The 144,179-nt window shown below is 36.0% G+C and overlaps 1 long non-coding RNA gene across 4 annotated transcripts; it reads right to left on the bottom strand.

Annotated features, from left to right (window-relative positions):
* Nucleotides 1-35,505: 35,505 nt before the first annotated feature.
* Nucleotides 35,506-106,308, bottom strand: LOC306807208. 4 transcript variants are annotated; one of them, XR_013775662.1, is made up of 5 exons: nucleotides 106,281-106,290; nucleotides 72,085-72,183; nucleotides 45,644-45,771; nucleotides 41,570-41,724; nucleotides 35,506-36,825 (listed from the first exon to the last, which is right to left on the bottom strand). It is a non-coding gene; the product is annotated as an uncharacterized lncRNA (long non-coding RNA). The 4 variants fall into 4 exon arrangements; XR_013775660.1 differs by lacking the exon at nucleotides 72,085-72,183 and having other exon boundaries at nucleotides 106,281-106,308; XR_013775661.1 differs by lacking the exons at nucleotides 41,570-41,724; nucleotides 72,085-72,183 and having other exon boundaries at nucleotides 106,281-106,308.
* Between the last annotated feature and the right edge of the window lie 37,871 nt (nucleotides 106,309-144,179).

The following is a 144,179-nucleotide window of genomic DNA, read 5'->3' as shown; positions in this document are numbered from 1 at the left end:
ACACAATCTAATCTGGAGAGAGAAATATTTCTGTTCTGAGTAGGTGTTTAAATTTTTTTAAAGATCAGTTCGCTTTTATTATAGGATTCAATTTTTGTGCATTTTTTGAATATATTACTTCTTGGAAGATCAGAAAAAAAACCCGATTTATATTTATAAGTCTTTCATCTGCACTAAAATCCACAGACACAAGGTTGTTATGCTTTTCGACTGAGGCAGGTTTTAAATCAGTTTATTCTGAATCTTAGCAGACAACGATTTATCAAGCAACACAGTGGGGTTGTTATAATCTGCAACTGTGCTGACAAGCTCAGTACTGCAAAATACAACTCAATTATTTAATGCTTTCCAATTAAATTAAGATACTTACTATCATGGTGAAAAATACACAAATCCACCCAGATAAGTTCTTCTACAAGCTCCAGTTCAGTTCCACCTACCAAGTGGTTGGTCCCAAGCAAATCCCTTGTGCTCTGCCTTGAGATTATGAGGGAAAAAATGCACTTTTTCAGCTGAACTAGCTTCTTCAAGCTAGAGAAACATGAGGCCACACATTTATCACCTTGCAAATGGTTCCATTGCTAAGTTAGGAAGAAAAGTACTACATTAAATCATCCTATGGTAGAAACCTAGTGGAGATAAGGCAGTTTAACTGTAATTTGAGGATTATAGGCAATCTAGTTTTATTTTAAGCATTTAAAATAAAACTACAAAAAATTATTTTAACCAGCATTTGGGCATGATGTAGATGCCTGAATTTTTATAGGAATAAAATACAACTTCACTGAGTGGCCAATCTTTCTAATATGTTCAATTTTAGCTAGTTGTCCAATAAATAAGCCTCCAAAAACCATGATGGAGGAGGGAAAAATATTGCACTTGATTTGAGGCTTGAGGGTGGGCAACATGGGGCCACATTATTAACACAGGTTTATCTGTCAGCACTTATCAGAGAGTGTTTACAGTGATAAGGGCTTGCACCAAAGGGGGAGAGGGGCTTGCTGTCCATGTGTAGGAAAAAGAAGACATCAGTGCTGAAGATCTGTCAGGAAAAGAGCTGCTTGTGGGTAATCCCTTCTTCCCATTTTCAAAGATGAGCTGAATACATTCCAGTCATGAACAGCATTCACACACATTTCAGGGGCCACAGGAAAGGGATGATCCCACCACTGACATCCCAACTGACCCTAAATTCCTCCAGCAAAGCTGGTTCCTGTGTGTAACCAAAGGTTCCTATCAAGCACAAAACTGTCAGCTCATTTCTAAACTATCTCCTCCAGGATGAACTGTTTGAAGCCTCTAAATTTTGCCTACCTCCCATAAACAGACATATGGCAAGCTGAATATTTAAGTGTATACATTTCCTGTAAGCTTTTCCTAAAGAAGAAGAAGAAAGAAAAAAGTTTCAGTATGATATATTTATTTATTTACAGATTGTGGCATTGAAGTACCTGACTGCTAGTGAGGGATTTGGCATTTCACATTATCAAAACTTTCCTTAGCATTTAGATATTGAGCAGCACACTTACATCCCTTAATACAGTTTTCTTCCCTCCTATCCTACTTCCTGCAATGCCTAAATAGGTATAACCATTCAACTGGTGATAAAATCATATAAATAAATAAATAGAATATCTTGCAAAATTCTCATAATATTTATAGGGGCCAGACAGTAAATCTTCTTCAAAACTATTTCTGGTCATTAAAAATTTGTCATGGAAGATATAAAGGTATAAGATTTCTGAATACTTGGGTTTAGCTGCTTAATTCATTAAGAAACAATTTATATATATATATATAAAACAAAGATATTCCAGAAGTAAATGACAAGAATGGTAACTGGGTCTCCCAATGACCTTTTATTGGATACTGGTCTGGGAGCTTATGTTATGCAGCCTGAGACATGAAAGAATGATTTTTCCCTCTTGTGGCTGCAGCTTGGGGTTGAATTCCTTGGCTTGTATTTTGGTACTAAAATGCTTCTTCTGTTTGCCAACAAGAACACCTGCCTGTCTCACTGAACAAAGGTTCTCCATAGAATAGCAGATTAATGGCTTCTCTGACCTCTCTATTGAATGCAAATATTATTGTCAACATTAAGGGGACCTAAATGACAAGTTAATTTCTAATGTCTTTATGGAGAAGGATGTAAACCCCCAAAATTTGCTTTCAGATTCTGTGACCACATTCACACATGCACCCCTACTCGAACACATCCCTGATCACTCCATCATTCTTTTTTATTTACTTAAGTAAGAAAGTCTCTGTGAAGGATATACACTCTTATTCACATTTCTTCAAAGACATTGACATTGTCACCAGTCCTCCCTTGCCAATTTTTAAAAAGTCACTAAGGAAAAGCTCTGATGAGGAGGAGAATTTTTCTGCTCCCCATGATAGTTTTGATGACATCAATCACTTAAACTAGTAAGGCCCACCACTTAAAGACAGACTATGGTTTTACCAAGAAGCCCACAATTAGCAACCAGAAAACATAATTTTGGGAGTACATAAAATTTCACTGACCCTGTTAAACCCAGAACACACACGCTTGTCATTACCTGTAGCTAATTTAAAGTTTAGTGCATGAGTTATATTAATACCTAGGCTACTCCTCTAACATGCTAGAACAATCCTCAGGATTTAATCCAGAATCACACAGAATTCCTTCTGCTTCTCTGTCCCTTTACCATTTCAGTGTGTGCAAGTAATATCCTCTAGTCCCCTTCCTTTCCCTGGGAAGGGTTTAATGCCAAGAAGTCCTGAGCAAGAGCACTTCCAAAAACTGGGCCTTGCTGAAAGTGCATAAACTTGCAGATAAGACTCTAAGCTTGTATAATCAGAAACCTTTCAAATAATAAAATTTCAAGTTCTTTCTCTGTGTCATCAGCAGATGGTTTACTTATTGTTGTTATAACATGTAGCAATCTGAGCCAAAGTAATTAACAGCATATAAATTATTAATTACTTAAGTGAATTGTCAGCATTTTCCACCTCTATCTTTTCCGGTGAAAAATTGAACAGCTGAATTGTAATTAATGATATCAACTATAAAACATCAAATGTATGTGGTTAAATAGAATTGTATTATTTAAAATATCATAGCTGAGGTAATTTAGCCATGGTTTTAATTTATTAATAGAATTATAGCTCTGATGTAGTGCTTTTTGTGAGCAATAGTGGGTGATAATAATCCTTGTTATTTTCTTATCTAAACAAGCAACATTTTATAATCATGACCAACCATCCTAATTGTTTGTTCCTCAATTTACTTTTCATTGCAACTGAGATGATGAGCACTTACAGGCATATTACTAAATAACCAAACAAGTTTTTAACAGACATACATTGCAGAGATTTCTTTTCCAGACCTGCTACATGTTGATTCTTATTTATTTCTCCTGAGTGCTGCTGCATACAACAAAGGAAGATGGCAGGTTAGGGCATTTAGTTCCTATGCCCTTAGCAATAAATACCATAGCCCAAAGAAGCTCAGAATATGTAACATTGTGCTCATAGCTCTTGTGTGTAGGAGGAAAACAGTTTCATTACTTGGAATTTTTCTTCTGACCAAATCTGTTTGAGAACTGATACCAGAACAATAATTATACAGAGAAACAACAGTGTGTGTCCTTGACTTATTTTCTAGATGGGGTATCTGACACCAACAGTATATATTTAATGGAAAATGAAGGCCTAGTAATTAGGTTTTGATTTCAGTTTTAATCTGTCATTTGATCAGACAGCTCCTCTAAATAGTACAATGCATTTTGAAGCTTTACATCAATTTTATCTTGCATTCACAGCTGAAAAGGAGCTTTGTTCAGTATGCTATGATAAAAACAATGGATGAATGGATTATAGATAAATATATATAGGCAAGGATTATAGACATAGATATGGAATATTTTTGGACACAGGTAACAAATGCTGTCATTCCTAAGTCATTTTGTCAATACCAAAATTTTGTCAGTCATTGTGTCCCTGTGCTTCAGAGTGGCAGCTGCTGAGGCATCATTTAGGCTCTTTAATGACTAATAAAGAAGATATTATAAAGATGCAAAGGGTTAAAGTTGTTTTAGTTAGGGAATCAGCATGTCCACCATGATTCATAAATCAGGCTTCTTAAGTCTGATAAATTTCTCCTGATCCAAGGGACCAAATGACTACACCACGACAGCAGCATTCTCCTGTGATAGAAATCTAGACATAGACATATTTTGCTTTTTACAGCTGTAATAGTCTTCCTCATTCACACTGTTGTCTGTGGTTTCCCATGAGTAGTAACATTTTTTTCCACTACAGATTGACCTTGCCTTATCAGTTCATTCATTAATCATTGAAATATTCTTGCACACACACACATACACACCCACACCCACTGAGGAAACCCTGAAATGCATTACAGCTGCAGCTCCAATGCCCTTGCAGGAAATCTGGAAGCAGAGAAATCCCAGCAGCTCCTCGTGCCATTGGATCTGTGCACTCTGCACTTGGTTTGGAAACTGCACGTGCAGTTGGTTTGGAGCCCCAGGGCAGCAGCATGGTTAGGGGGGATTTCAGGTATTAATTATGAACTGCTTCTGTTGTGCACAGTTGCACTGCTGAGAATTTGGGATTATACAAGCCAGACAGGTCTAGCAGAAGCAGGGTTTTACACTGTGCATATTTAGCACACTTCATCAGTGTTTCAATTAACATTATCTTAAGGACCATACAAATTCAGCAGTAGAGAAAAAAAAACCAAAAAAGATATCTAAAAAGTTTTTTGGCAAGCAAACCCTCTCAGTCTTTTTCTCACCTTTAACCTCAGTAACTCCTGTCAAAAACTAAATCCTTAAAGCCTCTCCATTGCACTAAGTTTTATGTGAATTCATAGAATGCTTCATATATTCTCAGAAATTAGACATGGGAATGACTATGTCAGCTTGTCCTTCCTCTGCTACTGAAATAGCAGAGGTTCAATGACAATGTCTGAAAAAATAGGAATGGGTCTGTTGAGAAGAAAGAAGTTGCTGTTCAAGGACCTGAAATACATTTATGACATGCATAGGGGAGTTTTAGTTCAGAATAACTTTGAAGGCTCATGCACATTAATGCTTGGAGCAAACAGGCATGTTCCTGGAGCATGGCTTCTGGCTTACTTTAACCCAAAAGGAATCTCATTTGCATGCCATCAGGCTGCTCTGTGATGAAACCAGTGCCCAGAAGGAAAGATAGTGAGGAGATGAAGTTCAAGTCCTATGCTAATGCAGGCATACCTGGCGAGACACTTAGATGGGCTGAGCCGGAATGTAGGACACCCAAAATGTAATAAAGTTGCTGTTTGCTTTCCTCTTGACAGCCAGTGTTCTTGGTTTCATCCTCTCCATCTGTGTTCATCCCACATACTTCCTGCTGTTCAGTGTTTTGGAGTTTGAGATATTCATAGCCACATTCTCACAGAGAGCATCAGATACCTGATATTTACCCTAGGCACTGGACAGGGAGGGGATGGCAGTCTGTTTTCAGTAATTCATCCCCAGCCACTCCTGTGGCTCCTCCCCAATACACACACTACTGCTGGTCCATTCTCAAAAGCTTAAAGGGGAGACTTTGGGCAAATGAAACAATCGTTTTCACATATGATTTCAAGGCACAATTCAGTGAACAGTCAACATGTGATCCCAGCAAAAATTCTTTTTGTTTCCCTTGATTATAGTAATTACCATTACAAACATCTCTGTCTATCTCTGTTCCAGACCATTGATTCTATTGTTCTAAAACAGTTACCTGGTGATTCTCACATGGATTTTAGACACAAAATATTTAAAACCACATTACCTCAGAAACTCAAAATATTTACTAACAATTACATCAGAAACTCAAAAATATTTAACCACTAAAATTTCACTTACTTCAAATTCCTTTGTATTTCCACACTTTTCTTACTTAGCTATGGTTTTATTTAATTTGGTGTCTTTAAAAGCTAATTATTTGATTTCTAGTCAGGAGAGTGACTAATTACAGAATACACAGAGGAGAAAAATATATTGGACTGTGTTGTAAGCTTGGAAGAGCAGTTTCCAAACAAAATAAAACTGCATCTTCTGAATTATTTTCCAGATTGTTTACTGGCACTTTCAGTAAAATGTATTCGTTTAGGTCAATATTTTGTATTCATTGGGGTATTCATAGAAACAAAAACCTTAGAGAGTGTCTCCTATCTGTAAGGGAAATCTGTTTATTTTGCTGTACAACAAGAGCTTGCTTAAATTTTTAAACAGAACTTATGATAGTCAAAAGGAAAAAAAAAACCTAGGGGAGGGTATTAACCAAAATATCTGTCAGCTAAACAGAACTTGTAAATCCAGTCAAACAACTAAAGGGCATTGCACTGTCAAATCATCAGATTGCAGATCCCTGCCCTGTGGTTTGCTGTCTTTTAGAGAAGGATGCAAACTGTTTAGCTTTCCCAAACCCTCCCCCCTTCCATCTGCCTGCTGACCCATGCAGCTGCCTTAGCGTTCGCATTCGCTCCACTGGAAATTTCATGCCTGCCTTGATAGAAGAAAGTAAAACCTTGCAGTGACAGCAGCTTCAGTGGGACTGAGCAAAGAATGATGGAGAAGACTAAATGTGTTATATCTATGGATAGCTGAGAATTGGATAAGAAAACTTCGTGAATCACTGTGCACCAGAAATGTCAGAACAGAATGTTTTAGGAGAAAAACGAAAAATACACGAAAGCCCCAAATCCAAGCCTATAGTTTAGGTCTCCATTAGAAAGGGAAGGAAATATATGTAAAGAACATGCACTGCACAGAAATTTAAGTGCTCAAATGCAGAATGCAACCGTAAGTGTTTAATCTGCTGAAAATCATATTAAATTCTACTGAGACCAGTTTATAATAAAAGTCTTGTCTGTTCTTGGCCATCATTTTCCTCACTCTGGCATTTAGTAAAAATGCACTCTAGAAGGTAATTGAGCATGCTTTCTTCCTCTGGGGCCCATAAGTTTATTTACAAAGGAATATTTAAAACAGTAACAATGTGATGGATCTCTACAGAATAATTTCCTTAAATATTCATGGAGTAATCTTCTGAAGGGGCACACACTGGTTGATAAGCTTCCACAGGATTCACTGAGGCAGGATACCCTGAAGACAGGGTAAGCAAAAGGAATTGCAAGCCATTATATCTCACTAGAGTGCAAAATAAGTTTAGCCTCAGTAAAAAAGAACCTTCTCAGGAGAGTCGGTGCAGCAAAAAAATGTTATTTCAGGTAACATTTTGCACAATTAATAAAACTTTTGGATGACACAGAAGGCATTGTCTGTGATAGTCTGTGTTACAGTCTCTGTGTTTTCTTGCACATAATATTTCTGTTTTGTCACTCTGTAGGCAACCCAGGCAAACTGCCAGACACAACATCTCGGGAGGTAAGGTTGAGACCACAAGATTTAACAGCCAGTGTTGCAATTAGCTATATCCAAATTTTAAAAAGCTATCCAACCACAAACCCTAGATTCATTTCAGCCTGAAGTAATACACTTTATTCCTAATTTTCAACATACAAAGTAAGCTCTGTTTATTCCCACAGGCTGTATCACTGGGCAAGAGAGATCAAGGGCTTCTCATTATTTTTTGTGAAACTCAAACTTTAAGAGACATGACCACTGCACTCAATGATACTGATCTCTGATCACATTCAATAGCACAATATTTACTGGTGATGTTTTAGAACAATATGGAGCCTTTGCTTTTGAAGACAATGATAATCATTGGGAAACTGGAGACACTTTTATGTATAAATTTCATAAATGCTGTACTGTACAGTGCCATAGTTAAGAACAATTGCAAACAATGAATTTATAAAGACTGTTGGAAATTGTTGCAATAAAAGCATTTGGTAATTGTTATCTGAGGAGAAAATTACCAGAGAAAGTCTCTGCAGAGCACGTGGCACACCACATATACCCAGTTTCTCTTTTGGAAACAAACATACACATTCACTCTTTAGGTATAACTATACAATTTCACAGAAACTTATGATTCTAATAAATGGAACCAAAGTAGAGCAAACAGGTCACTGAAAACAGCAATGTCAATCCTATTCCTTGTCCATACTATTCTGCCTGGGGAGTTGTTCTACTCCTCTTTCTCCCTGCACATCTATGTCTTCTCCTGGATCATTTGAAATTACAGTGACACTAATTCTGGCAGTTAAAGGTTCCAACCTGTGAAGCCACCTCCTCGTGTTTCAGCCAACCCATGAAAGACACAGCACTTGTGTTCATTTCTCCAATTACATTTCTACCGGGAAAATGCAACAATTTCTTTCATAGTGCCAAACAACATTCCTCAATCACTGAGGTTTTGTCACTGATATCCCTGTAAGAGCTTGTTATTAGAACTGGTGAATACACACACATCTCACAGTGTCTTTTGTCAATAGATGAAGATCATAATACAGTTTCAGTCTTTCTGCTTTCCTACTTAGGTAATACTTCTTTTGGTTAAATAATTTCTTCTTTCTCTTGTTAGCCTCCCAAAATTCTAGACACACACCAACACACTCATTTCTCAACCCAGCAATGATGATTCACCCAACCTACATTATTTTAAATGGAATCTATGTGCATTAATTCTAGCTACCTCAATATACTCTTCAGCACTATTATGATAGTGTTTTAGATGGAAAAATTATCTGTAGAAATTTCTAGGCCAGTAGTGACTTTTTTGCATGCAGTAAATTATTGATAAATTGCTGAAGAAAACAATCTTAAGGTTTATTACTGTACTTACTTGAATGGAACTACACAATGAGTCAATCACAGAAATTATCTAGCTGCTCTTCATAGACAATTACACACATTATCTAAAAGCAACTGCCATACAAACAGAATTCCATTTCCAAATTGATGCAGTAGATATGGCCCACTGCTCAAGGTGCTGTATCTCAATTATCTTGAAGGACAATTTTAGCAAATGAACTTCATTAAGCCTAGGTTTTATCAGTCACAACCTTGGCTGGCCATTGCCATTTTCTATATAGGAAGTTTGTTCACAAACACAGCATGGAAAAACCCAAGAAAACAGAAAATTATTCCTCATGTTAGAAAACATAAATTGTTTTTTATCTCAGTGAGAGCACTGTGGTGAAGCACTGCACTAAGAGTTTGCTGAATCATGAGTAATGAGAAATTAACCTCCAGCAATATAAGAGATGACTGTTTGCATAAATAAACAGTTAAAGCTGACTTCACTCCTCTTTATTTCCATATCCCTTCTTCCTTAACAAAAGTTTGTGGCTCCTTGGCACCCACTTCTGCTGAGTCCCTGAGCTGTGTTTCAATTACATCACAGTTCCTCTGACAAGAAATGTACCTTCCCAGTTCATAATAACTTATTGTATAACTAATTTGCCTCTGTTTCTTTTCGCCTCTCCCATTTAAAAATAAATAAACCACTATTTCTGCTCCCATTTGCTTTTGTCAGGAAAGATTTTAAAAGTTCAGAAAATAGGGATGTTGGGACAAAACAAGTGCCTGTAAATCCTGATCCTTTATAACACTAATCTGAACTCTTTCAATTCCATTGAAAACGAGTCAGAGGTGGCCAAAGGTTAAGATTTCATCTTCTCCAGCCCAAAACCTAGAGAGACCCCTCACTTTCTTCTTCAGTGCTAGACAGGATTAAGAAAATATAGCATTTTGCAATGTTAAGAAAGAAAGAGATCAGATTCTATTGGTATTTCAGCCAAAAACATGGGTAATGGGAGAAACAATACAAACTCCTAATGCTCGTGTTTTATCCAAACTGCCTCAGCCATGCCTGGTCTTCAAACCAAAGCCTCGGTCTTTGACCTTGGTTTCAAAGTGAAAAATAATCTGAAAAAAAAAGTTTCATTTCACTTGTTCCCAGATACTCATATTTTATCCATTTGTGCCCACTGTTTTCTGGAGACACAAGTGATCTGGAATTCAGTTAGTTACTCAAAGCTCCCTCTTTTCTTTCATCAGATGAAATACCTCAGACCACCAGGGTAACAATACTGTGCAGTGAGAAGCAAGGAGGCCAAGACCAGTGAACATCACCAAGAAAACAGATTTCTCCTCTCTCCCACCTCTAAAACTGTGTGTAAGTCACAGATGACAGAATGGGAAGGCCTCTGATGAATCATTGCTGCTAGTAAATTTATCCTGTTGCTCTATTCCCTTCTTGCTCCACATTGCAGAATACTGGTGGATGTGAGGAGTGGCTCTCTAGGCAGAGTTAGGTTTGGGATCTTAAATTGTTTTGTGAGCTTAAATTGCTTGCATTTCTGTGACTAGCTGCCATCCTGTTGTGAAAGGATGAACTAAACACCATGTGTAGGCATTAAAGATTTCTAGTATGTCAAATTTTTACCCTTTAATCTAGAAGGTTGCTGTCACAGATGATGCACAGACCAATCCCTTTTTTTACCAATCAAATTAACATATGACTCTAGATAATGATTTTGTGCTTTCTAGTACTGGAACTATCAAAACATGATTATTTTGAATTTTTCTTCAAAGACTAGGGAATAAAAATATACAAATTCTGTTCTGCTGTGATCTTTCCAGTTTGAATTTTTGAAGGCCAGTGTTTTGCTCCCAATTTCATTTGATTTGTTGCTTCTTTTGCTGAATGGTCTAATAAAAGAGTGAAGCTCAGCCCTAACAGAAGAAAGGACTTTGGCATAGAGAAATTTTTTACTGCTTCACATTAGCCCACAGTTATCAGAATTTTCTACCTATTAGTACAACAAACTTTAGAGACAAAAGGAAGCCCTTTACTCTTTCTTCGACTAAGGGATAAACTCTAACCTGTTATTCCTATGAATCATTTTGAATACTCAGTTATGGGAGCAATTATCAGAGAAACTGAAAATTGTTTATAAAGTAAGAAAAGTATTTTTAAAGGCAAAGAAGTTGAACAACAGGGATCATGGACCATTGAGATTCAAGAAAGTGAGCAGTATTCTCCAGCTTAGCTTTTAGAAAGCAGTTGCTTATAACAGCACATGCAACTTGCTATTTTCTGTGAGGATAATTAACATGAAGACTTCTTAGAAATGCCACTCAATGCAGAACTGATGGTTTATGAGATCAAAACATTTTGCTGCACAGAGCAACAAAAGGCAGCAGTTGGGCTTCACTGAAGTTGTCACACAGTGCACAGCTCTATCAGGCACACAAGGAAAGCTCTGAGGGGGTTAAAAGCCAATTGCAAGACCTGGGACCAGTGCCAATAAAATTGTACCTGGCCAGGCTTAAATTGAATTTTAGCTGCCAACTGTACATTTTCAGATCTCCAGAGGAAGCTGGTTCCTCCGTGTGGGTGAAGCAGACAGAAGCAGCTGTTGAAATGGAAACCATTGCATCAGACAACTTGGGAACTGATTGAATTTAAAATTGGACTTTCTTATGCCTTGATTTTAGCCTCAGAATGCATTGAGGAGATGCAGGTGGCTGATAAACAGAAATGTATCACTCAGCCCAGAGGTTAAAAAACCCTTCCAAACAAACAAGAATTTTGTCTTTTGGGAGAGGAATAAAGCCCTTCACCAAATTCAGCAATAAGGTATAAAATCAAGCTCTTATTAGGTATAAATCAGATGAGTTATTCTGCTTTACATTAACATTCATAGACTGATGTCTAGATTACTTAGTTAAACTAGTGCAAAATTAATACAATAATGCATTAATTTGAATATGATGACATAAAAATCTTACTCCAATATTATCACATGCCTAGGATCAGAGCTGGACTTGAAATAATGTGTACATACATGTTATTTATGTGTGTGTACATGTTACATATATGTGTGTGAGTATTCCTTAACAGAAAGAATAAATTGTAATTTTTTTAACCTGCACATAAACACAACAAAAAGCATGTTAATATTTCCAACTCCAAAACAGCACAGTAAGAATTCCTGGAATTAAATTGTTCCTGTATTATGGAGAAAGTGCTGGGTCACATCCTAATCTTTTCCCCTACAGGATTTAAGATAATTCTGACATGGGGTCCTCAGATGGTGTGATTTCTTTCAGCATCAGTGGGAACTGCATTCCATTTATACCAGTGAAGGATCTAGTTTAGCATGTTCATTCAGCTGAGTCCAAGCTATAAACACCCTGCTGGGTGAACCTTCCTTGTCACCACTGATGGCCTTGGTGCCTGCTTCTAGTTCCTACACAGGAAAGAGAAACTCTATTTTTTATCTGACAATTTTTATTTTGTAAAAAATATAGAGAGAACAAATAAGGAAGCCATTTAATGTCTTCCAAAATAAGTAAAACCTGCAGTGTAGCAAAGTTTACTGTGACTCTTCCTTGTATATGAGTCATTCTTGGTGATGTGTAAAGAGTTGCTCTATCTTAGCTGGCAGCAGGATGTTAAAGGGAGGTTACCCTATATGGTGTCATCAACCACAGTAAAAATAAAAATGTACATATAGAAAATTATTTGTCTTTTACTAATTTGAAGCCCAGTTCAGAAGCTGAACTCTATCTCAAATATTTATTTTTTTGTCCTTGACATGTCTTTTTTTTCACAAAATTTGAAACATGAATAGAGGGAAGACACAGGTTAAAATCTAATCTTTCTTTACAAAATAAAAAAAAAAAAATTGTATTTGTACAGCTCTAGGGATAGCAATTCCTAGCAGGATGGTATAAATAATTCCTCTTTCCTCAGCATATCCAAGGTGAAGATAAAAAAATTAAACAAGTGTTCATGGCCACCATAACATTACTTTAGAAACTATCATAGACTGTCTTCCTCTAAACTATAAAAAAGACTCATGGAAAGATGTTTGTCTTGGTGCTCTTTGTCTATGTCATCACTGCTTTAAAATAGGAGGAATCATTATTGGGTCAGATCAATTCACAGCCTGATTTTCACTGTCCAGGTACATAATTTCAGCCTAAGACAGATCAAAAAATAATGGCAGCAGTTAAAAAAAATTAAATTAGAATAACTGACCTGGTATAACTTTAAGACCTGCTTGACTTTCAAATAAAATAAAGTAAAATAAAAAAACTTTGATAAAGTGAACACTTATTTTTATATGAAGCTTATTTTTAGCCTCAATAGAACAGTGATATACTGTTCTCTGAGGAGTAAGAAGCAAGCATCATGGTTAACTTAATCGGGAATTTGACTTTGAATTTATTTCCTATTCAAGCTTCAAGAATTTTTCACAAAGACTGGAATGTTTTGGGCTGTTTTTAAAGAACAAACAGAATTCTTTCTGTCCATACTCTGTCTACAAACTAGAAAGGCTTCTCTGACAGCTGAATTAAATCCTCTTTGAGGTGAAAAAATGGAACCCCAAGTACAGTACTTCCCTGGCATAATATCATTGAACTGTTCTAAGCCCTTTGTTCTTCTTAAGCCTACTTTGAAAAGGAAAAGAGCAAAGATGTGCATGTGATATAATGGGGATTTTTCTCTGGTTGAATATTTCTCTCTTCCTTTCTCTGTGATTTATGTGAGTGCATAGGAAAATTTGCAATGGTCAGAGACCAGAAAGTTCCCTATTGTCATTCTCTCATTTCTTTTCTTTTTTTCTTTTTTTTTTTTTTTCTTTCCTGACACATTCATCCTTTTTCCATCTTCAGATGCTTTTAAATCCCTATTTAAACTATTAGTGTATCGCTGGTTTTTTTTTTGTTTTTTTCACAATATCTTCATCATTCTTCAAATGTTTTGGTCTCTGTAGATGCAAACTAAAAAGTTAAGAATGCAAGGTGTCCTGTAGCATAAGCAAAAGAAAACTAATAGAAACTCATTGCTCTGAAACTAGATATATAATTTCCAAATCTCAACAATATAGGTAGGTAACATTTCAAAGGGGAATACTTCACACGTGTCCTCAAGACAAACTAACATACAGTTACACCATTATCTAATTTGGTACATATTTAATTTGCAATTTACAATCACATGTAAGCTTATCCTCAATTATAACAAAGTGGGCATTTAATCAGCAAATCTACAAAGGACATACATATAGCAAATTAACCTCACCTCATTCAAGGCTAATTTAATTAAATGTTGGTCCCACAGAAATTGACAGAAACCTTCATACTTTGCAAAATGGGTCTAACTGTGGTAATTTATAGGGGATCATCATATTGCTGTAGTCCTTGATGTTCTGGTTTCATTATCTTGCACAATAGTTTAAAGTTATTTTGCATTTTAAAGTGGTGATTTTCTACCTGGTAATGTCAGTTATTAATTTTATGTGCCATACCACATGGTAAGACAAAGTGTTTTGGAGGCTTTGTGTAAGTTATGTTTTTATCAGAGACCCATAATTTAGGTTATGGTGCTGTAAATGCAAATGATTCCATCAGTTTTACAGCTATAAGTTACTACAGAACAATTTTCATTTTACAGTGATGTATTTTCATTGGTATTCTAATAAACAGTAATTATCTAAAGTCAGAATTCAAAAATGATTTGCCAGCTATTTTTTCTGCTCTTCACTCAATAATTTATCATGGTGCATCATTTCTTAAAGTGTAAGCAATATGTACAACTTAATTAATTTGCATTGGATCTGATATGAAAAATGCTAAAACCAGTAATTGATTTATCATACTGGTAATAAAAAAATGAATAATAAAAATACATTGAATTTGATTTTACCTCTAAAGGCAAGGCTCAAGTCTGAATTTATTTGGTATGTTAACAAATACCCACTTAAACATTTACCCAAAATAAGAGACATGGGAATAAACTGACATAATGGGTTTCACAGAAGAATCTGTTATGGAATAAAATCAGGTCATTGGAATTCTGAACCAAACCTTTAATTCAAAGTATTTTTTAAACAAAATGAACAACCCCCTTCCCCTCCCCCCCAAAAAAACATGAAAAACCCACAAAAACAAAAAAACCAAACCAAACAATTACAAAACATCTCCCCTCTCTCCAATCTAGTTTTATTTTTGAGTAGCAAGAAGCAGAATAATTTTAATAGAACCTATTACTCTTGGATTGCACTTAAAAATCAAGTTTGAATTTTTTTTTTATTTTTTCTGTAGATGTCATATCATGCTAATTGAAATTCTAGCTTAGTAGACAACAGACATTGCAAAACCTACAAGAACAAAATGTCCCTTTGGGTCATGAGCAATTTATGGTAAAGTGACACAAAAAGGTGAGTTTTGGAGAGAGAATTAGTTTGTAGCCCACCAATAACTGTTTCAAGCCAGATGCCTGTGCTGTAATATATCACAGTCAGAGTATAGAAGCTACTACTATCTCTGAATTCCAAAATTTACTGCAGTTCTGGGGTAGATGGTTATGTATAAATAATTCCCTGTTACGTGAGTCTGTTTCAGCACCATGGATAGTAGCAGCTCCTGACTTTCCTGAGTGTTTTCCAGAGCAGTTCATTCTAATCCAAAACATGATATTACACATATATATATATATACATATATATATATTATATATAAGATAACTAGTAATTAATAAATGGCCTGAAGAGAATTCAAGGAAAAGCAACAAGACTGACGACATTTATAAGACATAATCTATGAGGAAATCTTAACCAAACAATTTACGATTGAAAATGAAAGATAAAGTGATTCATTTTTGAACAGGAAACAAACATACACAGAAAGTGGCAAGGTACTCTTCACTATTTCTATCAGGTACAGGGCAAGAAGAATCAGTTTAATTTGCCATGAGTATGATTTAAATGAAATATTAGCAGTAACAGTCTAACTGTATGTTTCTTGGCAAAGATATCAAAATAATTATTAATCTGAGATTTTAAGAGAGTGTTGGAAATAATATGTATGCACCAAGTATGTTATACTTAAACTAATGGTAGTGATCTTCTTCAATATCTCGAATTCTAAATTTTTTAGTCTACTTTTTGGTAGACAAAACTCAAGTGCTTAAAAATGCTTTGATTTCTAACATGCTGATCACATAGCACACTATAAACAAAATTACACATAATTATTTAGGCCACCTGTCCAAAATCGTTTCACTCAGAGTCATCTGTTGCTGCCATGATCTTAAAAAGGAAACCAAATCAGATAACTAAAAAAACCCCAGGAAATAGACCAAAAGTCAGGGTGTTTCCACATTTACATTTTTAAATCAAGATATTTACTGAAAATCACTCATACAAATGGAGATTGCATTTGTTAACCCAATGTCCTTAATGTCTTCCTTTATATACCAAGTAAGGATATGTAAATGAAAAAAAAAAAAAAGTTAAAATATATAATTTCACTGAAGGATTAATCATGTGCCAGCAATTTTTTACTGTTTACAACAAGTCATAAAGAGGAAAACATATTTCTGTGTAGAGATCAACTATTGAGAGCCAAAACCAGTAACGAGCAACTCTATTAGAATCTCAGTAAGACAACACCAAGTTACTCAGAATGAGTGATTTACATAGTAATTGACTAGTTTTTGTTTTTTTTTTTTGTTTTTTTTTTTAGCAGTTTAAACGGCAAGAGGCAGTACTTTCCCTAAACATTCCTCAAGAAGTTAATGACCTGAAAAAGAACCATGTAAAGCAGGCAATCACTTGTTAATTGATCTGCTGCTAGTCCTGTATGAAACACTGAGCAATGCATCTGCTGGGGAACCTTGAGAATACATTTGCTAGTTGTGCTATACCTTGGGACAAGCTGAAAAGATGAGCACCCGAATATTTATTACAGGAACAGAAAGTGTTGACAGCTCATTAGTGAGATAAATATACATTTTCTGCCAACCTAGAGATACCTACACACTTTTCAAGATCTATGAATACGGCAAAGGACCCGCCAGATAATCTACCACAGTGTCCACTGTGCAAAGCTTTATTCTTGCAAAAAGAAGAGTGCATAGTGAGAACCAAAATTTCCTTCAACTGAAAAAAAACTGTAACAGGCACTAATGTGCTCAGAGGATGCAAATCACAACTTGCAGAAGGTTGATTAAGTAGATTTTTTTTGTCTGTCCTCTTAGAGATTTCTTTGTTGTAGTTCATAGAGGTCATTATAATCCATTTTGCACACTGGCACCTGTAATCTTTCCTTTTAATTTCTCAAGGCTCAGACCATATTCATTTCTATAAAATGGCAGAAGAGCATAAAGGGTGTATTCAAAAGCAACATGCAAATGCTCATGATGTTTATTTACCCATAGATATCTGGCATGTTTTAAAAACACATTTCTTCATAACTCAAACATGGGATGGTAAAGTGGATAGGAGGAAAGAAATACTGAGTGGTTTGAGTGAACATCCAATGGTTTGGCTTTTTTCCTGTGCTTAACAAACGAATCTTAGAGGCTTTTATGAAGTTCAGTCTCTGCATTAGACCTTTCCTGAGTGATTGTACAGGAGAAGTTTTGTTCTGAACAAGCAAAAGGCATGTGGAATTTGAAAGAGATGGAAGAAATTGAAAAGGCAAAGACCTCATAGGAGTCAACCAACTCAGCCATTCTACATTCTTTAAACATACCACACTAGAGCATATTAATCAAGCAGTGAAGACGTGAAGACGACACCCTGAATAAATTTCTAGCTAGGATTGATGACTGTAGAGGAATTTGGGTTTATGGTCTACATTAGCAATAGTAAATGATTTCAACATTCAGGAACATATGATAGAACTTAGTGGTCTATCATTAACTTCATTTTCAATTAAATAAATTCTATCCACATTTACAGTCTGAGCTGGAATACAAAATAAGGTTGCCAATACTGAATCTGATCTAAAGCAAGTACAACGGAGAAGCAGCATTCACAGGAAAAATATTACAGAGAAATTATAATTTTCATATCAGTCTTGGGATATACATGATCAGAGAGAGGGCAAATGACAGATAAATTATTGTTATCTCCCCAGTAAAACAAGAGGAGAAATAAACTATCTTGAGTTGCACTATTGTAAATGATGTGTGAAGAGAATCATGTTGTCATTACATGGCTGATAACCAAGTTATCTGATCTTGCCACACACATATCACAGCAGAAATCAGCATCATAAGAAAGACATAGAAAAAATCCCCCCAAACCAATAGAAAGGTAAAAAGACCCAGTAATTTTTTTTTCTTTTACCCCTGAGGGGCCAAAAGGAAAAGAAAGAAATACTCAAAATGGAGAATACTAAGGAAGAGCCTAGTTTTTTAGATGTAACATTGGAACAAAATCATAGGACCATTGAAGCCCCTAGTCATTTTCGAAGTATACAGTAGGGGAGAAATCCATTTGATCTGAGGATATCCTTTATAGTTTGCCCTTGCTTTTGGAAGCAGAAGTCACCAGACTCTTGGGGAGGCTTCAGTTCAAAACATACAGCATATCAGTAGTCCCAATTACACAGGGAATGAGGGCAGCAAAGATATCAGAAAAAGAGCCTAGAGTTTTTTTTCAGTGACACATAAATGCATATTTAACTACATTTCTATAAAAGAGAAATTTCAGAGATTGAGCTAAATTTTCAGCTCTCTGTTAATGAAAATTTCTTTCTCCTTGAAAATTACCTCTGTGCTAAAATTTAACTTTTACTCCTTCCTTCAAAGACACTGGTGAATGAACTATACTCTGCCATCCACAGCTATCTCTGCCATCAGCTGCAGGCTGTTTTTCAATTTTGTTTTTCTCCAGGTTAATATTTCTTTGGACTTTTCCATTATATTGAGTAATGTGTGGGCCAGAAGGATGCATGTGGCATGATGAAGTTACTACTCTGTATTTCACAGAGCTTTGCTAATAGTTTTATTTCATTATATGATTTTTTTTTCTCCTTCTCATGCACTTCTACATAAAGCTCCCAAAACTGCCTTGTGTGGCAAAAGCTTAGCTGATTACTTTGAAAATTAGAGTAAAATCTATAGATGCTGAAAATACATGCATTTTGCTGGCACTTGTGTATATATATATATAGCACACATATAATTCACTCTGTAGATTAGAGAAAATGAGCTTAAAAATGTTTTGTTAACAGTATCTTGGGTAAGTGATGCAATTAGCTGTTATTTAGAATGCACTGTACATGCACTATAGAATACAAAGCTAATGTTTTTTCTTATTATGCATTTCCAAACCTTGAATAAATCCAATTTCCAGTTCTTCTTTTAATTTCCTTTCTACCCCTAAGTGGGAAATGGCCAATTGAATATGTCTCTCTACTTGTCTGAGAGAAAATATTTTCATCTAGTCTGTGTTGACAGAAGAAAAAACACACCTGAGTCTTTTCAAAACTCTGCCAATTGAAAATATTAAGACAAACCATAAGAAAGCAAGCTGAAAACAAATCAGGACCATCTCTTTTTTACTGTCTTGTTTATTATTACTCATTGAAGGGAGATCTTAATCTAAAGATTGAGTCATATCATAGACAGGAGGATACAGAGGTAGTAAGAAAATTATTTAGCTTCTAAGTGAGTTGAAGAAATCTGGGTCAAGTAATGTTGCATCAATGTAAGGACATGGAATCAAACATGAAATAATATATTCATTGCATTCTCTTTCTTTTAACATTAGTGAAGTTACTAAAGATATAGGGAGTTTGCATATGTTGAAAACCTTCACGTTCTTATGCAAACATTGATTTTTTTAAGCTAATCATCAACATTTATGAGAAGGAAAAAAGCAAATTACTTCACATGATAAAATTTCTTTTCAGAAACTTAATGAAATTGGTCTTATAATGTAATAGCTGATTAGTATCCTGTACTGGGTTTGCATGACCAGGTTTTGGTGGCAGGGGGGCTCCAGGGGTGGCTGCTGTGAGTAGTTGCCAGAAGCTTCCTCCATGTCTAGCTGAGACAAGGGCAGGTGGCTCCAGGATGGACCTGCTGCTGGCCAAGGCTGAGCCCATCAGAAATGGTGGAAATGCCTCTGTGATAACAGATTTAAGAAGGAGAGGAAAAAAAAAAAAAAAGTAAAAAAGTTCTGGCCCAGCAGTAATTATGGGCAGAGAAGAGCAGGGTGAGAACATGTGGAAGGAGCAGCCCTGCAGACACCAGGGTCAGTGCAGAAGAGGGGCAGGAGGTGCCCCAGGAGCTGGGGATGAGATTCCCCTGCAGCCCATGGAGGGCACAGGGAGCAGAGATCCACCTGCAGCCCAGGGAGCAGACCTGGACAGAACAGGGGGTGTCTGAGATGAGGCTGTGACCCTGTGGGAGCCCTGTGCTGCAGCAGGGTCCTGGCAGGGATCTGCACACCCATGGAGCAGGTTTCCTGGTAGGACCAGTGACCCATAAGTAACCCAGGCTGGAACAAGCTGTGTCTGAAGGACTGACCCTGTGGAAGGGTGACCCACACTGCAGAAGAACTGTCTCCTCTGGGAAGGGCCCCATGCCGGAGCAAGGGAAGGAATCCTCTCCCTGAGCAGCAGTAGACACAACGGGTGAAGAACAGACCATAACCTCCATTCCCTGTCTCCCTGTGCTGCTGGAGGGCAGGAGGTAGAGCTGGGAAGAAGGGGCTGGTGGGGGAAGGGTTTTTTAAGGTCTTATTGTACTTCTCATGATCCTGCTCTGATTTTGCTATGAAGAAATTCAATTGATATCCCTGATTCTAGTCTGTTTTGCCCATGAGTGTATTTGCTGAGTGCTCTCTCTCTGTCCTTAACTCATGAATCTTTTGTTATATTTTGTCTTCCCTCTCCAGTTGCAGGGGGTGAGGTGAAAGAGATTTTGGTGGTGCCTGTCATCCAGCCAGGGTCAACCCACTATGGATCCCTACCTGAACAGGTTTGTCTTTGTTCAAGGACTCCAGAATACCTTCCCACTTCTGAAACCACAAGGATTTGAAGGTACAGACATTTAGGTGTATCCTCTCTTATTCTTGGAAGCAATTTAAGCTCTACTATGCACAGAAAAAGAAATCAAGCCATTACTAAGATGAAAAGTTAATGGCTGGAGAGCATATGACAAACTCATAAGCTGAAGTTTGTTGAAGCCTCATGTTCATATTGTCAGAAACAGTTACCACACCCGCAGAAATTATTCATTGAAAGAAAACTTATATTAAAACCTTTCTTAAATGCATAGTTCAACTTGTTCTGATTATTATGTAAGCCACAGAGAAAATTAATCTTCTGACACAAGTCCTAGAGAAAGGACAGAGTGGAGCAGTTGCTCATTTGCCACAGCACGTGAGAAATCAAGCCTGGCTTCTCCAGAAGCAACAGGTTTAGATTAACTCCAAATGCAATATAATGGACTTGACAGTTTGTTTCAATCTGCCAATTTTCTATGATCCTTTGTTCAGAGAGGACCAGATGTCTGTTGTTTTGTTAAGAATTAACATTGTAATTGTTTAAAAAATATACCTAGCATACCAAGGCCACATGTGTGGCCACAGGTGTGTTTTAACTGCTCTGCTGTGAGTTTTTCTAATTAATTACTAGGACTCTAGATATTCAGCCAGGTTTCTTGGTTTTGTTTTGGGGATTACTTTTTGTGTTGATTTTTGGGTTGTTTTTTGATTTGTTTTGAGGCTACATACCCACTGTATTAAAAAGAAGAGGGGGACAAAATGATTAAGAGCTGCAATTACTAAAGCATCAGACAAACACTTCAATGTGTTTATGTTGGTTTTGGCTAGAGTAGAGTTAATTTGCTTCACAGTAGCTGGTGTGGGGCTGTGTTTTGGGATGGTATGTAACTGGGTATAATATAGAGATGTTTCTGTTGTTGCTGAGCAGGCTTTACTCAGAGCCACTGAGTTTTCTGCCTCTCACACCAGTGAGTGGGCTGGAGGGGCACAAGGAGTCAGGAGAGGACACAGCCAGGACAGATGACCAGAAATGACCCCAGGAATATTTCAGACCATATGAAATCATGCTCAGGATATAAAGTGGGGATCAGAGGAGGAAGGGGGGAACATGAGCAATGTTATGTGTCACTGCTATGTGTGATGCTCTTCTGGAGATGGCTGGACCTGCTCAACCATGGGAAGCAGCAAATCCATTCCTTAATTTGCTCTGCTTGCATGTGCAGTTTTGCTTTCCTTATTACAATGTCTTTATCTCAACACATAAATTTTCATTCACCCTTCTGAGTCCCCACTGGTGGGGGAATGTGGTGCACAGTTGCCAGCTGGGTTTAAACCATTGCAGAATTGTCACTCACAGACCTGTGAGAGAATTCTGCTGATAACAGGGGACACCTTCTGTGGTTCCAAGGTGGATTTTTCCCAAGGAAAAAATATAGAAGAAAACCTTATACTGTACAATAAGCTTGTGTATTCATTCTTCGCTAAACATCTGAAAAGAGGAGTTTGACTTCTCTGTAAGATTAAAAAAGGTGAAGGTTCCTGTGGAAGAGCAGGCACTCAGAAAAGGAAATGTTAAGCTAATATCAATCACCTCTCAATCAGACACTCACAGTTCTCCAACAGCAGGGAAGACTCTTAACTCTCCCATGGTTGGTCCTACTCTGCTTTTATTTTACCTGTACTCTTGGTCACTTCTACCTTCAGAGCAAAAAGTATAATTTGAGTGGATGTACAAAAAAATATTTGGAAATTCCCCTTGATGCCCTGAGCTCAATTTTCATCTGATGGGCTGAACTCAAGCAGCAGATTTGTATCATTTTATTGTCTTTTTCTCTGATGAGTTGGACAGGGGAAAAAAAAGTACACAAAATACAGAAAAAAATTCTAAACTGATGATTTTTTTTTTTTCTAGTACATTACAAACTCTCTTCTCCTAGGCTTTAGTTTTTAAGAACTTATTTATAAAAGACAAAACCTTGCATCTGCAACCTAATTTTGTGGTTCTCTTAACTTCTGAATATTTTGCTTTGCTACTCCAGTGTATTCTTAATTTACATCTAATAAGCCAAAAGAGTGAAAATGTTTACTGCAATTTCTACTAATTGTTTAAATGGATATTTTGATATATTATGACAACAGAAATACCACTGTAGCTCAGTAGGATAGATTTTTGCTCAGTGGTGGCTAAATCTTCCTTAATTGGCATTTCTGTTTTGAGAAATAAATATACTACTTTAGTAACAGAAGAAAACACAAGAAAAACAGTAACAATACAGAAGGAATCATCTCAAAACTAAAGCTGCCATTACTGTATACTTTCTAACTCATCAATGATTTCATGTCTTTAAAAAGGACTTTTATATACTGAATGGCTGTTGCTGTTGTTTAATTTATGCTACTCAAATTCTGTATTTTTCACAATGAAATTAGGTTCACGCTTGACATTTTAAATACCAGGCAGGAAAGTATAAATATTATGGATCAATATATACTTTATGATCATTTGAACTTCAAACACACATAGACAGGTCAAAAATGTATAGCATGGAGCTCTTTAAGTGCCATAACAAAGTGTAATTTACATTTCTAATTCACTTTGAACAACATGGGCTGTGTTGGTAAAGTACAATCTCTAAAACATGATGTTACAAAAATGGAATGGTAGTTCCATACAAGTTTTTCAACACACAGTAGTATAAAATATGCAGTAATACTTTCTCACATTTAATATCTTCTTTGTTGATTAGAGGAATAATAGGCAAGGTTTACCTTCATGATAAATATTACAGCCATATTTTACATCACTAATTCAGAATGAGGTTTATGAAGATACTTTGTAAGACCCTTCTCCTCATTCCCCCCAAAACACAGAAACAAAACCAGACCTCAAAACAACTCCCTGCAAATCTATTCTTCCACTTCTTCACATCTCACTAAAGGAGCAATTAAGCAGCTGAAGAAAAAAAAATTAAGATTATGATAGAGAAACTTTCACACCAAAATGAAAGGAGCTGGAGATTTTATAGGATTTTTTAGAGTTGACAACACTGTACTTAATTTCATGTGAACAACCTTGAGATCCTCAGCAGAAAATGAAATTAGGGGAGATAGAAGGTGAAGCTGCATCACCTGGCATTCAAAACACAGTGAAATTTGCAGGTCTGAAGAGATTTCTGTGGTTTCTTCTGAGAGCCTTATGGCCATACCTCCCAAAAATGCAATATAATTTCTGTGAAAGTGGTTCTTACCTGCCACCACCTTCTGTTGAACTCCTCTCTGAAAGGCACCAGCTCAGGATCCTTGCAGACTCCAGAATTCATATTTGGCATCTGTTTTCTTCTGCATGGACAAAGTCTGGTCCTGCTGAAATCTCCAGTCTGTCATCACAAAGGGATGTAGTCCCTCATTGCTTTCTCCCTGAATTTGCAACTGCTGGGGGCCAGGGAAGGGAAGTTTCTGTATTTCACAATAGGGAAGTTCCTTCATTTCACCTGATGAGAACATTGTGTTTTCTTGACAATGCACTTGCCAATTGAAAATCATTAGAAAAATATTGAAAACCCAACCAAGAGTATGAAAAAATAACATTATTTTGAAAAGGAAAAAAAAAAATATAGAAAAGATTACTGGCAGATGTGCACTAGACCAACATTTATTTTCACAGTCCCACATGTGGCAACTTTCAATAACTTCTTTTCTCCACAAGACATTTCAAATTACACAACATATTTCTTCAACACTTCCCTGTATATTCAATGAGAAATAATGGAGGCTACAAATTCATTTACCTCCAGAGACTGAATAAGGATTCATCTGGTAATGGATGAAGGCTAAAGGATCTGTGTAACAAGAAGAACAGCATGTTTTTTTAAATTCCCACTCAGACCTGAGTACAGATATGCCCCATATATTCTGTATTATCCCTGTGAGCTTCAGTGAGTGTCTCTGGTGTCTCAGTGTCAGTGAATCCCTGCTGCATCACAGCATTCTGCTGCCTTTCCTGGGTTCTGAGGTCTTCTGAGGTAAACTGCTATAAAACCCCCATGGATCAGAGCTGACTTCACAGTGACAATCTAACGTCTGGTCCAATGCACAATTTAAATCTGAATGATTTCTACTGTGCTTTGGGTTCAATTACTCACAAGTGGGAACATAAAGTCCTGATTTGAAGGAAAGTGCATTCTAAAGAAGAGGAGGTCATAGCAGGAAAACTTGAAAAGATAAGAAAGAATATTTTATCTGAGTAAGAATCAATGAGGTTGAGGCACTGTACAAAAGAATTATAGTATGTAGGAGCTAGAAAACATTGGACTATCACTTGTTTTTCCTTTGCTTAAAAATTTTAAGGCAAAAAGAGCAAAAAGAAAAATGCAAATAAAATTGACTTCTTTCCAAATTACTTCTACTAAGACTATGACAGAAATTGGGGTGGTTTCCTTACACAAAATGTGTGACCTTAGCACATGATTTTAAAAGACTCTTACACAAAGGTCTTGGAATTTCATAACCCTTTTTCTAGAACTTCTTCTCAGTAATTCCTGGGGTTTGGTTCTTTGCCCAGAAATGTCCTCCTCCAAGAATTAGTGCTTACTGTCTCTTAGCATTTTCCCTTTTGGTCCTGATAAAAAGAGGGTTTGCCCAGTCTGATTTTTCAACTTCATATTTTCAGTACTATACAGGCATTAGAAATGCCACACAGGCTCACACCTTCCTTCTTGAAAAATGTTTAACAAGTAACTGACTGGAAATTCCCCTGCTGCTTTGCTTACTTTCTATAGTTTTTAGCTCCAAAACAAGAAACCATGTCTAGCTTTTGGAGGAAGATTACAACTGCTTAATTCTGCAAATCTTTATGTTTTACTGTTTATACATTGATTTGCAGATGCATTTTTAGTCTCTTACTTCAAACAAGTCTTTGTGCATAAGCACAGATTCTTTTTGCCCACTTGGGCAATAGCCAAAGTCATATCCAGAAATTCCAGTTCTTCAAACTCACAAGGATATTGGAGTATCCAAAACAACAATGACCAGACCAGCTGTATGCCAGTAAATCTTCTAAAAGTTACATACAGCAGAAGCAAAAACAACTAAAACAAACTTAGTACTTACTATAAAAAGTTTCAGCAGTTACCCCTGTTGGTCACCCTCTTAATTTTTAGTGGAATCTATTGCAAAACATGCAGGATTGAGCAAGCAGTACTAGCTCAATTCTTGCAAGTGCTTTTCAGCTGAAGAATCCTAAACATTTTCAGTTTCCAGAAAATCCTAAGAAAGCCTAGAGAAGCTGAAAGATCATGTGTTGGGAGCAGGGGTCTTCATTTTCACAGATGCTTGTGTCAGCAAAAAATCTTTCAGATTTTGGGACCAATTAAGATATTAATAACTATAGATTACAGAGACTGCCAGTTCTACTTTGTCTTTTTTTTTTTTCCCCTGTTCTAGAGAACTCTAAAAAAGGTGCTGCTTTGGCATATTCTTAATTCTGTGCTCTTTATTTGAATCCTTATTACTAAGCAAAAATAGTGCTCATTTGGTTTTCCATTCATCTGCATTTTCTGGATGCCAAAGTCTCAAGTCTGGATCTTTTCCAATCTATAAGGATCTGAAAAGGTGCTAGATAAATAAAAAATAATCAGGTTCAAGCGGATGAAATCTACCTATATCACCTATAAAAAGCAGACACTTTATTTTTACATGAGATTGGAAAATTGTAGGGTTTTTTTTAAATAATTGTTGGTAAAGAACTATGTCAGGGTTTATAGGTGCACAAGGCAGCTACAGAAATTGTGGTATATGTTATAGATTTGTTTTATTTTGGTGGTTTTGTTTGAAGACCCCAGCCATTCAAATTTAAGGGGGGCTGTGTATCTTTGTGACAGATCTAGATAGGGAATAATTATAAATTGGAGGTAGCATTCTAAATCCTGGGGGTATCTCTATTTTTTTTTTTTTTTTTTTTAATCTGGGCAGGTAAGAGATTCCATCAATAAATGATAAAGTGTTTTAAGGTATCAGAACAATATACCAGAAAATGGCCTGGTTCAAAATACAGAGGTCTTTTTAAAGAATTTAATCCACAAATCATTCTCATTGATGATTAGAAATTTTCCTGCATAAATAATACAAGAGAAAATCAGGGAGAAGAGTTAGTCATGGAGAAGTTAATGGACTTGGTCATCTGCTGACTTAATTACTGAGATCTTTTGGATACTGAAGAGGCCTTAGAACTTCACAGGTTCATGGAAAGAGCAGCAGATTAGGCCTGGAATCAGTCCAGAAAAAAAGCTAAATCATGAAACTTTACAAATGTACCTCAAAAGAAGAGTTTCTCAGTCTGCAGGTGCTACAACCCAGACTTCACTCAATCTCTGTATTGGATGCTTGCCCAAGACAAGTACATGAAGCTGTTGTTGATCCTGGAATTGCAGTAGAAAACTAATTTATTCCCAATTTTTTTTTCTCTCCACAGATTTGTAAAAATGTGATATACACCAGGGAATTTTGCTTTGCATGGTAAAGTGTGCAGACAGCCTGAAGTGGCCCATGAAGAAAGTGAGGAGTTGTACTCCAGACTGTATAGTACTAGGCTTCATGTTATTTCTGGAGAATAAATGACAGGGAAAATTTGCAGAAAGGCTGGAAATAGGGAAAGCAATGGTGGAAATTGTAAAATAGGTGGTGCATAACCAACATCCAAAGGAATCAATACTTAAAAACCTGTACTGCCTCCCTCCTCTCTGTCACAGAGCTTTGTTTCCTAAATTTGGAGCAGCATTGCTTGACATATAGCAGTAATGTAAATTACTGATACTTCTTTCTACCTGGCTGCTTGATACAGATTTTACAGAGGATGAAGCTAAAAATCTCACCAGGGAGAAATTGTTTCATTTTTTTTTCTTAAAAGTAACATATTCAGAAGTCAGGAACTGAATGTGAAAAAGAAATACCCACTTCCCTGCAGGTTCCCTTTCCTGTGGCTACTATCAGGAAGGATCCACTGAGAATCAGTTGTTGAATTAGAAGGATGAATATCCACTTAATGAGAAAATGATGGAATTTTATTAGTATGGCAATTCCTTCATGTTGTTGCAGATATAAGAGTATGTGTCAGGGTTTCTTTTTCAGTCTTCTAAAGAATTTAAATTTAACATGTGTGATTAAACTAAATCAGAAATTTGCTTTGTGACAAACTTTATTCTAAAATTTCTAGTAAGGAATTGATTAATTTTATTTTAATGAAGAAATATAAGATGCATATTAATATTAAAGAATAAATAAGAAGCTGTAGCTCAGCAGGGGCTTTTTTCCCCTCTTCCTTCCATCTTTGCATTTTTAAATATATAATAATATCAGTATTAATCCAATAACCATAAAAACTGTTCAGAGCACCAAGTGACTATGTTAAGCACTAGTTTTCATGCACCAGTAAACACTGGGGAGACTAAACTCCAAAAAATTATGAAGGAATTCAGTATAATTTGTACATGACATCTAAATCCTTAATAAGTGGTCATGAGCAGGGATTTAGGTATTTAAATTACAGCGAATTGCAATCAAATTTTTAATCTGTGTTTAATTACATCTTAAATATTACATCTGCCAACCCATAGTCCGAATTTAAATTGAAAATGAATGTTTTCAGCAGTTTGGAACACAGAATAAGATTCACTGTTCAGTACTCTAAGTACCTAGTCTAGCCAGACCCTGTAGAGAGTAACCATTTAAAGTAATTTTAAATAATTAAGGAGGCAGTCATGTGTGTGTCACACCAGGGAAAGAATTCCAGTGACAACATTGGGTTTGTAACAGGGTTAAATCATAAGTATAAAAAAATGTACACTTAAGTTATAGAGAGATCATCAGTAAAGCCAAACAAGAGCAAAACTGCTCCATGGTTTAACCTTAACTTGAAAAATTTCAACAATGACAAATGAGGAGCTGAGCTCAAGTTTCTGCAGAATACCCAGATTTTAGAAGGATCACACCACAAATCTGAGAGCCTCAAGCTCCAACACAGTCTCTGCTGGCTATCTACACTCTACATAATTAGGACTAATCACAATTCCAGGATTTGGAATGGACTTTTTTCAAAACAATTAATTCTTTTTTTTTTTTTTTTTTTTTTTTTTTTTTTTTTCCACTGGACCTCAGTATAGAGTTCCTAAGAGCTCCCACATGAAGGACAGGGAAGTTCTGATGATCATTGACTGGACAGAGCAGTGACACACACACTGCACATCTGCAGATCATCAATGTTTTGAACCAGATATCAGCAGCACCAGATATCTGCAGTGAATCCAAATCTATACACAAATGCATGGTTTCTATAGACAAATAATCTTTACATACTACAAATATACATATAGTATATATTGTGTCACTATATTTCATACATACATAATATTTCATCCATATATATGTATTATGCACACGTGGGTAAATTGCCTCCTCTTGAACACTTTATAAACTACATGTACATGGAACAAATGCTGAATATCAATTCAGCAGAATTCTGTACCATCCACAGGAAGAAGGAAATGCAGAAGACTGTGTGGGCTACAACCAGCCATTATTTTCTCTAACAGCTTCTGTTCTGTCATATTTCTTCCTGCAGCTTTTAAGAAAAATTTGACATCATTATGAGGAGGTTTTGAGGACAGAGAATTAGGAAGAAGGTCCTTGCAAGTGGTGCTGGTTTTGCACATATGATATTTAGTGAGGAAGGAGACACCCACAGAAATAATAATAATAAAAATAAAAAGCCTGACAAAAACCAGCCTGGCAAACACAGGTTTGCAGTTGAATAAAGGAATAGAATATTCAGTAGATACTCAGAGTCAAGAGCAATGGAGTGAGGCTACAGAACTGGGAAGGAAATGTTCCTTGAAGTTCTGTGCTGAATTACCCTTACACTGGAGGTGTAGGTCACCAACAGGAAAATTATTTGAGCATGGGAGAGCAAAATTAGCATTAATTATGAAGATACTCTAGGACTACTCTAGCCCAGGACCAGTAAGCTGATTTTGTATTAGAAATTAGCTTTAGGACATGAATAATAAGGCAGTAGGATTTTTAGATTAAGAAAATGCCTTTGGTTGGTTTAGACAGATCATCTGTCTATTTAATGCTTTATTAAAAACTTTATCCTATTCAAGTCCTTACTGCCAATTAGTGTCAATTAACATAAATTTAATCAGCCTTCCTCTGCTCCCAGTACAATGCCATAAAAGCAGTGTAGTTCTAGCAATTTCAATGTGATTTATACCAGTGTAAATGGGATAAGAATGAGCTTTAATAGGTGTGCATTTAAGTTTATGTTCTTAAACCACAGTTTGCAATGTGCCCCAGCCCAGGTAACTAAATTCCAGTGGGACACATTTGTGATCATAAGCTAGACTTTTACTCCAAGTTAATGCAAACAATTAGCTTCTCAGGCAGAGCCTTGCAGGCAGCTCTGAAGAGGTAATATTATACAGGAGCTTTAATTATGAGTAAACTAGATCATAGAATTGCATTAGTAATTCTGAACATAACTTACTTTTGGTAAAGTATCCAATCATGTTGTGTGAAATATAAGAAAATAGAAATCAGCATGGATATTGAAATAGTGGTGCTGGCATGGCAAATGTTATCTGACTGGAGATTTGGAAGATGAAGTGCTTACAAAATAGATAATCATGAAATCGAAAATATCAATACTTGAGAATAGAAATAAAAAAAAATAGAAAACCTTGGTAAACATCAATTATCTGCTTTTAATAAAAATATATTTGCTGCACAAATTTAAAGGGAGTGTCTAAATGTAAGACCTTTTTTTCTTAAACACTTATTTTAGAAAATATAATTTCCTATAAAATTCTTCATCTTTTTCATGTATTCCTCAGAAGACCACAAAGCCTGTATGAAATGCACTGCAGAATTAAGCATCAATTAACAAAAATCTAGCCCTAAATATACTTCATTAAATGACACCAATCTTTGAAATGGTACCTTAAAATACCAGAGAATGAGCAACACCAAGTCAAACACCCATATAAAAACATACATAAAATAAATGTATCTAAAAGAAAGACAAACTATAAAAACATGCAACAATGAAGTGGCTGCAACATTCAGGAATTCAAAATTAGGAACAGCAAGGAATGAACTGTCCTATGACACTGCAGATTTATCATCTCTGAAAAGGAATTTTCATGCAGCTTTTGGGTAAATATATACATGTCTATATTTACACACACACATCAAGTTGGAAGACATTTAAATGAATGAAATTGCTTTCAGTCTTCTTCACCCTTCACTGCAGTAGCTGGAAGCTGTATTACAAGAAGGATGTGTCAGAAAGGCCAGTGGCATGGTTAAATCTGTTTTATCCTACCTTGCAATATTCAATTATGCTCCAAAGCTTCCTTCAAAATACCTGTGTAATGCTGGGCAAAGCAATTAAAGTAAAACTTTTTTTTTTTTTTTTTTTTTTAATAGGTGTTCACAAATTGAGTGCTTGAATACAAACTTTGGGGTATCTTGATACAATCTAAAAAGCCTAATTTCAACAAAAGTCAAACTACAATTGAACTCAGTGGGATGCCAGCTTTCAGCATGCAAAATACAGAGGACTCTGACATCACAGGCTCTGAATGCCCCAAATAATAGGCAGATCCTTAAAGAGTTTATGCAACTTATGTAGCTCAGAGTTTTTAAGTGCAGGCATGTGCATTGTTATTTTTGTAGCATCTTTGCATTTTGTAAAAATTGCTAGAGAAGAGGCATAAGAAAAATAAGAATCCCATGTAGTTTTTGTATCCATAATTAAGTAGCATGAGGCTGAATAGGAAATGAAAATGGTACATGACATAAATATCATCCAAGTGAATGTGGCCACATCCTTAAATATTGGGTACTGTGAATATACAACCAAAACAAAGATGAGAGAACAAGTGTCATGCTTCCAACTTATTAATTAGGACCACTTGACTTTTCAGCCTTGGCACTTCGTTATCTCATTCTGAAGGTATTAACTTCTCAATAAAATAAATCTGATTAAACCAGAGAAATTCTACAATTAAAAACCTATCTCCTTTTTCTGTTACCAACAGAGGCTCAGAGCCTCACAAACAAGATTTTTCTTACCATGGTAAATGGTAACAACAACAACCAGGAGCATAGCAACTGTCAGCAGAGGGAAGAGACAAATATTTTCTTATATAAATTAAGATATTTCCTGCAAAATAAAGAGATGTGAAGATTCAGTAATTTCTGTATTAATCCTGGGTTATGACTGGGATAAATTTAAAGCTACCCCCATTTTTTCCTCATGGGAAAGCTGTTGGAAGTGGAGTTTTACAATAAATTCAAAAACCCCAGGCTCATTCCTGCACTCTTCTTTCTTGTGTGTTTTATTAAAGCACACAATAAATTGAAGAAAATTTGTTGGAAAGATTCTGGAGGATCTTTCCTTGACAGCCCTACAATTTTGCAGAAAACAAAAATACTTCACATGGGGTTTCACTGAAGCCACAGTTTAGATACTTAAAATTCATATTCCTATTGAGGGACTAAGCTTTCCTGAAAGGATTATCTGGAACAGTTAAAATAGAAAAGTTTCAAGGCAATTGTAATTTATACTGACAGTACCATCAGTCCTAGCCATAGTCACCCAATTTTACAAAAAGCTCTACTCCCATTCAAAAGCATAAATGAAAGATCCAGGTTCAAAGAATCACCTAGAATTCATCAACATTCTGTGGCTGCCACACTCAAATATTTGACAGTGAGCATCTCAGGGTGATGCAATTCTTTTGCTGACTACATAAACCTAAGAAGAAAATAATTTAAATTTACACAACTCTAAAAGAGTAAAGAGAAACAAGATTACAGCCTTTCAAAGAAAGAATGAAATTAAATACAGTCTGAGGCAGGCATCTGAAGGGTGCATCAGAAAAAGAGTTGTTTAGCAACACTAATGGGAAAATATTAGATGGCTAAAAAGAGACCAGACTTGTGAAAGAGTTGACCAAGTTACAAAAGCAGTGCAGACATTCCAATGATCACTCAGGGTCTGGCCTCACATCCTTGGGTGTTGCTAAGTGATTTTCTTTCTGTGCCACTGTGATTTGAAAAGGACAAAATATTTCAAGTACTCTCATGTTTTACCAATAGTTTAGCCTAAATCAAGCTGTCTCACATGCAAAATACTTCCCTCTGTTTCAGCCACAGAAAGAAAAAATAAAAAGCTGATATGGTGAAAAATAGAGAAAGATCACTGCTGTGTACCCCTTATCCAGAGACAAGTAGTCTTCATTAGTATTCCACTTATTTCTGAGAAAATTTTATTAAGATGCTTGCTTTCTTTTGGACTCTAATACCTTAGGGGATCATAAAAATAACTACTTCAAGTTCTACTGCTTTATTACTTTTCTCCAATATTCTTTAATAAACGCATTACTAAATGTAAAATTCCACTGAATTTTAAGATAATTATAATGTAGGGGTGCTTTCAAGATATTTTATTATCAATTAATTGTTCTGGTGCAAATGATCACCTCAATGTAGTGATGAAGGATAAACATTTAATCTTTTAACCTCTGACCTAAAATATCTATTAAAAATGTTAAATATAAAATCAAGTATTACAGCTTTTTGTTTTTTACTAAGTCTGAACATCAAGTTTTGTTTTTTGTTTTGATTTTTTTAATAAGTCATATTACTTACCCACAAAAAATCCCAGCAACCTGTTTTCTAATAGGTTCATGGAATATAGACAAGCATGAAAAACCTGGCAGTCTTTGTATGTCTTCTCAAACAGTTATGAGCTTGACAGCAAAATTTCCAAGTGGAAACCCTTATTTATTGCCTGCATTCTGTGTGGCCTTGGCAGCTGCACAGCTCAGGAAGGTTTCATAAAGTAGAGCAATCAGAATATTTTTGGAATGCAGTTGATAGCATTATTAACAAGCTTGCTAGGTCTGTTTTCTGTACCCACTGCCAAACCAATTTGAAGTAGAGTCATGACTGTAACCAATTTCTTACAGTTAAAAACTAATCCTGAATGAATCAGAACAACACAGCCCATTAAATTCCTAATTATACATATGTACATACATTTAAATAGGCCTAGATGTAGCCCTCATTTTCACTGTATTGAAGCAGGGGGAAGACATTGAGTGATGTTAAGACTGTGCATGAGCCCTGCTCACAGGTTTGCAGGATTAGTTTAGAAAGCTTGAAATGTTTCTTCTTTTATGGCCTCTGATTCTCACATCCTTTTTTTTGTTATATATGCAGCTCTGCCAAGCCTCTGACAGGCAGCTCAGGTAGACACATTATAAAAACCACAGGGTGAAATCAGGACTCCTTGGCCACCTGACTACAACAAATATGGGAACTGACTGTTTTAGATATGTCCCTATTGCCTTCCCCTACAGAAGATTGCTGCCCTGGATAAACACCAGCACTGCATGCCAGAGAGCATCAGGGTATACAACCAAAGCAGAAAAAGTTATATTTCTCATGGAAAAACAATACTGTGAGTTGTTGTATTCTGATGGCAGTCTTAGAAATGTTTCTTACAGACTACAGCTCTATTAAAAAAAAAATAAAATCAAAACTTCACTCTTTCCTTACACAAGCATCCAGCTTATGTTTACTTATTGTTTGTATTTACATATATCCCATTCTCCTTGTTTCTGTGATAAAAATTTGATAGCCAATAAATTATAAATCAGATTTATGTATAATTTATTTTTTAAAATACATATTTTATCTTCAAGCTTTTTAAAAAGGAAACTATTTCATCTTTTTTTCCTTTAAGGTCTCAGTAGTTTGAAACATTCATGAATAAAGCATGTTTCAAGCTGCATTTACATTTTTATAGTGTGTGCTGTAACAGTATAGATTTTGTTTTCTACATGAACACTTTTAGGTTAACACGACTGTCTTAAGAACAAACCTTACAGAGATCTCTGGGATTTCATAAACACATTTTTTTGTTATTTCCCAGCACCTTGGACATCTCCCTAATGTGCTCACCCTTCTCAGAAGGGTTGTAATGCTTTGTAGATGCACAAACACATCTGTGCTGGGACCTCTCAGATATTTCCTGTGCTTATTTCTATATCAGAGACAGGAAGAGTTTAGCTCCATTGAAACACAGAATTCTTAATTCTACTACAGAGTAATTCAGAGCTCTTCTGAGATGGATTACTTTATCAAGTGTATTTAGTTAATTCCTGCAGTTAAAAGGCCACATTATGGTTTCAGTCATTACAAAATGAAAGGCATTTCTTTATTTTAGAGCTACGTGGACCTACACAGATGCATTTTAGATTAGAATTTGATTATTTTTATCTTGCATCTTGTCACACATCTCTCAGAGAAAAATGAAGGTGGTCTATTGAAATGAATCTGCCCTGGGAAATATACCATATAACCTTTTTTTTTTTTTTTTTTTTTTTTTTTTTTTTTTTTTTTTTTTTTTTTTCCCCAATAAAGACAAAGCCCTACAGGCACTCGGCTGATTCAAATCCCTTTCAACTTTCCCAAAAGCATAATGCTGTCCAGGTTACCCTGGAACTCAGCTATGGCTTTGTACCAGGACTCAGGATTTCCCTGCATGAAATTTCATCTTATAAACAATCTAATTTTTCATGTCTTTTCCCCCCCATATTTCAAATTTCATGCACAATGTAATGAAGATAGGAATTTATGGATAATTTAGCTTGTAATACAGAGAGACAGACAAAGATAAGGCAATAATTTGCTATTAATAACAAGTAATAGCCAACTTTTGTACTGATATTTTTGCCAGAACTCTACAAGGAGGCAAGTATTTCATCCTCCTCTGAGAAATTACTTAAATACAACAGAAGACAAGAAGTTTTGAGAAAAGAAAATGCATAAAAAATGAATGGATCATATTGTTGTAAGAGCAGGAAAAAAATAGAAAAAAGACAGTGACAAATTGTTTTGCAATTCTCCCACAAAATTAGGTCACTCTCTAGTGCCATAATATCTTACACTGTCTATGTAAAAAGAAACATAAAAAGATATTTTTAAATCTTTCTTTTTTTCCTACAGAAAAGCTTAAACATGTTCGTTTAGCCACTGGTGAAATAATGCATGTTTTCTCATATTTGTTAATCGAAGCATCAAATTACTAGCACAATTCATTTTTGATGAGTCACTGCACACTGTGTGAAATGGCAGACACGAAAATATTCCAAGAACTAAAATTACAATTTGCATTCTCAGGGCAAGTGTTCTGCAGCTCATTTGTATCGTGGGCACTGAATAGAAAACCCCACACCAAACTCCCCATAGCTCAGACAAACTATTCACATCTTTGAAGCACCTTCAGGCAGCCAAAAGTGTCTGGCACAAATTTGCAGTCTGTTTGCAGAAGGAGGATTTAAAACAAGCTCTGACTGAAATCCCATGGCTAAATAACCGAGTTCATTTGTTGCAAGCTCTCTGGAAAAGGTGCAGTGATTAAAAGCAAGGCTGTGCTGGTATGTCTGTGGCACAGAACTTCCAAGGTTCACAGTGGGCCACAGATTTGGTACTAGGCTCTATTTTCTCTCCAAGCTCTGGTTCAGGAATCAACTACTTCACATTCTTGCACTGCACCAGCTTTGGAATTTACCGTATTGGATTTTTTCTTGGTTATGATGGGTTTCTCTTTTAACCTTCTCTTCCTTTTTATGACAAGAATATTGTCTAGTGGGAACAGAGCCCTCAAGAAGATCATCTGTATCCTCCAACTCATTCTTCTTCACTGACCTCTCCCTGAAATCAGGAGTGAGATTTGTCCTTTCTCCTGTTTTTTCCCCACTTTTCATTCCTTCAGACTATTCTTCACAGTGAGTGAAAACAAAGCAGCAACATTCAGGAAGAACGAAACTTTTGTAAAGAAAAGTAGGTTGGAGTAGGATTTGCTCATTATTAAATTATCCAGAGGAGTCAAATACTCCTAATCACAAAAGGTCATCACAGCTGTAGGGCAACAAATCCCGCTTTGCACAGCCAGCCTAAACAGATTGAGGTTTCCTTTTCAGCCTTGTCATCTGCAAGAGAAAATTATTCCCTATATTTTGCTGGACAGACAGGAAGCAAACAGCACATGCCATTGCTGGCTGAACTGCAAAAGCAAAACTGGCAAATCCTGGAGGAGGAAATTTCTATTATAAAGCAGACACGGTGCTAATGCTACCTTGACTTCCTCAGCTTCTACCTGCTGCTCAACAGCCCCTGAGGCCCAAGTGACATCACTCTGGATTATAAAACAAGCCAAGAAGGAGAATTATAATTTTATCATAAAAAAGTGAAAATAGACTCCTACAGAAGACTCACCACCATTGGAGGTTTGGTGCCATGATAAAGAAGCAAAGAAAGTTAAACGCGTTAAAACTCAAAATGCTTCTTGCAAGTAGCAGCAATAACATGACAGCTAAACAAAGAAAGAAAAAATTGACAGAAAGTTCAGAGATGAAAAATCAAAAATTAAATATAACAGTGCCCCCTGACATCTTCTCCTTTTTAATTTGTCATAAAATTAATAATTCTTATTGAGAGAAATATTCTTAGTCTCTCCATAGGGATAAAACAAAATCTGAAACCTGAAATTGTTTTCTAGTTCCCTTTAAAGCACTGAAATAAATGCCACTAATTCTAAAGGGCACTTTGCAGACTTAATTATATATATATATATATATATATATATATATATATATATATATATGTATACAAACACATACATATATATAAAAATATATAAATATACACACACAGCCATTCACACATAAACAAGTGCATCAGCACACATCCCCATAAAGCAAAATAATTCATTATAGCAGTTCCCTTTTTAAGATTAGAAAGACTACTTTAAGAAATCTGGACAATTTAAGAAAAAAAAAAAAAAAAAAGAAATAGTATGTTATGTTTGTGTTTTGAATGTTTTTTTGGTTTTTTTTTGTCACAGAGTGATTTTGTTTTGAGGAAGAGCAAACACTTCTCCATAGTTTTAGAGTATGTTTGTACAAGCATCCTAAATTTCTAATGCTCTGCCTGGGCTGGTTTTAGATTAAAAATCCAAGCTGGCCTTGCAACTGCAACTTGCAATATATCACTGTGAAAGAGAAGCATAAAAAGCAGAGCCATGCAAGTTAAGATTGGCATGTTTAGACTTCCTCTTGTTCTCAAGGGTTCGAGGAACAGACCTGAAGCATTAATATTCTGTCTGTGAACGTGCAAAGCTCAGTTTTTTTTGCTGAATTCACAAAATTAACCCAGTTACTTTGCAAAAGAGTTTGATATAGCTTAAAGTCCTTGTAGCTGTGTGAGTTTTCACCAGTAGAGGAGGTGCTGCTCAGCTCACAGGAGCTCAAGCAGAACTGCTTTTTTTATGATTTGCAAATTAAAAAAAAAAAAAAAAAGAGAAGTGAAAGTTTCACAAAATGCAATATTCCAACTCTACAAATATAACACTTGGAACAGAAATATTGAAAATGGAATAAAATCAAACTGCAAAACACATGCTAAAGGGAAAAACTGTCTTCTCTCACTCTAAATCTCATCAAACCAGTTGCTGTAAATTTGTATCAAATATTACAAATTAAAAGGAATTTAGTAAGTGCAGAGTAATTTTAATGTTTCTCTCCCTTTCTAATTTTTTTCATGATATGTATAGGTAGCAAAGTGGTAAAGGAGTGGCTCTTGTGTCTGTATCTTTACCTAAGGGTTAATACATTTATACATTCTCTTTCTGCACCATGCCATAACAAAATTAAATAATTATTTTATAAATAGAGTGCTACTTTTAGACTGTTTTTGTCTTAACACCTTTACTCAATAAAACACAAAATTGTCTCTTGTCTACATGGTTAAATTGAGAAATTATGTACAGTACAAAAAAAAAAAATCCCCTCTGCCTTTAAAGTAATGCAAAAGCACAAGGGCCTCATTCTCACCCAGTTATTTCTGGCTTGCAAAATCTGGCGAAAAAAAATTGATCTGTCACATGAAAATTGGTTGCTGTAAGTGAACTGTGAGAGGTTTATTTAGTGTTCTTAAGTCTTTCCAATGTCTAAACCCTTCTGTGTGCTGGAACTTTATTTGGTAGCAGAGATATTTTGACCTTTTGGTGGTTTTTTGTTTGTTTGAAGATTTTTTTTCTTGTTTTTTATTTGGGTGATTTTGTTTGGGTCCTTCTGATTTTTTTTTTTTATTTGTACTTCAAGAAGGAGAGCCAGAGGGCTTACATATGTTTTCTGCATTTTAATTTTTAGAATAAACTGGCTGCTCTCCCCTGGAAGTCTGTCTCATTATTACTATCATCAAATAAAAATTTTATTATTTATAGAAATTGAAAGTATTAATAAGACAAAAGTTGGAATCTTGAAAGGTTACACAACTGTAGGGATGAAGAAGCAAGTTTACTGGAGAGTTTTCTGCCTTCATTCTTTTACTCAACTGAGAGTCAATTTTTTAACAGGAATAAAAAGGATTAAAAGGTGATGAGAGGTGAGAATGCAAAATTTTTTTGTGGCAGGAAAATGGAATTATATGTATAGTTTTTATGCCATTATGTTGTGATTAGTGTAGGTGGCTATAGATGTTATTCTGATTATCAAATTACTCACCTAGAAGTTCACATAGAAAATGACATTACTTATCTACCATTTACCACAGTTTTCTGTTCATTGTTTTTCTTATAAATTACATTACTTGGAGTTTTTTTAATTGATATTTGCTGTGGCTGTGGTAATGCCTTACCATATTAAAAAACAAAAAACAAAAAACCAAAAACTAACAAAACAACAAAAAACAAGCCCAGACTCACAAAGGCAAATAAGAAGGCTCCTGATGATTGTAATTAAACAAGTTCATTTCTTCCAGGATTTGCTCAGGCTGTCTTGGCAGTCCAGTATTACCAGTTTACCTGATTTTCATTTACTGTAAAAAAAGCCCCAATAATTTCAGTGGAGTAAAAGTAGTTGTTTGCATTGGGAAAAGTATTGCTGGACTCTGCCCCTAAGGAAGTAATCTCTCCAACACCAGCCCCATAATCTTCAGAAGCAGATAAGCCCCTCACATTACACTTACAAACAAATTCTAAAAAATAAATAATCATGCATATATAATAAAACAAAAAGAAAAAAGAAACCTTCATATCTCAACATAAAAATCCTTTCCATGCCAATGTGGATTTGCAGAATAGAATATTCAATGAATCAGTGGAAGGGACCAAAATTTAGTCTATGACTTCAGAAGAACCAAAAGAATGAATTCTCCTTTAAGCTCTAATAAATTTTGAAATACAAAAAGCATTAAGTATTGCCAGAATGAAGACACAAGTACTCACAGCTATATATTATTGGGGAAACTCCAGGAGCCACTCTGGCACTCATCCTCACCCCCAGAGGTGGGACAGAGTCCACACAGCTGCACTCACACAGCTGGATCAGATTTCCTTTCCAGCTGGACAACAAGTGTCCCACACCCTAAAATAATTTAATCTTGATGCAATAAATAAATAAATAAACATATAAATAAATAACAGTCTGAGTTGGTGCCTCCAAGGAGAACCAAGAATAAAGAAACATTTGTGCTTTTATATCTTCAGAGTCAAAGTGGAAAATGTGGAGCCATCAGCTCCTGCTGTGTCTCCCAGTGTCCCTCACCTGGCTGTGCCATAAATCCCTGTGTCCTTTGTTGTGCAAAGGGCCAGCACCAGCTCACAGCCTCCTGTCTCATCTGCAGCTCAAGGTACCACACAGGATGCGCTCCTGAGCTCTGAGTGCCTTCCTCAAACACACCCCCCAACCCCCAAACCAGCAAGAATGCCTCTACATAAAAGGCAAGAAGGTGCCTGGAAGAGAATTAAACTATCAAAACACTTGCCAGGACCCAGCCCTAACGTGCAAACATCTCATTCCCACCCCACAGGCTGCATTCCCAGAGGATTCCCAGGGATCTTGGCAGTGCCTTGATGGGGCCAGGCTGTGCCTGACATCCATGATCTCCCCAGCCCAGCCTGGCTGTCCTTGCTCATGGCTGGGGGAATGGTTTGGGCAGGAAGGGAGAGCACTGCACTGCCCCACAGCCCTGCAGACCTCACCAGGGCAGCCCCAGACAGGATGGACCCTGTAAAGTGGGTCTGGAGGAGAGTCTGGTGTCAGAGCCCTTGTCACAAAGTTGAACAAAAACCAAGTTGGAACTAAAAACTATAACTATACTTGTGCCTCCACAAGTTCTAGTCCAAAATAAATTCCTCCAAAAGACATAAAATCCCATCAGCCACAAACACACACAAACAACCCCAAAAGCAGAATCATACTGAACAGGACTGGCCATTCTCTGTGCTGAGAGCCAGCTGTGGTCAGGACCTCAGGTCACAGCACAATGTGGTTTAACCACATCCAGGCTGGAAGGAAGCTCTGGCAGAGTGAAGATGAATGTAAGAGCAGTGAATGGCATTAAACACGACAGAGAGGGATATCTGAAGAAATATGGATGTGATTGGATGTCTTAGCTAAGGACAGGTGAAAGTAATTCACCAAAATAAGTTTTGCCTCAGATTATGCCCTAGGTTGCCAGCAGATGACAGCAGGTCCTGGTGGCTGCCTCAAAAGCTTCTAATCATGAAATACAATAAGTGAAGTAGGGCAGCAGTGAGGGGAAAAAAAACAAAAACCAAACCAGGCAACATACTGAGGCACTTACCTTCCAAGGAATGACCTGAGAATAAAGAACAGAAAGAGTTAGATTCCAGTTTTTATTTTCAGTCAAGTGGGGTTTTTTTTTGTTTACCTTGAATAAACCCTTTCATGCTAGATTTGAGTGCTCAGGAGAGTGAAGTCAATCTTGGAAACTGAAGTCTTTTATGTGCACACCCTGGGATAAAAAACTACTGCTGGGTGGGTGAACTGAAGCTGTACTGGTCCATTTAGGAGAAGGTTAGGAATCTGAAATAAAATATTCTTTCATCATTCTGTATTTGTCCTCTATTACTTTTCCATAGCTGTTAGAACTTTAAAAAGATGAGAGTGAGTTTAGTATAATTTTTCCAGGATATGATTGCCAGCATAGCAGTTATTTTTAAATTTATCCTAAGGTCTGTGCCAACCTTGTTTCGGTGCTGACATATAATGATAGATATTCTGTGTCATTACTGGGATACTCTAGAGTGGTGAGGCTCCCTGTCACATCTCATTCTGGGCATGGAGGGGTCCATATGAAATGGATAAGGAGTGGAGTCATGCCAGCAAAATTCACTTTAACTATGGCATAAACAAAGTGCAAAATCACTGCTGTATGCAGTCTTTAGAGAATTCTTTCTGCTGTGGTAAAAGCATGATGGTATACAACAAATTATATTGATCTGTGGTTCAAGGCAGCTCAAAGCTGTTTCTTTTGTATAATACTTTTCAGCTGTGCTATGTGTGAGGATTAGGTAACAGGAATGAATTTTAAAAAAATTCCAACAACAAATCTTGAAGGTTTTCTGAGTACAGCAGATAGTTCTTTTAGAAGACAGGCTTGCTACAATAGCCACATTTGCAAGCTGTGAATAATGTTTACCATCAGTGTTTCAGAATGACTGGTGATCTGTTCATCTATGGGCAATTAATCAGCAGTATGCAAAGTAAAAATGCCCTTCTCAAGTTATATAATTTTCTCCTCTTTCTAGCTAATTTATTCTCTCTCTCCCCCTTTTTTTTTTTTTTTTTTTTTTTTTTTTTTATGATAATTCATTTCTAATCTAAAGGACCACAAAATACTGCTTTAGGTGAACAACTCAATTCACCTAGGCCCTGACTTAGAGCAGGCCATCCGTGACAACCCTAATAAATTGTGCATGAAATTGATTTAATCTATATTCGAGACATAATTTGTCCTCCAGAATGTTGTCTGTGCAGTTCACTCATGGTTTTATTTCATTTGCTGTTTTGTGGCTTGCATTGCTGTGTATTTACCAAAACAATTTCTGTTTTCCTGTAAAAACAACCCCCAACCAATTTCTCCTGAGAATGTTTTCCGATCATTTTACTGAGGGTAGCACAAATATCTGAACTAGCAAGTGTTTTGTAATTCTTTCCATACCAACTACTCTAGAACCTTAAGTTCTCCACTTAAAATTTTATTTCATCCATAGAGCACACCCAGAAAGGCACTTAGTTGGTATCAAATAAAATTCACTATTCCCAACAAGAATATCCATATTAACTGTAGCTGGTGGTAGTTCTGGACTTCTTTGCCACAGTATATTTGGTATAGAACTAAAATAATAAAAATAGCACGAGAGGAGAACATCTCAGGATATTATACTCTGCTAATCCTGACATTTAAAATATTTAAAATGCAAACACACACACACACATATATATAACATATATATATATATATATACACACTTGTATATATATATATGTATATATATATATATTTTTTTTTAAATCTAAGTAATTAACTTTTGCTACTATGGACAGAAAGCAATTCATATATTTGACTAAAGAGGCTGCAAAACAATACATAACAGAAATCAGAAAATAAATTAGATCAGAAGTCCTATAAAACTCAAGACAAATGTTAAAAAAATTCTTGTATTTTACTTGACACCACACAGACAACATGTTAATAAAGAAAAAGTAACTTCTATCATAGGAAATTATGAATAAAATGACAAGGTTTTGTCATACAGGAAACCAGACTAGCTGGTAACAACTCCAGACCATTCTTCCAAGTACTTATTTTTTTGTTAAGAGTAAAATGAAATTGCAATGGGATATATTTCCTTTTGAAGCAAAATTCTTAAAACACTGACTCTGATCCTTATATAACTTGACATTTCACATGACATCTATTTCAACATGTACATAAGAGATCCTCTTCTAAGGCCTCACAGCCCTTATTTGCAGGTAATTAGAGGAGAAAGCATATATTTAAGGAATATAGGAAACCTGGCACAACTGCTAACCTGCCTATTTAACACACCAGAGAACATAGATAGGTTAAAATAATTCCCAGTTCAGTTGTATTCCACATACTTTAGATCAGTTATCATAGAAACATCAATAGATATATAAAAGATTACTGGTTGGATGCTTTTGTAATCACAAACCTTGCTCAAATCTACTCTGAGATTTAGCCAAAGAAGATATATTAATGCAAAATATGTATCTCAAATGAAGACTCATATTTGATTCCTAAATTTTTAAATTTAATAAAGCCTTCTGTAAATGTACTATTTTATTGAGAATTATTTGCTTAAACAAATCTAATAACTTCATCATTTTCTCCTGTTTGCTAAATGAAGTTATAGTAATGAAGGAAAATATAATGAAAGCCTAAGCCTTTATTGTTACTGGGGCTTGGATTTCCTTTTTTTTTTTTTTTTTTTTTAATGCCTTTTAAATGTGTGTATTAAGCATGTGTATCTGCACACACATTCAAATATAAGTATATATATAAGCATAAAAAATAAAAATCCTGACCCTTTGTGTTAGACACTAGACCTTGTTTTCCCATGTTATCTGTTTCAGGTTCAGGAGGTAGGATACAGATATGATGTATCCCAAATGTTAATTTGGGTTTAAATAAAAATACGATTCTGACTTAGCAGTTAAGTTGCAATTTGATTCCAGTTCAGGTGCAGACCCCTCAATTATAGATATTTATTCTCTACATCCCACCAGCAGGTATGTCCAGCTGATGCCTTAAGTTTTTCTGTTCTGTTTGCGTGTGCAGCTTTTAGCTTTATATTAAGGATTATTAGGATCTTTTGACAGGGTGGTGAAGACAAAACTGTCCTATTCCAGCTGGGGACTCAAGGACAACCTCTTCAAACTTCAGGCCCTAAGCATAAACAATGTGAAAAGAGGAGGGTGGGCAAGCAAGCAAGAAGGACAAAACTTCATGATTTGAGGCTATTAATTGGACAGTTGACTAAATATGCAAATAGACTAAAACCTATAAAAATGTGAGATCTTGTGACCAAGACCTCTTTTGCTTCCATCTTGGAGCCACCTGGGCATGGCCACGATTGATATTGCCAGGCTGTGGCCTTTGAAGGCCCCTCAATAAATACCCATTTTATTCCTCCTAACTCTGTCTAGCTACTGTTCCAGCTCCTCTAAGCATCATAGCCACTTCCCAGGAAGCAGGGCTTTGGAAACTGTTGTGATTGCCCTGCAAGACAAATGCCATCATAATGAACGGCATCCATTCTATTTTCCCTGGAATTTGGGGTCAGCTGCCCTGACCAGATCCCCTCCCCAAAATCTGCCCACACAAAGCCCACCAGAGAGGTGGGATGGAGAGGAAGTGTGTCTCCAGCAGCACCCAACATTGCTGCCAAAGCAAAGCACAACTCCATGAGTGCTGCTATGGGAAAATTGACTCCATCTCAGCTAGAACCAACACAGGTTGAAATATATGGTTGGGTTCAGTGCTTTCAATTTGAAGCAAAAAGCTTCAGTGAGCTTTCATAAAGCTGCTAGCAGAGCTGAGTTCAAAATGGTGCTTACTTACTTGTGCTGGCACCTGTCTGCAGCTGAGGCTTGGAACACTATAAATCCCTGAAGATTGCACAAGCAGGAAAAAAACAAACCAACCTTAAGCAGGGGAAAATGAGGAGATAAAGTGACAGGCAGAGCAAGGGAGCTCTGAAGACACACTTTAAATATTATCTGATATATATTTGCAAACGATTCTCATGAGTTCATCCATGTGGCAAATGCTGATGTACTGCCTTTAAAGCTCCTCATGAATGCATTTTTTAATCTAAAGAAAAAGATCTCACCCCAGTAAAGCTCTTATTTAGAACACAAAAAAGCTTCTCTTTGTTCTAAAATAAAACTCTTAGCCTTCCCCAAGAAATATTACCTCAAGAACTATTCATTTCTAAGAGATGGTCCAGGAGCTGCTGTGGATCTTTCTGGCTGTTCCAAGGTTGTGACAGTGTTCAGATGTTGCAATGGTTCTGTATTGTATTCCAACAGCTGAATGTGCTACTTACCCTACACAAAAGGCAGAGCTGTTATTCAAGCTACAATATCATCTACTTCTGCTGACATAAATAAATAAACCTTACAGTATATGTCTATTTTCCCAGCTTTCCTTCAGACCACTTTTATTCCAAACACAAAGAGGCAGACTTCAAGCAGTGAAGGTGAGAATGTTGCTGCAGGTCACGAGAGGCACATGTATCTCTCAGACCCACTGTCATTACAGCACACACTCTTTTGGCTCCTTGTATTTGATGCTCTTTTTTTTTTTTGTTGTTGAAATATCTGCCTTCTGGTAAGCTACAGTTCTGGAAGGGTGTTTTCTGGTTTTTTTTTTTGTTTTTTTTAATTTCAATTTTCCTTCTGTCTTGACATTTATTTTTCAGCCCTTTCATACCTCAGTATGTTGCCCCTTTTTTTTCCTCTCTGAGTTTCCATGCCTGTATACTTGGAGAGCAGCTGGTTTTATTTTTTGCTTTGTTCTTTTTATTTTAGTGTGAGTGCATCTAACTTCCCACACACTTTCAATTTTTATTGATTGTGCTTTTTGCTACCCATATTTCCACCACCCCAAAGCATTCCCACCCCTTACTCATCATCAAAACAGGACTGTAGCTTTCAGACCAAATTAGTGAACACACCAAGCAATACAGGTGTGAGAAACTTATGCTGTATTATATCAGATCCCTTGAAAATAAGAAAGTTTAAGGGAAATTCAGGGTTAGGGAAAAGATTCAGGATAACACAACATGGTCCTTGATAGTTTCCTTATCAGTAGCTATGACAGACATATTTTAAAACATTTTTAAAGCCTGCTAAGTAATCAAGACTGAATTGTTTTGCAAGCTGGGATAATTCCACTTCTGGGAGTGCTGAAACAACCAATATTTCAATCTTCCTCTTCCATAAAACAATCTGTTGCAGACTTTCCCCATCAACATCTTCCTAGGATGGTATCTCTAAAAAGACATATTGAAAGCTTTTCCCTGAATTTTCTGTTGAGCAGGTGGGCTGTGGGATGGTTTTTGTTTTGTAGATATATTTTGGATTGTTTGCAAAAGCTGTTTGTTACCATGCCATCTGATGGACAATTTCTCAATGTGCCATCATGACTACAGCATCTGGTCTCACCACAATGTTTCTTTTAATGTGAATAGGCCTAGGAGAAATTCATCACTGCTATGTATTATTCATGTTGATAGAAAGGGTTGAGAAGCATCTCAAAAGGTAAAATGGTGATATTGTCTGCAAAAGGAACCTTTTACATCTTGCTACTCATGTTTATCACTGCTTCCTGATATATCTTTTTCCCTATAGAAATCAACATGCGTCAATCTTCCATACCTCAGATTAAAACAATGAATAGAAATTATGTCTGCTCCCTACATCACCATATTCTGACAAAGATTCTTCAGGACTTGATCTCCTTCATCTGGTGTAGCAGAATAGCTTAAGTGTGCTAAACTTACCTTTAAATGCTCATCTTTATGGCACACAAGTATTAGTGTATTACCAGTGATTGCTAAAATTGTAATGCAGGTTGACCATCTGGGATATTGGAGCCAGGCAAGAACACATGAAAATTCAGCATTTCTTAATTTCTTACTCCTAGCAATTTTAAATTTTTTTTTTCAGTTTCACTACCTAATATTTTAATATCTGAGAGGCTTCTAACATTTCACCTGGGGGAGAGAGGAATAATTTAAAGAATCACTTAGGTTAGAAGGGATCTTTTGACATAGTCCAAAAATCCTTTGCTCAAGCAGGGTCAGCTAGATTGGGGTGTCCAGGATAACATGCAGCTGAATTTTGAATACCCTCAAGGATGGAGACTCCAGTACAACTCTAGGCAACTGTTTGACCAACCACCCAGCTGCAGTTTTCTGTGCTCAGATGGAATTTCATGTGCTTATTCTGTCACTGGGAGCCAATGGCAAGAGACTCTCTCTCTCATATTAGTTCACTCCTGTCAGATATTTACCCACATTACTAAGATCATTTTGAGTATTCTCCAGGTTAAAGAATCTCAGCTCTCTGTTTCTCCTTAGAATTCCAATAGACTGTTGGCCATTCTAAAAATATTATATCTGGAATTTATTAACAGCCCAAACAATTTTTTCCCTCTACTAACAACAAAAATTTACAGATATAAACCAATGAGTTTAAAGCTTTCAAATCCAAATCTTACAGCTGCATATATAACCAAAAAATATATTCACAGTTATTATTTCTTTCTGTGTTATGCATGTTTCCTTTCCGTCTATCTCTTTATATATATATGTAAAGCATATATTTATATATACAAACACATACAAATGCATATATATATATATATGCACACACACATACATATATATATATATGTGTGTGTATTTATATATCTGCAAAAATAGATATATATACATATATGTATAATCTTCTAATCCCCATAGTTAAAGAAACAATTTTGGAAATTCATGACTCAAGGTCAGTCTTGCAGCCCTAAACCAGAGGCAAAACTAAAGTAAAGGCAAACTGCTTATTGATATTTTTAATTCTGCTGTTCTGACACTTCTGTGCCTTTTGAATGTTTGAGCTTGACAATACTGGAAACATTTCATCCTTTTTCTGTCATCACAGGATCCAGTACACTTTCCAATTTGGAACTTGAACTAGGGAAAACGTTAATTAACAATGGTGCCCTCAGTTGTTAGCTTGCTCTCAGCATATTGTGACATGCTGCAGTTCACATGGCCTTGTTTAAGCAGATTTACAGATTGTATCATCTTGCTTTAACTAAACCAACTCTCACAAAATGGACACATCTCTCACCATGATAATAATGCTAATGTGGTAATGAGTGAACAACAAGAATATGGCAGAGGTGACATTTCTCCTATTCTTAGTAGCTGACAAGATTTTGCTCAGTCATTCTATAAGGCAGCAATGACAATCTAATTAGATGCAATCCACAAAGTCTGAAGTCATGTCATACTTAATCATGTACATCTATAAACTTAAATAATAATAAATGTTCAAAAGCCCCTTCTGGGGTTTAAAAAGGCAAAAATCCTTCATGGTGGAAATGGCTGGAATATGCAAAAAACAATACAGGAACAAACTGAAAAACATTTGGGGTTTTTTTTTGTTTGTTTTTTGTTTTTGTTTTTTTTTTTCAGAATATACTGGTGAAATACGTTGCCAAATATTGCTGAATTTTTAAATAGGCTTGCTATAAAAGGCAGAAAGTGCACATGTTTCTAACACATCTCAGTTGATGGTATTTACCAGATTCTGTTTCTGTAAGGAAGTGCATTAAAAGCCTCTGTTTTGTGAGCCACTAAAGGAAAGATGAACTGGAGAAAATATATTCTCAATGGTAAGTGACTTCAACAAAAGTAACCACTGCAAGTGAGACCACTGATGGAATGGCTGCTTTTACTAGAATAAAAAAGACTCCCAGAGTAAGGTTATAGAGAGAGCACCACTCATGGAATCCATTCACTGCCTCACTTATAGAGAAACTGCTGCAGCAAACAAATAGTAGCCAGAAGTGCACAAAATTCTACAGCATGCCAGCAGTGTGGTGAATTTTATAGAGATTTAAATAGTACAATCCTTACAATATTTGTATTGAGGTGGGAAATGACCATGAAAATCTTTTGTACCACACAGTGATTTGCTGGTCAACTCACATCAAAGTGCTTGAAAGAGTTGTCAAAATTAAATTATTCCTTTTTTTCTTCTAAAAAGAACAATTGTTCCATATTTGCTGGGCTTTTCTGTGTTGACAAGTGGTTGTCAGCAGGTTGCTACATAGCAGCTATTTAAAAAAAATATATAAACAGACTTAATGTGTCCCTTCAAGGTAAAGGTGACGTCTTAACAATGAGTGAAAATATAAAACTGTTTTTCCAAATAATCTAATACTATAGAGAGAGCATTTTGACAAATCAAGTTTGGAAATAAATTTTGTTGTTAAGGAATTTTACTGCTGAAAAGAATGTGTCACTTATAAAAATTCTCATACCTGCATGCACAAAAAATCTGGAAACAATTTTCTGACATGTTTAAAATTTCTCAAAGAGAAAAGTGCCAATGGGTTTTGAAGCCATTTGTTAAAAATATAGAAATGTAGTAACTTTCAATTAAATTGAAAGAAAAACTGAATCACATTGGAGTTGATGAAAATTTACTAGCTGAAATTCTATAAAAATCTTGATTAATTCGTGAATGGGATTAAAAATGAGTATCATTATTTAGTAATAAAATGATCTATCCATGTGTTCTTGAGCTTTTTTCAGCTATGACAGTCATTAAAAAGTATCAAAATTTAGAAACAGAGCTTCAAATTGCTCCAGCAAGATGTTCAACCAGAATTAAAAAAAAAAAACATATTAAACCATATTGTTTACAATACTGATTATGAAATGTTTTTTTTTTCAATTAAAGTTTTTTTTTTAAACTGTTAATTGAATTATTAATGTCATTAATTTTTACCTTGTCTCTTTAAAACTTCTATTTTTGTGTTGTGCTAATAATATACACAATTATTGCAATTAGATACAGGTAAAATGTTTAAATAACTAAGAATGCATATATGCATATATAACTCAGGGTGTGTGATTCAAAATATTTTACTGATAGGGGTACATGATAAAAAATTTTAGGAGATCACTGCTACAGTCCTATAGTAGTACCCCTCACCCCCATATTATTTTACTCTTAACTTAGACTTTACTATATATAGTAGCTGTATTTCCAATTATTTTCTTCCTGACATATTCTTGGAGACTGAGCATTGCCAAAATCTTTACTCATAAGAATCAGAAAGGGAATTAGTATATTTAATATTTAAATTAATTGTGTGATGGCTTTGCATCTTCCTGACCTTAATTTTTCAGCCACCTTCCCTGCCAAAAAAATCCCAAACCAAACCTCAAAAACTACCATCTTCCTTTTCCCAACAAGTCCCTTGAAAATTTTTTTTTTTTTTTTCTTTTTTTTTTTTTTTTTTTTTTTTTTTTAAAAGTGTGAAACCTTTAATACAAGATAGCTTGACTGGCTACTTGTGTTTATGTCATGTCATCCAGCTGAAAAGCTACTTTTGGATTTTTGTTGGAGATTTTTGTTTGTTTTAAATTGGCTGGCATCTCAAGAGATGATTCTTCTAAAACAATGCATTAAACTGGAGAGTACAATGAATATAATAAACCAAAACAGAGAGGAAAGCTGTACAATCTTTTTAGATGAGTAAAAATGGTGATGAAATCATCTTGCAAAAAAACAAGTGGTGTTGCACAGAATGTTAAGAGATAATAAGAACCTGGGCTATAAAAGAAGAACTTGTTAAAGGAGTATTCCAAACTCCAAACCTCTGTAATATATTTTGTAAATAGACTAAGAACTATTAAGAAATTCTTTGTTGCAAAGCATTTTCAGCTTGTATATTCAAAAGATTTCTGCTATTACACACTGATAAGTTGCATTATATCAGAGCACTTCAGGGAAGAAAATATATGAGATCCATTTAACATACAAGAGATTATAAAATTAAAAAAAAAAAGGACATCTAATCACTCTATTTTCTTTTCCTCAGGGTTCTCAGTTATAAAATAAATAATTGATTTTATCACTTAGGTAAATTAGTGTAAACTAACTATGATCCTCCAACCTTTTCTTTTTTATCCTGCTGTACTCTTCATATAAGAAATTCAACTGATTCCACTTTTTTTCACTGAGCTGTGGAACTTGGCCTGTAGAGCATGAGTAAATTCAGGAGAGAGTATTCAGTGAAATGTCAAGTTAATCAATTTTTTATCTTGCTTATAATACGTGGTTTTAACCAGACATGCAATGGTATTTTACCACAAAGTTGGGAAAACCACTAAGTAATAACACCTGGGTTTTTTGTTCCTTTTGTAAGGGAAAGAAAAAACAAAAACAACCAACAAAAAAACAAACAAACAAACAAAAAAAAACAGGAAAAAAAAAAAGCCCCAGTCAATCAACTTTTTTTCATGTTTGGGAACCCACTTTGTCATTTTCAGGGTATAAAATGCTAAAGGATCAATATAAACCAGGTTAGATGTTCTGGCATTGAGTTGAGGATGTAAATCCTGCTGGGCAATACCAAGAACAGAAAATACTGCAATGAGGGAACAAGCTGGAGCACAGCCCCAAACTCTGGTTACACCTGGCCCTTGGGGATTCAATCTGTCTCCTGTGAAGAAATATCACCACTCCTCAGAGAGAATCCTTAATAGGAATCTGAAAACCTTGCAGCTGGAAAGACCAAGTCAGGTATCTAATGGCCCAGAAATTTTCTTACAGAATTGTCTCACGGAGAACACAAATGGTTGCTCTCTATAAATATTTTGAGGAGGAGAATTTTGAGGAGAAAAACCCCTTCATTCCTTAAAAATCCAAAACCCAACAACAAACTATCCTGCATTGCAAATACAAAATAATAGATTTTTATGTTATTTAACATTTAAAAACTATATTGTCAGCTGCACATATATGCTGTAAAAAATACACAACAATACTTCCTGACGCAACAGGAGGCTTCACTAAAGAACTCAAATATTTTGAACTGAATGTGTTTTTGGTATTTAAAATGCCATTTTTTCCTCCTTCCCTAACACTCTGAGATCAAAATCACATCATTCATGAAAAGCAAAAAATTCTTGAAAGCAGCTTGAATATTACCAAAAACTGAGTCAGATTTGACTTGCTTTACTGTCGTCATTTATTCCAATATTGTCCAAAAACAATTTGGACATTCACTTTAGAAATAAATGTAGAAATGAGACCTTGAAAGACATACTCAAGTTAAAAAAGACAAAGGATTTTACTCATTTTTACTGAATGAAAAAAAAAAGGGGGGGGAATAAAAAATAAAATGTTGATTTTTGTCAAAAGTAGAATTTATATCAGAACACACAACCAGGAAAGAGGCCTGAGATTTATTCAGTAGCCCCCTCATTTCAAGTTCAACCAAAACCATATTTTTCTTGAGTATCTAAATTACTTTACTGGTCTTGTGAAACTCTCCACCCAAAATTCTGGGTAAAATGAAACAATTTCTCCCCCTACCTTCCAGATGAGAAGAGGTTTATGGATCCTGGCCCTTTTTTATCCTGTGTCCGATCTCTGAATGCACTGACACATAATTTCATATAATGTCTTTGATTTACATTCACAGAATTGTTATACCACTATTTTTTAATCAAGAGCATATTTTTGAAAATGTGTGGGTTTTTTTCTACATAATATCCTCCTTACCAGGACAATAAAGCAGTAAAAATCCAGTGAGTAAAGGATTACTTTAGTTTTTATGGTTTATTATCTGACACAACTTGAAAACTATTTCCTGTCAGAACAAAAAGAAGCCATAGTACCATTTGCACATTCCTATCAGAATGTATCAGAGTTAGCTTTTAAAAAATTCTTCTCCCATTTTCCATATATCTTGTGTTTTCTATTTCATGGTGTACCTAACTATATTATCTATATGCAGCACACACAAAATCTGTATTTTTGTCAGATGCTAAAGTTAAAGCTACAGTTCAAACAAGTTGAATTTTTTCTCTCTTAGGAAAGAAACCAGTAAATCAGAGACTGTTTCCCTGTTGTTAATAGCTCTGGGCATTCCAGTAGATTGCTATCACACAAGAAACCTGACTTTTTTAAGGCTATAAATTTCTTTATGTTGGTTTGTTTTTTTCTTCCTTGATAACAGTTTTAAATTTGACAAAATAATCTGCATTTTGGAAGAGGATATGCAGAAAGTGACTGACAGAAGGGAGAAAGGGACAATTTTCAGGGCTATTTTCCCTTATTACATATATATTTTGAGTCAAATTATCAGACTACACTTCTTCCTTTTGCTTTATGCAGGCTACAAAAAAGCCCTTCAAACAACAAGTAAACTATGCATTGTATACTAATTAGCTCTTCAAACCTTGCATCTAATGAAGAAACATTTAACAAACTTCAGTTAATGCAAAGCTGTTATAGACCACCATAGTGTGCAAAAGAACCTCTCCATGAATCTAAAAACACAATAAAATTTGTTGTCTTTTAGGATGTTATGACAGAAGTATTATGAAACAAACATTTTATTCCATTTATGTATGAATTTATGAATTTATGGTATTCCATTCCATTTAATTACAAATTAATTTGGAGTGCTCTTAAAAAAAAAAAAAAAAAAAAAAAAAAGAAAACAAAACAAAAAAAAACCCCTTGGTAGTTGCTTGGTTTTGTAAATGCCCAAGGAACCAAAGGATGTTTAGAATCTTAAAACTGAAGAGAAAGCTGTAAGAAATGTCCAACTTAGTGTCAAGGATGATTTGTGTGTCACTCAGATCCCAGATGTGATGAACAGATTCAGTTAAGTCTCTGGCATTCAGAAATGTAGTGATAAAAGATTTCATAACTTTTGAAAACAAAATTAAAATCTGAGATCTTTAAAAGTACATTTGCATATATCATTCTTTACCCTTTTAAAATTCTATATAATATTTTCAAGAGTAATCACTGGAGAGACATTTCCTTCCTTTCCAACTCCTAGTCAAGAAATGCTTTGTCTTATTTTGGGTTTTGTTTTTGTTTCTTCTTGTTTGTTGGTGTTAGTTTTTTTTTTTTTTTAAGTTTTTGTTTGTTTGGTTGGTTTGTTTGTTTGGGGTTTTTTTTTTATTGTTGTTGGTTTTTTGCAACCTTTTTCTTCTTGGTTTGTTTAGTTGGTTGCTCGTTGCCTTATTTTCATTTTTGGGAAGACTGAAATAGAATAATTTATATAATTACTTAAAAAAAAAAAATCAGCCAAAACCAATCAACTTTTTCCAGCTGTCCTGACAGGACTCTGAATTCAGAAATGGGGAAAAAATAGGTCTTTCAGATTTAGAAGGGTGTATCAGTTCAGCTAGCTAGTGCAACCATGCTCTTAATTCACATCCAGCCACTCTGCTAAAAGTTGAATGTGAAAGGTATTGTTCATTAAATCCTCCCAACACTGCTGTGAAGTGAATGAAACAGCAATTAAGGGAAAGTATAATTTCAAAGAAGTTTTGGTATTTCATATTGCAGACGTGACAGTTCACCATCAACTGCAAGAAACGGAGGAACAAAACCAGAAATCTCAACCTTACTCAGAATTTAGCCTTATTCCATAATCCAAACTAAGTTTGGAAAACTTCTAGAAAAAAAAAAACTAAAAATAATAATTAGAAAAAAAAAGGAATAAAAATCCACCAAATCCCTTTACACCAACAAGAAGAGTTCTTAAAGGTAATTTTATGCACGCTGTCCTTTCCTGTGCAGGAAAGACCTTCAATGGCAAAAAAAAGCTACCTAACTGTGAACCAGCAGGAATGAAGATATCACTCCATTTACTTAGTACTATGTGGAAAGCAGTAAAAAGGGAAATTTCAAAAGGACTTTAAGGTTACTGACTGAAAGAAATAGGAACCAACACTGATCAGAGCATGATGAGTGCAAGGAGGGGAATTGACTGGAGATGGTTGATGACAATGACCCAAAACTAAGATGAAGAGACAACCCTGCCTGGACACTACTGCCCCAAAAAAAAAGAAAACTGCAGGAAATGATCAGCAACAGGAAAAAAAAGGGATAACGATTGGATTAAATAATTGAAAATAATGTTTTGTTCAAACCAGGGGATCAGTGACAGAAAAACAGCATGAAAAAGAATTTCCTATTCATTAGAAAGATCCTCAGAAGGTTCCAGAAGAATAACTGTCTGTGTGTTCAGCTTATATGCAGAAAGAATTGCAGTATCCTGGGAGGAAACACTGGAGTCTTGTCCTAATGGCTGGGCCCTAGGATAAAGTACATGCTGTACATGATTTGAACTGTGATAAACCCAGTGTCATCCTTATCAGTGACTTGAGCCCTTCTCAGGTAGCTTCCAGGTGGGTGCACCATGCAACTGTGAGCAGGAATTCTCAGGTTTGGCTGCAGGTAACAATTATGCCATGTGTGAGATGCATGTATTTTGGGCATTACTGTTTTTTTCTTGAATGGCATTAAAAAAAAACCCAAAAAAACTATAGATATTTTCATTATTTTTTTATTAATTTTCTTGAAATAGTTGAATTAAGCAAGATTTCACCTTACACTGGCATGTTAACCAAGGCAATAGTGAGATTAATCTGAAAATCTTTGTGTGTGTTTTGGTAGGGGCACATTGTGGTGCTACCAAAGATGACATAAGATTCCAAATATTTTCTCACAGGAAAAGTGAAAGTACATATCAGTCCTATGAAGCTTTGCACCAGAATACAGAAGTAGATAAAACTATTGAAAATGGAGGAGAACCAGACTATAGTTAAGAGAAAGCAATGATAGAATTTGAAATAATAAAACAAAGAGGAACTATGAATTTCTCTATGGCACTGAATCACCATTATATGTTATTTTGATGAATATTTCTTATGAGAAGGGGCAAAAATATCGTTAAATTAATACTGGATTTCAATAGTGTAGCATAGTTAATTTCAAGTTGTGTGAGTTTACACTAGGTGAGACATACACTGCTTAATATACATTTTTCCTAGACCTAATTAACACTTAGAAAATTAATAAATCATCTTTGCTGGTTAATATAAGGATGCACCATTCTTCTGATTTACTTCTAGAGTAATCAAGATCTAAATATACACAAGCTTTATGGTGTTTTCCTAATGTTTAAAAACTAGGGGTGCACTTCCTTTTATCCCTTGAGCAGTACAGCACAGACAGGGAGCCACTAATTGCAACTTCATCTGGCATGTACACAAAGTTACTGATCTGTTCTTTGAAGGTTACTTATGCAATTGGACAATTCCAAATTAGCCTTAGACCAGAAACAGGAAGCTCATCTTAAGGCTCATTTAGCTGATGATGTTTCATCAATAGCAATTAAAAAAAAAAAAAAATCTTGCAAATTGATTTTCTCTATTTTTATTTGCTGTGTATTTGGTATCAAGCTCACTGAAGTGAGATTCCCACAGTTTTCCAGTTAGCAGATGAGACAGGAGGAAGGAAAACACTTCTAATTCTCAGTAAAGCAATTGTTTACTTTTCATGCAGTCCCACTGAAATCACAGAAGCTATTCAAGAAATAAATTCCCCCCATTATTTTACACCTTGACTAAACAGTGTCTCTCATTCTTCTTTTCTGATGTTAGTTATTGTGAACCATTCAATTTCCTTCAATGCAGAAATATTCTGAATGTACCTACTCAGGTTAAGATCCAGAATTATATGTTGGTATTGGATATTTCTAGGGGCTAAACTCTAGCTAAAAGCAGTAGCATTCATCTTGCTTGCCTGCAAAGCAACAGGAGAGCAAAAAGAAATGTGCAAGCACTCTACCTATAATAGAACATGATTGCAGTGCAATTATGTACAAGGGATTGTAAATATTACTGGGTATTATGTTAGTGATGCTTCAAAACCCATGCAGATTCATGAAGAGATATTTTTTTTCCCTTCTCTTTCATTTATTTACCTGTGGGTTACTTATATTCCTCTCAATAGCAATCACACCACTAATAATAATTCCAGCAGAAAAGTCAACATGCACATTGTATTTTTGCCAATATCATAGCAATTGAGCAGAAATAATGGAGAAACAGAAAGCTGCACTAAAATAGGCTTATGTAAATGTAAAAATTTGAAGCATTATAATGTATGCAGTTTATATTACAAAGAATATGCAGTTTTAGATGATATGCTTGAAAACTATTGTGAATTTGGCTAGCTCTGCAGTCCTGGCTCTTTATTTTTGTCTGAAAAGTGAAGCTATGCTTATAGCAAAGAAACAGAAGCCCCAGTGATCTGTTCTGCTTTTCTTATTTTTAAGGAATTAGGTCAGTCTCAAAGTCAGGTCACTAGAATATGAAATACAACCCAAGTCCCAGGCTGAGACAGTAGAAGCAGAAGTTATCAAAGGTGAAAAGAGAGACCTCACAATACAAATTATATTAATCCAGAGCCTTAGATGTGTCCCCGATACAATTTTTAAAAAATTTCTTATACTCCAAACAGACTATAATACATGGAACACTTGGCATTTCTTTTTTGTCTGTTTCCAGGTGGGACAAAGCTGAGAGATTTTTTATTTTTTCTTTTAAATAAAGAATTGAAAAAATAAGAGTCAGAAATTTTTCTAGGTGATGTCTGGTTCTGGAAACCAACTTTGATATATTTTAGGTCAAATTTGAATGAGTGCTGAATGCCTTGCTGACATGTCCAGTTTGTGAGTCTTATGAAAAATCTCTCAATAGCCAGGAAATTACTGGCTTGGCTAGTGTTTAGTTAATCAACTTCATGTAGTGTTGAGCTCTCAAAAAGGTGTACTATCTGTTGGAAACCTCCAGGAATTATTGTTTAGTGCAAGTGGCAAATGCTACCTCAGGGAAAAAAAAAAAAAGTTGTGATATCTAGATAGCAACAATGATATCATGCAATCTATTAAGCCCCAATATAATTTTATGTCTTAAATCAAATTTGCAACCCATTGGAGCCCTGCTGTGAACTATGAATATTAAAATAAACCAATTCAGAAATGATAAATGGAAGCTGTGTTTGACACAATAAAGGGAGATGAGCATGGGAACAAGATTCTGTTGAATCTCATGTTTAGCTGTAGCTGAGCTCTAAGATTATTTGAGGAACAAAATATCACTGCCAGCATGTCCCAGTGGCAGAACAAGGCCACATGTACAATCTTACTGCCCGTCAGTAGGAAGAAGAAGGAAACAGAAGGGGGATAAAAGCTCAGGGCAAACTTCAGGTAGCAGAAGAACAATACATATTGTAATGAAATATTTGATAGCGTAATGTAGCACCTAAACCACAGGAATATTATTCACCCAACACACAATGAGCTGATGTATATGTGCTGCAATGCTGAATTAGGACAAAGAGAAAAAAGACAAGATATGGAGTAGATAAAGACAAAAGCTGGAACTAACATCTTTCACACAGATAGAAACAGCAGAGCTTTAAGTAATCTTTAGATAAAACCAGAAGACTGCAGCATCAATTATTCAGTAATTTAAAACACGAGTCACATCAACCCCAGGCTGATGTTTTATACATGCACACTTGCACAAAAAGGAAGTGTACTTGTGTCTCATTCTTTCCATTTATATGAACTATTTTACTATCTCATATCTGGTATACATTCTTGATAGTGTATTCAGAAACACTGTTTCATGGGCAACAGTGATTAATCTTTTTTCACCAAATATACAGCAAAGATAGGCTCATTAATTTAGAATATTTAGTATTCACTGCTGTCGTGGAAAATTACAGACTACTTCTTTGGAGTTCATGGGAAAACCAGTATGCTTTTGAGGAATGGACTTCACTTGAGGCAAGATCTTTTCATGTAGATATTTGTGGATAAATAGGGCTGAAACAGCTCTAATTAGGCCTATCCCTCCCTTACAATAACTCATGAATAAAAATGAACAATTTTTTTTTTGGTCTCCATGGCAACTTTTCCTTATGAGACGTCTCAAAGACTTTTTGTAGTAAGAATTTGTTACTCAAATATGTACAGAATGGAAATCCTCAACTTTCACACTCTAAAAACAGATCAATTTCTCAATGTCAAGCTCCATGATTCTTGTAGACAAGTTTGAACAAGAAAAACAAAACAAATATTTTTAACATTAAACAAACAAAACTCATACTGTACTTTACATGTCAAAAATAAAGAACAGCTAAAAGGTTCATCACAGAAGGGAATATTAATTGGAGATAATGGCTAAATCTTCTCAATGCCTGGAGAGGGACTTGTAGACTAGAGTGCTTTCTTAAAGAAATCACCTGCTCAAGCAGCCATCTAGTTTTTAACCCTCCTACTGAATGAGTTTAAGGTCTTAACCCTAATTCTGTGACAAGTGCTTTTGCTGATGACAATTCTTAAGAGCAGAATGCATTCTGTTCTACTCACAAATGTTTTATAGCTTTCCGGTTTTTTTCCCAGACATTTTAAAAGAATAGGCTTGAACAATTGACAAAGGATAGGTGAGGGACACAGGAAACAATGTTTATGCAGAATTCAGTTTTTCAGAACTTTGGTGTGCAAAATATCAGCCTTTCTCTTTGGCTCCCTTTAGCACCAGATTATTCAAGCTTCCTGCCACATGCTGCAAGGCACTTTTCTTTCATGGATTTGAGTTTTATATTCTTTCCATTAAATGCCAAAACAATTAGTCTGTTGAAAAGTTGGAGTACTTCTAGACATAAGCAATTGCTCTGGGTTTTTTTGCCTTCCAAAAGTCACTGGTAAGAAGAAAACAAAGATTATGGTAGAAGTGGTGGAAACTGTGGTGAAGGTGTTTAAAAGCAAAAATTCAAGTGAGTGTTGCAGAACTGAAGTAAAAGATAATACTTTGTACATGTAGAACCATTTATAACAAATTGTTCTTGATGTCATTTGGTGATCAAGCCATTCAATAGTTTGCTGGTGCTTATAAAATAGCACAAGGATAAGGGTGATGAGGAGGAAGGATAATTATTACAAAATCATGAGAATATAGTCTCCTCCCCACAGAGCTGCAGGATGCACACAAATATCTAACTCTGCTAGGAAAGGGGACAGAGAGGTGGCAAAGAAATCCTGCCTTTCAAAACTCTCCAAACAAATTCCTCAGAGCTTGAATATGCTGACATTTGCACCTACAAAAGAAGTCATGCAAAGCAAATACTGTGTAGTTGCTACAAAAGAGTTCAAAGTGAGCCACTTTGGAAACACTACAATAGAAGAGTCATCACCTCCTTTCAACAGGGAGATTTTGAAGACGCACTCATCCATAGTTTGGTTCTGCCAAAAGGTAAAGGCATCCCAAAGGAAAACAGCAATGGATTTCAATATTTTTTTTTCAGAAAAAAATCTGCTTCAGCTCCACCTGTAACATCATTTTCACTCATGCTTCAACATCAACACACATTGCCCTGGTAGACTGCCCAAGTTTCAACTGCTGCTGCTTTAAAAGACCAAAGTGCTTTAAATGTCAGTGCTCATACACACTGTCATGTGCCTAAAGTTTCTCTCTGGGGCTTCTGGCATTAGAACCTTTGCATGGTAGGATGGGTTTAGGGGGTTTCCTCCCATCCAAATTGCTACTCTGGCCATAAGTAATGTCACCTCTGAATACTGCACCCTAAGAGGGGTGATGTTCTTTAGCTAATGGAATGTTTAATGGAAGGAGGATATAATTAGCCTTATTGTTATTAACTTAAAGATGGCAATGAATGAACTGTATTTAAAATTATTGGCTTGATGCACTGTACAGATTACAGAATCTGTAACTCCCACTGATCTCCAACAGATGTGGCAGTTCAACACCTCTGAAAGGAAGACTTTTATAATATTTTCCCATTGTTTCTAATGCCTCCTGAGAAGCTTGAAAGAGAAATCTGTTTGAGCTCTGGAGTGTTCTCTTTCATAGCTCACATGTTCTGCTTTGTTATTGTCAGTAACCTCAGGAGTCTTTCTATACTGATTATGGTTCATATAATGATCTGGGGGGAAATGAATTATTTTTAATAAAGAATTACACTGCAGTTGTAGATAGATAGAAGAAAAAAAAATCATTCAAATGAAAGTCTAGCAACTTTACAATATGTCTTTAATTTACCCAGTTTTTAGAGATAAGCCAGTTGCTGGATATATTTATGGTAAAGGCAAAGGATGAGGGATTTAAGCTAAATTCCTTATTCTGGGATGATATTTGGTTTGACATTGTGTAAGTCATCACAGTTCTCTGTACTCTGGTCTAATTTAGCAATTTTATGTTTCTTTATGATGTAAAATACTAAAAAGTGGTCTATACTGTGCATTAAAAAGGCCACCCCCCCCCTTTTAACTGTACACTCAGCCACTACTGTAACACAAATGTTATAAACCCTTATTTGGGCAGTGAATAAGGTAGAAATTCAAAACAGTATTCAACTGAGAAACTAGTTTATTTACTGTAATTTTAATAGTGGCAGCATCCTCATAGCCTCTTTCTATCCTAGCACAGCTGCTGCACTTATTGGGCAAGCAAGCTGTAATCAGCCATTTAAAGTTGTCAGTACACCACAGTTGTGCCCAATTTATCTGCTTAAGTTCATTTTTAAATGTGCTGGCCTCTTTTTCTCTCCCCTAAAACATTTCAGATGAGGGCTACAGATACATCACAGTGGCAATATTACAGAAAATTAATTCAGCAATGAGGCAAATAGAAAACTATTTTGAGAGGTTTTTGTTGGTTTGTTGGTTATTTTGGTACTTATCTTCGCAAAGGGAAAATTAAGTATGCTGTGAGTTCCCTAATTACAGTTCTCCAAATCTTTCCCACTCAGATGGGACAGAATTGGTATAGGCATGTGTCCCACTTGAAAATATTTTGCATTTTCTTTGTTTTCATGCATGCTAGAAACCCATATGGTCACAGTTTTTTTCTTTTTTTAAATTCAGTTGTGACTGTTAAAAGTATTTGGGCTTATAGAGACCTGAACTAATACGATTGTACTGTTAATCTAGAAATGGGAACCTGGAGTTATGGTAAGCAGGAAAAAAAAATCTCACTGTGAAGTGACCAGTTAGTGAGTTACCAGGTTCTTCCTTTAGCAGTACTAACACTAACCATACAAAAATTTTAAAACAGAACAAAACCACAAAGAAACAAAACAAAATTTAAAAAAACGCAAAAACAATGCACACAGGAGCTCACATATTACAAAATAATCAATACCTCCTAGTGAAATAACTACTGATATTAGTCTTTCCATAATAGGCTTGGATAGTGTGCTGTCCTTTATAAATACAGTAACATTAGCCAGCACACTTAACCAAGAATGCAAATGAGAAAATTTATGTTAAAAAGTTTTCTGCATACAACCTGTAAACTGATTTAGTCATGAAAGCACACTACATATCTGCTGAAAGAGCCTTTCACATATTGCACCCTTTCCATTATTTCTTACACATAAAATTATATTACAAAGTAAAATAAACCAAAAATGCCACACTGTTTGAGAGAATCAGAATATAATCCAGGAGAACAATTTCTCAATCTGATAATGCTGGTGAATCATCATTTGCTTACTTATTTTCCAAGTAGTTTTTTTTTTGTTTTTTTTTTTTTTTGGTTTTTTTTTGGGTTTTTTTTTTTTACCAGCCTATTTACCGAATCATAGATTGGTTGTTTTGGCTTTTTTTCCTGATATTCTTTCAGCATCTTTTGACCTACTTCAGTGGCTTTGGAAGCTAGGAGAAAATAATAAGGAGTGCAAACAAGAATGCATTCTGCTAATAGAACACATCTTGGCAGTTATCAATTTAGCAGTTTAATTTTTTTAGGGTTTTGTTTTTATTTTGTTTCAAAAACATGTAATGAACATTCTTCCACCCTCCAGTTCTTTAAGGCTTGGAGATACTCAAAAGAGACCTGGATGTGGTTCTGAACAAATAATTTTTGGTGACCTTTTCCCTCTCTTGGACCCAAATCTTAACATTTGTGAAAGCCAAAGCAAGGCAATGAGGAAATTTCACCTTAGTGATACTAAGTTTGAGTAGAAGTCTCTTGAACATCTGAATTATATAATTTGAGGAAATTGAAGATGCTGAGAAGAATATTTCCCACTGAAACTTCTTCTAAGGGGAAAAAAAACCCCAACTCAAATCCATAAAAAAACTAAAACCAAAACAGAATCAAGCAAGATTGGGGAAGAAATACAACCCCCCAAAATCCTCAAAGCAGTTTAAAAAACCAAGATTAAATATTGGAATAAAAAATAAAAAGAAAAAAAAATAAATTATACCTTTGGCTTGAGAACTGTCAGTTTCAGCATTCTACCAATAAAACCAAAATGATGTATGTAGGATAAATTAATTCTGTTTTCCTTTTTGCTCAGAAGTTTTTTTTTTTCTGTTTTCCTTTTTGCTTCATTTCCAAGTCATTATCTTCACTCTAGATCAAAAGCCCATCACCTTCAACATAATTTCTCCTATGTTATGCAATAACTTGCTGTGTCTATGTGCTTTTATGTTATTTAAAATGGTTCTCTGCAGATTAAGAATTCACATACTATGTTCCCTCATTCGTATTTTTCAGTTATATTTAAAAACAAGAATACATTTCCCTAATAATACCAATAAGGAGAAAAAAAGTCAGAAAGGAATTTTGTGTTTATCTAACTTATGATGAAGACTGAAATCAGTGAATGTGCAGGACAGAAAAAACAACCCTGTGAGAAAGCAGCCATTTCCATGCACATTCAGTTTTGAGCCTAATGTACTACAAAAATGAAAGGTAGAAATAATAAAAAATAACCACATCAGTGAAAAAACTGCAAACATTGTCTGTTTTTTTTTTGTTTGCTAGATTCTAATGTAGTAAATATCTGTAATGCATTTAAAGAGAACACGAAAGGGAATAGAAGAATAACCCTTAGACACAAGTGAATGATGCACAGTTCAACAAACAATCTAAATTTGAGCAGCTCTATTCAAACACATCCCCTGGAGATCACTTTCAATCTATAAGAAGAGTTTATAGAGGCTGAAAATGTGAAGAGCTTCTTCTGAATTTGACATTGTTGCGTATTTGCTTTTATATGCTATTCCTTTAAAAAGCAGAATGTAAGAGGTTTCAGTGAGAAACTAATATTTCCAGACTGATGAGGAAGAGGGAGGAAATTGAAATAGAATAAACTGAAATTATATCAAATTAATGTTACCTCATTGAAGAAAAACGGTAGGGGTTTTTTTTCCTCATTTGCATATGAGACAGATGGGGTCTACATATCTTTAGGCACGACATTGAATAATCTTCAAGAGATCAGGCTCTTTTTTATTTTTTTTTTCTTTTTGGAGGGGTGGGGAGAGGTCAGTGTCATACTCCTGCCCTACTTGTAGACCAGAAAATGTGTGGGAAGAGAACAGGGAATTTATGCCAGTACAGTACTGACACACAGCAGCTCCATTTGAGCAACTGCTTCAGGATATGCCTCGAGCAACTTTCATATGTTAAGTACTCATATGAGGGGAAAAGTAATTTTTACAGCCTGAAAAGGTTTATTGGATTCCCAGCTGTGGTTGCTGCAGACTGACTCAGCAAAGCAGATATCAGGTAGATGTTTTCAGGAGCAGATTAATTTTTTTTGTAGATTTAGGAATAGCCAAAAAAATCCAGGATGTTCTGGTTTAGAGTGTAAGTCACACACAAGAAGTGTTATTCCAGGTGAACAAAATGCATGAGTATGTAGTGAAAGAGGAACTGAATTTGATTTGTTTCCTGCATGGAGATAATATCTCATAAGAAATTCCAAAGGGGAATAGGAAGCAAATTTAGAATTTACATAAACTAAAATATATGTTAAATTAGATTCAAGAACAGCATGTGAAATCTGATACTGAATGTGATAAATAGCTGAAGATCCCCAGAAGAAATGGAAGCAAATTGTTTTCCTGCAGGAAAAAGTTTTCCTTAAAAATAAAGTCATGTAAGAGTGCTAATGGGTTATCACATTAATACAGTCCAATCCTCCCAACTGGGATAAATCCATAGATAAATTATTGTTTCTACTTTAGAGAACTAGTTCTTAAATCAGTTGTGCCACCTTCAACAAAAAAAAACAAAAAAACAAACAAACAAAAAAAAAACCATAGTACTGCATAGCTTCTTTTGCATACCATTCCTTTAAGCTGTTGTGCCTTATTATTTCAGCTCAGGGTGAAATATATAGATTCCCTTTTGCTTTGAGACACAGGTAATTACATTAACACATTGAAGAACAATTATGCTATGCTGTCCATGATGAAAAAACCTAAGTTGCCATTTTCTTCAATTAAACAGATTACTCTTACCTCAAACTTAATTTCATAATGTATAAAAATAACTTAGGTCACTCAATAAAGCACCTATCTTGATTTAGCCAGTTTAAGAAAGCACATATATTTCACATTAAAAGCCAACAAAAAGTGTTGTCAGGGTTTAACCCAGCATCTAAAACTTACACAGCTGATCCCACTGTCCCTGGGAGAGAACTGGAAGAGTAAAAGTGAGAGCTCATGGATTGAGATAAAGACAGTTAAACAAGTAAAGCAAAATCTTGACATGCAAGCAAGGCAAAAACAAAGCAGCTCATTCCTCAATTCCCATGGTTGGGCAGTGTCCAGCCAACCCCAGGGCAGCAGGGCTCCATCACAGGCACTGGTGACCTGGGAAGAAAAATGCCACGGCCTGGAGCTTCCCTCCCTTCCTGCTCCTTCCTCCAGATTAATGCACTAACCATGATGTCACATTGTATGGAATAGCCCTGGGGTCACTGGGGGTCAGCTGCTCTGGCTCTGTCCCCCCCCAGCCCCTTGTGCCCACCCAGGAGGGTCTCTGATGGGGCACTGGAGAGGTAGAAAAGGTTTGGCTCAGCACTAAGGAAAGCTTCTTCTCTATTATCAGCATTGTTGCCAGGCCAAATCCAAAACATAGCCCTCTACTAGCTACTGTGGAGAAAATTAACTCTACCTCAGCCAGCAAAAATATTTACTGAGTATTTTTGCTATCAAAGAGCAACACAAATTTTCCAACTCCTCTATGTACATAAATTATTTATGTACTCAATAAAATGCATCTCCTTTCAAGAATGAAGAGCCATTAACCAGCATATGGTTATAAGGATAATTACCATATTTGCTATGCTGGTTATAAAATGAAAAAATAATTAATTAAAATTATTTTATAACTCAGTCTTCTGGGTGAGCATATTCAGTGTGAGACAGGTATCACATAAATGCATTCCATGGGCTATTCAGAGTAACCTGCAGCTAGTAAAATACTGAACCTACTGTTCTGACAGTCTTGTGGGCATACAGACCATCACAGCAAAGACTGAAAGGCTGTGATACTATATATTCAAAAAAGGATTTAAGTAAGCAGATTTACAAATAAAAGATAACCCAGAGTAATAAAAAATGCCTGGAGTAATAACAAATGTCATACCTGCAGCATGATTTCTAACCTTCTCTGAAGGACCAGGCTTTCAGAACTATTCTACCCCAAGAAATTCCACTGGAAAACCTGTAGCTAAACACAAACTCAAATATTAGTCTGTATTGAACATTAATACCTCTTTTTGCATGTTCCTATTTCCCTTCTACACATCAATTTAGGAAAACTCTGAGGAGTTTGTAAGACCTGACTTGGTAATTTATTTGAGCAGCTCTAGTGTGGACAGGAATACGCAGTTGTGAAGGGCAACTATCAGTGAATATATTAGCCAGAAAGAATTAGCCATTAAAAAAAAATTAAAAAAAAAAAAAAAAAAAAAAAAAAAAAAAGATATGTAGCATATGTAATGTATCTTAACATGGTCCTGGACTACATAAAATGTCTTTAATAAAAAGATAATTTAATCTCTTTAATTAAAGAGAAACAAGCATATCTTGGGTTGCACTTCCAAAATTGTAGGCAGCAGGTCTAAGAGTGTGATGCCCCCTCCTGAGCACTTGTGAGGCCACATCTGAAGCACTGGTACCAGTTTGGGCTCCCCAGTAAGATGAGTGGCACTGAGTGAGGCCAGTGGAGTGTCATCAAGATGCTGGGCCTGGGTATCAGTGTCCCCAGAGGAAGGTGAATATTTCCTCTTGGAACACAGACTCTTCCCAGAGGTACACAGGAGGAGAGAAAGAGGCAAAGAACCAGGTCACAACCAGGGTAAGACCAACTAGATGTTTGGTAAAATAATTTTCACAATGAAGGAAGTCAAAAGCTAAAATTGGTACACACAGAGTTTTGGAAATTATTACCTTTAGAAGTGTTCAAAACTTGACTAGATGAGGCCTAAGTACTGATCCTTTGACCAAGCACTTTCTGGTGATTCTTATGTAACAGATTAATTTCCCTTTGATCCAGTCTTCATAAAGATAAAGTCTGCAATGGCATCTGCATTTAAATTTCTCCCACCTAGAGCAACATAATGAAAGCTCTAATCTTGAGGCAGAAAAATTCTTCATTCCCCAAATGTTCTTTTACCATCATCTTTTTTATCTCTTCAATGACAAAGATAAAATATGCCCGTAGAAAATGTCTGATTTAACTAGATTCTGCCTGTTAACATGGACTTACACAGTCCTTTTTCTTTTTAAGGTGTCCCGAGTTCTATTAGGCTTTGATGTGATTTTGGAAATCCAGATTGCCTAAGAAATTGAGTGCCAGTGTAGGAGATAATCAGGAAATACTTGGTTCCTGTTGTACTTTCATCACACTGAATGAATTTAGCAGTCATTGTTCCTAGTTAAAATCTACTCTGTTAGGATGAAAAAAATATCTTTAAGCCAGCTGTCCTTTGAGTATTCTATGAATTAAATCCAGTAGGTACAAAACTTTTGTATGTCTGAGTGCATATCCAAGGGTTTATATCAAGAAGAGCATGTAGAGGTATTGCATGTGCTTTAGAAGTTTATTACTTCAGCCTTTTACTAATTAGAAATCTGTCTGGAAACCATCCTTAAACAAGAATCAACAGCTACTTTAGTTGTAGGCACAAATTTAGAAGTTTAGCTATTCTAATTGTTACAGAAATGGGCTGTTTCTTTTGTCTAAACTAATGGAAAAGATCACACCTTTAGCTAATAACCTTTCAAGGTTGATTAACATTCATAGGCACTACAATTCTCTGTGAGGAGAAAGATCTGCATGTTTCTAAACTCCCTAAAATAGCACTTGCCAGGCACCTCCCTTTTTATATCCATTCTTTCTTTTCATGAGGATACTAAGGATGCACATTTCAGTCAAAGACAGTAAGGACCACCACCATGAGGCTCTCCTCTCTTCTTGGAAACAAACAACATACCAGGCACAACAGGAAAATTGTTGCAGACAGATACAAGATATTATAAAATAAAGGCCTTATAAAATCAGGTTAAAATTACCAGCTAGCCTGTTACTTCTAAGTGCAGCTAGCTAGGTTCTCATGTGAAACAACCTTGGGAATGAAATGCCAATTAACTCAACAATCTATTCTGGTAAGAAAATAAGTGTGCACCTGCATTAACAAAAGATCTGTCCCATGGGAATCAGTGAGGATATGCAAACATCTGAGTGAAAGAGTGTCTTAGCATGTACACACAAAACACCTTCTAACCAATTAATTAGGTGCCAAGGAAAGTACTAGCCAATGAGTTTTGTGGAAACTGTATACAAATGAATTATGTGAATAAAGAATGGGTTTTTCCTGCATGAAGAAACCAAGTCTTGGCTGTTTTATTGCAACAGAAAATTATGGTACTGTTTGGGTGTCACTTAACTTGCTTCAAAAGTGTGAGATGATAAAATTGCAGCTAATTTCCTAACAAAACAAACCAACTTTCAGCCATTTTTTTCTTTCTGCTGCTGCTGTTTCCTCCAGGAAAAATGAATCCAGTTGTGACTGCTCAGTGGACAGCTCTTCTCTACATACACATGGCCATTTGTGCTCCCACCCCAAGTGCTTGTTACCAAAGACTGTGGCAATGTTACCCTAGTAATGTTGAATAATATAAAGTAAGAACCAGATATCCAAACAGCAGAAAATAAAGGCTATGTTTCAGACAGCTTACTTTAAAAATTCTACAGAATATAACACTTTCATTGTCACGATAATCCAAGAACATTGATTTAAATTCTACTAACACTGAATATTTCTTCTGCAGTAGCTCTTATGTATTGCATGTGATTGTTATGCAATCTCAGAATTTTCTCCAGCATGATGACACTTCTGTTATGTCTTATACAGATTTCAAAACTCTGTTACCCTCTACAAAATAATAGAAATGAATCTCATCTAATTGTATATCAAATATATTCTGTTTACAACATGTTTTCCAAACATAGGCCATTCCCTGGTCATTAGAGTAGTATGTTTGATACTTTTAAATGTGAGACAACACTGTATTTATGCCACATGTAGGAAAATAACCAAATGCATATCTATCAAATTACATTGTACAACTATCAGTGTTATGTCATCTGATTAAAAACTGTGGGAGGCAAGTACTGCATAACAACTAAAACTTTCACCTTTAAAACTCTCTGGTATTTGAAACAAGGAAAGTGGGATGCCTCCTGTTACACATACTTTTGATTTGGATGAAAGACAAAATTGTTTAGCAGTTCAATTGCCTTGTGCTTTTTCTGAAAATCAAGCTCTTTCTGAATATTCAAGAAAATATTTTAAATAAATTCAGCAACAAGTTATCAAAATAATTACTTATCTCTATATAGAAATTAATTTCCCCCCTTAAAGTGACAGCAAATTCTAAGCTAAATTATAGCAAAAATGCAATTTATCTAAAAATCAGGAGGTTTTGAGAGACTAAGTCAATGCATGTTATGTAAATAAATAGGTCTACAAAAGTGTTTGCTGAACATTATACACTATTTGATTTTTGACATCATGTGCATTTTCTTCAGGAAGGAAAGCATCCTTACAGCAAGATGAAAAATGTATATTGAAAGTTAAAGCATGTGTAAAACTTCATCACTCTGAATGATGTATTGTTCCTTCCATGAATCCAAAGAGCTGTAGACGAGACTATATGTAAGACTCTACATCTGAATTTTCCTATTACCAAGAGCACACCCATTTCTTTTCACACACAGCATTGTGGCCTTCAAGTCCAATAAATAAAGTGTTATTATGGCTAACAATAGGATTCCAGGGCAGCATGAGCCCTGCTAAGGTCTCAGCCTTAGGATTTGTCAGGCTTCATTTGGCTTGACTTGCCTGTGGCTTTAGTTTAAACTTGTTTAGCTGTGATAGCAATTGTTTAATGACCAGGTGAATATTACCTAATTACTTTTAGTTTTATCTTAGCTTTGAGCAATTGTGCTGTATAAAGCCCACTGTTATAGTAATTTTGATACTTATCTGTAATTAACAGATAGCAATAACAAGTAGCCTTCCTGTGCAGAGTTAACTCTGACCCTAGACAACAGTGAGCAACAGAGATGTGCAGTTAGATAATTATAAAGGCCCTAAAAGTTCCAGCAGATGATGAAACCAGAAGCCCTCAGCCAGATAAATTCTTCATTGTTTAATTATTGTTCATTAAAGGAAAGCTGCCTCAGGAGCTGAACAAAACCAGTTTTAGAGATATTAAAGAAGATACATCCAACATATGTAAAACACTGCATGTGGGGCAAATTTTGCCTCTGTGGAACTGCAGACCAAGAAAAGAAAAGTATACAGTTCTGGAAAAGCATAAAATAACTCCCTGTATATCCTAGAATAAAATAATTTTCATCTTCAACACCATATTCCTCCTGGTGAAGCACTCAGGGCAATTTATCATAATCCCCCTGGACTAGGAGGGAGATTAGTAACAAGCATTTTAAGATACAGAAGGAACACAGGCTGGATAAATACCATGGAAAGCATCAGTCCATTCCCAAAAATGCTACAGGTGTTAAAACTGTGTCACCATAATGGGCTTAAATCATCATAATAGGTTTTATATAATGGTCAAAGAACATACACTGAGGCAACCAAAAATCCACAATAAAATTACAACAAGAAACGTTAAATTGTGAGATCTTGAGAGTAAATCTTCACTCTGACTACTAGCAGTAAGTGCATATTCAGTAAAAAATTTTTAAAAAGGGAGGGGGAGAATCTGTTTTAATCTTTTTACACAAAATTGTAATCAAGCTCTTTTTCATATGATGAACAGCATCCTTTTAAGGTTCTTTGCACTTGAAACACTCTTAAAATTGCAAACTGAGAAGAGTAATATGAAAATTTATATTCAGTTGGAAATAATAGATTTCCAAAGCTGTTGGTTACCTTAGGACCTACTACATTACAGATACCTTAATGAGGCAACTTTCTGAATTGTATTGTTCAACTGCACTCAGGAAACACAAGAATTTATTTTAAAACTTCTCTTTATAATTTTAGAACTTTGTTCTAAAATTTGAGAACTAAACTAAGAATAGCAACAAATAACTATGAAGAAAATTTATTAAGGCAGAGGGAACCCCAAGGATTTGTTTAAACTTTATAAAGCCTGTACTATAATTTCTTTTATAACTGCACAGAAGTGTTGAAGGATCTTTAAATATGAACTGTTGATATAACACCTATGCTAAAAGAACTCATTGCATTAAATTCTTCTTTCATTATTTCTTTTTTATCACAGATCTCTAGATTTAAGCAAATCAAAGTCATGAGGGTGATGTACTCTGTTATTATCCTCAAGCCTTATATGCTGTTTATAATTTACAATCCTGCTGGCAGTGTGATGGATGCCTGGCAGATTCCTTGGACAAAATGGACAAGATCTTTCACCTGTGCATGCCATGCAATGTATTTTCACCTTCATGTCCTTCTTCTATGGATCATGCCTCTATCTCCTGCTTCAAAGCAGCCTATTTCTCTGACATCTATCTGTAAGACAGGAGCATATGGTGTCAGTCCAACAGGTGCAGAGGAGTTCTCTGATATTTAAATTAATTCATCATGAGTTAGAATAAGAGAAACCTGCATCTGATACAGTCTGGAGTTAGCAAAATGACAGCAAAAGCTGTGAAAGAGAACCAGTTTGTTGCTGCTTTCTTCCAGACTGCATTTATAAAGACTAGATTTATTTGCTGCCTCTTTTTTTTATTATAAAAACGTCCACTTTTTCCCTACCTGACAAAGATCATAGAAGGCCCAAAACAAAGAAAGGATAAAAAAGATCTCCTTGAATGCTGGTGGCAGCATTCCTGTAAATGCTGTAACATTTCAAGAAAGAAAGAGTATAAGCATAGCCTGTATTTCCAACAGATTTTGGAAACTCAAGTGAAAGAGGCCAGCAGCTGCTGAAGCAAAACCTGTGCTGGCTGAAAACAGAGCCCATCAGCACCTGAACAATGCACTGCCATGCTAGATGTGAATTTGAACACTCAAGAAGGAGAAAGGTACAGAAAGTTTATAAGGTCATTGCTACATGATTGCTGTAAACTACAAGAGGCTGAATACCACTGATGCAAGACACAAAGGTTACAGACAGCTGGCCCAAGGCTAAAAATGAAAAAGTAATGGCTCAAAGGCTAAGCTGGTGCAGGACAGAAGGTTACTACTGTAAATCAAAAGCAGGTCTCTCTAGAAAAGAGAAGGGGAGCGCTAATGAAACAAAAGTGAAGCCTGAGGACTAAGTACAAAACACAGACTGACTCAGATTTTCATGGCAAACTGATTTACTGGGGGAATAATGTATCTTGCTGAACACTTCTGTTCCAAACTGATGGAAATGATTCCAGAACCAAGCCCCCAGGGCAAACAGATAACACATCTTGAAAGAGCTGGTGGGTTGCAAAATATGCAAGTCTTGTCTCCAAAGAGTTGAGCAAAAATAAGCAATTTTCCCTAAGGGGGAGTTTCATAGTTTTTCCAGTAACCTTAAATATTGATAACAGTAAGCTGAACAGTACCAGAGAAAGGATGAAGTTATTAATTCCTTGCAATGCATTAGCCTGATTAAAATGATGACATAGGCATGAATTCTCCATCCTGGCAGGCTGTTCTTGAAGCAGAGGTCAAAAGAGTTGGGCAAGAGATACATAAAGGGTGAAGTTGTCTTAATTAGAGGCATCAGCAAGCATTGCCATGTGTGGAGAAAAAAAAAAAAAAAAGAAAAAGCCTATTAAGGCATTTCTGGTTCCAACCCTACTATTGTTGATTCATGGCTCTATGGCTACTGGAATTCTCTGACTGTTTTATTAATATATGATTATATTTTCCAAATGGCATCTATATTTTACAGTATTTAAGAATAAAAGGGACCACAGGTCTGGATGTTGTAGGGCATTAGATTAACCCAATTAGTCCTGTATAAAAAGTTTAACAGTTAAGGCTGTGCTAAAGAATTTACTATGTACTTAACTCAGGCAAATTAATGCAACTATAAGGGTAGTACAGTCTAAGCAATTCAAGTAATCTTGCTCTCCCTTGCAGAGAAATTGTTCCTTGAGTTACAGACTCTTTAACCAATGTCTCCAAAAAAAATCAAATAATATATTTTGATCAGTTAAATTTTGAGAATAATAATTTTAAGATAATAGATGTCTGATCTTCTACTGTAAGTAGATAAGAGTTTATTAAATGTAATAGAGTTATAAAGAGGTATTTTGCAAGCTTGCCCCAAGAAAAATTGTAATCCTTTCTCTCCTTAGGATCTATATACAGGAAAGTGCCACAAATGAAAACAAATACATTATTACATTTAATGTAAATATTATTTTTGAACTTAAATTAAGCTCTCTTCCAAGTCATTGGGTGCTACAATATTCTACGTGGCCATAGATTGTCAGATGAGTAGGATTCTGCTTGTAAACATATGATTAGGGACAAAGTACCTTTATCAATAACTCTGGAATTCATTGTTTCCTAAAGGCTCTGATATCTCTCATGTCATGACAGACTGTCAAGGTTCCCTGCATTAGCTGAACTGTGGAAATTGCATATGATGTCTTGGACTGAGATAAGCACAAGGTATGCATTTCAGCTTAAACCTCTTTCCATCAAAACCTATACCAAGTCATGCAGAAATATCCATAGGATCATCAACAGTTGGTCATTAAATATAATAGACCATTGTGGAAAAATATCCAAAAGAACAGTTTGTGTCAGCTGTATCAAGCTACTCTGTATTGAGCTTTTTAGGACAGTAAAACAGAACCAAGTTATTTTTGTGCAGTCCATGCTGCATCAGCCAAGCTGTCAAAACCAGAATAAGGGTGCTGTGATATGCTCACAGCAGGGAGATGCTACAGGTCTATAAGTGTTGGCTGCTTCAAACACCATCTCTTGATCAGTTTTTTCAATTTTGCTTCCTTGTAACTTCAATTAGGAAGGCCTCAGACAAGACTTCTCATGGCTCTCACCATTTGGATGTTTTCTACAGCACCACAGGAGAGCTGACCTTGAACACAGGCAGCCAAATCTATAGGAGTAGGGAGGAGAAGATGCAGATCCAGGCATTGAGCTCAAAACCTTGTTGCAAACTCTCCCCACAATTTATCTGGACAGCTGGCACAGTGTCTCTCTTGGCTGCTGGTAAATCAGCATCACAGCTTGAATGCTTTTAGCTTAAACACCCCAATTCTAATGTAAATTTATGTTGCTGTAGGTGATATCCTCCACCTCTACACAATCTCTATAGCAGACAGTTTGGAAAGAAGTCCAAAAGTAATTTCTTCCTGCATGGGGAAAATAATGCTCCATCTGTCAAAGATTTCTTCTACTATGCTTTATAGGTGATTCACATGGGCAACTGGGATTTCTTTTCTTATTTTGAATATGTAACTCAATATTGGGATTACAGAGAAATGAGCTTCAAAACCAAAATGGTCTCAGAACAGAATTACAAGTACCAGAGACACACATAACCTGATGTGGAAAAAAAAAAAAAAATTTCTGAAGAAATTTTCATTTCTGTGAGATGGTAACTGACCTTGTAAATTCTGAGCCAATTTCAAAATATGTAAAGCAGATCAGGATAAACCAGTAAAGACAGAACACGAGCAAAACTTCGAGTTCCCAGAGGAGTTGTGTATATTCATGCTAGGCCTTGACCATTATCTGACCTATATTACATTATTCATACAAATTTCCTCAGGACACACACTTCCACTGAGTTGGGACATTAATTCCGTGACGCCGCTCCTCTTTCTCCTTCCGCCTAACATCTGTGTAATCACAGGTTCCCAGCTCACAAAGGTATCCTAGCAGTCAGCAGCTGGGAAGCACTGAAGCCTCCTAGCTAGGCTATTAGTGTTGTACTGCAGGGATTGTGGCATCCAGTTGCAGAGTAGGACAGATCCAGGAGCCCCCTCCAGTCGCTCTCCACTGTTCTGGTAATGGAAAGCAGCCCTAAACCCACTTCAGCTGAACATTTCAGCTGGGTCTGTGCTTATTTCTGCACTGTCTGAGAAGCACAAAGCAGCTGGAGCCCACTAACAAATCTGGATATCTATTTATGTATTCTGGTAGTGAGGGATTAATTTTCAGACCATATGCAATTGCTTACTGGTGAGAAAGGTTTTTATACTTTCCACATAGACATTATGCAATATAACATTTTAAGAGGGTGTATTAGTACAAGCTGCGAGTGATTCAAATCAGACACACGCAGTGTTATAAAGTCAAACACTTTCCTTTTCTAATTTAAAATTGTTTTCTCATAGAATAAATAATATTTTATCCTTGAAGGGTTTTCTTGCTTTCATTTGTGGAAAGACCAGATGGGTCTCGCAGGTCATTCACAGTTATGAGAGAAACAACAACAAAAAAATCCCTTTTCAGAGGTGAGATCTTACATTCTTTTCTGGAAAACAAATTATTTGCTTGGATGAAAAGCTTTTGTATTCCAGTGTAATTGCTAATATCTGTGGGGTGTCCTGGAAAATGAGATGCTTTCTATCAAAGAGTTGTAACTTATGCCTGTGCATAAAATCTAAATAAATAAATTGGAGCAGACCTTAAGGTATCATGCAGGGAGAAGATAAAGGAATACAGCTGTGAAATCAGTGGAAAACCTCAAGTGATAACAAGTGGACAAGCTGAAATTATTTCACAGTGGGACTGGAGTCATCTGGCTATATGGGTTTGTTAGGGGTGTGAAGGAAGATGGAGGGAGTGCTTTCCTCTGGACACTGTATTTTGTAAAGAATTTAAACCACATGCTGTTGCAAAAATAGCTGCTGCTGGAAGAGTCAATCAAGGATGGATTATTTTTCTCAGGTTATAGAGACTATTTTTCTTGATTAGTGTTCTAAAATTAAAAATCTGACAAGTTATTTTATGTACATCAGAAGAGATTATGAGTGAAAGAATTGCAATCTCATCAAGAATATCTAAAGTGAAACATTTGATGAGGGGATAAATACCTTTCCTCCTCCGAGTCTGAGGAAACCATGGTGAAAACATGACTAAAAAAGTTCGTTTAGAAATGGAGAGGGCTAATGTGGATATCCTTAAAGGAATATTAAAAATGCTCAATAGGAGTTTTGGCTGTGAGAACAAGCTAATGCTTACTTTTGGCAGAATGTTTAAACCATGTGAGCGGTCAAGTTACCTAATTCATGAAGGGTAAAGAAAAATATGTCCTTTTAATGAGCCTCTGCTTTATTGGCTAGCGCTTTCACCTGTACAAAAAATAGTTTTTTTTTCTGGAGAAAGAAGGTATATAAGAACACTGTCAGTAGCACAAGACATGGGAACAGCTCTTGGTGTTACAAGATTTATTTCATCAGCCCCCACCCAGACCTGTTAACACAGACTTCTGCGGATCAGAGAGAGCAGGGCAGCAGAAATGCTGTGCTCAGGATCACAGAGCACAAGCTCTGCATCTACTTTGGAATTACATGAATGGTGCCACAGAAGCTTCAGCCTACCCACTGTAAATGAAACCTCTTGGCTCACCCTACATTCCAGAAAAGTACATTCATCAGAGGAATATCACACATGGTGGGATCCTCAGAGATGTGTCATAAGAAAATGCAAAAGACAAGTGTAAAAGAGAAAATTGCTTCCTGAAAAAAGGATCAGTCAATGCAAGGAGACATGAGGAAAGACAGAGTCAGGCTGAGCTTCAAGATTAGGACCTATAGCAATAATAATGAAAAGTTTAATGTGACAGATATTGGACAGATGAGCAAGAAGGAAGAAATTACCTTTTGAAGGTAGAAAAAGAGGAATAAATCTCACAAGAATTTTGACAAAGCTGAGGAGGTAGGAAAGGAGGTGATTTAACTTCAAGTATGTGTATAGAGCAATGCATATGACTCTTCAGGGATTCAAAAGTTCATGGTGTTCAGCAGGGACTTTGTCTTTTCTTTCTACTTTCATGGAGTTTCTAGTGATCAGTGCATATGAAGCTTCGGCTACTGATGCCAAGCATAAATCCTGCATTTCAGGAAGCTTATTTAAATTCACTATTATTCCAACCAGAGCAAGAAAATGTATATTTCTGAGCTAGGAGTACAAATTAATATTTGGCAAAATTGTTCTCACAAACTAAATATCTGTTTACAAAGTGCTCTTGACACTCAATGCCACTGTGCACATTTCAAAATAGTCTGGATATTCACATGATTGCTACTAAATTTATCTCTTTTTTTTTTTTTTTTAACCAAAGTGAAATTCATCTTTTCTAAAAAGTCTGCTGAGGTACATTTTATTCTTTTAAATTTACAATCCCCGCCCCCCCCTGCAAAAAAAAAAAAAAAAAAAAAAAAAAAAAAAAAAAAAAAAACAAAACCAAAAAAAAAAACATTAAAAAAACCCCAAAAACCAAAAAACAAATAAACAAAAAACCAAAAAAAACAAACAAAAATAACAAATAAAAAACAATCACAAAAAAAAACCCCACAAAAACCCCAAAAACAAACAAACTAGTTGGGATATAAAAATTACCTTGATCTTGACTGACAGATTGCATCAGTCAGGTATTCAAAATACTCAACATGACTGGATAAACCAACATGCCATGATTAATGTAGCAAAGGTTTGTATGCAAGAAACAACCACGTTTCTGTTCCTTTACAGCATATTGAAGAGATGACTTTTAATATTTAAAAACACAAACTGTTACTTGTTGAATTTGAGAGACTACAGGATGGATAAAGATGATTTTATTAATTTCCTCCAATGTGCATTTTGTCTAATTCTCTCAAAATGCCACTGCTGTAATACTTTTATAAAACTTTTCACTTAGATTTTACTCAATGTTTTCCAGAAGAAACTAGCTGTCTGTGGATTAGATCCAAACCCTATTGATGTCAGAAAGTCTTCTGTGAGTTTTGCCTCAGGACATAAGTGCATGGAAAAGCTCATGACAGTATCTGTCAAGAGTAATTTGAAAGAAAGATTAATATTTGTAGGCTGGCAGCAATGACCGAGAACCAGGAGTTTGACCTCCTGCTATTGAACCTTACTCAGACATGCCTGTGAGAAACCTGTAACCTTGTGGTTAAAATTATACCACACCTTTTGGAAGATTTCCAACTCTCTTGTAAAGTTTGCACAATATAAAGAGTTCATGACCTCACTTGAAAAATTATTCCAAGCATTAAGTGTCCTTATTGCTTATAAAAAAATTATATATATATATATACACACACACACAATATTCAAGTTGCACCTCTTTTTACATTTCAGTTTGTCTAGCTCAGTAATGGAAATTAATCTGGCAGAAAAAAAGCATTTAGTAAAGAGTCCTTTACTGTCAAAAGCATTCCTCCTGTGTAGGCACTTGTAGATGATCAAATTACCTTTTAGTTGTCTCTACAATAAGTTAAATGGATTACAGCAGAAAGAGGATGTCCTTGTTACAGAAGGCAGAATGGAAGCATTTTGCACAAATAATTTGTACCAGAACAGCTGGAAGGCTTATCAGCTTATCCTTATATCTCAAAATAGCACACAGGCTCCTCTGAACCAAGCCAGGATCATGTGCAGTCACATAAAAGGGAATTCTAACACCAATTGTGGTAATTTTTTTAAGTGGCTATGTACTACAAGGAGTAAAACCACATAAGCCAAAGATATTGAGGTCTTAACACTTTGACTGCATTCAAAGTGGAAAATGAAAAAAAAAAAAAGAATATTAATGTACAAATGCTTATACATATATGTACAAATATGCATAAAAATTCATACACATATGTATGCCTATAGTATAAAAAAGGGTTTCCATTACTACTATCAAAAGCAAAGCAGGCAGTAAAAAATTCTGTGTCAACATGTCAACACTAGAGATGTTTTTGAACAAATGAAAGCAATAGTCCTTTCAATATTTCAATATTTCTGTGTCAAAATTATCTTCCTAAATTCTATAGAGCTACTGATGGCCATTGAAGTAGCAATTGCAATACAATGATGTTTACCATTTTATGAGCAGATTATTTTTTTAAAGAAGTACTTTTAGAACCATTGCAACACTTAGGACATTTTTGTCTCTTGACGTTAAAACTTTGCTTAAAGCAATGCATGCAATTGAAAGGCAAAGAAAAAAAATATTTTGGAACTAAAAGCATGATTATTAGCTTGGATTCTTCAGGCCAAACTGAGTTTTAATAAGAGGCAAATATTCACTTTACCAGTACAGCAGCACTTTCAATACATTTATATTCCAAGAATAAGCAGAGTAGAATAATCTAGCTATAAGTATTATTTTGAATTCGGTGCTATGAAAAAAAATCTAATTGTTTTAACACCAATGATGACAGCAGCTATGCTGATAATAGTTTAACAGAATTCTTATGTTTTATTTATGTAAATATAAATATACCATAATAAACACTTAAAACCCAAATACTTGTAATCCAAACCTGTTTGCGCATACTGTAATTAATACAAGGGAAAAAAAAGTATATTTTGAAAGAAAAACAGCCATTTAATCATGAAACAGCTAAATATGGTGTGTTGTAGTAATTTACCTAATTATGAAGGTATTGCAAAGTAATAATTATTTAGCTAAAGAATGTAAGACGGATTAAAGTTTCTTGTTTCAGATTGTTTTATAAATAGTGATAAATTAAATTTATCACTGTAGCATGCTTATTTGGGGAGGTTTTTTTTTCTCTTTTTGTTTGGGGGGGTGTGTGGTGTGTGCTCATTTTAATTTTGTGTCAAGTAAACATGATGTAATATTACAGAACTTTGCTGGAGTACTGCCCAATTAAGCTTTCCCTTTCCTGATAAACAGAAAAACTCAATACAGAAGAGTGCATAATGTATTTAAATAGGCACTGTGCACTAAGAATCCATCCTAATCAATTTTATGAGATGCTTTCAAAATACACTCAAAAAAATGTGTAGGTTTGCTGCTGCAGCAAAGTAAATGCAGTTTTCCCTTTTAAGACTTGCTGGTTTCTCCTGTTATGTGACTGTAAATTTAAATTCCTAAATTAATTGAAATGGCATTTCCATATAAACAATATATCAAACTGTTGAATCTATAGGCATCAACAAATTTAGTCCATGGCTTTAAATAAATATTTTGGAGATAACTTTAAAATAGTCTAAATACTCACTAATTTACTATTTTCATATTTTAGATATGAAGCAACTGACCAACTGTTCAATGTTGTGCTTTACTAGACCATTGCAATACTTGAATACCTGAGCTGTAATAACACAAGTCATTGCAAATATAAATTTTCTTTCAAATGAGTATGATGTGAAAGTGCTTTTAGAACACTACAGCATCATGAACTTGCAATTCATTAATCCACATGCAGGGAAGATATTATGAATTTAAAATCACAGCTGAAATATTTTCTCTAAGAATAGATGTAATATAGAATTATATTTTTTTTTTGAGGAGAACAGCTTGTTTGAGAAAGGCAAGAGTTCACCTTAGTATTCAGGGCAGGGAGGATTGCTTTTATTATTTATTATTTCCCTCCTTTCCCAACACCTCTTGTTACAAATGAGAGTTTTGGGCACCTCCATTATAGAAACATGAAATCATCTAGGTTTTACAGTCTGAATATAATCCTAATATATAGGAAGATCACTATCATCTTAGCTCACAGTTTGCTCAGGGTGAAATACAGCTTTGGGCAAAAATCCCAGAGACAGCTATATCACCAGGTAACTTCTATCTAAAACTACTCTGTGGACATAATTACACATTTAAATCATATCAGCTTTGTGCAGATATGATGCATGGGAGCTGCTCAAAGGATGCACCACACAGTTATACCACTCTGATCACCTGTGGTTTGTTTTCAGCATCACTAAGCTTGGCCCAAGGCAAGATGAGCAAATTGTGAGTTTTTGGTCGTCCTTTGTACTGATTCAAGACATGTTTCAGGAGCAAGCACTACAAATTTGGCTAGCTACCTGAAGGAAAGCAAGCCAGACTGTGAGAAGAACTGGCAGATTGGCTGTCAGCTGTTTGGAAAACAGTCTCCCTTCCTCCTGGTATTTGTGTTACCTTAGTCTAACAACTTAACCAACAACTCCCTCTCTCTTTACAGAGGTGTGAACTTGGGAGCAAAAATACCTCTGTAGTAAGTTGTGTTTCTGCACAGACTTTACTTCAATATATCCCCAAATCCTCCTACTTTTGGATATTAATTCTCAGATTACTTTTGATATAAAAACTCACAGAGAGGCAACAAAACTTCTTTACTACACTAAATTTTAATAGTTTGCATTCAGTTTGATACCAAGGACATGTGTCTGTGAGGTGTCATTGATCAGAACTTCCATGCACCAAGATTCTATTATGTGTTCTCCAAAAAAGCACATCCATATGTTCAAAGGAATTATTTTGAGAAAAATATACATTGACTCTAATTACCTTTTAAGATGTGGTTTGTATCCCTGCCAGAGCCACTTTGTCACACAGCATGAAAAGGTTATCAGTGAGAAAAGCATTAAAATCCTGAACATTTTTCTAGAGCAGCATTTTGAACTCTCGACAGGTGTCACTAATGTACCTGATTTACAGTACATGCACTCTTACATTTTGTCATTTATATTGACTTTCCATTTACACTCTCTAATGGATAATCAAGGTCAACTAAAGCATAATCAATTAGTCTGCATTAATTGGTGGCCAGAACTACATTTTTCTTGTGATTTCCGACATATCCATGTACTGTACATCTTCCTGCTTTCCCCAGGGTCCCCCTCAAGCATGTTGCTTCCAGAGTAATTATAATGAGTTAGAATGTCTTTGTTCAATGATATTCCTGCAAATTATTCTCCAGGAGAAGCAAACAGAAGGGAAAATTTGCTTTAAAATACTCCATGCTACGATCAAAAATATCATATTCTCTTTTAATGGCATAATGACATTAATGCTATAAAAGAGACCTTCACAATCAGAGTGGCAGGTAAGAAGGCAGAATGAAAACTTCCACCTCAAAAAATCCACCTAAAGAGGGTAAGGGAAAAAAAAAATTAAAAAAAAACACAACAAAACAAAAATGCTTCTCCCTGCTGTGAAAAAGTGTGCAGAATGGAGAAACCTGTTTAAATTGCACCTCTTTTGCTCTTCCATGCAATGTTTTCTCTCTTCTTTTCCCTACCTCCTAGATTAATCTACTCATAAGTATCTTGTCCCTAGCATTTCTATTAACTCAGGAAACACCATGAATTTCCCTTTGAGCCTTTTGAGACGCACAACTTGTCACCAGTGACTGGATGACAGGGAATGGCTTGAAGCTGAGTCAGGAGAGGTTTACTTTGGATATCAGGAGCAGGTTCTTCACCCAGAGGGTGGCTGAGCACAGGAACAGGTTCCCCAGGGCAGTGATTGCAGCACCAAGCCTGACAGAGCTCGAGAAGGAGGCACACAGTGTGATTCTTGGAGGGTCAAGAGCTGGACTTCATGACCCTTGTTGGATCCCTCCCAAACTAGGATATTCTACAATTTTAGGATTTATCCCAGCCATCTTGTTCTTTGTGCTCCTGGATGGGTCTCCCACACAATGATTTTTGAAGAGAAATGTGAAGTTTGCCTACTTCCCACAAGAAGGAACCTCTCCCTGGATGACACCTTTCAAAAATTGCAGGGAGACACCAGACAGCTCCTGAGTCCCCTTGAAGGCTCCACACTGGGCTGCAGGCTGGGCTCAGACTCAGAAAACTTGGGTGTTGCATTACCAGGGCAATCCATGGCAATGTCATCTCAGCCCTTTTTGGCACTGTGATTTGCCATATTTTTCTCTTGCCCCACTGACCAGTAAGGCCAGATATTCCTTAGAGTTTTGCTGTCAGTTTCCAGGAATGTCTTCATTTTAATGGTGCTTCCTTTTAACTCAGCAAGGCAGGACTGACTTGTGTAGACAGCAAGTAACAACTTGGGAATGACCAGCAGTCACTTTCCTAAAAATCTCACTCTAAGAGTGCAGAAATAGCATGCTAACTTGAGACCTCTCAAAGAAAAACAGGCAACTAATGGCCTCTGAAAGCTTGTCACTCAGAGGTAGCCTGAGACTCTAAGGGCTTCATACAAGTACAACAATTATTTAGGTTGCTGCCATGGAAACTTATACTGCCAAGAGACTCATGGCAAGTGTCACGAAGGCAATGAAAATTTTCCACAAAAAGGAATTTGTTTGATTATTTTGTGACCTAGGTCAGCACATTTTGGATTTTGCCACCCAAGGCAGAAGTTTTGTGAATATCCACATCAGATTCCCTTCCAAGATGGATTCTGACACTGTGCTGGAGCATGCTGGGGACCCAGTGCAGTGACATCTGTCACAGCAATTCCCTCTGCAGGTCAATCCCTTGGCTGCCACTCCCATGTCTCCCGTGCTGGACTGAAATGTGTTCACATATTAAAGTCTCTAAAGCCAGCATATTTAAACACAGAAAACAACAGGAGAAAGGCAACACAAAAGTCACTTTGTTTGAGGTGTGTTTTGTGTCCTGCTTGCTGTGTGTCCCATTGGCAGAGCAATCCCAGGCCAGCAGCCTCCTGTAGGGCAGAGCATGGCAGTCTTTGCAGGTCTTGACCACTCACCCTTTGTCATTTTGGACATTCTGCTTCTTACATATTTCAAAGTAATACCTTCTAATGAAAGAGTGAGGAAGCCAATTAGCATTTACTTAGTCCCCTAAACCAGACACAAACAGCCTAAAATGCCAGGATTTACTGAACACACAGTCCCATCTGAGACATCCATCACCTTAACAACTCAAAATTAAGAACAGGTGTCCTATTCACAGAAAGATAACATGCAGATTCACAGAACACCTCCAAACCTCAAGAAGAAGAAGGAGAGGTTATGGGACTGATCTTTGCATATTGAGAAAAATAAGGATTTTCATTATTTAGCTTGATTTTGTCACTATGGCAACAATGATTGTTCCTGATTTCCTGCTATTGTTGAGCTTCCTATTCTGATATCCAATACTGCCACGGATTGACCTTGGCTGGATATCATAGACCATCAAGCTGTTCTATCACTCCCCTCCTCAGCAGGAGGCAGCAGGGGGTGGATAAGATTAAAAAAAAAAAACCCTTGCAGGTCAAAATAGCAACAGCTTAATAAAGCAAAAGCAAGGCCACATGGAGAAGCAAAGGAAAAAAAAATACTTTTCCACTACTTCCTATCAGCAGGTCCAGCCACTTTTTAGGCTTCAATATACATCATGGCTGCTCCAGAAGACAAACATCTTGAGATTCAATGTCCCTCCCTACTCCATTTCTCCTAGCTTTTATTGCCAAACTGATGCCATATGGAATGGAATGTCCCTTTGGCCAGTTTGGATGGGCTGTCCTGGCTAGGTGCCTCCCAAGCCTAGCTGTGAGGGGGGAAGGTAGGAGAGGGTGGCAATGCTGTGCCAGCCAAAACACTGGTGTGTCACCCACACCTTCCTAAACACCAGTGAAAAGCTGATGAGTGCTGCTGTGGAGACAGTTTATTGCTCTGTGGGCTGCAAGACCCAGACTGGTCCCATAAAAAAACAAAACAAAACAAAACAAAACAATAAAACATCTGCACTACTTGCAGACACACATCCAAAGACCCAGGGGTGTGTCAAACTTAACAAATCTGGGACTCTGAGGACAAAAGTCCAATCACAAACCTGGAACACATCTGGCCATGCCCTTACATGTCCCTACCTGTCCCATGGTTTTAGGTTAAGGTCTCCTATATCTGCAGGTGGAGCCACACCCCTGTCCCTGCCCACCAGATCCAATTCCACAACAATTAAATGAGCACTGCTGTGGAGAAGATTAAGTCCATCTCAGCCAGATCCAATACAAATATAGATGCACAATGCCTTGCCCACATCCTTTAGGCCAGGTAAGAGAAGGTTGGCAGTAGATTGGTCAGATTTCTTTACAGGTAATACTAAAACCCACAAGAAAATTCAGCTGAAGGAGAGAGACAGAGGCACTACCAAAAGGGGAAAAACCCAGAAATACATCCATGGCTGATGGAAGACTGACATATCTGACAAAGAGTTATATATTGTTTTAACACAACATGGAAACCAGAATGGCAGCCTAGTCATGCACCCAGAGCAGCTCTGCCAACAATGGTTTTCCTCTTTTATAATCCTTTTATGAACTCTTTATTTCCCAAGTGACATTGTAGGAACAGGCACTTCACAGTGGAGCCACCCTTTACTTTGCACCAGCTTGCTGCCCCACTGTAAAATGTTGATTAAACCTTCTTCAAATACTACTCTGTACCAGAAGGAAAAATTTCTGAATGAGTCAGCCAAGCAAAGCACTGAGAAAGGCAAGTTCTGTCATCACAAGGCAGAAGGAAAAAGATGACACATCGGGCCATGGGCTGTAAATATGAATTCTGCTCTCAGTAAGGCTTAAGAGAGAGCTCTTAAACCACCCTGTATAAACCACCATTCCTCTTTCTCACAGTTAGGGTGCCCATAGAACTGCAAAGTCTCTCCCTAGCAGAAGGCAAGAAAAGAGAGAGAGAGAGAAAAAAAGAGAGAGAGAGAAAAAAGAGAGAAAAGAGAGAGAGAGAGAAAAGAAAAAAGAGAGAAAAAGAGAGAGAGAAAAGAGAGGAAAAAAAGAAAAGAAAAAGAGAGAGAAAGAGAGAGAGAGAGAAAGAGAGAGAGAGAGAAAGAGAGAGAGAAAGAGAGAGAGAGAGAAAGAGAGAGAGAGAGAAAGAGAGAGAGAAAGAGAGAGAGAGAGAAAGAGAGAGAGAGAGAAAGAGAGAGAGAGAGAAAGAGAGAGAGAGAGAAAGAGAGAGAGAGAGAAAGAGAGAGAGAGAAAAAGAGAGAGAGAGAGAAAGAGAGAGAGAGAGAAAGAGAGAGAGAGAAAAGAGAAGAGAGAGAGAAAAGAAAAGAGAGAGAGAGAAGACAAGAGAGAGAGAGAAGCCAAGAGAGAGAGAGAAGCCAAGAGAGAGAGAGAAGCCAAGAGAGAGAGAGAGAGAGAGAGAGAAAAAGAGAGAGAGAGAAAAAGAGAGAGAGAGAAAAAGAGAGAGAGAGAAAAAGAGAGAGAGAGAAAAAGAGAGAGAGAGAAAAAGAGAGAGAGAGAAAAAGAGAGGGAGAGAAAAAAAGAGAGAGAGAAAAAAAGAGAGAGAGAAAAAAAGAGAGAGAGAGAAAAAGAGAGAGAGAGAAAAAGAGAGAGAGAGAAAAAGAGAGAGAGAAAAAAAACGAGAAAGTAACTGCAGGGCTTGGGAGCTCAATCAGTACTAATGTGCAGAGCCATTAGGACAAAAAGTTGCAAAATGAAGTTCCAGTTTAGAGCATTTTGCAAATGTCTGCTCTGAAAAAATGCCAGACTTGACAGGTTACAAGTTAGACCTGTAAATATTTGCATTTATCTAGAGCTTTTAGGACTGTTATTTGCACATTAAGAACACTGCTCTTCAGTTTAGAGCTGTGAGCACTTCCAAAGAAAGAAAGGGAACAAGTATAAAAATATTTTCCACCTGCTTTTGCAGCATTCAGTAAAATCATTGTTACTCCAGAGCTGTTTTTCAGGTTGATGTATGGAATATGCACTTAAAAACAACCAGAAATGATGAAAAGAAGGATTTCCTTAACAAATAGATTTACTTAATATACCAAGAAGGTAAGAAAACATTGTGCTGATTTGCACAAAAGTTACTGCTGTTATGAAACACTGAAACATCAAACAGCATTACTCTTCAAATCAAAAGTCATTTAGTAAATTCACTGGTGATTACCTTAGGGACAAGCAAGGACTGCTGCTTAATGGTTCATTTTTAAGAAATTGGTCAAGGAAATGAAGTTGCAATGCTTGCCATCTGTATTAAGGCTCCTGAAAGCACTGAAAGGAAGCAGCCACACAGCAATGTATTCAAGACTGCATGCTGAAACTTTCAGGCATCTTAACCCTGAGAAATAAAGCTGCTTTAAGAAGAATCAGACCACTTGTGGCATCAGTTCACACTGTGTGGAAAGTTCAAAAGAACACATGAAAATTTGCTGCATTCCTTCACAGTGCTGGTTTAGATCATGAATATCAGATCTGAGCTTCTTATTTCAAAGGAGGATGAATGAGGAATCCTAAGGAATTACTTCCCCGTATCTTGAATCAAGACAATCATTTTGTAATCCATCTGGCAGATTTTTGATTAAAACAACATGAAAAAGATTTCCAGAGATACACATTCCATGGTAACAAGCTAAAACCACAGCCAAAGAAGCAGAAAAAAAGGTGTTGAGGTATACACAACTACACTTAAAAAAAAAAAAAATAGCATTTGTGTTGCATCCCCCTTCAAAATGGATAAATCATGACCTCTTTGTTGAAATGTATATAACTTCTACAGAATTCTCTGAACTGTTTTTGGCCTCTTCTGAAGATTGCAAGAATTTCTTTTAATATGTCAGACAGAAAAAGCATTCTATTGCTGAGAAAAGCAGAAGTGCCAGCCAAAGAAAGAAGGTTTTATAACCCAGGAAAAAGGTTGGACCAGCTAGCTGAGCCTCTGTATGATTCTGTGATTGCTAAGGAAATCAATTTGATTAATTTCTTCATTCAAAAGTGGAGGGTTTAATTCAACAACAAGCAAAACAGTACAGAACATGCAGCTGGCTTCATGTTCTTTTGCATTATTGCCTTTCCCAACATTTCAGCACTGGTGCAAGAAAGAGGGAAAGTGTGCAAGGTATCATCCTTTACACCTAAAAGGTTTGATTGGGATCAAAATGATAGGCTTCTGGATTGCTTTTTTTGTAAATTAAAGTAAATATTTTTTCCCTTAGTTTAGAGAAGTCAGAGGCCTTTCATCATCAAGAAACACTCCAAAATATAACTATTCATTTTCAAAATATGTTCATAAACAGATTTTATTTTCTTTCTGCTACAAGAGACAAATTCTATGGCAAGATTTTATTTTCAGCAATAGTTCCATGCTGAAACACCACAGGAGGGGCAGGACTTTGGTGCATCAAAGATTGAAGAGGCAACACAGATTCCCAAATAAGAGCAAATGTGAGCTATCAGAGTGCCTCTTTGAATTGCAACATCTGTTTTGAGAGATTTTGGGTTTTAGAAAGAATGTTGGAGAGGTTTCTCCAGAAAGCTGGTTTTGTGGGAAAACATATATCTCCTTTGAGGTGGGGCTGCTGTGTTTTTGGGGTTTTTTTTGTGGTTTTTTGTTTGTTTGTTTTATGTTTGTTTGTTTTTTGGTTTTTTGGGGTTTTTTTTTTGGTCCTATTAAATGTTATATCCATCTTCACTAAAGCAATTGGTAAGTAATGGAAGTTACTCATCCACACCAGCACTAATTACAGATTTAGATGTGACAAGGCTGCACAGAGATGTCTACAAACTGCTAAAGCTGGTACCCACAGTGGCTGGCTAGCAGCAGCAAAAGCATGGCTTCTCATTCTGCACTCTTAATACAGATTTAACCTAAGGAGCTTTGCAGCCCCACTCCCAGTAAAAAGGACAGTCTTTTGTTCTCAGAACTGTGCAGAAAACATTGTTATACCTGAGTGTGCACAAGCAGAAACCTGCTACTCACCTTGAGACCTTGTCAGAAATCAGAGGACAAAAGATGAAGCTCAGTGCTTGCCAAACAGTAAAAGATAAAATGTTGATCTTGTTCTTTAAAATGTGCTGTTTTTGAAAATAGGATGGAGAAAAAAAGCTTTTAAAACCTTGTCTCCCAAGAAAGCACGTCTCATTTGTTCATTTCCAAAGGGATTACCTTCAAAATGTAAGACATCTTTGATAGAGCTTGTTCTCATTTACTGAAAACAAATGAAAGAGAAAGCAACGAGGGAGAGAACAGAGATACCCTACATTACACACAACCAATACATTCTTTGCTAGCACAAGTTTAACTGAAAAATACTTTGTTTTCATGTTGTCTTCCCCAAGAGAATGCTGATATGGAACGAGTAGCAACTAAAGATGTGTCAGCTTCCAACCACCTGCAACTTGAAGATCTTCAGAGAATACTGGCAATGAACAGATAGTAACTCACTTCTGTGTGTGTGTTTGTGTGCCTGTACTTATCTCCCCCCCCCCCCCACCTAAAAATCAGCATCATGTTCTTGAAGTTATAAGATCTACACAAAAAAATCATCCCTAAGCATGAGAAAACTGACAGAAAAGTATCAGTCTGGAATTGCATAACAATCACCAAGAAAATGTCCATTCAGTTTGTTTCCTAACTTCCTGTTTACCCACTTGCAGCACCATATGAAAGCAGAATAATTTAGTAAATTATTCTGCTTTGATATAGTGTCATAGAATTATTAAGGTTAGAAAAGACATTCAAGATCAAGCCCAACTATGCACCCAGAACCCACACCACATTCACCATTAAATCATGTCCTCAAGTGCCACATTCACATGCAAAGTCCTTCTGAAAGTGGTAGATTTAATATTTATGATATAGTTTTTGTCCTATGCCTGCAGTTTGCTTTCCTGCTCATAAAAGGAAAGAAAGGTCGTCCTGAAGTTGACTTAGCACTAGTCACATCAGTTTCCTTTCTGCATCTAACAAGGTGATTTTCTTCTTTAAGAGAATAGCAGTCTAGTATCCAGTCAAATCCTGTTCTATCCTAGTTTTCTTCACAGCTTTCCAAAACCTGATGCACACAAAAATTCAGAGAATCAAAGATTTAGAAAAATCTCAAGACAGAGACTTGGAACAGAACAGTACAGCTACTACGTTTGTGTGCATTTTCCTTCTGTCTTACAGCAACAAAAATGTCAGAGGAAAAAAAATAACTAACTTTTAAAAGGACTAGCTGGGCTGGAGGAAGATAAGCATGTTAGGACAGGCTATGTGACCCAGGGAAGAAGCACAGGAGTGAGGGATCAGCCTCCTCATCTCTGAATCAGAGCAGCCTCTCCCCTCACTTGCTTCCTGAAGAAAGGAAGACTACCATATTTCACAAGACTGAGAAAGAAGGGGTATGTACACTCTATTATAAAAGGCAACATTTAAGAGAAGAGAGAGTAGAACTCCAGCAATGGATGAGTAAATGTAGAACAATATTTCCCAGACACCTCACTCCTTGAGCATATTCCAAAGATATGTCATCTTGCTGACTTAGCAACTAAATGCCACAATTCCAGAGCAAACAGCTGTTATTTTTGTTTTTCTGTATATGTGCTAATAACTAAAAAGGTGAGACCACCCTGCATGTTTTTTCTTCCAACTTCTACTATTTCACCTTTATAATAAAGGCTTTTCTCACTGATAAATATGAGAAATGACTCAATAACTATTATCTAGGAACATAAATAGAAGGCTGGTTAGGAACAGCATAAATCACCTTAAAGCAGGAAAGGTAGTTTTTTAAAAAAACCAAGAAAAAGGAAGTGCAGAACTGGAAGGCATTCCAGTCAGAATTTAGACTTTTCAGGAACCCATGTTTGAACAATGTCATTACAATCAAATCACTGCATAATTATAGAAGGAAATGTTTCCAAGCAAGTTTTTCTCATGCTGCTCCCAGACCTGTGCCAAACATGCAAGAATAAAGGCAAGAAGAAGGAAAAGTTTTACATAGGCTATTACTCTATTAACTTAACTAATCTGGGAAATATTAACAATAACTTATTCAGCCTAAATTGCAATTCTTTAATTGCTTTACCTAATAAAGAGCTGTTCTCAGTGCCCAGCCTTTCACAGCTGTTTTACAGCCTGTTGTGGGCACATTTTCAGGTAGGTTAAAGGAGCTGTCTCCTCAAAGCTCCAGCTTTAGTCCCAACTTCCTCAGAGCATCTCTAAGCACTCATTCATATGTCACAAACATAACCTAACTTCCCATCACCATACTGAATCCCTGAATTTCCCTCCCTGCTGGGGAGGGAGGACAGGAAGAACTGGATTAACAGCAGAAGGAGGAAGAAAGAATGATTATCCAAGTTCACCATAAGGCAAAGTGTTTTGCCAGGTGCTCTTTCACCAAAAGGGTGACTGCCAGAATGAGCAGAAAAAAACCCAAAATGATCTGATACTCAAACACCTAGTGGCCAGAATGACAATGAGCCTTGAATACAGCAATAAAATATTCTTACAAACCTGTTCATTTCTAAACATATTCCATTCATCAGTTCAAACAGTTGCAAAACTATACTTATCTATAAAAGTGGTTTGCTTCTCCTCCTCAACAATATGCACACAGATTAACAGAAATGAAACAAGGAAAAAAGAAGCATCAACCAAGTTATGGGATGTGTGTGTGTGTCACTAAGGACATAAATTTAGTCTGGAGAGGCTTAAAGAGCAAGCCATAAACATCTCACTACACAGGCAGGAATCATCAGTATTCTCCCAGCAGCTGCAACACGCTGCAGAGTAGGAGCTTGAATTCCCTCAAGCAGTTGACAGCACAGTAGTACATATGCAAAGTCTTCAGAGCCATAAGCCTTGCTTTAAAGTTAAGAGCACACACTGCATCTCAAGACAGCTTGCCAACTTTATTGGAAAAATATCAATGCACTGCTGTTGAAACCCTGTGCATGTATGTGCCTGTCTCACAAAAGGCTGAATGGCATCAAGTTAATAAACCTTAGCAGGCCTTTTCCTAAATCCATTACATGTTTTTAAATGCAGCAGCATTAAGGCAACTTCTAAATTACAGAGTGCTATGGCACGATATAGAACTGCAGTGAAGTTGTTTTGTAATCAACTACCTGTGATCTCCAAGATCTAAGGAGAATTGCAGTGGAGGAGTTAAAGGTTTAATCCAACTGTGAGGCTTTGATCTGCTAAAAAGACATTTTAGAGCTGAATCTGAAAAGAATCAGGGTTTCAGTCTGCTCTTCTTTGTTCAACCTTGTTCTGCTGCCTAACAAAACCTGCACATGCTACACTTGTGGTGGATTTGACTGAAAAGCTTTTATTTTACCAAACATTTCTAATGTATTACCTTGCATAGAAGCCTGCTATGTAAAAACTATCATATAAAAAAGCTTGCCATCCTCAGCACTCTAAGATTTTTCTTAGTATGATTAGTCATTTGAAAAACATGGAAGATCACAGACAAAAGAGAATTAGCAGTAATATTTCAGTTGGTTTGTTTATCCCCTCTCTTCTATGGCAGCACCAGGTTCTGAAGTGCTTCCCTTCTGAAGTCACCAACAGATTGTCAATCAAATTTCTACAATAAGTATCTTGTGTGTTGCAGTCACTTTCATTGAGTGTCACGGCCCAGGATGCTGGGCTCTTCTTTTTTTTTTTCCTCCCCCCAAAATGGATCTTTAAGAAAAGCTGAGTATAGATTCTCAAATTATCTAGGAATACCCAATATGCTTATATTCAAACTACAGTTAAGCTACTATAAACCTCTTGGTTTGAATATTTGAAATCCTTTTTACCCAAGGAATCTTTCAAGAAACCAAACACAAAACAAAACCTACCAAAAACCACCCAAACAAAATCTCCCACCAAACAGGATTATTACATGCTGTTGTCAGTATAATGATTCTAAAGAATTAGTAATTAGAAGGTTGTCTGGCCTGCTAAAATATTCTGTCCCTGCAAACAGTAAGGCTGTGCTTAAATAGATGTAAAGAACTAGCAAGTGCCCTAGCTGCTACTGAAAGGATCCAAATCATCAGCCACTATCAACATTCATTCCTGGAAAAATTGAACCAAGAATGATTTCTTGACATTTAAAATCACTTTATAGCCTAGATGGCTTTGTGGTCAGGATGTAAGGCCAATGGCTTTCCAAATAGCAAAAGACAGGCTCAGAAGAATTACTTCATGGAGGTAAATGTTACTGTCATGTGAGCAAAGTTTATGCAGGAAAGTAGGGCAATATAGAGGGGAGAACAGAAAACTGCATCTTCTGCAGCAGGGGAAGGGAGATTTCAAACAAGATTCAAAAGATTTAAACAAGATTCAAGGCAGATCACTGAGGGGAAAATGAATCAGAAAATAGCAGCAGAACATTGTAAGCAAGACCTGAACCATTTTAACAGCTCTATTGTTAAAACTCTGAATTTGTAAGTTTTCTATTATAATCTTTAGAAACCTTCCTTTGGTTTTGAGAACTGTGACTCCCTACAGTGGGGGAATAAGTTATCCTGATGGAATATTCCATCACACAGTATCTACCACAACAAGGGTAACTAGCTTGCCACATGATACAGTTTTCTGTTCCTCAGTGGACATTGATTGTTAGATTCAAACTTCCTCTAATGGCTGCAGTGCTGTCCCTACCTCTCTTCCTTCCCAAACTGTAATCAAGCTGTGGCATTAGCTACTTAGTAAATCCCTTTGTATTTGCTGTTCTTCACAGATTTCCTGTGCCTATATTATTCCCTTCCATCTTCATCTCTCTCCTCCCCTGCCACATTATCAGACTAATACTGTTCCTATGTCTAAGGTATCTGACCAGATATTTAACTTTAGTTAAGAGTAGCAACACATTCTCAAGTTCTATTTTTACTTATGAATTTTCTTGTTTAGAACAGTTGCTAAGTCTCTAAATTAAAATATTTTTCAAAAAAAGGAAAAAATAGGAAGCTAAAAAGTAATAAAGAGGTAGGAAAGGATCATCATTACCATTATACCTAAAGATAAATAGCAGGAGGAGGAGCAGAAAAATTTTGAAGTGATAGAATATAATTTCAATGGGGGAATAAGAATAATAAGCTGCTCTTAAAATAGCATAGAAGCACCTGGAAACCATTTAGTAGTCTTTTTGAGCTTCAAGGAATGACAGAGATCAGAAGATGAAGACTTAGACAATCCAATGACAGAGATCCGAGGATGAAGACTTAGATAATCCTACAGGAAAAGCACAAAAGCAAGACTATGAACTATGAAAAAACAGAGTTAAAAATCTTGTGTCTTATCATTTTACTTGCTAAATTCTGTAACCTGCTCCCAAGCACAGAATGGGTGAGGGTGGCTCATCTGATCCAGCCTCCCTGCTCAGGCAGAGCCATCCCAGGGCATGAAGCACAGGACTGCATCCAGATAGTGCTTAATTATCCCCAGAGAGGGAGATTCCACACCCTCTCTGGGCAACCTGCTCCTGTGTGTGGTCACCTGAATCAAAGTGTCCTTCCTTGTGTTCAAGTGGAACATTCTGTGCATCAGTTTCTGCCCATTACAGCTTGTCTTATTGCTTGGCAGTTTGCACCACAGCATCTCTAGATATTGTTGAGATCCTCTCTCAGTCATCTCCTCTTGAGGCTGAACAGCCTCAGCTCCTTCAACCTTTCCTCCTGAGAAAGATGCTCCATCCCTTCATTATCTTTGGAGCCCACCAGGATCTGCTCCAGGAGCTCTGTCTCTCTCCTGTGCTGATGAGGACAGGACTGGACACAGCATTCCAGATGTGCCTCACCAGGACTGGGGACAGGGGCAGGATCATCTCCCTGACCTGCTAAAACTGCTGTTCCTGACACACTCCATGGACCCTTGGCATTCCTGGCCACCAGGGCACACTGCTGGCACATGGTCAGCTTGGTGGCCACCAGGTCCTGCCCCACAGAGCTGGGTCCCAGCAGGTCAGCCCCAGCCTGTGCTGGTGCCTGGGGTTATTCCTCCCTGCCTTTACCTATTTTAAAATTCAGATAGTTCTTCTCTGCCCATCTCTCTATCTGCTGATAACTGCAGGAAAGAAAAGGATTAAAAAATCCTTAAATTACCTCTCCGTGTTCCTGTTGCCATTCTAATCTCTCTCCCCAATCAAATATATATACATGAATAATTATTTCAGCACCCCAGCTAGATCCTATATATTGCAGCTTGAATTATTGAAAGAGTATAAAAATGTTACTGCTTGATTAAAACAAATTTTAATTGCATTAAATGCAATTCCATTGGTATGGGCTTTGACAGGAAAGTAGGAAAAAAATTAAGAGGGAAAAAGCCTGTTGATTGAAATTCTACAGGAATAGCTCAGACCTTTCTACAGCAAGAAGTTGCTGCAAGAAATTACTGCAGAAATCATTCAACTTTCTACATTGTGGGGAAAACCACACAGCAAAAGCTGTCAGAGGAACAGCAGGGGTCAAGTTCCAATCATCCTCATTCCCTGGAACCCTCAGTGGAGGCTGAAGAGTTAAACTACCAAGCCTAGTTGATATTTTGCAAAGCCTTTCTTTTCACTTGCCAATTTACTAACAGGAAGAAAGATAGAGAGAAATTAAGTAATTCTGTTTTGCAGTGGTCCTATCTTGGTGAATCTAACTGAGGTACCTCAGTGCCAAGCCTTCAGCTCACAGATTTTGGTACATTCTAGAACTCCAGCAGCTCCAGCATTACCAAAATGAGCATGAGAAATACCAGCATTGGGTCTTATTGTTGTTGTGCATCTGTGTGTATTTGGTGACTACACACTGAATGGAAAAAAAAAATTAAATAGTGACATTGCTTACCAATGTGGTAACTCTAAAATGCACCCTAGTCTTGGGTATATTTATCAAAATATACCAGCTCAGGTCAGAAAGTTTTCTATATTTGAATGAATATGGGCACATTCATCATCATTTCATCTGGAAAAAAGAAATTCTAAGCAAATTTCAGAGAAAAACTCATCTTAAATAAAAGAATTAGCCCAAGTATTATAAAGACAAATAGAGACACTGGCTTAAAGTGGTGTCAATCATTTGCATAACCTTCTAAAACTCTGGGGTTAGAGTTTCTGTTAGAAATGATGAAGCAAATGACACCCAGTGCCATCAAAAACTTGCATGTGTTCAGTCTGTGTCATCTCATACAAGCTACTCTAGAGGGAATTAGAGTTGTGTATAAGGTTTTCAGAGCTCACGAGGCCATATCATGATGTTGCACACTGCAGCAAAAAAAAAAAAAAAAAAAAAAAAAAAAGCTCATACTTTAAAGATGAATAAATAATCAGGAGTTTCTGTAATCATCCCCTGTGCCTTAAAATCTTTGCAAAAATCAGATATCTACCTCAGTATGTGGAGTACAAGAACTTGAACTGATTCTATTCCCTCTACAGTTTAGCCACAACAGAGCTCCTTGCAGTGGGCAACAAATATTTAACACGTTGCTTTATCAGAGGCTTGTCATGGGAAATAACTTAAAGTAATTTATTTAATAAGATTGCCATGATAGCCAATAACATTTCAACAGGAAGGTTGCTCTTTGGACTAATTAAAACTAAAGCTTTTGAGACCTTTGTGCTTTTCTCCCCCAATCTCCCCCCACCCAAAGTGCCTTCAAAGGCATGAGAGATGAAGAGTCTTTCTGAGGTTGTTTACTAAAGGTAATTTGATAGAGTTTTGAGCTCTACTAATGAGCTCATGTGTCTTGCATATTAAATATTATGACAGAATAACTCTGGGAATACTGAGTCCTTGGTTGTTGGACTACATAAAGAACTGATCTTAGAAAGGTCCCAACACTCCCTCTATTCTTTGTGACTCAGTATTAAAATATTAATATTAATATTCCTACTTTATTTTTTCCTGCTTGCACTTTTTATCTCTCTGGACATGGCAGCAGGTTTTTGTTGTTTTTATTTTTTTTTTTAATATGTAAGCTGTGTTCTTTTTAATGCATGTAATTCACTGTAGACATAATACTCAAATTTTAAGGCAAATGTATTAACTTTATTTTTGTATTTATTATGAGTAACAGCAACGCTAAACAGAAAAAAAATATGGGAAGTATTTTAAATTTTTTCTTGGTTTAAAATTGACAAGTGCATTGCTAAACTCATCAACAGTTTCCAGGCCAAAAGACACTGTCCAAAACTTATTTTATGTAGGTTCCCTTACTGGAGTGAACAAAAATCACATTCTGATCTTGTTTCATCCTATATGCTACAAATACCTCACCCCCATAGGGGAAAGTTTAAAAAACCCCAAAACCACAAAGAATCAGTTGTATGGTCAGTTCAGTAATTTCATCCTATGGTGTCACTATCCCACAGATGAGTATATATTAGAATGGATATATGTGGCTGAAAATTGTGAAGATTAATGCAAGATTCTGTTGGCATAAAGTTCTCCTATGAACAATTTTTTCTTGCTCTATCTCAGGCAATTTTTCCTCTCATAAGGATGGGAGGGGAGAGCAGGAGGAATACAATATTGTTGAGTTTTACCTGTCATAAATGGTATAACATTCCCTCTGAAGTAATGAAAAGGCCTTAAACTCTTGCTAAGAAACACAGCAACAATTTCAACCACCAATCACTTACTTATTTTATGCCAAAGAGATGATAATAAAAATAATTTTGAAATTCTGCCTTCTCTTTTATGATTGCTGAAACAGAGGTATATCTTAATATAGCACATACATAGTCCAGTGTTTACATTCTGTATGGTTTTTCTTCTCTTAGATAAATTCCACAGCTAGTTAATAATTAATTATTTGCAAGTAGAATATGTCAGGATATATATACATATATAAACATAAAAAGTATCTAATCTTAAATGTTTCATTGAACACTGTTTCATTGAAATCTTGCTGAAGTAATTCCTGCAATAGTCTGGTTGGTGCAGAACTCCAGCATTAAAGGCACACTACATATAAATAATGCCACCAAGTCAAAGATTTTATTGTCTACTGGAACATCAGACAAATACAACAAATTTTTCTCATTTTTTAAAGTTAAATACAAAAAATAAACGGAGAGTAAAAGAAGTATCTCACTTCCAAAATGAAAGATCTCCCATTTTTTCTTTTCCCAAGATACATCTTATGAACTGAAATTTTAACGATATTTTTCGGGGATATTATTCCTACTATTCCTATTTAAACTCAAATAAGATTTTGTTTCTCTTCTTAATATGTTAAGAACCTGAAGTTCCTAAGAAAATTTGTTTCTGGTCAAGCACTATAATCAGAGTGATAGATTTATCAAGAAAATTCCTATGTCCAACTTTTCCCAGCCTTTGGGTTCACATTGCAGATCCTTTTTCAAAACCAGAAAATGAACACTTGAAAAGAAAGTAATTGTTGGCAAAATTAGAAGGTCCAAAAATGACAATTTTTTGTTAATTTGTTAAGTTAATTTCTTAACTTAAGAAGTCAAAGAGTTTTTATGTGCTTGTCTATTTTGACATGTTTTTCCTTAAAAAACCCCTTAATTTCTGCCAGCACATGACATTTAGTTCAAAGAACTACAAATTATATATTACAGATCCTTTTAAATATTTAGGTTGAAAATTTATTACCCAGACCAGTTAACTCTCTCATTTGTCCAGAAATGTCTTTCCATTTTACCTGATTAATTTCAAGTCACTAGCATGCAAGCAAAATTAAATAAGGGGTTTGTGAAAGCAACAGGGAAATATTTTCTTGAGATTGTTCAAGATATTTTTGAATTCCCAACAACATGATTTCTGAAGATTCTACCAGATACATCTGTTGTTTTGCTGCAATGCTAACACACTGAAAAACTTTCAGGTACCATGAGCCCTGATACTAAACAGGGCATGATTTTTATCCAAACATGTTATTTTTATTTTTATTTCTGCAGTTTCTGGAGATCACAAGGGATGCATTCTGCTGTCATCACTCACTGGTGAGGTTTTCTGCCACTACACCTTGAGCTACCATTTTTACACACCCACCTTTAAGGTTCATCAGCTACAGAAGTCACAAATCATGGAACCACAAGGTGGAACTGTTTATGGATGTGTTTAGCCCCTTTCAATCACTCCATGGTAGGAACAGAATGAAATAATTTAGAGACAGGCTAAAGTATGGTCAAGGCAATGGTCACAGGCTAACTACTTATTGTGTAAAAAACTCATCCCAAAGTGTTTTTTCTGGCCTATTTTTAGTCCATGTCTCAAAGTTTTTATGTGCTTAAATAGAGGATTAGGAGAAATGTGTTCAGCTGGTCACCCACAGAAAAATGTTCTGTGTGAAAGTTGCATGAAGGACAAGCACAAATGAAGAAATCAAGCAAAGAAAAATAAAACAACAATCACCCACCCCCCAAAAATCCACCACAACAGCAACAACAACAAAAAAATAAACAACAACAACAAAAATAAAACAAAAACAAGCAGGCAGAGGGGAAAAAAAAACCAAAACAAACAAAAAACCCCAAAATGCCTACATCAGGGAAAATTCATAAATGCTTATGCCAAATTCCTGAAAAGTATATTCACTATTTTTGCTACATTAATATTTTGAAGCAAGGAAATGAAGGAAAAGCAACAACTTAACAACTTGACTACAGACTTGACTCTTATTATGTCAGAAGGTGCACAGCAGGCAGTTTATTAATACATGTTTTGAATTAAATATATATTACATGGAAATTTTCCAGGGGTAGCAATATAACTTGTTCTGACCAGCTATGATTCCTAAAGCTGAGAATTAATTTGCATGTCATCCAGAACATCAAATACCTCTGATTTTCCACACTTTAATAATAAGAACTATTTCCAGACGCCAAATCATAAACCAAAATATGGTTCATAATTATTTACCAGAACTTCAGCAATTCACAACAGTTAAACTAATCCATCCTCCAGCAAGTCCTTGGTTGAAACAACACAGCTGTCTATAGCATATGAGCAATAAAGAGAGAAAAATAAAAACATATTTCAATAAAAATTATTAGAAAACTATCACATTGTTCCTACCACAAATCCCACATCCCTCTTTAGACAGGCAAATGCTATTGATTTACCTACTGACCAAGAACCATCTGTTCACTCCTCCTACTCCCTCTGCCCCTCCTTCTCTCTTTTTCTTTAAACAAAACAGTTCTTTTTAACCTTTTGAGGATAGTCCTCCCTAATTAGCACAAGCTAAAAGTAGCAGATATCACACAATTTTTGGCACAGCAGACCAAGCAGGAGCAATAGGCATTCAGAAATGACCAAACCCAGCTCTTGGACAACATTCAACTGAGCCCATTACAGAGACAGTAAAAGTTCAGGGTTTGGCTCAAGCAGACATAGTCCAGCTGTATGTGGCAGCTAACTCTCATAATCTTGTTTCAGATATTTTTTTTTTTTTTGCCTCAAGCATTACAATCTATTGAGCTTCAGCCACAAAGTCTAGCTTCTATAATTTCTTTCCCTTGTAGTAGGAGTAAGAAACTTATGCAACCCCTTGAATGACACTGAAGGTCATTTTTCAAAGAGGGAAATAAAAATCAAGGAAACTTGTCTATTTATCAAGTTAAAATTCTGTCTTAATAAAGCCCTGCTTCTTTCAGCTACTCATGCAGAATGCAATCTAAAGAAGCTGTGTCTTCTCATAATGTCAAAGTAAAAAAATGATGAATTATTTTTACAAATTCACAAGGAAATATAGTCTGATGATTCCTGCACTGATGATGCATCATCTATGTTATTTCCCATTTAGTGGCCTTCAGTAAGAATGTCTGTGATAAACTGATAAATAGCTGATAAAGTTATGCAGACATTTGTGGCTGAATTTCTAAAATCTTCTGTGCCTGCTCCATGAAAATAAGGATCTTGGTGTATTATTTATTAGTATTATGTCTTTCAAGTTACATGGGATATTAACTTGCTTGAACAGTCTTAGTTCAACAAGCAGAAAAAATTGCAGGGAAAAAAAAACCCATGAAAATGTGATCTTGATAAACCAGAAGTTTATTAATTAAGAAGTTTCAGGTTATTTTCTTACAGTTTTCTATATTATCTTTTCTCAAGCCACTCTACTCATGACAAGAATGTTTATACACTAATGTGTGCATATGCATATTCATTAATATTCTAGCAAGTAAAATATTAAAATCACAGACATATTCTACAAAACAAAGTTGATCTGAATACTGAGAAAAGGGAAATCTACAAGGTTTGCATTTCAAATGTCAACTTAGAAGCATTCTCATTAGAGTTTCCAAAGAAAACTATTCCAAAAGAAGTAGGGAATGCGTGAACTAAAGTCACACAACAAATTATTTGTCAGCTCTAGTTGGAAATGATCTTTTTGCATTTAATTGAATAAACATGATTCCAGCTTTTGTACTGTGAAGACAATTTCTGCAGCTGTGGCATTACAGAAGTGAGGAAATGCTGGATGAATACAGCAGACAAGGAATGCTTTTTCAGTCAGTGGGAACTTCACTGGAGTGCCACAACTTCTCAAACAGGGTAGAAAGTGGCTTAGCCACTGCCCTGGCAGCTCCCCCAGGACCTGCAGATGCATCTCATCAGGTGCCATGGTGCATCTTCAAGAGCCTCAGATGGCCTGAAGCTGATCTCTTGAACATTTGCCTTCTGGGCAGTGTGGCTGGAGCACTTGGCAGTGGAGAATCAGGTAACTCAGGTTTCTCCATGTCCCCAGTAACCAGGTCTGCTGTGTCCTTTTTCCTATTCTTCCTTTTATCACTGACATGCCTGTAGGAGCTTTTTTATTGCCCTTGAGACCCTTGGCCAGGTTTAACTCTGTCAGGGTTGAGTGGATAAATGTGGTGTGTGGTAGGGGGTAGGTTGCTTGGATTTGTTTGCTTACTTTGTTTTTTGTTGGGTTTTTATTTTTATTTTTTTTTTAGGATATAAAGATCAGTATTAAATAACATACTATATGAGGTCAGGGCATATTTGGTAAGAGAGTATCACTTTACTGGTGGGGAGAGAGGGAGGAAAAAAAAATCTCCATCCTAAGAATTTCCTAGAGTAGTTCATGGCTTTATCTTGTGTTTAGTAGTCAGTCCATATACTTGCACTGTTGATTTATTTCACTATTAGAATTTTCTAACTAAGGATGCTGAACTGTCTAACTTTTACTGCTCACTTCAAACTATTCTTATGAGCAACTGAACCTTGAGAAGATGTCAAAAGAAGAAAAATCTTACAAGCTTCTTTTCTGTTTAGTGGACTGTAAGCAATACAAATATTAAACAGACTGTGCATTTTAAGTATGCTATGAATAAAGATTCAAAATATTGAAAGAAAACCAGACAAAACAGCAAAATGGCTTTGAATACAATATAAGGGCTTGTTTGTTTTCTCCAAATAAACTATTTTTTTAAAATCAAACTAGGGAAAATATAAAACATGATGAAATTCTTAAATAAGAAATAAAAGTAAATCTAAGACATGTTCTAAGAGATATTTTGTTTATATTGTTATGCTACATTAGTAGAATACTTACAGGTAATTTTATAGGTCATCATTTGAGCAAACAAATCATAACACATTGTCAGACCACAAACAATAGAAGAAAGAATCCTTGGCAGTAAAATGCCAAAACAAATTATGAAGCACATATATTTCAGAGATGTTAGAAGAGGAAATAAATACAACCTCCAATAGAAATCTCTGAAATCATGCACTTAATAATAACCCATAAATTACAAGTAAGGAGGTCTTCTGTAGAGGTTTACTGTGGCATTAATTTATATGAAACTGAAGTACAAAAATATAATGATAATTAAAAACATAGTCAAATTGGAAAGCCAGGTGCAGCAAGTCTCAGAGTCAGAGTTTTTAATGTGCTAAAAGTAGCCATAGCTTGAAGCTCTTCTGACCCTTTTTGATTTGAAGTTTCTTTTACTACAGCTATTATATTATTGGGGTTGGAAAACTCTCTGGTGTGGGCAGTGGGAAGAATACTGATGATGTAATTCATGATTATGTAGATGGAGATTGTAATTGCTGACTTTTAAAAATGGCAGTAGCTAATTCCCCCATGACCTCTTTAAGCCAGTGGAAGCTGCTGAAGGAGATATCTTCATAGAGTAATTAGGAAGCTTGGGGATATGGCTCTCTCTGGAGGGTTATCTTAATTTTATATTCTGCTGTTAGTACTGCAGATTTTAATGCATCTAATAATTCCTTTTTTTACACATCATGATGTATCAGCTACAATACTGATACAAGGAGTAACAGAAGTGGGGAAAAAAGCAAAGGTGGTGGGCTGGGAAGCACAGATCTCCAATATCTAGTGAGATTCAATCTTCCACTATTACAATTCAGGCAGAGTTTTAGTGAGTCACATCCACAGTGCCCAGCCTGGCATCAAACCATATCAATAAATACACTAGTTGAGAAAATATTGTATTTGACAGTGTTCTCTACAAGTCACCAGCCAAGAGTACTCTGCAATGGGAAGAGGAAAGCAGTCACTGGTAAAAATGTAATAACATTGAATGAAGGTTCCATCTTCAGGAACAAAAAACATAAATTATTTCACTTCCCTTTCAAGAGACGTTTTCTACTATGATTCAGCTTCAGTTTCATTGGAAGCCCTGTAGTATATTCACCCTCAATTTGGATTTTTTTGTGGAGTAGACAGTAATGACTGAACCAAAGTGAATAAATCTCTCTCAGGTGAATTTAGGCTCATGCAATCCTAATTACAAATTAAATGCTGGAGGTAACCTTTACAGGTGAAATAAATATAAATGAACTGAAATCTGATTTATCCCACACTCTTTCAAAATAAATATTTGTTTCCACAGGATGTATTTTCTAGTTGATAGTTTCATGATCTTTTAATGGAGATAGTGTATGATATAATTTTTAAGGTTCTGAACAAAGTAATTTTTTGGGACATCAGGTCCAGCCCCTTGTTATGATAAGCACCACATCACAAACCCCTTCATTAAAAGGTACAATGGCTGTTTTTCTGCTAACTATAGAGGTTCAAAAGGAAGGATGCCAAGGTGTATATAGAAAATTCTTCCAACTATCTTAATTTTCTTATAACCACCTTTGTTTTTAAGTGAGGAAAAAGAGCTCTAATATACCAGCACGTGAGTCTCTGTCATTAACTATAGAAATTGATGAAGAGTGCAGCATGTCAATACCTAACAGAGATTACAGACCAGGCTGTTCAGGTACAAAGATCTAAAATTTGTCACTGACATGATAATTTCCGCATCACTGTCAAAGTACTCCAGTCCTGAGGTGTTAACCCAGGCTTTCTATTCCCACAATTGAGCACCCAAAATTATTTCTGTAAGATACCACAGGAAAAGTATGGGAGAAGTTTGCCTTTCTCATGTATAGGTGTTAAGTAGCAATTTTTTTTTTTTTCCTCCTTACCCCTTGTCTGTTCTTGAAACAAATTTATTTAGAAGTTTAATCTCTGAAATTAAAGTGAGAACTTTGGGAGAGCAATAAGGAGTCCACAGGACAAACACCAGACTTTTTAGTGATTTTTACACAAAATTCTTAGAAAGTAGACATCTAGGAATCATTCAAGAGCACAATGTTCTCAGAAGTTAAAAATTTCACATAATTGCTTCTACTTGAAATAGTTAAGACACTGAAAATTGCAGCTAACCTAGTAGAAAATTGAAGTCTCTGACTTTTTTTTTGGTGCAGTGTTTTTTTTTGTTTTTTTTTTTTCTGTATCTGTCAAGATCTGTACTAGCTACAATAATGGAGATAGCCAAGATGCAAATGGAAACGTTTTTAATGTACTGGATCTCCCATGTATCACAATTATTTTTACATTTGGTCTCATACATTAGATAATGTGAATATATAGAGTATAGATGAGTATCTGTATCCATAATCACTGGCAGACAATTCAGTTTGAAAAAAAATTAAAAAAAAAAAACCTGCCATAACAATGCCTAGGGAATCAGGAGTTCCATAAAAGTTTTCAAACAATAAAATACATCCAAAGAAACAAACCCTAAAGGCACAGAATAGAGTTTTGTGATGTTAGCATGTTTCTAAACAAACACAAAGAACTTAAGCTTATTTATTGTCTCCAGAGAATCACATTGAAGTTTCAATGGTGACAAAAGCAAAACACACTGCTGACATTTTTAATTTACCATAATGCAGCTGTTTAGAATTAAGTAAGAAATTGCAGTGCTCATAAGCATACCCATTATATTATTTGCTGCATTGTTGTCCCTGACAATACCTCAAGGTCTTCCTTCAGAGTGCAGTGAGAAATATTTGAGAATATCACAGATGCTTTTATTACAATCTTCCTTATACCCTCACACCATCAGTACAAAACTCCATTTTGCCATCTAAGAAAGAGGAATTAAATAATCCACCCACAAAATTTTTGTTAGAACAGTTTCCTTTAGAAAGGGAACTCATACTATTGCACATATCTGCCATTGGTCAACACTCAGGTTCATCTAACATAATTTGGTTATTTCTAATTAACAGAGATAACTACAAGAATTAAAATTAACCAATCATCTTCTGTCTCTATCTTTTTGTGTACACTGTGCATAGCCACAAAAAACCCAACAAACCAAAAAAAAAACCAAAATACAACAAAACAAAACAAACAACAAAAAACACTCCAAAGCACCCCCTAAACAAACAACCCCCCAAACCCCCACAGCAATGCAACAGCAACTTTTGTCACAGAAAATGTTGTAATGAAATGAATATTTAACAAGTTGATGTCAAGGTAAACCAGCATCCACTGTTCTCTCCCTGACACAGCCCAAAATCTCATCACACTATGAAATACATGGAGCCACAATTTTCCCTGAGTAAACCCATGCAATCTCACTGTACCTGAGTATGGCAAGGTGGTGGCAGTGGCAAATTCTACCAGCAGACACAAAAATCATGGTAATGAGTTGTATCCAGGAATTGTCCAAAACACCAACCCAGGAAGAACACAAAATGAAACCAGAGTGACTTGTAATACATCCATGAGCCATCCAGGATCAAGACTTGAGAAAAGATTACTCACAGTGTAGGTGTGGAGTCCATGCAGTCAGGGCAGCAAAGGGAACAGCTCAGAGCAAGGCTGGGCTCCCAAACCTGTGAGCAAGGCTTGGGTGTGAGTGCCACAGATGGGGCTGGGAGGAGTAATTGAGGCTCACTGATGTCTTCAAGCCCTGAGAATTGATCAGCTGCCTCATCAGCCTGAAGACAAGGCAGCTGGGACACCCTCCAGCAGCCTCCTAGTACCTGAAGGGGACCTGCAAGAAAACCAAAAAGGGATTAATTTTTTTTTTAATTTTATTTACAAGGGCATATGTTAATAGGATAAGGGGAGATGACTTTAATCTGGAAGAGGGTAGGTTTGTCTTAGATATTAGGAAGAAATTCTTCACTATGAAGATGGTGAGGCACTGGAACAGGTTGTTCAGAGAAAGGGGCAGAAAGTTTCTGATGCATTGAGAGGTTACCTAGATCAGAGGCTGAACAGAGTTAAAGAAATAAAGAAGGTATTTTTTTAGAAGGCCTTCAAAGGATTCACCTTGGGCAGTACAAGAGCCTGGCCATGGCTCTACCCAAGATGATCCAAGTCACGAATTTTCACAATTTTATAAGTTTTGGTCCATTTCCATATTGGGGTTAAATGTCCAATTCCAGGTTATGAAGTCCTGTCCTCCCAGATTATTCTCCCCAATTCTCTGCTGTTTGCATTTTTGGGCCTGAAGCTGCAGTGGTGTCCTTTGTTTTCAGGCTGGAAAAAGGATTGTTTTGTCCAACTCAACTGTGAAGAGAACTTGCTAACACTTTACATGAAGTTCAGAGTCACATACCAATGCAGTAGAGAATCTGGAAAAATATAAGTTAAAACTTAAGGCATCACCTCCATGGATGCAGGGAGGCATACAGGCAGTGAAAGAGGGGACAGACTACCCAGAATTGCAGGCACATTGTCTGAGTTTGAATGGACAGGGTTAGGCAAACCAGAGCTCAGGTGGAGCTGGGACAGAAGGACACGAAGAGCAACAAGAGTGGTTCTGGCTAAAAAAAAAGCTAAGAAAATCACAGATTAATCATAGAATTCATACCAGAAGCCATACATTCCCATCTTCTTCATCATGGTAATCCATCCACTCCTCTGTGCACAACCATATTCAGTACTTCCCATCCATGATTTGCCTTAGGTTCTTGTTCCTAAAATCTAAAATTCTAGCCAACAGGCTCAAAGAGATTTTAAGAGTTTCTAGAACTCTTAAAAAAAAAAAAATAAAATAAAAAAAAAAAAAAAATATATATATCTAAATCATCAGCAGCAGCCAGTTGGAAACAAGAAAGTGGGCTCTTTCCAGGAGCTGCCAACAAAAGCTGGCTGTCAGAGCTGGTGGAAGCAAAAGCCTCCAGAAGCCACCCCTCACCTGCAGCAGCAGGCTGCCAGAAGTTCCCCCAAGAAAGATGATCCCTGCAGAAGAAACATATGGAAGAAATTCCCTGAAGAAGCAGCCTAGAAACTGCTGTGACAACTGTTATATCTCTACTATCTGATTCCCTAGTTGCACTTAAGAGCAGGCACAGTGAGAACTAGTTGTTAGCACATGGGTGTTGTGAATTAATTTAAAGATGAGGAGTTGTCTCAGAGCCAGCCCACAGTCAAGTCTTGTATGTTGGAAAGGGGAAATTTTCTTAAGGATTCTGTGAGTTTTTCACAAGGCAGAGAGCTGTTCAGGAAATGCTGGCAACTAGAATTGAAATTGGAAACAAAAGATGCAGACAAAGCCATGGGTGTTTCTGTACCTGTCACAATCACACCAAAGAATCCCTGAGGACTTCTTGCAAGACTTACAAGACCCTCTACCAGTCCCACTACTAAAAAGCTCCTTGGGAAAGTTTACAGCAGTGTCCACACAGGCAGTCCTGTCAGATTTTCAATTGCCTGTAGCAACTAGCTCTGGCATCTATAAAACATACAGGTGGTGAAAATACATAGAAATAAACTGCATGTGGAAACAGCCACTGGCTATGTTTATATGAGTGAGAAGTGCTGCACAAATAGAACAGTTCTGAGGAGCAAAACAACTGTGCTGACAATGAGACATCAAAATTTCTTGTGCTCCAAGAGCTTTTACTTCAGTTCCATTCTGGTTTTATGAACTGCATGCTATTGGCAGCTACAGAACACTTGGTACATTCCTGGAGTGCATCTGCTCCCATGAACTCAGCTGAAAAAGACCCAGTTCATGCTTTCCTACTCTGGGAGGCTGTTCCATGCCATGAACTGGCAGTAGAAAGGAGATTTGTTTCAAAAAATTCAAACCCAAATGCTCATATAGTTGTGCTCATATTTTTCAGAAATGCAAAAGATTTTTCTGCTTTCAACCCATTTAACTCTACAACCTTTTAATTGTTTGGACTCCTTGGATGATAATATTGGCTTGTCACAGACATTGTGTAGTTTTTAGAGAAATTCCTTGTCCTTCCCAGGCTGGCTTCAGACACTGAGTGTAATGCTATTATGGTTTGTTAGATCAGCTCTGTCTGTGAGCTGTGTGACCTTGGAGCAAAAAACCCAGACATCCATGTAGGAGAGTGCTGAATGTGGCATACATAATGTACTCTGGCTAACACTGAGCTGGCCATCAATCATTCCTTGAAATTGTCCCAAAAATTAATGCTAGGAAACATTTGCACCCTAAGCATGTTGTGCCAATGACAAACAATATCTTTCAGGGTTCAGTGCCATCACAACTCTTAGCACATGTCAAGTTTTGAAACTAAAACTTGAGGTTTGCAGCACAGTTCCTTATGCATTTCCAGCCACTGAGCATATCAGTGACTATAACAGAGAGATGGGGTTGGATGAAAATTTTGGAATGCAGAGAAAAGAAATATATAATACTGTTTAATTTTAAATGCTGGTAAGCTTTCCTCTCCAGAAATTAGATTCTACACTCAATCCTCTTAATAAGGAATAAGTATCTAACAATTGCATTCTGCCAGTGAGATCTCTCTGCCTGAGAGGTCACAAGAAATTATCAAATTGTTCATTGTTTATATACAATTTAAGATATCTCTTAAATAAAATTAATCAAATTAGGAAAATTAATGGAATTACTAAAATTTATACAGTTTGTATATACAATATTTTCCTATAACTATAAACAACCTTTCAAACTTACTACAGGCTATGGGTTACTCAACTATATTAGCTGAAAGCATTTTTAAACCATAGAAAATTTCCATTTTGGAATTATGATTTAACTTTTTAGGAGAAGCAGTGAACAAATACTTTATATCAGACTTTCACCACTACACAGGTTCCTGTCAAAGCTTTTTAAGGATTTGGATTAGGATGCATAAATTTCTCTTTCCTTTTTCATCTCAATTTATTGAGATGGTAAATAGGTACTCTGTGTTGTTAAAATGTTCCTGCTATGGAAATAATTTGTATTTTCAATACTGGAACAGTACTCAGATACTGTAATGACACACTAAATATAAATATTGCATACAGAAATGACAGATGCCAGAGCTTGGTTTGTCTTTTCTGTGAAAGGCCTGTTACAGCATTCCTTTCTAGTTAAAACATCACTGTAGCCACTGGCCTTGTCAAATCTGTTTTTTTAAAGTACTGCCAGAAAGATCTTGAATTATTGGAATAATGTCCTTCAAACATTGTAGAGATTCTTTCTTGTTTTTCATCTGCCCCACAGAAAACTTCAGCTGTAACAACCACCAGCTAAAAAACCTTATTCTTGTTAAGGGAATCTCTTCAGGAAAATCTTTTTAGGTTCTTGGCACTCTAGCAGTTTGTACTGTAGATAATGTGATGGAGACTGACAAACAGATCAGACAGTAAAAACACTCTTGCTTGTGGACCTAAAAGAACAGAAGAGTCTAGAGAATAACTGAACACCCTTTTAAATGTTAGCATCAATGAAGGAGTTTCAACTATTTGCCAGCATTTTTCCACTTGTTTGGGTTTTTTTTCCCTGTTGTTTCAAATCTCATATTTTGTTTATATTTCACTGCACCGTGATATTGCCTCTTTGAAAATTGCAGACAAAGTGAGACAGATCTCTTGAATGTGGAATTACCAAGGGAATAGTTTATCAGTATGCTATGGGCAGGTGTAGATCTCAGGACTTTCTGCCTCCTCTGCTGTGGGAGATCTGTTAATAATGTGCACAACAAGTAGAGAAAACCAGCTACAAAGTACTGCAACTATCCAGATACATTTGAGAAATACACTGGGAGAGAAAGTCAAAGCAGTACTTGTGAATCAGCAGGTCTGCAGTTTACCAGAAGCTAACATGATTTTTTGGAGAGCACAATATCTTTCTGTGCTGCCCCAAAATAAAAAATAAAATCTTATAAATGCATTATAATCAGTAAAGAAGGACATCTATTTCTGGTTTTTTTTTTTTTTCGTTTGTTTATTTTTTAATTATTAAGCCTAGTTTCCCCCACCCCTCTTAATTTCTGTGGCAGGAGATTGGTTTTGCTTTCTTTTGTTGGACAGAAAATGCTAGAACTTAGAACAAATAAATTTGCTGTGTTGTTGTTTTACATCTTAATTGCATTCAAAAGATTTTCTTTTTTTTTTTTTTTTTCATGCATGGTAATTTTGAGCATATTGCTTATACTGTAATCAAATGTAATCAAATATGTGGTTATTATCTGTAAGGTAATGAATGAGGAAAAATGTGTTATGTTTTTAATAATTGTGGAATTCAAAAATAAAAGTTTTTAAGCCTTTTCTTTCCTGAACCACAGACCTGAAATTTTGATAGCAATAAAACAGCAAGTCACTTTGTGCCAATATGCATTAACTTCATCTCATTAAGATCGAGAATTGTTATTTTGTACTATTGATTTTTAGGTTCTCTTTCATAATTTTTATTGGTCTGACACTCTCTTATTTTTCAGACTGTTAAGTTTCCAAAAAAGCCTCTATTCTGGGCTCTGGTGCAAACCAACTTGCCCTCTAATCATCAGTCTTCTTGTGCTACTGATAGTGAGATGGAAAATCCAGAATTTAAAAGAAGGTCAAATCTGAGCTATACATACAACTCAAAAATTGTCATGTTTTTCAGAGCTCAGATGTTGTCAGGGAAAATTTTTTACCTGAACTAATTTTCTTGCCATTCCATATAATTTCCCCCTATTCATGATGACAAAATATCCCTGAGAACACCAATAGAATTACTGATAGTTGCTACCATTGTCAACATTGTCATCATCAGCTGCTCAGAAGATTTTAAGTTTTTTTTAATTAAAATGAGGGAAACAGGTAAGATACAGAGTCCTGGTGTCATTCAACTGCAATCCCCATCACATATTTGGTAACTGTTATGCTTCCCAATTTTATCCAACTCAGCAATCAAAACTGTGACTGACAGTATAAAAGACCAAAACTATTCCCTGAAAAGCAGGCTGTTAAATTTATCCCTATTGCCACGAGAGGATCCAGAGAAACAAAACATGGACAAAACATGAGTCAAGATGTGAGCCACAAAACTACTGCACCCCTTTAAATATGGTCATGACTTGAAAGCAGCCCGTAGAGAATTCTTGAATTAGCTATATATGAATCAGTAACACACATGGAAGAGAGAAATTTAGGATAGTCAGTCACTTTAGCTATTTTGGTTGTTGCATTAGTCATCCCAGAGAACAAGATCTTTTGCATGTGAAGTACACAATACACCAGGTGAGCAGTGCGGTGAGGGGAGTGACCTTGTAAAGAGAAAACTGGAAACAAGGGGAACATTAGAAGGGGAATGGGGGAGAAGGCTAAGAAACAGGAATGTGATGATATATGATGTGATATAGGGAAAACAAAGGATAAAAATCTGTTGTTAAAGACTAATGAGGATGTGTCAAGGCACAATGAGACAATAACCTCAACCTAAAAATAAATAGTTTGGCTCTTGGAGTCATGCTCCGATGTTTTTGAACTCAGGTCCACTGAAGCCAGCTTGGAATTCCTCAGAGAGGAAGAAGGCTTTCCTACTCTTTGTCCTCAAGCAATTCTTTGCCTTCTCTCTGCTGCTGAAAGATTGACAGGATGGATAATGGCATTGCTCATTTTCCAAGTACACATTAATGCCGTTGACTTAACTTGTCTATTTTGAAGAGCTATTAGAGCTCCTTTGTGCTGTATCTATAGGTTGTATTGTGGGTTGTCACTACAGCACAGGCACATCCTGCACAGCACTCTGCCTCCCTCACCCTGCTGCTATCTGGCTGTCAACTTTATTGTAAAACATCAACAGAAAAGATGTGCGCCGTATTTTTGTCTTTGCAAACAGACCCACATTATGTTAGGCTGCAAAATAATTACATGACATTCTCTGCTTTGCAAATTCAGGATTATCTGGCCTGTGCCTATGGCACTAATGCTACATCTGCTGGTGATATACATGACAGCAAGAGCAGGGGCTGATTTGCAGTCTCAGGAGCTATCAAAACTAGCAGCACTGAAAACACAATAATTATATTAATTGGGCAATGTCTCTACAGCACAAGCTTTAGCTTTTCCTTAGCATTTAATAACTTCTCTCATATATTGGTTATGTCAAATGTGAAGAGAAGGCAGAAAGAACTCCTTAGTGTTTTGGCTTCAAAATAGGTGTACACTAAGAACCAATTTGAGCTGGTCAAAATCTTTCCAATGGAGTATTTTCTTGTCAGAAGCCATATTTCCACCAAAGTAAAAATATTCTGCAAGAATGTACTGACAAATGATTCTGACAAATTTAATTCAGAAAAAAAAAATTGTGAGGCACTAAGTTTTTGCTGTAATATGATTTTCTTTCAAAAGCATATCTTTTGCAGATAGTGAAAATTAGATTATATCAGATCTATTGAAAAGAAATACTTGGATTCAACTAGCACTATCTCTTCAAGGAATAATAATGAAATAAGTTCAGAAGTTACAGAATTCCATTGACTTTCAATTTCTGGTATTTTCCTGCAAACATGAGGTAAAAAAATTGCCTCACTCTACTACTCAGAAAAACATAAGCAGGCATGTTAAGGACTTTCACAACACTTTTTGTTAGAAAAATGACGAGATTTGTAAGCTAATGTTTCTGTGAAACGCTTCCTAGAACTCCAAGCAGATCCTAAAGTGCCAGAAATCAGAGAAGTTCACTGACCACAGCAGGCAGAGTTTGATGCAATCAATCATCATGAATGCTCAGGCTTTTCAGGTGCATCTGGTGATGGACACTTACAGCACATTTTATAAAGTGAGCATTTAAAGAACTTACCATTGCTGCTCAGTTTGCTGTTCTGCTCTGTGGTGGGAATTTCTGGGAAGTCACTTAATCACCCTCTGGATACTCTGTCTAGTATCCTTCTGTAAAACTGAATATTTTCCAACTCTCATTCATTCAAGAATTAGACCTTGCTCTTGCAATACACCAATGCTGGCAGACCATGTAGAGCAAATTGGAAGAGGCAGCAAGAACATGTATTAAGAGTCGAAAAATATCATCTAGAGTATAAACAAGAATAAAGAAGTAATTTCTCCCTTTAGAGTTGGGTACTGAACTTCTACACTGAGACTATATTTCTCAAATTGCTAACCAATAAACTCCTCAATTTAAAATTCTTAACTAAATATATCATTCATTATCTCTTCCTTTATAGAGAAGAATTAATTAGATTTTGACTAAAACCTGTAAGGGAAAACACCTTTACATATTCAATAACTAACACACTCATCTATGAAGAAGGATGTCATTATACAGAGCAAAGTTGGCAAACCCTTCAATGCCACACCAGAGAAATGTTAGAAGAGAGGTACTGATTTGTAATTACCCTGTAGATAAGGTGTCTGAACAATATTGATTATTTCTGTTATTTACCAATTATTAGGTTTGTCATTACAAGACATTGCTTGAATTTCAGCTAGTCTGTCCTTGTCAGAGGGGCAAAGGAACTTACTTCATCCCAGAAATTATCAAATTAGATTCCTAACTAATTAATTAAGCCACACTTGTTATGGGAAGCTACATAGACTAGAATTTGCTGTTCTCTGTGAGCTTGTTTCTGATTAAATACAACTTGTGCTTCACACCTATGCAGGAGTGAAAAAAAAGGGGGAAAAAAGTTCTAAGTATAGGTTAGGCTGTAACATTTGTTTGTTGACAAGAGAGATAAATACATGCCATTTGTTGGTATTCTCTCTGTGTGGTCCAAAGCTCTCAGCAGCAGAGCATCTCCAGTTGTGACATTCGTTAACACAAATTACCATGTGGCACATCAGAAGGGCCTGCAGCAGCATGCCACATGAAAATTGCCTGGGACACAGAGCTGTGGGCTCTGCAGGGCATCCCAAGGGCCTGCCAGCTGCACAGCAGAGAGCCAGCAGCTGCACACGTGTCCTGTGAGTGAGCCAGGAGCACAGGGACAGCCTCTGCAGCCACCACTCACACCCTGCTGCCTCCCTGCAGTTACATCACCAAAAGTGATCTAACTACAAAGACACATCTGGGATTCCAACGTGTGTATTTTGCAGCATTTCTTAAGGAAAGAATAAAAAGGGATTTTTTTTTATTTTTTTTTTTGGTAGGAGTTTTTAAAATTGTGGAGGTGGGAGAAAAGTCGAAGTGGGATTGAAAGGTGTTGTTTGAAAAAAATATTTTCTGTGTGCAATTTTTTCAATGTAAAAAAGTTCTCACAGCCTTAATCTGTTTTCCCCATTGGCATATCTATGTGAATCAAATTCATGCTATCCTAAATTCTTAATATCTCCACAGGCCTTAATTTGCTTAAATTTCCTTTGCCCCTGATTTTCTAGCTACCTTTCTTAGCTACAACACAACCTAATGCTACCACAAGCATGCTGAACAGGACAAATAGCAAACACTATAATAGATTTTAATCATGCATCTTCCATTCCAGGTATTAAATAAATAAAAACTTAATTCAGTAATAATTCAGGAGAAATAAAGAAACAAAACTAAGTGTATAAACTATATTGTATAGATGCACTGAAGTTAGTGATGAAACCAAACAGAACTAGCAGTAAGTTAAGTGGCTTTAATAATCATTATTTTATCAGTCAATAGATGTATAAAATGCAAATAAATATAAAAATTGGTGCCATGCTAAAATAGGTCAGTGTCAATACCAGTGGTATCACACACATTTTTCATTGCAAGATCTAACAATAAAAAAAAAAAACCAACTTGATGTTCAGTTTTAGTCTGGACATACAGGAGGATCAGGTTCAGGAGTTCATTTTCTGCAGCCATGGAGATTGATCCACATTACTCCAATACTCAACAAAATAAGGCCTGAAAAACCAGTGGATTTCATTGAAGGCTGAGTTGCCTTTCCAATTAGGCTACTCACTAAAGCTTTAGTGCCACAAAATGACAGCTGTTTGTCTACACAGGCTTAAATAGTAATGCTTTCACTCAGTGCAATTATTTCCTTTCCTTTGCTGTAATCCCTCCTAAAGTGTGCTTCAAAGTTTGAGAGGTATCTTAGCCCCTCCAGTAAAAGGAAGCAAAGTCTGAAGTTCAATTTATTATTGTCTGCCATGGATATCCTCAGCTTGCAGTAAATTAATGAAAAGGATATGTTCAGCTTGGTTAGCCCAGTGTAATGCAGTTGTATTCTACTTCCTGTAGCCAATGATTCATTAAATGCCACTGCTGGCTGTGTCCCTTCATCCCTCAAGATGTAGCTCTTGGAAAACCTTTGAACACAAGATTTTAGTTATGAATATTGGAGGTGGGTTTCCTTTTTTTTAAATTTTTTAAAATTTTTTATTCATACTTGCAAGCAACCAATACAATCTGGAACTCAAATAATTAAAATTTTGTTTAGCAGTCAATGTTGTTGGCATTATTGAAAATACAGAGAAATATTATTTCACTTTCTTCTTGGCTATGTAATTACAAGTAAATAATAATTTGAGCTATTTTTTACTTGGTACAACAAGTATTGAAAATGTTCTATAATGATGAACTCTAATGATAATATAGAAGTTGGGGAGGTATTGATAGGCTCAGAAAATGGTTTTGGCAAAAGAAAACACTCCTAATGAGCATAGTCAAGAATTATTGCTTGTGAAATTTATATTCTAGCCATCTAATCAAATAATTCCAAATATAGTAATTATAGATGAATGGAAAAAACCCAACAAAACAACAAAAAACCCCCAAACCCCTCCCTAAAAATAGATTACTGTTAGAGAAAGGGTCTCAATAATAGAGATAAAACTGTTATACAGGAAATCCCAAATACCTAGCCATTCCCTACTCTTATGGTGCACCCTCTACTGTTTTTCTTGGTCCTGAGGTTATTGGCTAGACTTTGGGTTCAGGAGGAGTCTGACAGAAAGTCTTTTAGAGGAAAATATTTGTTGAAGGCAGGAGTTTCTTTCTCTTTGGTGGCAGGAGGATAATTTCATCTTCCTCACTCTAGGATCCAATGAGGGGTATTTTTCTGTCTTTTTATCTTATCATTTTTTACACTTTGCTTTTCTTCCTTGCTCTGCAATTCCACTTTGTAGTTAAATGTAGAATCTATGAAGTGTTTTAGATATAACTAATACTTATTCTAAAGATCTGTACTGTCCAACTCACCTTTTTATTTTCTTGACTTATGAGCAAATAGTCATCAGTGAGTTGTTTCCTGAGGTCTCCAGGGTCATCATGTGTCAATTTTCTTATGATGTTTCACCCACATTCCTTCACACTGCACCAGGTTCAAACTTTCAAGCCTCTGTTACTATACCATGCCCATACTCTGTATTACTTCATTATATGAAGATTATAGATGTTGGGTTTTTTTTTTCCTATGCAGAAAAATCTTCAGTTGTTACTATCATTTACACAAAAATAAAGAAATCTTTATCAAGATAAGTCCAGACAAAGCCCAAGGAGAATCAGTCCAGAGTCCTTGTCCTGGTTTCAGCTAGGGCTGGTAACAAGGCTGTACCATCCATGTCAGCATTTCAGTTTTTGGGATATGGATGTAGTAAACTTTAGTGAGCTTTGTAAGTAAAAAATGAATGGTGACAAGCTGGACACCTGCTAAACCAGCCAATAACATCACTTAACCTATCATGGTAGTATTAAAAGGTTTAAAGGAGGTACCAGCCACCCTCTACTCCAGGAGAAATAATAATCACATACCAATACACTGCTGATGAAAACAATTATCTTTAATTTCATCTATGAAACAAACCCACAGACATTATTAAATATAGGAATTGCTTGTGTGGTTTCAGATACATGTGGTTCATGTTTCTTCAGGAAATGGTTTGATATTTGATTCAGCAAGATCAATGTGTTATGCAATTACCAAGGACATGTTTACACAGTGTAATACTTTGAACATTTTTTCCTAGAATTCACAGCAAAACCAATTTTGCAATGAAATATAGTGCTTAATAAAGGCTAGAATTCTGCTATGTGAAACTTTTCTTATATAAACATTCATAATAGCTCCTAGAATGGATGTGCTACTAAACCAGAAAGAAAAAAGTAGCTCAAGCTAGCCATACTTTTTCTTTTAAAGTAAAATGCCAATAAGCTATCATGACTGTGATGGTAAGATTCACTTTAATACTGACACATATAGATCCCACAAACCACAGAAACATTTGGGCTGTTATTTTTAATAGCCTTTTAAAGACACAAACAATGCAAGCAAGCAATAAAACATCTTTTATTGCTTTGCTGTTCTTGGCAAAGGGACTAGAACTGTTTTGGATGATGGCTGTGCTGGGTCTGTCTGGGATGGAGTTAACTTTCCTCACAGCAGCCCATAGAGTGTCATGTGCTGCATTTGGGCTAAAATGGTGTTGATAAAGTGCCAAAAGCTTCTGCTGTTGCTGAGCAGTGTTTGCACATCATCAGGTCATTCTCTCAGGCCAGAAGGGATGAGCAAAACTTGGGGAGGGGACACAGCTGGGACAGCTGGCTTCAACTGGCCAGGGATAGTCCACACCATGCAACATCATGCTCAGCAGTAAAAGACAAAGGGAAGCAGCAGGGGGAAGGATTTCATTAATAAACCAATTATCTTCCTAAGCAACTATTCATAATGAGGCACTGACTCCCATGGGCTGGACATTGCCTGCTAAGGGAATAAGAGAATACATCTCCTCATTTTCCTTTGCTTCTGTGTTGCTTTATTCATCAAACTGCCCTCATCTCAACTCTCAATCTTGCATGTCTTATTTTTTTCTCCTGTGCTGTCAGGGAGAGTGAGACCTGCAGGGTGGGAAGCTGAAGGCCAGGAAAGGTAGATCCACTACAACACATTTATTCAAAAACAGTGCAGTTATTGGACTTACAGACACTAGAAAACCTCATATCTCCACATTTCTTTAAATTTACAAATTAAAACAGTGATGGTTTCGGATGCTGTGTTGCAAACCAGAGCTCCACCACACAGGCTTTCTTTTTCAAAACTGCTTTTCATGTACATGTGGCTTTCATGTGCAGGAAAAAACACTTTATATAGAGTGGCTTTGACTGTAGGAGTACAGATTAGCTGGCTGAGGGAAGGACAATACTATTTTTTCAAGCATAAAAAAGAAGTAAAAAAATAAATGCAGTTAATACAAGCACAACAAAACTATCAGTCACATAGAACACTCAATGTTTTAGAATGGAGAGATAGCTGTGGTCATAACAAAGTTAAAAAGAAGGATATGAAAGAAAGGAATTTTCTTAATTTTTAAAAAATGGGATACACTGCAAGTGGTTATGAAGATGATGTCCTTTAAAATCAAGCTAGGATTCTACATAAATTTTCCCACATATTTTAACCTATTTAATAGATTTGCCACTTTTTAACATATTTAATTTTTTACAGCTTAAAGATTTTCTTCACTGCTAGGACTGTACTAGTTGAGAATAATGATTTTTAGCATAGACTAGCCCAAATAAGAGCTAGACTGAGACCAGAATGCTGATACGACTTTTTTTCCATGAGCACCAAGAGGTAGGAATAGAAGTCATATTTGAAGTATTATATTTAAATTTGCTTAAATAATTCTGCTGAGTTTTGCTTACTAGAACACCTATATATTTTCAGGATAAAGAATTTGTTTATCATATTCTTCAGTTAGGTTTAAAACATGATAAATTTCATAAGCTAATAATGTTCAAATTTCAAAAGCAGGCAGAATAGAAAAATAAACCCTAAAAATAAAGCTGAAATGCTTTAAAATACCTTGAAATATCTACATATATCCATGCTTGTTTCAGAATACCTTTATAATCCTATTGGTTTGTTTGCAGTATACAGTGTCTTCATTTATCCAAGCATGTGTTCTGATTCCCAGATCAGTCACCTCTAAATTTACTTTAATTGATGTATTTCCTTCCCTGAAATTTTATTATCTTTGTTTGATGTCATGATGGGTTTTAAATTCATGGAAATTCACTAGTGCTTTTATTATTGAGGCCTGAAGCCTATGCAATTCTACAGCAAGCGATAATTTTTCATTTTACTCAATTTGGGCTTTTCTTTCTTTGCCATATAATTAGACCTAAGTTTTTCCATTATAAAATATATATTTAATACAAAGACAAACAATTTTTTTTCCAGTAGAAAAGAAGGACTGAAATAACTAAAAGTATTTAATGTCCTTACTGGGATATTGTGAACTAGAAAAATTTCAAATCATTAAAGAAGACACATTTAAAAAATAACTGTCATGCCCACATATATATTCTGAAAGTATCTGGAATAAGGTACTGCATGAAGTAATTCACTGTGGTGCTTATCCATCAACAGCATTCCCATTTCTCAGAGCTCCTAAATGTGTGTTAACTTTCATAAAAATACAAAAAAGCTCAGTCTTCCTAATAAATAAGGATAACTTCAGCACATACTTTAATGTCCTGCTTAATTAAGCAACAGATCAATTACTAAGATCACATTTCTGTGAATAAAATGACAAACCTATGGCCTGGGATTAGTTTGTTGTTCTATGAAAGAATATTTCTGAGGAGATTGTAGAATCTTTTGGGTAAAAGAAAGTAAACTTTAATTTGTTAATTATTAAAGAAAATTTAAAATATAATAAAAAGAATAAATTATTAATTCATTTTAAAAAAGGATTCTGTCATTTCTGTGATGACCATTTGTTTCCTCACCATGGTGTAAACAAACAGGAGTGCTGTTCTGTGCTAGGTGCACTGAGAGCTTTGAATTCCTAAGAATTTATTGACCAGATGAATCATATGTAACTATATTATGGTCAGCAATATCAAACTGGCACAAGAGCCTTCTCATCTAACATATCTTCATTAACACTTTTTTTTTACAATCAGTTTATTTTAAAGAAAGTTAATTTAATTGCATCTTGTATATACTTTTACCACACATATATATTACCTTAGGAAACACCCTAAAATACAAATCTCAACTAGCTTCCTATTTCAAGTACGAAATGTTTAAAAGGCTCTACAAGTGCCCTTTTTTTACCTTTTTTTTTTTTTTTTTAACTTCATAGAAGACTTCTCAGATGCATTGGAGTTTGTGATATCTCCGACACACTGAAAAAAAAGCAAATTTAGGTATTTATGTATCATTTTTCTGCAAGATTATCACTATTTCTGCTTTTCATGGAGTTTTGCTAATCCGTCACATCCATTTATCCAAACTGCTGCCTCTGACAGATCTAATGAATGGCACATTTTGTAGCATGTTGACTGGTAAAATATTTTAAAAACAAGGACAAGATTGACTGAGGTCAGTAAAAATAAATAGCTTATCTCTGTGCTACATCCTCTTTGCCTTCATATATTTTTTCTTGTCAAAGACATCAGTAATGCTTCATTTTCAGAGTCACTGTTTAGAAAGGCTGAGGATTTAAATGTCACCCTTCATTATTGTTTGATGTGATAAAGTTTTCATGCCACAGACTTCCTGAGTAAGGATAACTGTTTATCCAATTCTTTTAGGAAAAGTATTAATTTTGCTTCTTAAACCAGTTCTTTATCAGAAACCTTTTGTTCTTTGTTACATACACTATTAAATAGATCTTATGAGACTTAAAGTTCATCTACAAAAGTATTTTATGCGTTTTCTGAAATGTCCTTTACATGTTTCACTTCTAAATTCTGCCAGGTAAGGGCTTGATAACTTTTCCCAATAGGAGAGATGGTAGTGAGGTGACACAGTGAATTAACTTGAAGACATTCAGGACAGAATGCTCCTCATGCCTAAAGAGGAGTAAATCATTGCACCACCTACACATCCTAGCCCAATAAAGAAAGGAAAAAAAAACCCCAAAAAAACCAAAACAAAGAAAAAAAAAAACCAAAACCCCAAATCAAACAAACAAAAAAAAAGTATTTTTCTCCAAATTCAACATGTGAGCTAAAAGCTTCCTGCTTTACTCAGAACCCTGCTGGGCCAGGCAATAAAAAATGGCCAAACTAATCAACAGTTTCTTGCACAGAAAAGCTTGTAGGACATCCAGCCTGTATCCATCCAGCTGGGAGGAATGATGTTCTTTTCAGCTCAGCCCACAGCTGGTGGGGACACCCCACTGTCTACAGGGATCTGTGCAGGGCACATACTTCCATTCCAAAGGAATGAAATTAATACAAATGCCTTGTTTGAGCACTGATAATTGAGTGGAATAAATGGAGGCTTAGTCCTAATGAAATGTTTCTTCCATAATACCAGTCCCAAAACCAGCAAGAGCCAGAAGAGTTTAAAAAGGTAAAACACACATCCCATGCATGCTAATTATTCCTGCCAGGATTTCTATCCATTCTTGAAGGAAGGAATGTGGCATATAATGAAACTGTATTAACTGCATGAACAGAAGCTTGCCAAGGCACATGCTATTTTAATAGATTTATATTCTTAATCTAACTTTCAGCATTCTTGCTACTCTCCCTCATCTGCAATATTCCTTTACTCTGAGATCTGCATTCCCATCCACGATCCCAGAGTTTCAACACCAATATATTTTGGGTTATACAGGCGGGTGAAAACCAAAACCCTTTTAATTCTTAAGATTCTGATTGCAGTTGAGGCAGGATCTTACACTGGGGAGTGTGGAAACAGTGTAATTTTCTACCCCTTTGTTCTTTGCAAATATGAATACATCATATACAGACACTTCTTAAGTGTCTGCAATTAAAGAAAGGTAAATTGTGTTTGATTCCATTATAGGTTAAGACATTTATCTTTTACTAAAATTATGGTTTCCGAATTATGATGGTTTGCTTTCCATTTTCTTACAAGTATGCCTTTGAATCTTATGGAAGACTAGAGAAGGATTTCATCAGGGATCCTTCCAAGCTCTCTCTGTTGTTTATGGCATTTTTTTAGCAGCATTATTGGTGTTGGAAGGCTTTCCTTGTCTGCATTTCTATTCTGTGAAGTTTTCATAATTAGGTATGTATAATTAAGATTTCCATTAGTGGGGATTTTTTTAAATTCCCCATGTCCCAGTAAAAATGACAGATAAATGCCTTGAGACTGTTATGCCTTAATTGTTCCCCAGGAGTTAGATTACTGAGTTAAGACCTGATTCATACACATTTTATGCACCATTTCCTTGACTTTTTTTTTTTAAATTTAACATTTTGCTCAGAAGCTTAATATTACTGAGAAAAGTGCCAATACTCCTTATTTACATGAATCCCTTGAGAACAGTTGCCATGTCTTCCCTCTTCACCTCATTATGCACTACATGCATTCCAAAGAGGAGGAAGAATCAGATGCAACAGCCCAACTAACCAAATATTTACAGCTTTTTGTTGTTATTTCAACCTTTCAGATAAATCATGCCATAGATTTCAGCAGTATATACCTCAGAAAAGCCCTTCTGAATACACATCAGTGTAAATAAAACCAGATTTTGAATACTAAGAGACAGCCATCAAAAGAATGATCAAGAAAATGGGAGCACACATAGCAGTCTGTTTTTCAGACTTTATAAATATTTCATCATAAGACATAGTCACTATTATGCAGGGGTGAGCTGCTGAAAGAATATTAAAATAATTTGCTTAAGAGTCAGACATTGAGTTAGTACAAGTCATACTGCTCCTCTTTTCCATGGAAATCAAACAGCAATGGGAAGAGGAGCTTCTGTCACAGCCAGTAGGGATAATTCAGCTCCCAGAAAAATGCTGGAGTTGGGAAAGGTCCTGGTGCAACCTTGCTCTAAGTGGAATGAATCATCTCCATACTAGCCCTGCTGTATGTGACAGTAATATTAGTGCAACACAGCTGGAAAAAAAACAGTCATGACATATTTACTGAAAAGCATTTTTTCATTTAGCATAAAACAAGCAAATTTACTCCCTTTGCCTTTTCTGATAACTTACCTGCCACTTCAGTGTCCCAAAAACCAAGAGTCTGTCAGCCTAAAGGGCACTGAACATGATAGGAAACAGAATTACTTCTGTACTCCTCTGCTTTGGAGACCTATTCTACAAACAAACAAACAAAAATCAACAACAAACAAACAAAAACCCCAAAAGCAAACAAAAAACCACAAAATACACACACACAAAAAAAAAATCACAAAAAACCCAACAACCTACTGGAGAATTTCTTTTTGTTGCCCTCCAAAGCCCCTCATATTTTTTCATTGTCAAAAGTATCAGGCAAATATATTGGTGACAGTTTTGCTACTCCCAAGAGTGAAGCTGTGGAGAACAAATTCTGAATTTGGCTATTGGAATACAGTTAGGTCAAATAAACCTTTTAAAAAACCAACTACTAATTCCTTGCAATGAAAAACAGCAGTGAAGTGAATTTAATGTGTTTTCCTTCAGTGGGTCATGTGTTAAAAGACATGCAATAAAGAAAAAAAAAATTAGTTGCCCAATATTATGCAGACAAAATAAAGGGATAAAGTTCACAGAAAATGTGACTTCTTTTTTTTTCATTGAAAATGGAAAAACTTGCCTCTCCCCTGTGTCAATGTTTCCCAAATTCTTCTCCTTTTCTCTCCCTTCACACAAAGTAAAGATAGCTGAAAAGAGACTGTAACCCAAAATGCTTGGGATACCAAAAACCCAGGCAGGTCATTATAAGAGGATACAAATGCCCAGGGAAATATTTACATGCAAATAAAACAATATCAACAGAAAAAAACCACAAACTCCCATATCAGCTGTTTTATATATCTGTGCTGTATAAAGCTCCACATGTTTCTGTTGCAATCACATGTGTACTTTTTTGAGGGTCATGCTGCTTCAATATTATTTCACAGTTCTTCCAGAGGCTTTAAAGAGGTTGAATCTTTATGATTCACTCACCTGAGAATCTCTTCAGAAGCTTTCAGAACTCTTGCTGAGCTAAAGCTCCAAAGGAAGAACAAATGATCTATTCCTTTTCTAAAGGAACTGAAAATTACTCTTTATTTGGCCAGATGAAAGTTTAAAATATTTTTTTATTTGTTTGCAATAATTGGCAAATGCATGTTCAAAATTAAATGCTTGGGATATATTTCTGCCTGTGAACACACATACTGGATGCTTAAAATTATGATGTATTCATTACCTCCCACCATTGCTGTTGAAGCTTTTCATTCCTGAGCAAAAGAGGCAAAATTAATATTCCCTGAGGATACATACAAGTGTTTATAACTATAACAGTTACAAATAAATATGTAATAATTAACCTATGTCTTTAAAGCAAGTAATTACATCCTTTTTCCCAGCCCCCAAGCTGTACATTCATACACAGCTCTTGATGAATTTAAGCTACTCTTACCAAAACAATAACTCATAGGAGTCACCAATACCCCTTATGCTGAGAAACATATTGTAAAAAATGGGACAAGCTTCCTGTGCTCCTCCACAAAAAAAAAAATCTGAACTAACCCTTAAAGGAATAAAAGAGCTTGTTCTCAATTGTCTCAAGACATTGTGATTCTCCTAGAAGTTATATAGTCAAATCCCTATGCCTCCTTTTCCTATTTTTTCCACTTTTACATTTGACTTTTTGAAGAATAAAGGGAAAAAATAAAATCAAATATTCTGTACCCTGATCTCCCTTTTCTTGCTAACAAACCTAGAGCCCACAACTTATTTGATTGTGAATAAAAGTCAATGTTATCTGTCATTGATTTCATTTCAGGAAGGACAGTCTCATTCTATATTATTTGACATGTGTGTGTACACAATCTCTGGAATAAAAATACTTTCTTCTTGGAACATATCACTATTCATGTTCATCTTACATTTTTACAGAAAACTCATTATTTGTATCCTAGAGAAACTCTTTAACTGAAACAGGAGATTATTTCAAAAGTTTACAACTCATTCAGAACCACATAAAGCTAGAAAGATGATTTTCTAGAGGTTAACTGCTCATCTAAATGATTTTTGCAGTAAGACCTTTTTAACAAAATTAAACATACCCCAAAATGCCCTGCTTAGAAGAATAGTCAGGAATACAGAGGTTTCAGAAGTTGAAATCATTGGTACTGTAGTACTGCCCAGGTGACCTCAAAATGGAAGTGATGATTTAAAAATAAATCTGGATTTCTGACGATCATCCTCTGGTAATTACATATTTTATGTATTTTGTATTGACATCATCTTTTCACCAGAAAAGGGGTGTGGTACCCATTAGGCAAATTACAATGATTATAATAATATAATTACAAGTAAATGAGTTTATAGGGAAGTAATAAATAGATGCATTCTACTAGAACATTCTAAAAATAGTTAAACCCTGGTTTGAAAAAAAGTTGAATTTTAGGCATTTTTAGTTAAGCTTTCTCATTTGATGTCTACAAAGATAATTGAAATGTCTCCATTCCTTATCTAACTAATCTAGAGATCTAGTAAATATATATAAAAAACCCCAATAAAGCAAAAGCAAAACCAAACCAAAAAACAAAACCAAAAAAAGACAACGTATTTTTTCTTATACCATATATAACTTTAGACTTTGGGCAAGAGCACTGTGCCTGTGCTTCACCCCAGACAACTCTGGTGCAATAGTGGCAGAATCTGTAAAAGATCCCAGACACTTGAATTTTCCTAAATGCCTATGCCATCAGAGTTAAAAAAAAACAACTATAGTTCATGAAACTCTACTTGAGGGTCACAATCTTGATAAGGAATGAAGCCTTTGGTTTGATTAGAAAACACTAGTTTATTGAAATAGTCGGTTCAGAAGGAAAAAAGTCACCTTGAAAAGTCTCTCCATTCACAACTATTTGCAAGATGTTTTGCAAATGCTTATTATAAAAAATAAAATAAAAAAAAATTCTTGTTTCTTATTGCAAGATCTTAAAAGTAACTATTCCAAGCCTAAATGAAATAAGCCTGCTCTATTTATTTCAAGTGATTTATTAGGAACAGAAATGTTTCGCTCGACAAATATTTACTAATATCAGACTGAGAGAAAAATTTGGAAGCCAAGCTTCCATGGGGATGGTTTTTAAAACCTTTCCATTGGCTGATACTCCACTGTCCTCCTTACAATGGGGTGCTGTGGCACAGTTTCTATCACCCTGCTCATGGAGACTCCTCTTATTGCAGTAAGTGCCTGGCTGATTATTGTGAGCTCACAGCATTGCACTCGCTGTTCTTGAACTGGCACTGCCAGGTTAGCAATGAAGGGAGCCCTAAATTGTCTGATATGTGTTCATACACACAGAAATTGCTTCTGCCCTCAGCCTGAGTGCCTCAGTAAACTCTGGAGCCTGCTCAGCTTAAATGAGGAGGAATCTGCTAAATTATTCTTAAGAATGATGTGCAGCTGCTCGTTTGGAAATCAGCTCCTTTCCCTGCAGGGCTGCAAAGCCCAGCTGTGTCAGCCTGGGCACAGCTAACAGCTCCTGTGCTCCCACAAAGGAAAAACAGCCCTCACCAAGGGTGGGAGGATGGGGGTACTGCTAATTACTTTGTCTTTTAAAGACATCTCCTGGTTATCATCTCAAGTGTGCTATCTCTTCATTAAAAATGGGATAAATCACACTGTGTGCCATTGCTGGAGATCACAAGGGCAACCCTAACACAGGATGGATATTTTTAATAATATCTTTGCAAAAAGAGAAAAAGCCGCTATCTCCCAAAAAATGAAACAAAACACGAACCAAATGGAACAAATAAACAAAAATTCCTAACAAAGCCACACGAGACAAACTCTACTGTATGACTCTCACTACAGTTTAAATATCCTCTACACAATTTCCAGCACCTTTTTCTGTGTGATAAAGAGCAACTGATCTATGGCTTGAGTGATAATTGACTCTGGATACTAGTCAGATTGAGTGTTTTTCCCATAACAATACTAGACTTCAGTTTGTGTGTCATTCTCTAGATGGTAATTCAATATTAAATGTGTTTGTAAAAAATCTTTAAATATCTCTTTTTGTAGATAAGTTTTCTACTGTTTTCTAATCCCATAGTAAGTAAAAGGAGCCAAGTTAAAAAATGTAAGATATTGTCAATGCTTCTAAGGAAAGGTAAGTGGGCAGAAACAAGAAACAAACCCTCAGCAAGATGGTTGAGGCTCAGATTTTTTTTTTTTTTTTTTGGCAGTGGATTTATACAAAACAAAACGTTTTTCTCTGTTGGATATCACTGAAAGTCCAGAAGGAGCATGCACCAGTAATACTGCATTTTTGCTGAATACACAAAGCACTAAGGTGCCATTATCTATAGGTGATGGGCAAGTTCATCTATTTGTCTAATATTAACTGAAAAGTATTTGGTCAACAATTTCATTGCTGTTCTTTCAAAATCATGATCCATTCTCCCTTATTCTTCACTAATTAAGTTTTGTTTATTCTTTCCTTAACTTAAAATAGGCTGTTTACTTCAAAACAATGTTTTTTATAATGTTATGTTTTTTTTGGCTCCAGTATATGTGTGTTTACATCATGAACCCAGCAGAGCTGAGGCATAATTCCTCAAGGTGTAATTCATATATAGATATATCTTTCTCCTTCTGTAGATTTCAAGAATTCTATCCTGTGTCCAAAGAAATTATCTTTGTGCTAGACAGTGTTAGAAATGTGGGAAGAAAAGAAACATGTTATTCCCTCACTGATGATGATTACTATCATATGGCAAATGGCTCCCATTTCAGCTTCATTCTCATAGATAGAAAATCCTATTTTTTTTTCTCTTTGTCTCCTACTGATTCAAAACATCAGTAGTCTTCAACAGAAATTTAAATGCCTGTGTAGGTCAAGTCTGCATCAACCCTGAACTACAAGATAAGGAATCAGCAGGTTACAAGCAGTTACAGTATTATAAACATTTCTGCAGGCAAGTCACTGGCTCAGGTTCCTAAAGATTATAATAAGCAGATACAATCATTATTAAGACATCAAAATAAAATATATCATTCCAACTTGTAAATGTTGGAAAGTTACTAATTAAAAATTTTGTAGAAATTTTTTTTTAAATCTTTTTGGGCGAATGAAACAGGTTTAACAAGCAGAACTATTTATATGTTCAGTTTTTTGTTTCCTTTGGCAAGCACAGACTTTGAAAACCTCTTCTGAGCATACCAGGTGCCTTGGACACAACATATTTGAATGTAAAAACAGCAGAGGTTAAAACCTATGCTGGACTATTTTCACTTTTTATGTGAGACTCATCTTTTACAAGCACACTCTGACAGTACAAAACCACAGGAACTGTGACTGAAGTTACCCTGTCTGTGCATCTCTTTTAACTTCTACAAACAGCAGATGCAGCCACACAGGATCTGGATGCTGGTGAAAAGTACCCTGAACAAAAAAAAAAAAAAAACATTTCCCTGGTGCTAGGGCTGTGTGCAGTTTAAGAGTCCTCCCCACATCACTCATCAAGTCAGGATGAAGAGTAACTCCTGAAAACCTTGGCAGATGCTAGAAGCTAGGAGAAAGATAACTGAGGGTAGAAAAAGTCATGCAAATTGAGATGGATCAATTTGTGAACTAGGCCATTGAAACAAAGACCATGAGTCTAGAAATAAGGTTTTGAGATGAGGAGATAACTCCTAACAATGACTAATACTAGAAATTCAGCTTCTTTTCAGGTTAAAAAAAAAGATAGCTGACTTCTGTATTGCATGTAATTATCCTTAGAAGACAGTACAGAAAGCAAATGAAGTGAAGAAAGGTAGAGCAAGAATAAGTACATGAAAACAGATAATTCAACTGAGAATTTTTTTTTTTTTTTTTAACTTGGCTTGTAATAAATGTTATCAGAATAAGTTAAGACAGCTGCTGCATCTCTTGGTTCCAAAGGTTTTCAGTTCATAACTGCACATTCTTTTGGAGCACAGGTTTTATTCAGCCAATTTGCTTTTATCAAGGGAAGTGTTCCAGTCAATGTAATGAGAGATATATCAACATCAGACTGGATGATGTATCTGTGCCTGAATATCTGACACTATCTATTTTGAAGGTTTATGGAGGGCATAGAAGTTTGTTAGTTTGGGGCCTTTGTGTTTAGTTGATTTAAATTTTATAGGAGTTTTTTTTGTTTGTTTGTTTATAGGAGTTTTTGTGTATGTTTTGTGTGGTTTGTTTTGTTGGGGGCTTTTTTGACAGCTGCCAAACAGAGCTTACAGTCTTGCAGGGTTATAAATCAATTAGATACCATGGTATGTCAAATAAACATGGAAATGTTTTCCTACAGTAGCTGTCATGTCCTTCCATGACAAACAAAACCACATTTAGTGCATTGGTTTTTTGTTTTTTTACTTTTGCAACTTGATTCTTCTGAACTAATAATAAAGCAGTTCATTTTTCACTGAAAATCCCAGAAGAACAGAATTACCTAATTCAAGTAAGAAGCAAGTGATCTGGCTTTTCACTCAGAAAAACCTGTTCAGCTGGAGCAGAATCCTGTACTGGAAATATTTTACAGCTAAAATGGTGTCTTCACCAGTAACCAGTACCACACCAGCAGCATGTACTGCTATATTTCTCATATGCTGACATCACTGCCCTTCTCCAAGTCAAACCATCCCATCTTTTGCACAGGAAGCTGCACAGACCTTAGCACAGTTGTGCTGTAATAGTGCAGGACATTCCACTTGTGGTATCTTGTCAATGACTGATTCCACAAGCTGCTCCATCATCCTGAGCTGAGAATTTTCACAGTACAGAGCAAAGGACTTGTTGTTTCACATCAAAAGGTGTTGAGTAACTTGCTTGGACAAAATCAAGTAGGTCAGACTGAATCAGACTGTGGAACAAAATCAAGACCATACCCAAAATATTGGTAACAATCTCAGCTTATAACAGAGCTCAGAGGCAGCTCAGTTCAAACATGAGGACAAACACCTGGCTGATCTTTTAGGGGACTCCACATTTTATCCTGCACTAATATTGCCTTTCAGATTTCCTAGGACATGTAAAGATTCTTAGGCAAAGATGCCCTTTAGGAAGAGTTTGGAAATGTCCACAGGAGATGCCTTTCAGAAATAGGATGAGGATAATGCCTTTTCTTGTTTAGAAGGGGACGACAAGCCTGTGTTGTATCCCAGGGACTGCTACACTTTATTATCTCACTTCATCAATAAGGACTCTGCATACAGACCTGGAACCTTAACATGCCCACTATAAAGGATTACTTCTCCAGAAATACTTGTATTTCCTGTACAGGAGCATAATGTCCTTCTAAATTAAATAGGAGGAATCCTGGAAGAAGTTTTTCTCCTCTTTAATATGTTTACAAAGAAAGGCCCTTTGTGTTGCTTGGTTTTATTCCCTTTTGAAGCCATTTCATTTTCCATGTTGAAAAACTTTCCTGCATAGGGAAACTATAGATAAAAGGAACTACTGCAGATCACAAAGTTAGATTGATATATATACATATTTCTGTATTTATACATGTGAAACAACTTGCATGCTATTAAAAAAAAATTCAAAGGACAAATTCCATTAACTCCAGGAATTCTTTATAGTACCAACATATGAATATTTTTTCTAGTTATGGTGCTGGCCACTTTCATATTTAGGAATATATCTTGGTTGTTGAATATGTTATTGATATAAACAGCATCCAGAAATTTCTGTCATATTGATCTTGTGTCTTATCACAGGAATTGTCCAGGTTTACTGGACTTTTTCATCTCTTTTACCAGATATTGCAATGTTCCATTGCACATTTTTTAATAAAAAATTAAATAAAAATATGTAGTAATTCAACTGCTTGAAATAGTTGAATATTCTTTTGGGGGGGGGATAAAAGAATTGGCAACATTTTGATAATACAGAATAATCTAAATAATTTAAAGTTTCTTATGCTAAAATTAATAGTGTAAATGATGCTTTACTTGAATTAGAATTACCTCTTTTTCATAAGGGGAATGAATTAAAGAAATAAAGCCTCTAGATTCCTATTAGAACAGTAACTCCTGGATAAGTGCCACATCTGCCTTGTGTAGTTTAATTTACTGATGATTTTACTTTTTTTCCTCAGGAAAACATAGTATTTATTCTTATAATATGACATGTCACAATATTACAATGATTATCCAGTTGCTTTATGTTTGGTCATAATACCATCTGCTTTGCAGCTAGCCTTCTTTTGCATGTGTACCATCTGGAACATCTATCTATATTCTAATTATTGTACAGATGAGATTTTTGTTTTTACAGAAACACCATATTGGCTGTATCCTTCATCGATTTCTTAATTTAAAAAAAAAAAATACAATGCAAAATAATGTAGAACAGAAGCCAAAGCTTGGCATCTTAAATTAGTTCTAGCTGTCTGATTTTCCTCTGCATTTCTCCTAAGGAATGAAACAAAACCAGAAACATAAATGTGTTTACAACTACTTTGCTATTTATTTTAGGAGAAACAGGATCTGGGTTTTTAGGCAAGATAAGATAGTTCTTTTAGTTTTAAGTAGTTGGTGGTTATATATGCACCAAATTTTCCCACATTTAACTCAATTCTGTTCTCCACCATTCTGTGCAAGTATAAAAACAAAAGTTCAAAATGCTCCTAAGACCCTCCTCAGTCATTTGCATCCATTTGCCTCACACAGACCATCAGCTCTTACATTGTTTATTCGTGACAAAATATCATTTGGTTAAGAGTCCATAACAAATTCATTATGTCTCAGAGTTCCAGCAGGAGGGAGATTTGGCAATAATTTGCAGGGAGGGGTAGACAGTGACTCAACAACAGCAAAAGTAGTACATTGTGGCAGTGACCCATCCTATGCTTTTTAAAATAACCTTATCTTTTTCTAACTTTTCTCTGCTTTTCTCTTTATTTATCTCTGCCTCACACACTATTTTATAAAAATATACCAATTTTTTGGCATCAACATTTAATCTCGTTTGGTTTTTATCTTTTTTTCTGGGGATTGTTGTGAACTTTCAAAGTTCTTTCCATTATATTCACAGAGACTTAGTTTTCTTTGCCTTTCTGTGTTTAAACCAGTTAGTAACACCCATACCAACAGGTCAGCAGGGTCTGCACTATTGCCCAGAAATGCTCCAGGACATGTCTTACAAACATAATATCCAACTAGGACCTTATTGCACCTTGACATCCTTCCAGCTGGAGCACCAGGGCTGTGGAAGGGAAGAAACAGAGAAATAGAGTGGGATTGCTCCTGGATCTCAAAGAGAAAAGCATGATGAATAGCATGATAAAATACCAGCTTTCACAGGGTAAAATAAATACAAGAACATAGAGAGCAAGTATAATTATACATGCTGGAACTCCCCTTTTATGCAGTATTGGGCACACCCTGGGTGGAATTTTTTTAGGGCCTGATGAACAGACTCTGTGGAGAACCTCCTTCCTTTTCCCATACTGTGCCTTTGATTTGGTGCAAACAAGAAAAACTGCTGCTCTATACTTCAGATTTTCCTTCCAATAATTATCCCACCTGTTAAGGCAGAGAAGCAACTAATACCTATTTAATTTATTTCTAAAATAAGGGATGCCTCTGGTACATCAGGTCTGTGAGATGCACTCTACACAATCCCTTAATAATTATATAATATCAGGGCATCATCACAAATTGTTGAAATTCCCAATGCTTAGCATAGATATAGGAAAACTTGGAAGCTTTGCACAAAAGGCCATATGAAAAAACATATAAGTATTTCAGTTTGCATAGAATGTCTATTTTCATTCATACTTTATTGTAGTGAGAGTACTTTGATTATAGAGATATATGAAACACTAGAGGATTCTATCTGGCAACCAAGGGATTTTTTTTTTTTTTTTTGTTTATAAAAATTATGTCCCTGGAACAATTTCAAATATCACATAAAACACCCATTTCATAGTAGGAAATAGTACAACATTACAGCAATTTTCTGGTCCAAAACCAGCCTGGCTTCAAATTAGAACATTGAATTTCAGGTAAAGACTGAAAAATTTATTTCCAACTTTATCCTGCTTTGCCTTTTTTTTTGTGGTTTTTTTTTTTTTTTTTTTTTTTTTTTTTTTTGTCATTACAAAAGAATACTCAACATCCAATCATCCAGATATGAGTGTTTCTTACTCTTTCTATGCTGGAAAAAATGAAAATCAGGTTGTGTTAAATTATAAATCTTTTATTCCAATCTCAGTCCTACCTTAAGTAACTTTGAGAAGACTCATTTGTAATAATTAATAACTTTCCCTTTAGGATGAAAGGTGGAGGTCATAATTAAGCACTGATATGAAAAGCACAAAAATGTTAAAATCACATATAATAGGTCTGGGGTATACCATACAACTGCCACATTCAATATTTATTTTACTTCCCCAAAACTTTGATGTATTTTGTAAGACAGAGGCTTTCTAGCTGCAATTGCAGCAATGTAACACGTATTTTCCAAAGGTATGAATCCATAAGATAAAGGTGGTTTCACTGCTATTTTTCATACAGTGCCTTACTATTTATCACCTATTGCACAGCTGCAGCAAAAGTTTCTTTCCTGCTAGCACACAGTAATTAACAGGAAAGAGAAGAGAGCAAGAGACACTTCTTAAAGAAAAGAACAATTTAAACCACTCTTAAAATCACTTTCATTATAATCAACATTTTTACCTAAAAGGTAACTTGCAGTTTGAGATCATCTGTGACCTTTAAGAATATCATCATGGGTACGTGTTTAAAATACATATTGCACTGAGTAGGGTGTCCAATTTATGTAGTCTGGTTTTCAACTTTGTACAGGATTTTTTCTTGTGTTTGCAACCCAAGTTTTCTTTCTTTCATATTAAAATTTACATAGTAGTTAAACCTGAGACAAAACCAATTGAATAAAATGCATCAAGTAAAATCATAGAAAACTATCTTAAACTGAAATGCTGAAATACACCATCAAATATGCTAAAGGCTATTGCTTCCCTTAGCGTAATATTGCTTGCTTTTAAATTGTTCTCTTCTGGCAAGAAATCAATAAAATACAGAATTCCTTTAATTAGATGGAATTTCAAATTAAGTGTTTTATCCTTTTAGATTTAAAATCATTATGAAGCTAGGAAAAAGCCTACAGAAATTAATTCAATGGAGAAATTATATACAAATTGCAAGATGTTATTTAATTCTCAGTTAATTAGGTACAATATTCTCTATTTTTTTCCCAGACTGAATTGTGCAAAGTGATTCTAAAAAAATCTGGGGCTTACATAACTCTTCAGAAAAAGACCAGCTTTTGATTCAATACATATAAAGTTAAGCAAAACTAAATCTATCACTGAACTTAAAATAACTATAAAAGAATTAAAAGGCTGATGTAAAACTTTTAAAAAAGGCTCAGACCAATGACCCTGGTTAATTTTTTAAATAAGAATTTCTTGCCTATGACCTTAGCTTATAACTCTTTTATGACTCAGACTTTAATTGAGCCAGTAATTCCTAAAAGCCTAAATAATTTCCTCCCTACACCCTTTTAATACTCAATCTCTGCTTCCTCAATAATATATCCCTGCCATTCACAGTACTGAAAATAGAATTGAAATGGTTATTTATAGCCAGCATTCATCTATTTATGGAGAGATTAAGTAATATTTGAATGATGGAAGTATCTAAGTAACCAGAGCTTCCTCAAGAATCTGAAGTAGTAGTAAAAGCAGTCTCCAAGTCATTAGTGATTATTTCTCATGACTTGGAGTGTAGCTGATGCAGCACAGGTCAGGAGAAGATAAAACTTAGTGCCAACAATTTAACAGAGAAAAAAAATACAAAAAACAACCAAACAAAAGAGTACAAGAAAATCACAGACCTGTCTATCTAGAAGGATACTGGAGAAAATTAAACAATCCCTTTACAAAGCCTTGAAAGAATAACAACGTGGCAAGAAGCAAAGTCAATGGAATTTCCCTCTTTGACAGTCCAAGTGGATCAGGGGAAGAAGCCATAAGCTGCATGACATTCCTAATGAAGTTGGGGAAACATGGTGATGATGAAATTATTGTATGCTCTATAAAGGGAAAAAAGGGACCAAAGAATAATCAAAATATGCACAGGCAATTCTCTGGTGAGTCTTCTCAGCCTAACATCAGAGATCTGCTCTAGGTTCAGTCCTCATCAATAGTTTCTGGTAACACTTAGATTCATCTGGACAGCACACATTTCAAATGTTCATTATGCCATTTGTGCAGCAGGAAGTTTTGAAAACAAGTGAGCAAACTTCATTCTGTGACCTGTTAAGTGTTTATCTGGTGTCAGAGGCACAAGCTTGTTATTCTGCTCTCTTTATTTCCCATGGCACTTCAGCTTGTCTGCCTTTTGAGGATCATGGTTTAAAAATGTGAGTAAATTAAGGGGAGCATAGAGAAATGAAACAGAAACATGAGATTTAAAAGATGATACATTAGAAAAAAAAAATAGATTTTTCTACTCTTCTACTATTACTGTGTTTAAGGAATGCAAGAATGGGCCAGGAAGGAAGATGTGATTAATGACTGCATTCTTCTAGGCAGTAAAATGTTTTTATTGAGACTGTGAAGAGTTATTCCTCCAGATTCAGGAAGGTTTTGTCAAATAATGAGCTTTTGCTCCAAGAGAACACAGAATGCTAGAAAGAGTCTTTCACACATTTGACGATAATTAGTTACCTGGAAAAGCTGAGAAATCCCTGCTCATAAACAGCTCTTCAAAGGGGTTGGACTTATGTTTGAGACTGACAAAATCAGGAGAATTAAAAATAAGCAAGCAATATTAGTAATATGAAACAATGTGGTTTTTGTGGGGTTTTTTGGTTTTTTTTTTTTTCTGTACCCTTCTTTGAAGAATGAAGTCTAACTAGAAAGGCATATTTGGAGATTATTTTACTGCTGAAAAGAAATTAAAAAATATCTATTCACTTGACTGTCATCAGGATTACATATAACTAAGAAAAGTAACCTATTACATTTATTGTAATTATAGAAAGAATGAAATACTGATTTCTTCCCAAGAAGAAATCACCTCACGAAAAGGTATAAAAATACTCATATAATTGCACGTGTACTTGCCTGAGAAATTCCTCTGTCACTACAATAAAGATACAAATACCTTAAAATAGGCTAAATGTATCAAGAAGGATTAACTATGGTGGGAACATTATCATCTTGGCTATTTCCCATCTTGAGTTATTCAATTTACAGAAATTGTTCCAGTCACTGAAGCAAAGTTAGGACTTGTGTCGAAGATCTGCATATCACCATGAAGGATATAAATTAAAGGTGAAACACAAACACACCATCACTCTTTTTCTGCAGCAGTCTAAAAGTAAAACAGACTTGTACCAATGCCCTGATACTTTTACTTATGAAGATGCAGACTACAGAATTAGGAAAAAAAAAGCAACCCCCCAAAAAAAACAACCAATCAAAAAAAGAAAAGAAAAAAAAAACAAACAAACAAAAAAAAAAAAAAAAAAAAAAAAAAGAAAAACAAAATTAAACTAAAAGTAAGACCAACAAATGACTTTTAAAAATGGTAATGATATCAGGAGCAAATTATATCCTTAACCACATTTTGCTTCTGCTTAAATGATTTCCATTCTTCCACTAAAATAAAACCATGCTTTTCTCTGAATCAATTAGAAAAACCATATTAGTAAAATTTAAGAGAAGAAATATTCAAATAGAAATTATGACTTCTGCAGAAATCATAAGCACCAAATAATGAATTTAATTCTCTAGTAATGGAAATGTTCAAATAATGGGGTAGACTGGGTTCCTTGTGTTGAGCAATTAATTGGATAATGTGGTAATAATAACAATCAAAAATGTTATATAAAGATTTTATTTTCTTTATTTTCTACCATAGAAACTATTTTTCTCCCTCTCTCCCCTTCTTTCCTTGCAACTGTAAAAGTGCTACAGGCTATTTTAATTCTTTCCAATTTTCCCACTTCCATAAATATAACACCCTTATTTCTGATTTTCTATTCCCTTATGCGCTTTAAATAATTATTTCACGTCTCCCTTTAAAATCAGAATTGCCAGAATATTTACTGACCTTTGATCCTTTCCAGTTTTGCATTTTTCTGTCCATTTTAATTTGAGAAACTGATTGCAAACACACAGATACATCGCTGTAACTGAAAAATGTTTATTTTATATTTTAACAAAGGGCTGCACACAGCAGTTGGCAGGAGTTGTGTTCTGTGCACGCTGCAATTCTCAGTAAGGATGAGAGTTATTCACCACCAGCTGCTTGTGGTGCACTGATGATTGTGGGCCAATTGACCAGGGATTATTTCTTCCTCCCTATCTGAGGTGAAGTGTTTACACATTCTATGAATATTGCTGATGAGGAGTCCCCTGGGAAAAGGCCAGAACTATGCTGTAATCAGATTGTTTCTGAAGTTCTTCTGAATATTTGTGATTTGGGCTTTTAATTCTGACCTGCATATTGCAGTTTTCTAAATCACTGAAAAAATAGAATTCACATGGTATGGCTTATATATCTGAAAGAGAAGAAACTGAAATAAAAGCAAATCTATCTGTCTATATCTCTCAAAAAAAGTCCACAGGATATGGTCATCAATTAAATCAGTCTTAAGGGCCTCTTTCTCATAAGAGATATTGGAATACATCTTCTGATAACAGCAGAATTGTGCTTTCTTAGCTGTGGAGCAGCATGGTAAAATCCATCCTGTCTCCCCATGTAATAGCCACAGACCTCAGTGAAGATATTTTCTAATTTGCATCATGGCCAGTGAGGGAATTTATCCATTCATCCATTGAAAATTAAGCAAATCAACCCAATCCCTCCAAAAAAGCCAAAATCCCTGGAAACAAATTTATTTATATTTCCAGCCATTATTATGAAAAAGATACTAAGGAGAGGGATCAAAAAACAAAATCAAATTTGAACATAAGGAAACTAAATGGAAACCCCAGTATTTTTAAAACATAATAAAGTTACTATCAAGTCACTAAAGGCTTAATATTGATGCCATCTCTAGAACTCCATGTACTTTAGATGACACATTGTATACAGAATTAATTTCCTCTAAAATACATTTAACAGTTTAGCAAAATCAGTATGATGTCTGAAGCACACCAAAATCAACCTTGCTTAGGAAGAGATTTTTATATTTCCTTTTGCATAACTAAGTCTGCAACTTAAAAGTGCATTTTTAAAGAAAAAAACCCCAAAACTATGGAGGTGCAAGCAGTATGCAAACTATAGCAGATATGAAAAGCAAGTAATTAAAGAAGTGTGTCTAACTAATCTGGTATCAGTTTTCTTCAGTTAATAGAAATATAATTATAATTTTCTAAAGAACCTGCTCATAAACTGACACATAAACTTTATTTTAATGCCATTTTCCATGTGTGTCTCCCTTATTTCCACTGAGGAACACCTTACTTACAAAGGCTGGCTTTGTGCAGGGACAGAAGAGCCTAAAAAACTCTAACATTATCTTTAGCCCAAAAATAAGAACACAGAGGCAAAAGCAATAAATGAGTTTGTAACCAATACTAAGTAAAATTCTGTGTGATCAGCAACAGAGTTGTATGGGTTTATATGTCTTTAGATGTGATCCCTATACCTCACACAGACTTCCACTAGTAAATTACAGAAATATTTATTTTAATTCTTCTATATTTTTTCCCTTTTTCCTTTTTCCTTCCCCCTCCATGCTCACATTGAAGTCTGGTGCAAAGCAGACTAATGGTTCTAGCACATCTGAGATGAATCAGATATTTATTCAGCTTCATTCAGATAATTCCTGCTGAGTTCATTCATTAGGATTTAGGTGCACATTGCTAAACCTGGCAGGCAAATCCACAATGGAAGGAATAAAACCAGCAGAAGCCTCAATGAAAGGGAATAAGGAAGCAGAAGGGAAAGAAAGTGTGGGAAGGTAGGTCCAAAAGGACCCAGAAAAGTACATTTCCACCTTCCTCAAAATGCCCTCATCATTCCATGACATTGAATAATCCATAGTCAGTGAGCACCACTGCACATCAACTGATTACAGCCACAAGTGTGACTTTTCTCCCTAATTGAGTCATTCTCCTGTAAAAATAATACTGTTCTGTTAGTTAATAAACTTGCTGATTATGACATATTTTCCCTTTATCAAAACTCTGGACTCAGATACTCAGGATAAAATCTTCCTGAACAGACACTCTTAGGGAAGGCATTGGAGTTGCTCAAGGAGTCAGATGTTTCTCAGATTAGTATAATCATATTGTAAGAGATAATCAATGTGCAGCAAGTAGGCTAAGGCTGTTGTACAAGCACTGGATTGAAAAAGTTTCACTACTTACATTTGTGTTCACTCTGGAGCTCTTTGCAATGCCCTGGAGAAACACTTCAAGTATTTGCCTTCCAAGTTTTCCCATTTTTTCCTGTTAAATCCTTCCTTATTCTCTGAAGATACTGCAGGTGTTGGCCATAGAGCACAGCACTCATTGCCTATCATGCTGACTACACTTTCCCACTATTTCCAGGTCTCATCTTGTATAGTTGCCAGAGTTTAGGCCTGTCTACAACTCCACAGGTTTGCACATCCTTATCACAAAATCACTCAAGTTGGAAAAACCTCCAAAACCATCGAGTCCAGCCTTTGACTGATCACCACCTTGTCAAGTACAGCACAGCACTGAGTGGCACAACCAGTCATTTCTTGAGTACTTGTGACTCCACCACCTCCCTGGGGCAGCCCACTCCATTGACAACCCTTCCAGAGAAAGAATTCTTCCTTCTTATGTGGCTGTAGATGCTTGCAGGCTAGATTGTACACAGAAATGATTCCTGTGGCAGAGTCAACAACCACTTCACCAAGGGAGAAAGAAAAAGGAAAAGAAAAAAAAGGAGTGGAAAAAGGTCAAGAACTGCTTAGGAATCTTTAAGGACACCTAAACCACAGCTTATTTTGCTGCTGCAAGCAGTAAATTTCAGCATGGTCTCTATCTCAGATATGAACAAGTGGTTGATTTTGGAGCCCTGAGGTTAAGAGGGCCCTAAGTCTTCTATTCTTGCTGTTAAAAAGATGAACTCAAATTCAAACCCTGTCTTTTAATGAAATCATTGGTTGCAGTCCCAGGGAAGTTATGAGATTATTATTAAAAGGTGTGCTCCATGCTAGGCAAAAGATTGAGAATACCTTTTCTTGCAAATAAGGTTGTGAACCACACATATGGGCTGCATCTGAGACTCCAAAGGAAATTTTGGCCTCCCTGAAGGTAATGGAATTTTGCTGTTCTATAAAATGACATTTATTATAAAATGACATTTATAATAAAATACCATTGTCATGTTAACAATATTTTATTTCCCATCACTGAACTTCTTGGAAAAGTCACTTCACCTTTCTAAACACCCTTATTCTTGAGCTATAAAATAAAGATGATAATGAATTACTTCTCTTTGAGAAGTATTTTTAAAATTATGATAAAAATCATTGTAAGTCTGCATTCTCAGGAATACAGATTTCACTTCTGCATGTCAAATATATGGCACCCAATTGACACCACAATGTTCCTCAACAGAAAATTGGTTCTATGCTAACGGAAAATTAAGAAATAAATTATATGATTATAGTGAAGTTTTATAGTTCTGCATTCATTTGCAGTAGTTAAAGCTTGGCCATTTATCCTGGCAATGAAATAGACATTTAAAAGTTCTATTAAGATGAGAACAAAATCTGGCTAACTCAAATGACTGATCTTAAAGTTACATTCATTTCTATCAAGGAGTGATATTTTTATGGTCCATTCTCCATCGACACTTTGGCAGGTGTCAGAATAATAGCACTGAGCATCAAGGAATTCCCATAGATAAGATTCTCAGAAGATGTAAATCAGCAGAGCTAGAATGCATTAGAGTCACAAGAAATTATATCACCTCAGAATGTGCTCTCAGGTATCTGCTATCCCCACTAAAATACCTCTCAAGTCAGCAGTGTGAACTATTATCACTCCAATACCATTCTGCATTGAGTCTTAAAAGTTGTGGGCTAAGCCTGTGAATCAATGCAAAATCCACCAGACTAGAATTGATTGAATTATTGTGATGAGTTGGCAAATTTTCTGCATTTTTTTATCCAGCTTTTTCATAATCTCACGTTTTCTATGTGGCCTCTTTTGCATTTAATTACAAGTACGTTGGTTTGTTTTATCCAGTTTTAAACAACAAAAAAAAATACTTTGGGGACAGAAGACAATCTAAAGATATTATAGGCTTCAGCAATAAAATTGGAGGGGGGAAAAAAACTTTCTGAATACAAAGCAACAAAGTTTCTTCCTTATAGATGCCTTTTTGTGCTTTCAGGACCTAACTACCTGCACCCAAGTGCTGCACTAGCTCCAGGAGCTGTGAGATTGGCCTGTAAGGCTGCTTATTTCTATATACTGAATCTCTAGATATTGAAAGTGATTTTTTCACACTGTCTCTGTGTCACAGGTGGCATCACACAAGGGTCTTACTCCCCAGGGAAAAAGCACCAGGGACAAGTGTCATGTGTGGCTCTGAGAGCAGCATCCCACATCCCATCACACACCACCAAGGGAAAATGGAAACCTTCATGAGCACTTGGGAGTAGACAGCACAGTGAATAACTTTTCCCTGTTACATTTATTTACTGTAATGCCACAGTTCTTCCCTCCCTAATTAGCACTGCTTTCCTGTAATTAAACTTTTGGTTTCTATAGAGAGATGCTATAGCTATGAAGTTGATAATTAAAAATGTTGCCACCAAATTGCAGATTTCAGCTACATCCATGCATTCTTAATGGTTCCCATAGCTTTGGCAGTGTGTAATAGAGACAGATTTTCGAGGGAAAATGCCACAGAAGGTGAGAGAATAGAAAATTGCTTTGGTGTGGTAGATATATCTGCAAAACAAAGCCCACCACTGCACAAGCCACCAGCTAAAAGCTATAAACCATGCATTACAGCTCTTCTGTTGATATTCTGAAAATAATTATGATTGTGAGCTGTCAGAAAGATTCACTGCACCAGTTATGTTCATCACCAGCTGACAACCTACCTAGGCAACCCCTTTTAAAATCTGAGCCTCCTACAGCACTAATGAGCATTAAAGAACAAAATATATAGCTCCCATGAGTCAGAGGCACAGCATCATAGCTTACCACTGCTATAAACAGTAAATCTTTGCATATGCCTATTGGCAATGATGCTCCACAAATGTCAGCATAGACCCTTGTTTTCTAACTTCATCAGTAATGCTCCTCTTCATTGCATTTACAATGTGCAACCTAAAATCAAGCACACCAGCAGAGAGAAGTGTGTTTTACACAGGGAGATTTTTTCTTGGGGTGAGAAGAAGTAGGGTGGTGTGTTTTGCATGACTTTCAAGCATGGAGAGCCCCTCTGAAGCTTTCTAGGTTTTTTCTCTGAGCACTGTAGAACTGTTTGTTTCCAGTGAAAGCGGTTTTTGTTTGTTTTGATTTTTTGTTGTTGTTGTTGTTTTTTGTTTTTATTTTAGCAAATTTGGCCATGGAACTCTGCCACAGCCTCTATCATATTCTATTCTACAAAGCAGCCATTTGTCACCATGTCACATGAGCCACAGGATCTCATTGAGGTGTCATGCCCTCTAAACCCATTCCTGCTTCCAGGAACAAGACACAATAAAACAGGAGTATGTGCCACTAAAGAAAGAAATTGTTTTGTTTGTCAGGATTGTTGAGAGCAGTAACTTCACTCAGAGGAGCACTCTCAGATTATTTTAGCACAGTTGTCACATACACAGATAAACCCAGTGAAAAATAGCTTTTGGGATCATTATTTGTACAGCATTTCAAAACAATTTGTCTTGACCTAGTGCTTTCATACATACATGATACTTGGAACTCCTGGGTGCATCCACAGGCAACTCAAAAACTGAAGCCTAGATAAATGTAGTAATCAACTGTGAAGTACCATATGAAGAATATAATTTCATTTAAATAAGAACACAAGCAGCACATTGCTAGGTACAGTTTTCTAATAACATTCTAGAGAAAGAACAGGAAAAATGTTCAAATGCTGAGAAACATTTCAGACTCCTTCACTAAAAAGCTGAATTTCATTATGCAGTCAGATAAAATAATATAAGTTATTCATGCAGAAGCATATTTTATTTCATTGCCCCCACCAGAGATTTTAGGATGGTTCCATAGACATCTGCACTGTCCAAAGGGAGTTATAGATGAATTGCAGGCAGGAAAAAAATCAAGTGCAAGGCTGAAGTGGAAAACCTTTAATTGGTGGGAAAATCTGGCATATAACAGAAAACTTATTCACTTTGGATGACTCTGAATCAATAAATATATATACCCTCCAGTGGTCTGTGGGTATGGACTGTCCCACAAGCAGTATTCTTACCCTCATGTCAAATTCCTGTGTCCTTGATTTTCTGTATATAGCACTGACATAGGGGTCAAAGGATGCACGTGATCAATAAGAATTGTACTGGGCAAGTCCTCCTGCCTTCAGAACCAGACATTTGGAAAGATTCTTTGTAGGAAATTCCTTACAAAGCCAGAGTTTTTATTGATGGGTAAAGGAGAGAGATAAAGAAAAATCAGTAGCCACC

Source organism: Erithacus rubecula (assembly GCF_903797595.1).
Source record: "Erithacus rubecula genome assembly, chromosome: 1".
Classification (NCBI taxonomy): domain Eukaryota; kingdom Metazoa; phylum Chordata; class Aves; order Passeriformes; family Muscicapidae; genus Erithacus; species Erithacus rubecula.
This window is presented reverse-complemented; position numbering and strand designations above follow the sequence as displayed.